Genomic DNA, 144,179 nt, shown 5'->3' on the forward strand with positions numbered 1-144,179 from the left:
AAACCAAACAAATAAACAAAAAAAATCCCTGTATGTATTAAGGGGTTATATGAATGTTTTGACTGATAAGCAATGTAAACCATATGTAGTCTGAAGAGATGAGCTCCCTGGGAAATGTGGCTGCATATAGTGTTGTGTTTGTGCAGTGATGCCATAATCCTTGGTTCACTTAGAACAGTTCAAATGAAAACTGTCAGGGGAAGATGTTCCTGGTGGCCACATCTGAATCAGGATAAATCTGGTGAGCAATGTGAGCTAACAGGCAGTAGTAATGTGCCTGTCACTGTTTTCTGCTGTCATAAGAACATAAAAATGGCCATACTGGGTCAGACAAAAAATCCATCTAGCCCAATATCCTATCTTCCGACAGTGGCCAATGCCAGGTGCCCCAGAGGGAATGAGCAGAACAGGTAATCATCAAGTGATCCATCCTCTGTCGCCCATTATCAGCTTCTGGCAAGCAGAAGCTAGGGACACCATCCTTGAAAATAGGCTCAGATGGCAGAAAAATTGCAAAAAAGGACTAACAAATGTTTGCCAAAGTGGATGAAGGTAATAGCTTTAAGTACTCAGAGTTTGAATTGAGAAGAAGAATTGTTCCTACATTTTGCTGATTTTCTTTCCTTTTTATAATGGACAGCAGTGAGAAGCAGGGCCTGTAATAACTCCCAATGTGAGTACTGTAAATGGCACATACATTTAGAAAAGGATGTTTGCTGCATTCAAACTTCCAGAAAAAATGGGATCCAACAGTAATCTTTTATTCCCGTTTCAGGATTTTCAGATATTCTTGAAGAAGTGTGACATGTACTAGATGAAATACTTATGAGCTTCAATAGTTGGGTTGTCAGAGGACTTTATTCAAGCATTCAAAAGGACTCCTGTGATGTTTACTCTTACTTGTATGTAGGAGAATTTTTATTATCTAACTATGCTGTCTAACAATGAAACTGAAAATTAGTCAAAGGACTAGATTGTGTCCCAAACTCATAGGCTATAGCCTATGGTGAGGGATGGCACATTGCTGTATTACCCCTGGAGCATCACAGAAGGAAGTAATTCTCAGTCCAGGGAGGGTTTAAGAGGGGTCTAAATCTCACTTCTTTGCATGTGCACATATTACAAGTCACAGTCTCCCTTGAAGCAAATGCAAGATAAGCAAGACAAATAAGTGGAAAAGTGTGAAGCCACGAGCGTAATAATTGATTGTGTATTCTCTCCTAAACAGCAAATGTTAATCAGAGATTACAGGGAAGGAGACAGGAGAATCATAGAAATGTAGGGCTGGAGTGGACCTCCTGAAGCAGGACCAAGTACACCCACACCATTGCTGACAGGTGTTTGTCTAATCTGTTCTTAAAAATCTCCAGTGACAGGGATTCCACAACCTCCCTTGGAAGTCTATTCCAGAGTTTAACTATTCTTATAGTTAGAAAATCTTTCCTAATATTTAACCTAAATCTCACTGCAGATTAAGATGGTTACTGCTTGTCCTACCTTCAGTGGACATAGAGAACTATTGATCATCAGCCTCTTTATGATAATCCTTAACATTTGATGACTGTTATCAGGTCCCCCCTTGGTCTTTTCTCAAGACTAAATATGCCCAGTTTTTTAAATCTTTCTCTTTCTTGCAACTGCTTTACAGTGTTGATTCATATTCATGTTGTCATCCACCACAACCCCAGATCCTTTTCTTCAGTATTATCATCTAGCCAGTTATTCCACATTTTGCAATTGTGCATTTGATTTTTCCTTCCTAAGTGAAGTATTTTGCACTTATTTGTATTGAACTTCATCTTGATCTCAGACCAATTCTCTAATTTGTCAAGGTCATTTTGAATTCTAATCCTGTCCTACAAAGTACTTGAAACCTCTTCCAGTTTGGGTCATCTGCACATTTTATAAGCATATGCTCCACTCCATTATCCAAGTAATTAATGAAAATATTGAACAGGACTGACCCCTGCAGGACTCCACTAGATATGCCCTCCAGTATGACAGGGATCTATACTCTTTGGGTCTGATCTTTCAACTAATTTTGCACTGACCTTATATTAATTTCATCTAGATCATATTTTGTTAGTTTGCTTATGTGAATATCATGTGAGACTGAGTCAAAAGCCTAACTGAAATCAAGATATATCACATCTACAGCTTTCCCCCACCCACTAGGCAAGTACAAAAGATTAAATAGACGTATAATATAAAAGGTACATCCTTCAATGATGTATCATGTAATTGTAAAGAGTAAGGGCAGTAAGAGACATGTATATCTTGTTATTGTCTGCAAAAATATAAAATGAAATTTAGACTTCAAAATTTGGGAAGCACAGTATGTGAATGAAATAGGCATAGGAATAGTTTGCCTAGTCCTGATTCTCCAGGTTGTTTGCTGCCTAGGGACCAAGTTAGAGCCTCAAAATCAAACTTTGCCGTTTGTGTCCTCATTGAGGTGCTGTTGTTGTTAGTTATTGTTTATATTACAGGAGCCCTCAAAATGTGGTAGGTGTGGCATGGACATATGAGAATATAGAGTGTGGCAGCAAAGGAGTGCACTATATTGCTTAGGAGGGCGCGCAAACATGACTTCAAGACACCTTGAAATACTCCTCTACTCTGGGGCTGGTGTGCACCAGACTGGTCCACTGGCATTAAGTTAGAGCATCCCATAAGCTACTCTAAATTACTCTGGCTCGAATAACTCCCCAAATGCTGATACAGTATTTGGGGAACTCACAATCTAAACACAGGTTATAAATGCTGTTACTGGAAAATCTTCAAAAGTGAAGGCTTTGGCAAAGAAAAATAGAAAATCACTTGAAACCTTAATTAAAAATAAACCCAAACCAATTGGTATCTATATATTTTTTGATGAAAACTGAAGATGTGGTCATTTTGTGCAGTAATAGTGTAGTATTGTCCTAACTCAGTGGTTTTCAACCTGTGGCACCCTGGGGGTTCACAGACTATGCCTAAGAGGTCTGTAAAAGGTGACTATGATGACAAAGTTTCAGATCCCAGGAGGTGTTGTCATTACCATAGAAGTCTACAGTTTAGTGCCCTTTCTCATGCTGAGCACGTGCAACATATATAGCTGAATTCTGTTCAGTCAGTTTTCAGTCTAACTCTTTTATGGTGGGGGGGAGTCTATGGATCACAGGTTGAATTGCCAAAGAGGTTTGCACTTTCATTAGAAATTGTTTAGGGGTCCACAGGTGAAAAAGGTTGAAAATCACTGCCCTAACTCAAACATGTCAGCCACAGAATGATCACTCCTGTACATAGTGAACTTTCGCTGATGTACAATCAGAGATGGGCACATAGCTAGAATGCTTCTATGACCAGAATTTGTCTATTGCTCTTTTGGGGCTACTGACAACCAGTATAACTTAAATCAGCTTTCAGCATGGGCTCTTGTCATAAACAGATAGTTAAGGGTTAATAGAACAGGAGTACTTCATGTCTCTTTTGCCTGTAAAGGGTTAACAAGTTCAGTGAGCCTGGCTGTCTCCTGACCAGAGGATCAATCAGGGGACAGGATACTTTCAGATTTTGAGGGAGGGAAGTTTTTGTGTGTGCTGTTAGTGTTTGGTTGTTGTTCACTCTGGGGGCTCAGAGGGACCAGACGTGCAACCAGGTTTCTCTCCAATCTCTTTGATACAGTCTCTTATATGTCCAGAATAGTGAGTACTAGGTAGATAAGGCGAGTTAGGCTTATGTTTGTTTTCTTTATTTGCAAATGTATATTTGGCTGGAAGGAGTTCAAATTTGTATTTTGCTGAAATGATTTTAATTTGTACTTGTATACTTAGGCTGGGAGGGTATTCCCAGTGTCTATAGCTGAAAGACCCTGTAACATATTTCATCTTAAATTTACAAAGATAATTTTTACTGTTTTTTCTTTCTTTAATTAAAAGCTTTTCTTGTTTAAGAACCTGATTGTATTTTTATTCTGGTGTGAGACCCCAGGGGACTGGGTCTGGATCCACCAGGGAATTGGTGGGGAGAAAGGAGGGAAGGGGGAGAGAGAGGTTAATTTTCTCTCTGTGTTAGGATTACTTTCTCTCTCAGGGAGAGTCTGGGAGGGGAGAGAGAAGGAGGGGGGAGCTGGATTTTCCTTTCTGTTTTAAGATTCAAGGAGTTTGAATCACAGTGATCTTCCAGGGTAACCCAGGGAGGGGAAGCCTGGGAGAGGCAACGGTGAGGGAAAGGGTTTACTTTCCTTGTGTTAAGATCCAGAGGGACTGGGTCTTGGGGGTCCCCGGGTAAGGTTTTGGGGGGACCAGAGTGTACCAGGCACTGGAATTCCTGGTTGGTGACAGCGCTACAAGTACTAAGCTGGTAATTGAGCTGAGAGGAATTCTTGCTGGTACCCCATCTTTTGGACGCTAAGATTCAGAGTGGGGGATTATACCATGACAGCTCTATATCAGGGTAGTGCAAAGACTACCTGTGCTGACCCCCAGAGCGGGACTCTGTGAACTGCTAGAGTCAGTGTTAGTTGCTAGCTTCCTACTGGCTAGAAGAGCCCAGGGTCAAATAAATATTGCCCTTTGTTTGACTATGACAGAGCAAGGACTTGAGACTAGGTCTTCCACATCTGAGGTGACTGTCTTAATCATCAGGCTATTAGCTATAGGATCATAGAATAATAGAATATCAGGGTTGGAAGGGACCTCAGGAGGTCAGCTAGTCCAACCTCCTGCTCAAAGCAGGACCCATCCCCAACTAAATCATCCCAGCCAGTGCTTCGTCAAGCCTGACCTTAAAAACCTCTAAGGAAGGAGATTCTACCACCTCCCTAGGTAATCCATTCCAATGCTTCACCACTCTCTGAATGAAAAAGTTTTTCCTAATATCCAACCTAAACCTCCCCCCACTGCTACTTGGGACCATTACTCCTTGTTCTTACAGGGTGCTCTTTCTCTCTCTCTTGTTTTGATCAGAAATTCCTTCCTGGACTGAGAAACCAATTCTTGACAAAAGTTAGGTTGAAACTGGCACATTCCCTAGAAAATTTTAGTTTTGGCACATTGGCAGGCAGGGCCGGCTTTAGGCCGATTCGCCCGATTCCTGGGAATCGGGTCCTGCGCTTTAGGTGCCTTTTAAATTTTTTTACTTACTCTGGCTGCTGCGGTCTGCTCCGGGGTCTTCCATGGCCCCGCTCCCCTGACCAAAGGGCCAGCGGGAGCACGGCTGCCCCACAGCCCCGCTCTCTCAGCTGGAGCTCCGGCTGGAGTGCGGCAAGCCCTGTGCCCCCGGCTGGAGCTCCGGGCCCTTTAAATAGCCCCCAGAGCCCTGGAGTAGCAGGGGGTTCTGGGGGCTATTTGAAGGGCGAGGGCTCCAGCTGCCTCTGCCACCCCGGTCCTTTAAATAGCCGCCGGAGCCCTGCTGCCCCCATGCATTCCCCAGGGCTCCCACGGCTATTTAAAAGGTCCGGGGCGGGGTAGAAGCAGGGGAGCCCCAGGCCCTTTAAATAGCCCCCAGAGCCCTGGCATAGCGGGGTGCTTGGGGGCTTTTTAAAGGGCCGGGGCTCCAGCTGCCTCTGCTGCACCCCCTGCCCTGCCTGCACCAGCCCCGCCCCCAGCTGCCTGCAGCCAGCTCTGCACCCCCTGCCCACAACCAGCCTCTACCAAACCCCCTGCCCTGTCTCCAGCCAAACCTTGCCACACACCCCTGCCCACACCAGCCCTGCACTGCCTGCCCTGCCCTGTCTCCAGCCAACCCCTGCTGCACTCCCCTGCCTGAAGCCAGCCAGTTTTATACGCCTGTCTCCAGCCCTGCCAATCCCTGCTGCACCCCCGTGGCCTTGCCTGAAGTCAGCCCGCCCCACAATCCCCTGTCTCCAGCCAGACCCGCACCCCTTGCCCTGCCTGCAGCCAGACCCTACCTCCAGTCAGCCCCTGCCCTGCCTCGAACCAGCCCCATGTCCGCCGCTGCCCTGCAGTTCCCAGGCCAGTAACCTGCACACCTGCTTCAATGAGGGGGGCAGGAAGCAGCGGGGACCCACACATGTGCACACCTCCAGGGAGTGGCAGGGACCCACATGTGAAATGGCAGTCATTAATAACCAATCAACAGCATATATGATGCAATGTACATAATATACAATTTTATTATTTATATAGTTATGGAAAGTAAATAATACATGGAAGAAATGGAAGGCTTTTTTTTACACTTTTTTCTTTTTAAGTCATCCCTGCTAGGGCCCCGCTGAAAGTGTTCGAATTGGGCTCCGCACTTTCTAAAGCCGGCCCTGTTGACAGGTTCTGACTGAAAACCATTTTCTGAAAAATTTCCTGACCAGCTCTACTTGTGATTGTTCAGTACACAGCCTTTTAAAATTCATTTTAAATTCATCAGACCAGCACAGATTTGTGGCTAATGCTTTGATTTGGCTTGGTTTGTGGATCAGGTCATTCACTTCAGGTGCTGGGAGGATCGCAGGTATGACAAGAAGAGGGACTATCTTGAATTATTCTGTAGCAATTCCTTTAGGACATATGTGAGTGGCTTGCAGTACTCTGTGGACAAAGAAACATTACGCTGTCTTATGGGCCTGATCCAGTGGTGCGCTGAAGAGAAGTATGAACCAGAGGAGAAATCAAATGAGCTGCTGTTGAACATGGGGAAGGGTATGGAGGAAGAAATAAGCCTTTAAAAAATATTATAGCAGTACAAATATATATCCAAACGCTAAAAACTATTTGTGTTTGTTCCTCTGTAGATTAAAAGCAGTCAAGCTTTTTATGCCTAGTTTTATCACAGTGCAAATTATTATAGACAAGTTATAACCCCTGAAAATATGGGGTTTTAAAAGCATTGACTCAGCTTTTACTACTGCAGTATAAACATCACTGCTATGATACTCTAATATTTACTGTTTCCAAGATACTTAAAAACGCAGAAGTTGTGCTTAGAGCTCAGTGCCTTCTTCTGAAATGACAAAACGCTTAGCTAATATCTTTCCCCCCCCCATTCGGAGCTAATTAAGCAATAACTGTAAAGGGAACATGCAAGGCAATAATTACTTCTCATTATGCTGATTGACCCCAAAGCCATGAGCAGCTGCAGTAGTTATGCTACATAGGAATTTTTTCCTTTGGCATATACTGTACAGGCTGTCCCGTGATGAGGTTATAAGTGCTCGAGGACTATTGATTATTTTTTTTATGAAAGCTTCTTTTTTATTTAACTTTTCATGTTTCAGTTTGAAATCAAGTAACTCAGCTGAGTTAGCAAGAAATCTAAGTACAGATTAGTTAATCCACTCAGGAAGGTGCTATTGCAGGAGAGGCCAAATTTACTGACCCGCCAAGCTACATAAAATAGTCTTCAGAAGTTTGAGAGCTGCAACCCTCTCTGCAGGGCAGAAGCCCTGAGCTCCCTCCACTCAGTCTACTAGGTGGAAAATGGGGGAATTGCTTGGGGGGGAGGGGCTCTGTGAGCCACCCTTTAACTGTAAAAGAGATGCATGCAGCTCACCAGCCACAGTTTGGCCATGTCTGCACTATTGTGACATGACAATCAGAAGGTGTTTCTGGTTTCTGAGACATTGTGACATGACGATTCAGTACTTTGAAATGTTGATATTCTATCATCTCTTAAAAAAAATAGCTGTAAATATTAGCAAGAGTGCTTACCTGACTTGAAGGGGTATTTTCAATTGTGCATTATTTACAAATATCCCAGAAACTCTGTACATGTGAGAATTACTGTGGAAATAACCTAGATTTTTCACTAGTCTGATTTGGCTGTTGCTAGGCAACATAACGTAGCAAACAGTTTATATGTAGTCTTTATGTAAAGGTATGTAGTCTTTATGTAAATATCCAGGTAAGGGATAGATTTGGGAGAAACCAACCAACTAAAAAAGAAAAGTTTAAACCCACAAAGCCCATATTAGTTTAAAAGACTTTTGAAAAAAAATTGGAATAGAACCAAAGGTGATACATCCTGTTTGATTTTTTTTCTTTCTGTTTAAAGATCTTTGTGTTTTAAATCAGGCTTGTGTATCTCACTACGAGTTCCTTTAACTATAGGGGAGTGTGTTGACAGAAATATACTACCTTCTGATTGGTTAAACTTCCTTTCAAGTGAGAGCTTTGTTCTTCCTAAGAAGCTCAAATCAGTTGTGCAACATGCTGTTATCATTTGAAAATGCTGAGTAATGCCAGAGCCTTTTCTTATGGCTGATGCAAACCTGGAGAATTTGCATCATCATTCAGCAGACTAATTTGGTATGACAGGAGCTTAAATACAAGTCCATGCGGAAGCTGAGCTGGTTTCCAATGAGAGGGCAGCACCAGCTAACAACGTGAAAGGACAGGTGTTACTAAGTAGTATTTATACAGCAGAGAATTTTAAAATACACTTCAGAGTGTTATACCTGTGTGCAGGAGCAGCTTGAAAGGTAACAAAGGGTAGAGAAAGAGAGTGAGAGCAATAAGAAAAATAGCACAAAGATTGAGGGAAAGAAACTTTGAGTGCTTGCCAGAAAGTTTTTTATTTTGTTTGTCTTGAGTGTATTGGTGGCACTGTAGCATGTTTAGGAAACCTGTTCTCTCCACAATCCCTAATGGAAGCTCTTTTCAGGGGCAATCTATTGGCAGGTTGCCCTCTCTGGACAGTAAAGAGCCAACTCAAGAAGAAAAAGTGGTGTTGAAGAAGAAAGTAACTTTTTTGAGAGGGGTGTCCATTATAATTGGCACTATCATTGGAGCAGGAATCTTCATCTCTCCCAAAGGGATCCTAAAGAACACAGGCAGTGTGGGAATGTCCTTGATTCTCTGGACAGTGTGTGGTATCCTCTCACTGTTTGGTAAGTTGGTGAAACTTTATAATTGATCCTTGGGGGTAGCTGGTGGATTTCCCCCCGCTATTGGATATCAAAGATCAATCTGATATGTCAGAACCAATAAGACTACAGATGTTTTCTGTTATTTGATAGTGTCTGTAAATGGTACAGTACTATACATTCGGCATTATCTCTTTCACAATCATTGTGACACAAAACCCTGCTGTATCTTTTTATAAATATTATAAGACCAAATAATGTTGCTTATGAATCCCTAAAGTAAGAGGAGAGGGAAGTATACTATGTTTTATTTATGACTTTTTGTTCTAGTTGTAATGGTTCGTTTACAGCATGCTTGCAAGGTGTTGGCAGTTGGGGATATGGACCAATCAATCTGAACACCTGTGAAATGTATAGACAGCTTGATCCAGCTCCCTACTGACTGGATTAAGCTCTGAATTGAATAGCTTCTGCTGGACAAAATTTTTATTGGCAAGAAAGTGAATGAGAGAGAACTTTGTTACTGTTTTTTTCACCTTATTCATCAATTCACAATATCATTATGAAAGACCATGTCACAAAAAGTTATGGAACTTAGCAGCTAACACTTACTGAGGGTTTTGACTACTGCCATATATTTTCTGACAGACTACTTGTTTTCTGGCAGGTGGTCTTGAGGGCAAGCATCGAGAAACATCTGCTTAAGACTATGTAAATGTCACCCCATGTAAACTGGCTGTGGACTTAAAAGAGGCATCAGCTGTTAAGAAGGAACATAAGGCCCTTGCTAAATGTACAATTGAAGAAAGCTAGGATCAATTTTAATCAGAAGCTAAACGTATTATTTTGATGCCAGAGCACAACAAAAATCTGCTGTGGAACTTTGGAGGTTCTGCCTTAGACTGAAATCCTCCTCTACAAGTGAAGTGAGAGCTGACACATAACTTGGAACCTAGTTAGGCAGCACTGGACTTTAGATTAAACTAGAGATAGAACTTGCCTCAACATAGCACTATGCACTTTAATTTAGGTATGTGTTATATGAGCAAGTGATTAAAAGTGTAATAAATTATTGAGATTCCCTCTACACTACATGCTATGGTAAAATCATATGCAAAGTTCGCTTATTTGGTCAGTGAGGGTCTCTGTGAAACATGTATTGCAACATTACAGTAGTTACCTCAGACTGATTCTATATTGTATCTCTCCAGGTGAGCTTGGCAAGAGAAAATCTGCCAATGGGTTTGTTAAACGTGACTCTAAGTAGATTATCAGGTACCCTGAATAACTCAAATAAAGTTTACCCAACTTTATTTACCAAAGAAATGAGATATGCCTGATATTCTTCATTGAAACATATGCTTTAAGGGGCTGCTGTCAGAATAAGAACAAAATAGAAGTCCTTTGAATTACAAACCCCATCTCTAAAATTATGTATTATTTGGTGGTTTTTGTATTGCAGTAGCTATAGCAGATGTATGCATGTCTCTGCATAACCCTGGACATTTAAGATGCTGTATGTTGGTTTTTTGACAAATGTGCTTTTATCTTATAATTACAGTGACATAAATTAATTACGGAACACATAATTGATAACTGGATATATTGTATTGATCATAAAACTAGACACCATATCACTTTATCATTGATTCCCAAAGGCTGCTCAAACACTGTGCACACACTAATGAACAATTTGGCTGCATTTGTTTAGTGCTGGTAAATCTCCTCTTCTTGACTGAGGCTGTCCATAAATGGAGCTGAGAATCTACTGGCTTTGTAACTGTGTGATGGCCTATTAAACTCTCCAACAGACACACAAACTGGAGGGATGGTACATGGCTAAGAATATTTAATGCAGGTCCATGTTGTTGTTCTAGCATGCTGCTGAATGCTCCATAAAGGCTGAGGATGCGTATTGTGCATGTGGCAGCCTCAGGGAGCTTTCCAAGGGTCATCCTTGTGCTGCACAGTCCCTCCACAGTGGACCAAATGACTTTTGCATGACAAGACCTCCTAAAGTAATAACACAACACTGGTTTTCTTTTTATTTGATCTAGTGTAAACATATTGAAGAATGAAAGATTCCTCTTACTAGAAAAATGTGAAGTCATCTGGCAATACAGAAACCCATCAAGCTTCCCAGAGCTAGGAACAAAGGCAGTAATGTGCAAGCACCGAACAACCTGATTTGAAGAGTAGGGGTGGAGCTAGTACACAACACATTGCTAGTCCTAGAGAGTGAAGTCTTGAGTCCACAGTGCACACTTCCTGATGTTGCTCCATCAACATGCCTCAGAACTAGCACTGAACATGTAGTGCAGTTTCCAGGCCCTTGTAATCTCAGCAGAGACTAAACCAATGATACTTCCTAGTAAGAGGGCTTTGGGTATTCCCAAGAGATGCTGTGAAGGGATTCCCAAGAGATGTACTAGCTAGAATGCTAACAACCAAATGTAGCCACAGCAGAATGAGTGTTGGGAGAGGCTCATTGTCAAAGATCCCGTTCCCTCCTGTTGCTTGTGCTGCCATGGCTATAGTCTGTTTTTAGTTTGCTAACTCGATGAGACCTAGTACGAGAGTGTCTCCTTGAGCTGGGAATCATGCATCCCTCTCCAAGTGTAGACACACCTTTTGTCATTGTTTGGTGGGTAGCCAGACAACCTGCTTTGAGCAAGGGGTTGGACTAGATGACCTCCTGAGGTCCCTTCCAACCCTGATATTCTATGATTCTAAGCTAGCATGACACAGCATTTTCTTCTATCTGTTTGCTAGAGCTGGTTGAGTAATGAGAAACTGTATTAACAAATTACCTATTCAGTGGGTTACAGAAAAATGTAATTAAATAAATTACACACAAATTTGGCCACTTACAGGGCTGATTGAACTAATGACAAATGTATTTACAAATAACTTATTTGACGAAATATGTCAAACTGGTCAGAAATAATTATTCAGTGAATAACTGGCTCTATTGTTTAGTCTGTTCCTAATGCTCATGTATCACAAAAGTTTTGAATAAACATTATTGATTATGTCTTATGATACAACATTTCAATTTTAAATACATTTCCATAGGTGCACTGTGCTATGCTGAACTGGGAACATGTATCAAGAAATCCGGTGGCCACTATGCTTACATCCTGGAGGCGTTTGGCCCATTACCAGCTTTTGTTAGAGTCTGGGTGGAACTGCTTATAATACGGTAAGTGTGCTGAGGGTTCTATTTACCTTCTCTGTCCACTGTCAGTGCTGTTTCAAATACAAAGAGAAACCTCAGATAAGAAGGGGACAGAAATAATCAAATGGATTTTGATCGTTCAGCTGTTTTTTTTTTTTTTAGTATTTCTGCTGCAGGACACTTACTGATTCTATTTCGTTTGCCATCACTGATGATTTGATTTCAAGATATTTTTAAGAAAAATGATTTAAAGTGAACTAGTTTTCATAAAAATTCAGCTACTTGATTTCAATTCTTCTGTAAAGCCTGCAATGCTCACCCATGTCAGTAATAGTGCTGATACCCGCACATCATATTTAAAAATACTCTAAAGGGCCTACCTTTTGAATTTGCAGTGTGTCATGTGTTGGCTACTTACTTAGATTTGTGGAAGTGAACTCTGGCTTGGAATAGTTGAAGAGGAATGCAAACATAGCTCTAAACTATCTTTCGACCTCCCTCAACAGAGACAAGAATAGTATCCCGGGTATGTCTACACTGAATATAATCCAGGGTGATCGGAATTTGAGTTAGCAGACCCTGGTTTTGATAACCTAGGGGTTGAACATCTACACTCATTTGTAACCCCAGGATAGGAATGGTGCAACATGGAGCTTCAACATCTAAACAGCATTTTGCAAACCCGAGTCTAATTATCCTCCCAAAATGTGGCCACTCTAGCCCTTTGTTCCTGGTGCAGTTTGGGAAAACTTTACTGTTCACCAAACTTTACTGTTCAGAGGACAAAGGTTGTCAGCCCGTGGAACTGTGGGATATTTCTGATAGACCCCTAGAACATGAGTCCAGTGGGGTACCATCTACAATGCAAAGCAATAGGGTTTAAACCCTGGGTCCCAGCTTGACTCAGGCTTGAATGTTCCACCCCTGTGGTATCCTGAGACCCTGAGTCCAAGCCTTGGGTCAGCATGATTTGTTTGTAGAAGAAAAGGGGGTTAAGGCCTGACCCTGAGTCTGAATCCTGGGCTTACGCTGTGATGTAGACATATCACTAGAGTGCTGTCCAGCTGGCCATGGCTCGCCAGAGAGCCATGTGCTCTCCTCATGCCCCTGCATTTTTCCCTCTGTGAAGGTGTGGGAAATTTATAGCTGGCTATAGCAGCTTTACACCACTCAGATATTACTGTAAAACAGGAGAATCCCCAGCTGCCAATGTAAAGCAACTTTAAGTCCATAAGTACTTAACTTGGGCCAAGAATCTGCCTTATTCTTCTTCGAGTGATTGCTCATATCCATTCCAGGTAGGTGTACGCGCTGCGCGTGCACGTCTGCCGGAAACTTTTTACCCTAGCAACTCCAGTGGGCCGGCAGGTCGCGCCCTAGAGTGGCACCACTATGGCACTAGATATATACCCCTGCCGGCCCGCCCGCTCCTCAGTTCCTTCTTACCGCCGTGTCAGTTGCTGGAACTGTGGAGTGCGGCTTGCTGACCTCCACGTCCCTAGCTCTCCTGTTCGTCTTCGTTGTTTGATTGTAGATAGTTCTTAGTTGAGTTGTAGATAGTCCTTTAGTCTAGTAGTTAGTTAGAATCTTGTAAATAGTTATCGAACGTTGCCTGCGGGTGGGCCGTTGCCCTCCCCGGCATCCGGCACCGGGCCCATGCCTGGCTCGCTGGGTTTCAAGCAGTGCTCGGCGTGCAAGAAGCCTATGCCTACGAGTGATCCCCACGACGCATGCCTTAAGTGCCTTGGGGAATTGCACATTAGCGACAAGTGCCGCATTTGCAAGGCCTTTAAGCCTTGCACTAAAAAGGAGAGAGACCAAAGACTTCGCGCTCTCCTCATGGAAGCGGCCCTGTCTCCAGCACCGGCGGCGCAGTCAGCCAGTTCTACTACGGCACTGGACCGCGCCGGCACCAGCAAGACTCCCCGGCACTGACCATCTCCGGCACCGGGAACAGATCTACGTCCCTCGGCGTCTGCGACACCATCAAGGCAGGCCCGAGCGGACCGCCCGGCACCTACCTTAGCCGTGGCACCGCCTGCAGGACTGCTGTCGACTCCGGGCCCAGAAGGTCCGTTGAGTCCAGCTCCACCTAGCTCCCCCGTAAGATCAGGGGTCAAGCTAAGGGTCCCATCGACGCTGGAGACCTTTGCCTCGGCCCGGGACTTAATTGCACTTACGGAGCCATCTCAGCCTCAGCCGGCACCCCCGGGACGCATAACTTCCAGGGGTAAGCCGATACTTCGAGCGCTGTCTCCCGAGTCCCGGCACCGATCACCCTGGAGGTGCGAACGCTCACGCTCGGGGCGCTGCTCGGAGTCCCGGCACCGGTCGCCCAGACGGTACCGGTCATACTCGCGGCACCGATCACCATCCGCACGGTCCCGGTCGGGCTCATCTCACCACCGGCACCGAGACTCCAGAAGCCGTTCGCCTCCGCGTTCGGCCCCGTGGTCGACCTCCCAGCACCGAACCGGTGACGGGTCCCGAACCCGGTCGACCTCCCGGCACCGCGCTGGTGGTAGGTCCCGGTCTCCGCTGCCGGCCTGGCACCGCGTTCACAGAAGGTCGCGGTCCCGCTCCCGGCACCGACATCTCTCCCGCTCCCGGTCGGGATCTCGGCACAGATCATCACGCCGTTCCTGGTCCCGATCCCGGTACCGATGTGGGTCGCGGCACCGAGCCTCGGCACTGAGGGGAACGTCAGTCACGGCGCATAGAGCTGCATATCATCCAAGCTCGGCGCCCCCCTGGCCTTCTAGGGAGCCGTCGGTTTCCTCCCACACTGACAGTGTCTATGCCATGGCACAGGACAGGCACGCGGGCCTGTTCCAAGACCCTCCGCCACAAGAATGAGGGCCTCCACAGTGGGGGTTTTGGACCCCATGGGCATACTCTCAGGCCCAGGGTCCGCAACACATTACCCCCCGCCCTGTGGCGGAGCGCAGACCACCAGAGGTGACGTCGTCTAGACCCCCTCACTCCCCGGAAACGGACGATACTCACCGGAACCCAGAGCTCCCTCCGGAAACGGAGGTGCAGCCCCTCACGGAACCCCCCGTGGACACCTTGTTGCCAGGGGTCTCTTCGTCCTCGTCTCCGGATGAGGCTGTGGCAGGCACCTCGTCCTCCAGCCGCCCCCCCACTGGATTTGAGGGCACACCAGGACCTCCTCCGCCGGGTGGCACAGAACCTGAACTTGCAGGCGGAGGAGGTGTCGGAAATTGAGGACCCGGTGGTGAGCATCCTTTCATCCGATGCGCTCACCAGAGTGGCACTGCCCTTCATAAAAACGATCCAGACTAATGCCACTAACATCCGGCAGTCACCGGCCTCCATCCCTCCGACGGCTCGAGGGGTGGAGCGAAAGTACATGGCCCCCTCAAAGGGCTATGAATACTTATATGTTCACCCGACCCCCTGCTCGTTGGTGGTCCAGTCAGTGAACGATAGGGAGCGCCACGGGCAAGAGGCCCCAGCGCCCAAGTCGAAGGAGGCGAGGCGGATGGACCTCCTGGGCCGCAAGGTCTATTCGGCGGGGGCGCTGCAGCTCCGGGTCTCAAACCAACAGGCCCTCCTCAGCCGCTACTCTTTCAATTCCTGAGTAGCGACGGGGAAGTTTGTGGAGCTCTTGCCCCAGGATGCATGCCAGGAATTTTCCACCATCCTGGACGAGGGCAAGAAAGTAGCAAGAACATCGCTACAGGCCTCCCTTGATGCTGCCGACTCGGCCGCTCGGATCCTAGCTTCGGGGCTTACGATGCGCCGGATTTCTTGGCTGCAGGTCTCTGGCCTTCCGCCGGAGCTCCAGCACACAATCCAGGACCTCCCCTTCGAAGGCCAGGGCCTGTTTTCGGATAAAACAGACCCTAGATTGAAGGATCTAAAAGATAACAGGGTCATCATAAGGTTGCTGGGCATGCATACGCCGGCGACACAACGTAGGCCGTTCAGGCAGCAAAACCAGCAGCAGCAGCGGCGGCCATACTCTCAATTCCGCCCACGGCAGGACCCTTCGAGGCGCCGAGGCAGGAACAACCGCCGCAGGCAGTCTGGTGGGCAAACGGGGCAGAACCAAGGCTCCACCAAGGCCCCTCCAGGACCTAAGCCTTTGTTTTGAAGGTGCCCCCGGGGGCGCAGTACCAGTTTCCCCTCCGGATCCTTCCCTGCAGTTTTCCAACCGCCTTTCCTTTTTCCTCCCGGCGTGGACCCAAATAACGTCGGACCGTTGGGTCTTGCATACGGTGCAGGCTGGCTATCGCCTGCAGTTTTCTTCGCCCCCACCCTCCCACCCACCTTCCCCGTTCCTCTTCAGGGACCCCTCTCACGAGCAATTCCTCCGTCAGGAGGTGCATGCGCTCCTTGCCAAGGGAGCCATAGAGGCAGTTCCGGACAACGAGAAGGGCAAGGGGTTTTATTCCCGTTACTTTCTAATCCCCAAATCCAAGGGCGGCCTCAGGCCCATTCTCGACCTGCGGGAACTCAACAAGTATATCGTGAAGTTGAAGTTCCGCATGGTATCCCTTGGAACCATCATCCCTTCCCTGGATCCCGGAGACTGGTACGCCACCCTCGATATGCAGGACGCCTACTTTCATATCTCGATTGCCCCCCAACACAGGCATTTCCTCCGCTTCGTGGCCGACCGCCAACATTACCAATTTGCGGTCCTTCCGTTTGGCCTCTCTACGGCCCCGAGAGTCTTTACAAAATGCATGGCAGTTGTCGTCGCACATCTTAGACGTTGCCGCATCCATGTCTTCCCCTACTTGGACGACTGGCTGATCCGAGGCACGTCGGAGCTACAGGTCCGCGACCATGTCGACAGGATCAGCACCCTCTTTGCGACCTTGGGCCTCGTAATCAATGTGGACAAGTCTACTCTACTTCCAACGCAGCGGATAGGGTTTATCGGGGCCGTTCTAGATTCTACCCTGGCCAGGGCCTTGTTACCCTTGCCCAGGTTCCAGTCCTTGTCGGACATCATTCTACGTTTGCGAGCGGCCCCGATGACCTCTCTACGAACGTGCCTGGCCCTCCTAGGCCACATGGCAGCCTGCACGTTTGTAACAGCATATGCTCGACTCCGCATGAGACCTCTTCAATCATGGCTCATTGCGCAGTCTCGGCCGGCCAGACAGTCGTTGGACACGGTCATCACCATCCCTCAGAGGGTGCTGGACTCTCTTCGATGGTGGCTGGACCAATCGGTAGTCTGTGCGGGGCTCCCGTTTCATCCGCCCCAACCTTCGGCATCCCTGACCACGGACGCCTCCGATCTGGGATGGGGGGCTCACTGCGGCACCCAGAGAACCCAGGGCTTGTGGACGCCACAAGAGATCAACCTCCATATCAACGTACGGGAGTTGAGGGCGGTCCGCCTTGCTTGTCAAGCGTTTGTCCATCTCCTTCAAGGTTGTTGTGTCGCGGTCTTCACCGACAACACAACGACCATGTTTTACATCAACAAGCAGGGCGGCACCAGGTCCTCTCCACTCTGTCTCGAGGCAATACGTCTCTGGGAGTTTTGCATAGCCTATTCGATTCACCTTTCAGCCTCCTATCTCCCGGGAGTGCGGAACACCCTAGCGGATCGGCTGAGCAGATCCTTCCGTTCGCACGAGTGGTCCCTCCGTCCGGACGTCGCCCTCTCACTCTTCCAGAGGTGGGGTCATCCCCGGATGGACCTCTTCGCGTCCAGGGTGAACAGGAAGTGTCGAACATTCTGCTCCTTCCAGGGTCGGGAGCCAGGGTCTCTAGCGGATGCATTCCTGATCCCATGGACAGCCCGCCTGTGTTATGCTTTCCCGCCCATCCCGCTGATTCACAGAGTTCTCATCAAGGTGCGCAGAGACAGAGCCCGGGTGATTCTCATAGCTCCAGCATGGGCCAGACAGCACTGGTATCCCATGTTGCTGGACCTCTCAGTAGCCAACCCAGTTACCCTGCCCCTTCATCGGGACCTGATCACTCAGGACCACGGCAGGCGCTATCACCCAGACCTTCCGTCTCTTCACCTGACGGCATGGCTCCTGCGTGGTTGACAGACTCTGAGTTGCAATGTTCCACCCCGGTTCGCGAGGTTCTCATGGGCAGCAGGAAGCCTTCCACCAGAGCGACTTACATAGCTAAGTGGAAGCGTTTCTCCTGCTGGTGTTCAGAGAAAGCTCTTCATCCTACGGAGACTCCCGTCACCACTCTGTTAGACTATATCTGGTCCCTTAAGACCCAGGGTCTGGCACTGTCGTCTCTCTGAGTCCACCTAGCCGCCATCTCTGCATTTCATCCTGGAGTGGACGGCTATTCGGTCTTCTCTCACCCTATGGTGGCGAGATTCCTGAAGGGGCTGGAGCGGCTCTATCCACAAATTCGCCCTCCAGCCCCTTCATGGGACCTCAACCTGGTCCTGACTCGGCTCATGGCCCCTCCATTCGAGCCATTAGCTACTTGCTCCCTGCTCTACCTCTCGTGGAAGATCGCCTTCCTTGTGGCCATTACCTCAGCTAGATGAGTGTCAGAGCTGAGGGCCCTCATGGTGGACCCACCGTATACCGTCTTCCATAAAGACAAGGTACAGCTGAGACCTCACCCTGCCTTTCTTCCCAAGGTGGTCTCAGCTTTCCATGTGAACCAAGAGATTTTCCTCCCAGTCTTCTTTCCCAAGCCCCATTCGTCCCGCAGGGAGCAGCAGCTCCACTCGCTAGATGTCCGTCGAGCACTAGCATTTTATGTGGACAGGACCAAACCCTTCCGCAAGTCCCCCCAGTTATTTGTGGCAGTAGCGGACCGGGTCAAGGGGCTACCGATTTCCTCCCAAAGGTTATCTTCATGGGTTACCTCCTGCATCAGGACCTGCTACGACCAAGTTCCGACGGGCCGTGTGACTGCTCACTCCACCAGAGCACAGGCGTCATCGCTGGCTTTCCTCGCCCGCGTCCCGATCCAAGAGATCTGCAGGGCGGCGACCTGGTCATCGGTCCATACATTCGCTTCCCATTACGCCCTGGTCCAGCAGTCCAGAGATGATGCGGCCTTTGGTTCTGCAGTGCTCCAGGCCGCGACTTCTCACTCCGACCCCACCGCCTAGGTAAGGCTTGGGAATCACCTACCTGGAATGGATATGAGCAATCACTCGAAGAAGAAAAGACGGTTACTCACCTTTGTAACTGTTGTTCTTCGAGATGTGTTGCTCATATCCATTCCACACCCGCCCTCCTTCCCCACTGTCGGAGTAGCCGGCAAGAAGGAACTGAGGAGCGGGCGGGCCGGCAGGGGTATATATCTAGTGCCATAGTGGCGCCACTCTAAGGGGCGACCTGCCGGCCCACTGGAGTTGCTAGGGTAAAAAGTTTCTGGCAGACGTGCACGCGCGGCGCGTACACCTACCTGGAATGGATATGAGCAACACATCTCGGAGAACAACAGTTAAAAAGGTGAGTAACCGTCTTTTGTGTTGTTTTGTGTCTTATGCTACAGGTGTATGCGCTGTTGGAGCCTTAAAGTATAATAAATATAAGTGTCTTTATATCAATCCAACACCCACAATTTTAATGGATATCAGTTATCAAATTCAAATTGATTATAGAAAGTTAGTCCCTTGAAATCTATTTGAACTATTACTGTGAGGAGCTCGTGCTATCTATATTGTTATGACAATTCACCTACATAAAATAAACACAGGTCTTTTCAAATCTTCCTAGCCTTAGTAAGACTCACTTCCTCTCATGCAGCAAGTTAATCACAGTGCACGTGCTTTATTTGCTCTCACTGCCAGACTTACATAAAAATGGGCAAGGATCCAAATTGTAGCACAGACTAAGTTGGTTAAATGCAGTAATAATGCAAAGTCACTCTGACCCCAAAGTTTGTTTAAAATGTGTCAACACCTTGATGATGTCACGAGAACATTCATCATCATAGCCTGTCCCACACCCAAATAAATATAAACTGTGCATGAGAATAAAGCCAAACCATCTGTGAATCAGTAATTCTGAGAAATAACTATGGGGGCATACTTGTTGTAACATGTAGTTATCAGAACTACATTGCTGAAATTCTGTGTAGAGTTTTAGTTCTGACTCCTGTGGCTGTCAACTAATTGGTTGTTATTGTGGAAAGAACTAGCCACCCAATATGTACTTTGTGTTCTAAGCAGTGACTTCTAAGGAGTCAGAAAAGTTACACACACATTCCTCAGCTGTGTCCTTTTCCCTCTGAAAGACTGCAGGATTATGAAAACCACAGACTAGTGGAGCAGCCACAATAAAGAATAAACATTTCCTGCTCCCATATATCATGTCAGCCACAGTATTACAAATCCAAGGGACATTTCAATTCTGTGTGATATAGATTAAACTGTTGCTAGCAACAGTTATGTTTAAATGTGACTTTCACATGCACTTTCTCTAACCAGTGCATTCAGTGATATTTTCTCTTCCTCTCCCCATCCCGAGAACCATGTTAGACCTGTGTTATAAAACCATGTCAGGTGGTTGCTAACGGCTTAAACCATAGGTTGGACAATGGCATACTGCAACCCATTTAGAGCTATGAGATGCGCTGGTGGTAGTTTTCCTACTTCTAGCTGCACATAGTCAGTTACTATCCTTTGTTTGCAAGGGATACATTCTCTTTCTACCTATTACTGAAAGCAAGAGAGGTGCACAAGGTGTTTGTACTTTGCCAGTTTTTCTTCATGTTTGCAATACAATGCAAAGTGTATTGTTACTTTGACCCTCTGCTCTCTTATTTGTGGACTGCAGCTGTTAGCGCAGTCCACAGAAAAATGAGAGCATATAAATGCTCATTAAGCTACAGTATTTACTGCAGGCACAATTTAGGAAAAGCAGGAGTGTAAAAATTGTAGTGGTGCAGCTAACCATTACTCTCTCTTTAAGAGAATTAAAAAGAGGTCTTTCTAAAAAAAGATTAGGTAAGGTTCTGAAAGAGAGCACTGGAACTGAAGAAGGAAGTTGTGTGTGGATACTCAAAAGATCTGGTCTGATGGTTGATCTGTAGCAGTACAAACAACCTGATGCAAACTAAACTCTTGGGGATGCTTGATTCTCCTCTCACTTACTCCTGTGTAAATTAGAAGTAACTCAGTTGAAGTTAATATAGTGACATGTAAATGAGAAGAGAATCAGGCCCTGAGTGTCTGCTAAGCCATTAAACCCCCATGTATGAGGGAAAGTGCGGGAGTGGTAAATGTGTGCAAGCAGCAACCCTCCCTTAACCAACACAGAACCTTTGTTAACAAGATAGTTTTAATGTTTGCTTGCCCCAGTCTGATGCAACACAATCTATGATAAGTGGCTGAGTCACAACATTAGGAAAATATTTTTCAGAAATGCAGCTCCCTTGTGGAATTTAACACACAATAATAACCTCTCAATAGAATTTTTAAATTGTCCCATAAAATTTTATGGCATGGATATTAGCTATTATATTCTAAAGGATAGTTTAAATCCCATAGACAGACTATTATTCTCTATTTAAATTCTAGAGACTTGTAGAGCAATTTCAATACAGTCTTGTTTAATTTCTGTTGGTTTCACCATTGTTATATTCTATAAGGTGTTTTTGTAAAGATACTCTGGTAAGGATTATTGAACCAGTTTAAATACAAAATTACCTAAACTTTCATCTATCCTCCAGACTGAACCAGACCTTTACTGAACTTTGAATAAAAAGTGGACTTAACTTTTTTCCTGTTTGAATTTGCAAGCACTGTTGCACTTCCTGGTTTTGACCACAAGTGGAAGTAAAAATACTATAATATTAATCTGTATGGGTTGGGCCTTACTCCAGGGGAATCAGATCAAAGGTATCCCTGGCCCTTAGCTCCTTATTGTTTGTAACTAGGTGATGGAAGCACAAATAGCTGTCTGAGCAGGTAGAAATAATATTTCTGGAAACAGAATTCCTGGAACACCACTATGTAGGCAACATGACTACGTCTGACCTAGAGTAACAGGGCAAACTAATGTCAATATCTGGATTAATGCTAAGGCCTCTGGCTAACTTTCTCTCTTGTCTTAAAAAGAAAAGGAGGCATATCCTTTATTAAGCTGGTTATGCATATATTGATATGACTTATCTCCTGCTCCATCTCTGTAATGTATCAGAGGGTAGCCATGTTAGTCTGGATCTGTAAAAGCAGCAAAGAATCCTGTGGCACCTTATAGACTAACAGACGTTTTGGAGCATGAGCTTTCGTGGGTGAATACCCACTTCCTCAGATGCATGTAATGGAAATATCCAGGGGCAGGTATATATATATATGTGTGCTAGCAAGCAAGCTAGAGATAACGAGCTTGCTTGCTAGCACACATATATATATACCTGCCCCTGGATATTTCCATTACATGCATCTGAGGAAGTGGGTAGTCACCCACGAAAGCTCATGCTCCAAAACGTCTGTTAGTCTATAAGGTGCCACAGGATTCTTTGCTGCTTTTACATCTCTGTAATATGTACTTTCTTTCTGTACATTTCATTGTGCAATAAGTGCTCTCTCACTGTCTTTGAGGAATATTCCCCATGTTGAAAAGGACCTGAAACTTTTGACCAGGACAAGAGGCAGAAATGATTCACAGAAGCCTATTTACAATTACAATTTAGCGTCACAGCTTCATCCTGGTTAAATAAGCTGGGACTATGGTATAAGTGCTGGATATTTTTAGGATGCTTATCTGAATAAAGCAAAATTCTGAACTTTGAAATTCTCTTGTGAAAAATGAGATGCATGCAAAATTAAAAGTCTATCCACAAACTTCTATAAAGTTGGATTTAAATACCAGTTATTATCTGGTACCTGATCCTTTTTGATTTAAAGGGAATGAATAAAGACTGTGTTCATAAATCTCCAGTGCATGTCATTTATGACTGTGCTACAACAGGTAAGTCATAAGTCAGTCCTTGTTGATAAAAGTGATGATGATAGTTCAGTAGCATCTGAGCAAAGCATAAGTGATTATGCACTCCTTGGAACCTCCACTATATTCAGACACTGTGGTTTTACACAGTTACGGAGGACACACCACAGTTAAACTGAATTCATTTTTGTGATAATTAAGATAATCCTATGTGAACATTGTTTATCCACAGGTGTAGATTAACCATCATTTCTTGATTCTTTCTTTCTGTTTACCTTAGCCCTGCTGCCACAGCCGTGATATCCTTGGCATTTGGACGCTATATTCTGGAACCATTTTTTATCCAATGTGAAATTCCAGACCTAGCAATTAAGCTTATTACAGCTGTTGGCATCAGTAAGTATCAAATTTAAGCTTTGGAGAAGGGTGAAGGTGATGTTAAAGTAGAAAATAATTAAAATAAGTCAGACATTGAATAGATAGTGCCTTGATGTGAACCATTACAGAATTATTGTGCATTCTGGGGTGAGTCTCTCAGTTGCTCCTGTTAGAACTGTTTCACATTGTATAAATCATTAAATATTAATTGTATGCCGTGATGTTGTAGCCATGTCGGTCCCAGGATATTGGAGAGACAAGATGGGAGAGGTAATATCTTTTATTGGACCAGCTGCTGTTAGTGAGTGAGACAAGTTTTGAGCTGACACAGAGTTGTTCTTCAGGTCTATTTATTATCATGGGGATATGGGAGATGCAGGTTCAAATCCTGAGTAAGTGCCCTAACCATCAGACTATAGAAGTAGTGGGAAAACTATGGCCCGTGGGCCACATCCAGCCAGCCAGCCATTTTAATCTGGCCCTCGAGCTCCCGCTGGTGAGAGGGGTCTGGGGCTTGCCTTGCTCTGGTGCTCCAGCCAGGGAGCAGTGTCAGGGGCTACGCGGCTTACGGAAGCAGTGGCATATCTGCCTCCGGCTCCTATATATAGCCAGAGGGCTCACTCTGCATGCTGACCCTGCCTCAAGCACCATCCCGGCAGCTCCCATTGGCCAGGAACCATGGCCAATGGGAGCTGCAGGGTTGGCACCTGTGGACAGGGCAACATGTGGTGTGCCTCGGCACGGAAGCCAGAGTGGGGAAACGCTGCTGCTTCCAGGAGCTGCTTGAGGTAAGCACTGCCCAGCGCCTGCACCCCTGAACCACCACCCCTTGCTCCATCTTTCTGTCGCAGCCCTGATCCCACTCCTGCCCTCTCTCTGGTCCACTGAATATTTAATTAATTACACAAACTGGAACAGCTGCAAGAGGAGAGATTGAGAGAGACCCACCCTGAATACCCAGTAGCCTGCAGGGCTCAGAGGATTCGGAGGGGCCTGGAGTCTTTGACGGCGGGGGGCCCCCGCTGCTGAATTGCCGCCAAAGACTCGGCACTTCGGCGGCAGGTCCCGGGGAGGAAGGACCCCCCGCCGTGGGTCTTCGGGGCACTTTGGCGGCGGGTCCCAGAGCAGAAGGACCTCACGCCACCAAATTGCCACCGAAGACCTGGAGCGGGAGAAGCTCCTTGGGCCCGGGGCCCCTGGAACAAGTGAAGGATCCTGCTTCAGGGTCCCCGAACAACTCTCGTGGGGGCCTCTGAGGGGCTAGGGGTCTGGGGCAAATTGCCCCACTTGCTCCCCCCTGGGCATCCCTGGTAGCCTGGCAGTCAGGACAGAGCAAGGACTTGAAGCCTCATCAGAGGTGAATTCCCTAACCAACAGGCTCTTCTGGGGAGGTTCTCTCAAGCTCATTTTTCATGGTGAAAAACTTTGGGACAAAACTGAAGCCTTTCAATATGGTGCAGGAATTTTTTGATATCTCAAAAAGTGTTTTGGAACAGGAAAACAATTTTCTGCCCAGGTCTAGCCAGTATTTCAGTAAGCTATGAACCCAACCATCTCTTATCGCCGTGGGTTCAGAGCAGTGCAGGTATTAATGCATAGCACTAACACACACAATAGGAACAGCACCTTCTAGTCTTTTTTCCTATTATTCAGCTGGCACATAGGTAGGACCTACATTAGTGTTGTGTTTACTGCAGAACCTTAGGAACAGTGCTCTTTTTAATTTGGGCAGCACATATATTTGAAACAATATAAAAGGAATGAAAAAGGACTTCAGACAAAACAGTGTAAAAAGTCATAGTGTAAAAAGTCACACAGGAAGATACTTTTGTTTTGCACAGGTAATTGAATCAGATGACTTTTTCTTTGTATAGGGAGATTATATATAAAGAAACAAGTTATTTGTAGAAGTGTTTTCCCACCAGTATTAAAAAAAATCAATATCTGACCACATTTGTTTCTATTTTAATTATGCAGAAACCATATGAATAATTGAATTAAGGGCTTGAGTTTTTGAGGTTAATTACTTTTTTTTTTATAATTACATCTGCCTAAAATATTTCAGGAAAAGATAAGGGTAAGACAGAGGTTCAAGAACTTCAAGGTCACTGAGACAGAAGGAACATTATGGGGTGACTCCATTAAAGTGTTTTGTTAAGTGCGTGTAATTCCAGTATAAAGAGTGAAGAATTTAAAATAGTATTTTTATTACATTTAATTTAATTGAAAATCTGTCTGATAAGTCAGGATTCATGAAGTAATTAAGCAAAGAAACTGCATGGCAGGAGGGTGGAGTTATCCTGAAATGATGCCCTGAGGGGAGTTTGGAGTCGTCAGCAAATTGTTGCTATGGTGACCAAAAGAGAGTTTGTGCAGAGTGGGTAGGATGAGTTACTGCCTCACTGAAACTAGAGATTCCTGGAGAAAGTCTTGTAAATATGACTGTGATGGGTTGAATCACAGACACCCCCTTGGAAGCTGCCACCTGATGTGCCAAGACTACCTCTGCTCCTGCCTTCCCTGCCAGCTTGGGACCCCGCACTCTGTCTTGCTGAGCCAGACCTTTCCATCTGCTCCAACATAGACCCAGGGTCTGAATTATTTGCCCCAAAGCTGCATGTTTACCTGAAAGTAGCTAACAGAAGTGTTCCTGTCTTTAACACTCAGGTGCCCAACTCCCAATGGGGTCTAAACCCAAATAAATCCGTTTTACCCTGTATAAGCCTTATGCAGGGTAAACTCATAAATTGTTCACCTTCTATAACACTGATAGAGATGCACAGTTGTTTGCTCCCCCAGGTATTAATACATACTCTGAGTTAATTAATAAGTAAAATGTGATTTATTAAATACAGAAAGTAGGATTTAAGTGGTTCCAAGTAGTAATAGACAGAACAAGGTAAGTCACCAAGCAAAATAAAATAAAATGCTCAAATCTAAGTCTAATGAAACTAAATACAGATAAGCTCACCCTCAGAGATGCTTCAGTAAGTTTTTTCCTCAGACTGGACACCTTCCAGGCCTGGGCACAATTCTTTCCTCTGGTACAACTCTTGTTCCAGCTCAAGTGGTAGCTAGTGGATTCTTCATGATGGCTCCTCTCCCTCCTTTGTTCTCTTCCACTCCTTTATATATCTTTTGCATAAGGTGGGAATCCTTTGTCCCTCTTTTGGTTCCCACACCCTTTTTCTCAATGGAAAGACACCAGGTTAAAGATGGATTCTAGTTCAGGTGACATGATCCCATGTCACTGCAAGACTTCATTGCCCACTTGCCAGCACACACGTATACAGGAAGACTTACAGGTAAAATGCACTCATCTGCAGACAATTGTCCTTGTTAATGGGAGTCATCCAGATTCCAAACCACCATTAATGGCCGGCACTTTGCATAATTACAGTAGGCCCTCAGAGTTATATTTCATATTTCTAGTTTCAGATACAAGAGTGATACATTTATACAAATAGGATGACCACACTCAGTAGCTTATAAGTTTTGTAATGATACCTTACAGGGGTTCTTTTGCATGAAGCATATTCCAGTTACATTATATTCACTCATTTAGCATATTTTTATAAAGCCATATAGACTGCAGCGTCACAGTGACCAACAGAGAGGTAAAGGGAAACACTGATGGATGGGGTTTAGTGTTTACTTTTCTGTAATGATGTAGCATTTTGTGTATTATATCAGATAGTGCACATATATCCAGGGATCTGAAAGTCTGACTCTTCTATGAGCAGTATTATCTAGTGTATTTAATTATTATTATTATTATTAGTAGTAGTAGTATGGCTGTGTACAAAGTTCCCCATCCAGATTGGAGTCTCTGTTTCCTTTCAAGGGTTTGATATAGCCTAAGTCAAACTGCAAGTCAGCTACCCCATCTCTTGTCCTTCTCACCTGCTTCTGTGTCTCTTTTCTCTATGTGCCGACATTGCTGATTATGCAGAGTGATAAAACTGCTGTTTGCAGCTCTCTGGCTCACCCAAGTTATCTTTATCATCTCAGATGGGAATAAAATAGTTGGAAGCATCATGGAACTATGTGTTAGTAATAAGAGAGATTTTGTTCTGTAGCCTTACCATCTTGTCCTCTGATCTTCTCAGCAAGCAAGATTTACAAGATGATAAAGGTTGGGCTGGATTAGTATTTGGATGGGAACATTCCCAGAAAAGTCCACAATTATGTTAATGGTTCAGAAAGTGAGGTAGTTCCCTTTAGAGCAGTACTAAAACTGTGTTCCTATATTGTGTTAGGGGGCACTGTGCTGCTGCAGTTGCCATATTTCAGATGAGAATTAAAACTGAGCTCCTGGACAATGAATCAATTTTAAAATTCCATTATTAATTAATTTATTATTTTATAGCTCCAAAGAGCATGCTAGACACACAATACCCTCTGTAGTCATACTAAACCTTAGCAATTTTGGGCTGACTTTGGAAGCAAATTACTTGTGTCTACCATCGTAATCAATTGCTGCCCACAATTATCAGACCTCTATGCACAGGGCCAGCCTAAGGATTTTAGTGAGGGTTAGTGAGACAATTCTTTGGGAGTACACCCCAAACTTAACTAATTCATTATACATAAAAAGTGATTGTATGGGGGATGATCTTTAAATTCTTCCCTGGCTCTGCTTACAGAAGTGGAAGCCATCTGCCTCTTCCTTTCAAACTTTGCATTCATTTTATGTCAATTTGTGTATTCCAAGTTCATCTTTGCAAAGAGGAGGGCTAGCAACATACTTTTTCTTCTTAAGGAGATGCTCAGCTTTCATTTCACGTTTGTGTTTCCCCCAAATCATAGGTCCCTTAGCTGCAGACTTTGCAGGGCCAAAAGGCCTATATTACATGCAGTTTCAATTCTAGCACAATCGGAGAGTGAGAGAGTGTTATATATACACACAGTGCATAGCGGTCTTATATTCTTGGGGATAAATTACACTATATAAGTGTATTGAACTGTATTATTACTATGTAACCTGAGTAGAAATGGCCCAGTTAATACTGTATATCCAATCACTTCACTTGATCTCCATATCAAATGAGCAGGTAAAGAGGTTTCAGCTATACAAAGCTGAGAGTCTGAGAACAGATCAACTGCTCATGTATGGTTTAAGAGTTTTTAACTTGTTTATTTGTATTTTGGGGCTCTAGAGAGGACTCAAATTTCCCTTGTCTTTGAGTTCTGCCCCATCATCAAGTACCCCAGATATATACCCTTCCTAAACACAGGCAATATTGTTCTGGGAAAGTGTGGTCATCAGAGCTGTGCAGAATATCAATATTTCCTGGGGGGGGGAAAACCAAAACCCTGACATTTTTGTTTGGCCAAATCATCATTTTACATTATTTCAGAGTTTACACAATCCCGCTAACTTCTTTTTCTCCAGTATAGCAATTGCAAATGGCATCAGTTATGACTAAGGCTATGTTTTAGTCACAGTATTTTTAGTAAATGTCATGGACAGGTCACATCAGTAAACAAAAATTCATGGCCTGGGACCTGACTAAACTTTGGGCTTGGGGGGAAGTCTGGGGGTGCTTCAGGTGCTGTGGGCGGGGGGGGGGGGTAAGGCCTGGGACCCCTGCTGGTGCTGGGGGGGAAGTGGGCGGTGGCCACGTGGTCCAGGACCCCTGCTTGTGCTTGGGGGGTGGGAGGCAAGGTTGGCAGGCTTCCTATCCAGCTCCTGCAGCTCTGGGGAGGGAAGGTCAGGGGGCTCTGTGCCCCCGCCACAAGCTCTGGCTGCACAGCTCCCATTGGATGGGAACAGCAGCCAATGGGAGCTGTGGGGCCGGTACCTCCAGGCCGGGACAGCATGCAGAGCCCCCTGGCCCCTCTGCCTAGGAGCTAGAGAGACATGCCAGCTGCTTTCAGGGCGCCCCTCCCCTCACAGGTAAGCTCCACCCCGTACCCCAATCCCTGTACCTGAACCCCGGTCCGCACCCAAACTGCCCCAGCAGCAGCCTAGGCGACTGGCCCAGGGACTGCTTGATCTGCTTGGGCAGCCCTGGAGCCAGCTGGACTGGCCGCTGCAGAGGTCATAGAAAGTCTCAGAATCTGTGACCTCCGTGATAGACACGCAGCCTTAGTTATGACTAAATCAGTCCCCTTTGGCAGATTTCAGATAAGCAGCTTAAATAAAGACTTTTCTTCACTGAGATGCTTTTGTATTCCAGATCAAGATTTATGCCTTCTGTGCCTCCTTTTCAGTTGGTACACACAGATGTTCAAATAGCAACATATTTAGGCTAATGTGGGCTGTTACTTCTCACAAGCACTTAGGCCATAAAAGCCTGTCATGGCTTCTATTCTCCACTATCTTCTTCCTTCTCTCTTCTAAAATCACACTGCTGTTATAAAACACAGGTACAAATACCACAGGTAGACAGACTTATGCTAGCTTTGCTAGAACTAGTGTGCTAAAAATAGCAGTGTGGACGTTGTGCCACGGGTGGTGGCTTGGACTGGTCACCTGAGCTCAGACCCAAGGGTCAGGCGGATCTGGGTGTCTAGTGTCAGCCAGTGCCTCAGTGTCCACACTACTACTTTTAGTGCATTATCTCAAGCAAAGCTGTGTGTGAGTCTGTCTGCCCATGCTGGGAATCACACCTCCTCTCTGCAGTACAGACATACTGTTAGGCTCGTGCAGATTGCCACTGACGTCACTCAGGCTCTGCAGTAGCATAGATACCTTCTGTGCCTGAACAGATCTGATTGCAACATTGGGCTCATGCATGTTCAGTCTTTAATTGCATTTTTCTCTCTCTTCCTGTTCAACTGCAAACCCACAACTAAGCAGCCACAAAGTAGCTGGCCACCCCATTTCTGGTTTTGCCTTGGCTGAGATCACAGGAAACATCTGTGAGTTTCTAATGTGCCCACAAACAGAGGAGATTGTGTTCAAGCAAACACGACCCACCTATGAATGTATGGCTTGTGCATGAGCTAAACCAGTAGGTATCTCTACACTGCAATAAGAAAGCTGTGGTACTGAATCTCAGACCCTGGGTCAGCTGACTTGGGCTCACAGGGCTGGGCTTGCAGTGCTATAAAATTGCAATGTAGATGTTTAGCCTTGGGCTGGAACCCAGGCTTGGAACCCCTCCTTGCTTGAGATCCCTGCAGTGAACGTCTGCACTACAACTTGCAGCCCTGCGGCCCAGCCCTGCAAGCCCAAGTCAGCTGACCTGGGCCAGCCACAGCTGTACCACAGGTCTTTTATTGCAGTCTAGACATAACCTGTGTGAACTGAAATTATCATTCTCTCAGCTGTAGTTCTCACTAGTTGTTTGCTATGTGATAAAAATCTTGGGTGCATATCAGGAAGTTGATCAACTTATTAAAAACCAGTGAGAACAGAATAGTTCTCTTTGAGGCAGAGTTGCTCATGTTACTTACTCTGTGCTGAGTTGTGTAACTGAATGTTCTTGGCATGGAACTTGAACTCTGCATGAGCTGAATGGAAGGTTTAAAATACTAAGCTGAAAATTTCATCTTATATTTGTATTGTGCCCCCTGCCTCTGCTTTGTCTTGTGCAAGAACCACAATACAAATATAAACTGAAATTTCTAGAAAATTTGAAATAAAGCACTGAATAACTTCTGGCATTGGATTTCTTAGTGACTTACACAGTGCAGGTATATCTGCTGTTTAAAATGTATTTTGCTGAATTTTCAATTAAATGCTTACGGGTAGCTGCGAAAATTGACAATGTAAAAGAGTATATGATCAACAACCAGTCAGTCCAACATATATAAGGATTTAGGGCCTGATTCAGAACTGTGTTACTCCACTTTAGAACAGGAGGAACTTTTAACACTTAAATCAACTGAATTATATCAGTGTCAAGTGTCACCGAGGTGAATCAGGCTCCCAGCACTTTATATGTGTTGCCAGGTCGACGTATGTACACAGGAATTATAAAGCAAAACACAAAATATTCTGACTACAAGGAGATTTTGCAGAAGTCAGACAATTTTGTTTTTTGTGGTAGCCCAAAAGAGACTGTCTCAGTTCTGAAGTACAGTAAAACCTTGGTCCGTTTTGCTGGTTAATCATCATCCGTAGTCCTAGAGCCGACTTGTAAAGACACATGATGAAGCAGTAGCTCTAGCCACTGGAGAGTCTGTACAGGGCCAGACCTGCAACACCTGCATGAATATTTGCTAAGTCCACGTTTCAGGCTCTGAATGGGCACTCCTAAATTGTGACTTTATAAATCCAGTGGTGTGTGAGATATCTGGTAGTCTGGATAAACCAGTTCTCCTAAGAAGGCTTTGGAGTAAGGAAGGATTCTGATGTAAAGCTGATTCATTAGTCCTTCTAGATGGAAACAGAGAGAGGATCAATTGATAGGCTTGCACTATCACATTCACCCTTTTCTCCAGCCAGGGATTAAAAACTGTATTCTTCTTTTGGCTAGCAATAGGGTTTTGTACTCTATATAATTATTCGTTTACTAATACCTCCTCTCTTGCTACGGGCATATAATTACATATGCCAGAATAACTGGGATAGAATTAGATGCTTCTTTGTCAGTCAGGGCCCCATTAAGAACCACAGTGTACTTGCCCTGATGTGTAGGGCACACAATTTGGGGGTGAGAATGAAAGGATCCTTCCTTCCCCTTCTGCTGTCTTTGCATATGAGCTGGACACAGGCCCAAACTTGGCACTGGAGGACTGCAAGGCCTCTGTGCATATAGCACCACAACAGTGCTAGAATTCCCAAAGATGGTTGCGAAGTTCTTTGCAACCTCATCCCCTTGTGGCTGGTGTAATATGATCCTAAAAGAGGATAAGTAGTGAGAAGAAGAGTAAGTGGAAATAAAGGCAGAGATGTCGCTAGGGGCAAATTTATGCAGAGCCTAAGTGAGAGTGAGAAGCTTTAATTTTATTATTAATTATGGTTTTAAAAATGCAATTCTACAATCAAGCCAACATTAACACTGAGGCCCAGAGTGATGGGATGTGCAATGAATTTTTTAATCAAAAGCAGTGTTATATCAGCCCATCCATTACCAACAGTTAACAATTCTGACTCTGAGTAAGTGACAAGCTATAATTTGAGGTGGAAAGAGCTAGGCAGATAGTGAAGAGATTGATGGTTGGAGCAGTGGGACAGAAAGATGGGTTCAGCAGAGGCATTTAGCATAGGATGGGGAGGGGAAAGGTGAGGGTGTAACAGAGGGAAAAAGTTATTAGGATGTCTCTGTTTTCTTTCATGTGTAAGAATCCACTATTCAGTATTATTCAGTTTTTAGTTTACAGTGCCTTCGATGGGATGAGCACTTCTGATTAACTTTCACCTCTTCTTCTCTTGCAGCAGTGGTAATGGTCCTGAATAGCATGAGTGTCAGCTGGAGTGCTCGCATCCAGATTTTCCTTACCTTTTGCAAGCTCGTAGCAATTTTGATAATTATAGTCCCTGGAGTTATGCAGCTAATTAAAGGTATGAACTAAAAAGTAAATGCTTTTTAAATGCTTTTTCTCTCCCTTCCCCCCACCCTCTCTGCCACCAAATAGTGCTTATACCAGCAAAATCTCTTAATAAGTCTCTGCTTGTTTAACTTGAGTTCTGTACTGTCATGCAATTGATTGGAAGTGGAACTACACTGGGATGAACTGGTATTTATGGCAGCATGCCAATGAGAGTATCGAGTCTGGATCCAGCATGTTAAATGAAGAAGCACAGAATTGCTCCTTTCAGCATCCAAACTTTTATTTGAAGTGAAGACTCTCTGTAGAAAGAATCAGTTTTAATGGCAGATGGGCATGTCTTGTTCCTCTAAATATTTTAATAAATTGGACATTAAGAATTCATTGCTATATGTTATGAATTAGCAACAGGAATGTTCAGGGTTCAGAATTTTCACAAAGTTATGATCATATCAAAATATGCAATGTAGCTCCCAAATATTAAAATACTTGTGGTAAAATATTGTGTCTGCATGGGAGAAAGATGTTGTTCCTGGTGTTGGCCTTTGCAGATGTTTAAACTAGCAGACCTGCCCGTATGTGATTGTATTAGAAGCTCATGGACGTGTTACTAATACCAAGGGAAAGAATAAATATAAAACCAAGACAGCAGGGCTAATGCAAACTCAGTGAAGGAAGTCTGAAGAGTCTCTATATTGTCATTGTTTAAATGTTACTGTAACAAAGCACAAAAAAGTCATTCAGAGTAGGGGAGTAAGAAGAGCCGTTGATTTTAATAAAGCTCATTGGTAGATCTTATCTGGCAAAAATTTCATATGTTATCAATTCAGGAGGATACTTTTACAATATTTCATATAGCCTCAAACCTGCATCAAAAACACAGGATGTCTGTCCATCATATCCGACAATGATGTCATGGCATCTCATGTATTCTCTTGTGGCTCTATAGTCCAGTTTGTGCGGGGCAAGGTCATGAGCAGATGTCATCTAGGAATGCCACTGAAAAACTTGGCATGATGCTTGGCCCTTTTTTCAATGCGTTTTTCACACCTGTCTTTCTCAGAATGTTTACAATGTTTATCGATAGTTACTCTCCATTCAGGTCTGTCATAGGCTGTGTCTTCAAAGTCATCAATACTTACACTGCATGAGTTGATATTCTGCTTAAGGGCATCTTTGAAGCATTTATGTTGACTGCTCTTCCTATATTTTCCTAGTTCCAGCTTACCATAAAGAACTCTTTTGGAGGAATCTGTTACCACCCATTCTGATAACGCGACCTGCCCATCTAAGCTGGGCTTTGATAATCATTAGTTTGATGCTGTTTGTTTCTTCTCTCTCAAGGATGTTGATATTTGACACTTTGTCTTGCCGGCAGAACTACAGAATAGAACAAAGACAATGGATGTAAAAGCTTTCAAGTTGCTTGATGTGTCTGTAGTAAACTGTCCATGTTTCACATCCATATAAAAGGGGTGCTATCAAAGCAGCATTGTATGTCAGTTCTGGCAACAGTTTGAAGGTAGGCCGGTTGAGGATACTATGGGAAAGTCTTCCAAAAGCCTGGCTCGCCTTTGTATTCTGTTTGATATTTCTTGACCCAGGGAACTATCATTTAAGATACTACTGCCAAGATATGGCCATTCTTTAGTTTGGTACCGGTGATGCTTTCTTTCATCAGGGTTGGAAAGGACCTCAGGAGATCATCTGGTCTAGCCCCCTGCTCAAAGGGGGACCAATCCCCAGACAGATTTTTACCCCAGTTCCCTAAATAGCCTCCTCAAGGATTGAACTCACAACTGGGGTTTAGCAGGCCAATGCTCAAAACACTGAGCTATCCCTCCTCCCATATTTGCTGATGATTGGCTCAGTGGATGATGGGACTGGTTGGAAGAGGACTTCATTTTTTTCCAGGCTGATGAGTCCAAACTGTTTAGTTGCTTCTGAGAACCTCTCAAGGATGAGCTGTAAGTCACTTTCACTGTGACTAAGTAGAGCACAAACATCTGCAAAGAGAGCTTCACAAATGAGTGCCTCAAGGACTTTTGTCTTTGCAGCAAGTCTTCAGAGATTGAAGAGTCCTCCATCAGTTACGTACCTTATGCATATTCCTTTTTGACAGCTATCATATCCATAATTTAGAATGGCTACAAAGAAGAGACCACAGATGACTGGTGCCAGCATGCAGCCATGTTTCACCCTGTTAGATATGGGGAATTGTTTAGAGAGGTCACCATCTGAGAGTTCTTGATCAGACATGTCTTCATGGAATCGACATGCGATGTTAATGAATTGGGTAGCCAAACTTTTCTAGAACTTTCCAGAGGCCATGTTCAGTGTCAAGCACTATTTTTAGATCCATGAAGACAACATGCAGTTCCATGTTTTGTTCAATGCATTTTTCCTGAATCTACCTAACAACAAAAATCATGTCTATGGTGCACCGACCCAATCTAAATCCTAATTTGATCTCTGATGGAAGCTTCTCTGACACTGTTTTGACAAGCTGATTTGAGCAAAATGAGACCTGATGATGTAACGCGATCAATTTTTTCCTTTGAGTTTTCCTTGATGAAATGGATGTCTCAACTTTGCTATATTCAATTGCGGTTTGATCTATTCAGCATTGTTTCAATGAAGAGCAACAATGTGTAAATTGAAAATGGCTGATCATCCTGTGGTCAGTCCAACAGTTTGCTCCTCACATTGCTCTGGTGATCTTGATATCCCTGATAACTCTGCCATATAATTACATAGTCAATCAGGTGCTTGGATCTTGGATGCCTCAACAAAGTTTCATATTTGTCAGCTTGCCTGAAGATTGTGTCAGTAATAACAAACTCATGTTCAGTACAGTTGTTGAGGAGGAGACCACTCCTGTTAAATTTTCTCTTTTCCAATTCTAGCATTAAAATCTACCAGAAGTATGAGTTTGTCTTCACTGGTATACATTTGGTTATGTCATCCAAATCAAAACAGAACTGTTCTTTCAATTATTCATGGCTGGAGCACAAGCATGAATAATTAGGAGTCAAAATATCATGATAGGAGTCACAATATCATGAATTTCCAATGGAAAATTGTAGAGTAATTCGGTGTTCATTTTTGCCCGCAGGTAAGTATCTCAGTGATTTCAGGCAGCTCTATTTAATGGTAAAGCCAATGCCATCAATTGTGTCTTCTTCTGCTGGTTTCCCTTTTTAAAAAAAAAGCTGTAGTCACCTTCTAGTTCATTATGGAGCCTTCATCTTCAGGTTTGGTTTTGCTGAGGGCAGCTATGCTGTTGCTGTATCTAGCAGGTTTTCTTGCAATTAATGCTGTACATCTTTTAAATCTTAATGTGGTATCTTTGTCCATTAGGGTCTGTATGTTCCATGTAACCATAGAGAGAGCTCTTGTTTTATAGAAAAACAAGAGAGATGTTACTGAACATCCTTGCTCCCCAGGGTTCAAAGTTGAGCAACCAGTGTCCCAGGTCTCCTGTGTACAAGTTTGTGATTGTGACTCCAAGTGTTCAGCTACACCTGACACTTCACTCACCCATCATTGCAGACTTTTTTTCTTAATGATTTGTGAATGCCTGTGAGTGAGGATTTTTAGGTGAGAAGTCTGTTGCACATGGGCAATCTCACTTTCTCGGCTGCTGAAGTTGGAGAACAGTGACACAAAAGGTCACGATGACTGGAAACTACATAAGATGCAGGGGATAGTCATTGACGTCTTTTGTGCTTTATCAGGACTTATGTATTTTACAATACAATTTGCAGTGCCTTTTTAGATGTTGGACCTAGAGGTCTCTTCCACTTGGTGCACCAAAGCGGATTTAATATGCTGAGGGTCATCAACACAGTGGACTTTCTATAAAGAACTTGATCCTGAATCCTAGGCAGCAAAAATGTTTAGCAATGCCCCAGGTGAATGAGCAGCCCTTTTACAGGACAGCACTGCTCACCCTAGCAAGTCAAAGGGCTAGGAAAGGTGCCCTAATCATTGCCTGCCCAAATGTAATCTGAACAATTCATCACAACTGGTGGATCATTCTATAAGAAAAACAAGCGATCAACAACAGTGTACACACACACACACACACACACACTCTGTCTCTCTCTCTCTCTCACAGAGTAGTGGATTCAGATTTTCTCAGGGCCATAGATGACTCACTTTTTAAATTCTCATTAGCCAGTTACCGTGTCTTAAACAAAAGTTTTCCACTCTAGGTCTTTGTCTAATCACTAGACAGATTCCTGATCTCATGTGTTTTGTTTTCTTTTTCATAGCCACTCCTCCTCCTTCCTCTCACTTTCACATTAATAAAAATACTCTTTTTTTACTCATCTCTTAATATCCTTGGAGTGGACCAAATAGTTAGTGCCTTGCTCAGGGCTAGCTCCAATTACTTATGTTGAGTAGAACCATTGATTTCCCCATGTGACCCACACCCAGCATTGGCTTCCCAGGGTGCTTTTGCCTTGTGTGTCAAACCAGCTATGCTAAATGGTGTCCCCCCTGAATCATTTCTTCTGTCCACTCTGTCCTCTCACAGCCCCACAACCCTCTACCTCCATATGCTGTCAGTGAGGCTACTCACAGAATAAGGTACTTCTCATTCTGAGTGAGGCTGGAAGAATCTGGCTTTCAATTTTTTTCAGTCATTACTCAGGCAAAATTCACATCAGCTTCAGTGATGTAATGGAATTCTATTATTATATTATACCATGTACTGTATTATACCATTCAGCCACGAGGTGGTGCAGTGTGAGAAAATACGTTATTTAAAATTACCCTCAGCAATACCTGACAGAGCATTAAAGGATCTTAGTATAAACACATCTAGTGTGTACAAGCAAGCTCTGTAGCCAGTCCATATCTGCTACAGGAACATGACAAATGAGGAGTTTGAAATGAATAAAGATGGAGTGAAAACTCAGTAAGGAGTTCAGGATTTGACCCTTTGATAATTAGAACACTGAACAGAATTCTGCACAGGCTTACAACTTCCTAGAAAATCTAACACATAACAATGCCAGAGCAGTCTTACAAGCTACACTGAATCCAGTAACATTATAGCAGAGAATGAGAGTAACTCTTGTTGAGGGGAATTACACAGATACACGTTTCAAGCTTACTGTTAGTTACAGCACACATGTGCAGTGCCAGTTTTCCCCAGCAGATTCGGTTACAATATTCCTGTGCCGGCAGGATAGATGGATCTATAACCAAACCTTTCTTTCTGTGTGGAAACTCTTCACTGCATCTTCCAAATGTGAATGTTTGTGAAGTGGGGAGTAGCAAAACCCTGAATTCCTGAGATATGAATGTACACGTCCTACAGGGAAGAACTTGTTTTGTCAATTTCCCCCTCTTCCATTATCTTTTTAAAATGAGCAGAAGTGCATTCAAAACAATCTGTACAGGAAATTGAATAGGGAAATTTTTTAGAACAATCTGTGAAAAATATGAGCACATAGCCTATTATGATATGTCGGTAGCCACCTTCTGGGTACTATTTTCAATATGTTTACCCGCAAGTGTTTGGATTGATAGCTATATAATTCTTGCTTAGTATAATTTGACTCATGGTTATGAATATTCTGTGGTAGAAATCTACTGGATGCTAATAGCTTAAATGCTGGACAGATTTTAGCTATCAATTCCGTTTTTCAAAAAATCTGTTTATAAGTGAAATGCTGGCAGTGTTTTTTGTGATTTAAATTTTAAAGTATAATTATAGAGAATAATTACAAAAAATTAAGAGCCTGATTCTGTTCTCATTTGTGTTAGTGTAAATCAGGAATAGCTCCACTGAAGTCAGTGGAATTACAGCACTGTGAGTGCACTAGGAATGAAGCCCAAGAAAGAAAATGGAATAAACACAGAAGTTCCAATTCTGATGTTACATAACTGTGTGCACCTCCCATTGAAGCCCCTGAAAGCCTCCTGGAGCCAATGGCAGAATTTGGCCTAAAAGGTCTTAGCCAGACATTTCAAATTCAGAATTTGAACCTTCTCTTTTCCCAAATGTCAGATCTGGGGGGGGATTGGTTAACTTTTCCGTTTCTAGTGATACAGCAATATTGTGCTTCTCATGTGACAGCTGGTTCAGGAACCAGCTTTTTGGCTAGCAGTAAATGTGAAAAATAGGTACATTGATTTACATGTTTAAAATGTACATTAATATTGAATACAGATGAGTGCACAATGTATATTCAGCCATTTATCCAATACATTTTCTGTTTGCAAATTGCCAATAGGATTTTCTCAAACTTCTTTATTTGAAATTATCCACCAAATAATTTCTTAAGAGAATTTTTGGCTGTAGCTCACCTGTATCATATACAATCTGTATTAGCTGGACATATGGATCATACATTTTGTTCCTATTTCATGATTAGAGGAGATTAGCTGTTTCTGCAAATAGTCAGCAAAATTTGAGTAAAGCTGGCCCTTTTGGCAAACAATACAACCAACTCCTTTCCTAGGGTACGTCTACACTACAGGATAATTTCGAATTAACTTAAACCGGTTTTATTAAACAGATATTATAAAGTCGATTGCACGCGTCCACACTAGGCACATTAATTCGGCGGTGTGCGTCCATGGTCTGAGGCTAGCATCGATTTCCGGAGCGTTGCACTGTGGGTAGCTATCACTATAACTATCTGGCCAATAACTTCGATTTGCGGCCACACTAACCCTAAATTGATATGTTAATTTTAGCGTTACTCCCCTTGTTGGGGAGGAGTACAGAAATTGATTTTAAGAGCCCTTTAAATCGATTTAAAGTGCATTGTAGTGTGGACGGGTACAGCGTTAAATCGATTTAACGCTGTTAAAATCGGTTTAACAGCGTAGAGTGGACGAGGCCCTAGAGTGGAAAGTGAATGCAATCAGGACACAGTCTCAGTGCCAGACTATGACCCCTTACTCACACTGATGAGTATATACTCCCAAATAGTCCTGTTGATATCAGTTGAACTATCTGGGTGAGTAACTTCTCCATGCTGTGATTTTTTTTTGTAACAAGGGAAAAGGAGAGTAGATGGTCAATGTAGTAGTAGTCATGGGTACATTTTTTTTAAATTGTCTAGTGAATATTTCAAAGGTTATATTTAAGTATCATTTCTATTTCTATTGCAGGAGAAACACAGCACTTTAAAGATGCATTTGCAGGGAATGATGCCAGTGTTATGGGATTACCTCTCGCTTTTTATTCAGGAATGTATGCCTATTCAGGCTGGTAAGTAGTCCAAAGATGTCCACTTGTATTATAGATTGTATGCTGTAACAAAGGCATGTATCTAAGTGTAAAAAATGACTAACATGTCTTATATTGTAAGATCATAGAAGATTAGGGTTGGAAGAGACCTCAGGAGGTTATCTAGTCCAAACACCTGCTCAAAGCAGGACCAACCCCAACTAAAACATCCCAGCCAGGACTTTGTCAAGCCAGGCCTTAAAAACCTCTAAAGATAGAGATTCCACCACATACCTAGGTAACCCATTCCAATGCTTCACCGCCTCCTGGTGAAATAGTTTTTCCTAATATCCAACCTAGATATCCCGCCCTGCAACTTGAGACCATTGCTTCTTGTTCTGTCATCTACCACCACTGAGAACAGCTGAGCTCCATCCTCTTTGAAACCCCCCCATCAGGTAGTCGAAGGCTGCTATTAAATCCCCCCCTCATTCTTCTCTTCTGCAGACTAAATAAGCCCAGATCCCTCAGCCTCTCCTCATAAGTCATGTAATCATTTTTATTGTCCTCCGCTGGACTCTTCAGTTTGTCCACATTCTTTCTGCAGTGGGGGGCTCAAAACTGGACACGATACTCCAGATGTGGCCTCACCAGTGCCGAATAGAGGGGAATAATCACTTCCCTTGATCTACTGGCAAACCTCCTACTAATACAGCCCAATATGCCATTAGTCTTCTTGGCAACAAGGGCACACAGCTGGCTCATATCCAACTTCTAATCCACTGTAATCCCCAGATCCTTTTCTGCAGAACTGCCACTTAGCCAGTCAGTCTCCAGCCTGTAGCAGTGCATGGGATTCTTCCATGTTAAGTGCAGGACTCTGCACTTGTCCTTGTTGAATCTCATCAGATTTCTTTTGGTCCAATCCTCCAATTTGTCTAGGTCACTCTGGACCCTATACTTACCCTCTAGTGTATCTACCTCTCCCTGCAGCTTAGTGTCATCTGCAAACTTACTGAGGGTGCAATCCATCCCATCATCGAGATCATTAATGAAGATGTTGAACAAAACTGGCCCCAGGACCGAACCATGGGGCACTCTGCTGGATACCGGCTGCCAACTAGACATCAAGCCATCGATCACTACCTGATGAGCCCAATGATCTAGCCAGCTTTCTATCCATTTTATAATCTATTCATCCAATCCATACTTCTTTAACTTGCTGGCAAGAATACTGTGGGAGACCATATCAAAAGCTTTGCTAAAGTTAAGGTATATCACATCCACCACTTTCCCCGTATCCACAGAGCCAGTTATCTCATCATAGAAGACAATCAAGTTGGTCAGGCATGACTTGCCCTTGATGAATCCATGTTGACTATTCCTGATCACCTTCCTCTCTTCCAAGTGCTTCAAAATGGATTCCTAAGGACCTGCTCCATGATTTTTCCAGGGACTGAGGTGAGGCTGACCTGTTTGTAGTTCCCTGGTTTCTCCTTCTTCCCTTTTTTAAAGATGGGCACATCAGCCAACTCCCTCAACACTCTTGGATGCATTACAGCTGGTCCCATGGACTTGTGCATATCCAGCTTTTCTAAATAGTCCTTAACTTTTTCTTTCACCACGGAGGTTTGCTCATCTTCTCTCCACACTGTGCTGTCCAGTGCAGCAATCTAGAAGCTGACCTTGTCTGTGAAGACCAAGGCAAAAAAAAGCATTGAGTACTTCAGCTTTTTCCACATCATCTGTCACTGTGTTACCTCCTCCATTCAGTAAGAGTCCCACACTTTCCCTGACCACCTTCTTGTTGCTAACATACCTGTAGAAACCCTTCTTGTTACCCTTCACATCCCTTGCTAGATGCAACTCCAGTTGTACTTTGGCCTTCTGATTACACCTCTGCATGCTCGAGCAATATTTTTATACTTTTCTCTAGCAATCTGTCCAAGTTTCTACTTCTTGTAAGCTTCCTTTCTGTGTTTAAGCTCACCAGAGATTTCTCTGTTAAGCCAATCTGGTCACTTGCCATATTTGCTATTCTTTCTGCACATCGGGATGGTTTGTTTCTGCACCCTCAATAAGGCTTCTTTAAAATACAGTCAGCTCTCCTGGTCTCCTTTCCTCCTCATATTAGCCTCTCAGAGGATCCTGCCCATCAGTTCCCTGAGGGAGTCAGAGTCTGCTTTTCTGAAGTCCAATTTCCATATTCTGCTGCTCTCCTTTTTGTCAGGATCCTGAATTCAACCATCTCATGTATATCTTGTTTTAATGTATTAAGGGACAGATTTTGCTGCTTTTACTTATGTTCAGTAGTTACTTTGTGGGTAGTCTCATCAAGGAAAGAGAGTATTTTTGCAGAGTAAGGTGAGTAAGCATGGACGAATCTGGCTCAGAATAATTATTGATTTACATTTTTGGCCTCAGGATAGAACTGAGGTGAACAAGGAGGAATATACTTTAATTCTCATAATCTATTTTAATTAAAAGCAAACAGGAAAAAACATTCCCTTTGTTAAATATATGGTTATGTTATGCTATACAAAGCACACAGGATCTTTTATAGGAGAAGACAATACACAGCATTTATTGAAAATACAACAGTTAGCATATGCTTTTTAGTCACACACACACACACACACACACACACACACACACACACACACACACACACACACACACACACACACACACACACACACACAGTCCTGCCAGTTGATGTTTATAGTTACCAGTCTGTTGTAGCTCAAGTCAATCTAATGGCCAGTTAGATTGAGCATGAGTGTGGAACTGGTCTCTTGTCAGTCACGATCTGATGCTCCGAGGCTTTGCAGGACTGAACCCAGAGTTTCATGGCAAAACACCCCAGCTTTATAGTTGTCAATTCCCATTTGAGTCCATGCATTTTGCAATGTCATCCTGTAATCATTAGTCCTTAAGTGTCGTTATCATTTGATGGTTATTGTCGGCTTCTCATCCTTATCTCCTTGTGATAAACCCAGGACAAACAGCTACAAAGGTGGGGTAGTAATTTAGTCCCAGGGGGTTAAAAGGCCTCTCTCAATCCACTGAGGAGAGAGAACCATGGAGAAATAAGGTACAATTGGAACAGGGGTTACTAGCGAACTAATTAGGTTCAGCTGGCTCCAACGGCTTGTGACCTTTTTAAACCCTCCCCTGCATGGAAGTGGGGTGTGTATGTGAGAGAAGCAGGGAAACTGCCAGTAGGCTGGATGCAGCAAGACCCTGAACCTTCCCAGGAAGGAAGGCTGCACTCCCTCCCCAGGAGGGAAGGAAAACAAGCACAAGGGGCTGACTGGGGAAAGGAATACCAGACCCTATGCTTCCGGTAAGGATTTGCCTTGTCCAAGCCTGTGTCTCCAAGGCTAAAAAGGACTGGGCCTGCTGAGGAGAGGAAGGTACTTTGCCACACTCCTATTTGTTGTCTCACCTTCGGGGGTGTCTGCCTCACCTCTGAGGTCGTCAGTGCTGCTAACATGTTTAGTATTGGCTACAATGGATATTTTTTGATTGTCTCCTGGTCTTTCCAAGTCTCTCACTTTTTCTTGACCATCTGGACATTTTTGATGGCTTTTACACCTTATCTTTTCCTGATGCACGCATTCCTCATTCACACAAACAGAAACCTTCAAAGGTATACAGGAGTAAAGTACTAGTCAGCGTGAGCTACAGTATCAGAATCTGGCTCAAAGTATCTTGCTCAGAACTTTGCTCCAAATTCTCTCTCTCCTTGTCACTAACAACACTATTGTAGGCTGGAAACAGGTTGGTGGTTTTAGCTTCTTCCTTATAATTTATTCATGCCCTACAGGTATTCCACATTGTGCACTGTCGATATACTGCGCAGCTGGAGTTTAAAAAGTACTGCAATGCACAGACAGGGTTTATTTTGAGAACTGTTTGAAAGCCTTTTTTCCCCTTTACACACTGCTCACAGGCACTAAAACACTTTGTTTATACAAAGGACAAGGCATGAATGATAAGGGTTTTGGTTTTTTTGGAGGTGGGAGGGATGGCAATGAGTTGAGTCAGATATTTGAATTCTCTGCCAGCCTGTAACTCCCCTTTTGTACAAGGGCATTACAAACATACACAGTGAATTACCGAACAAAACACGTTCAGTTGTGTGGGGGGCACCCTAGAGAATCCACAGGTTCAGAAAATAGAGCTGGTATTTTGAAAGCCAAAAGAAGCCTTCCTGATTATATGAAATCTCTCTCTCCCATCCACCCCTCCTCTCTCTCATTTACCTTTGAAATGGACTCTGGCTGAAAATACTTCCCTTAATGATCATTTTTGTTTTATTGCTACTTTGAAAACTCCTTGTTTGGACACTACTCACCCTTGAGGCTGTAAAATAGGTTTTAAAAATATTATCTTTATACCTTTTAGACCTAGTTCCCTCCCTTTCTCAGCCAAAACACTGAGCGCCTGAAAATTTACATTTAAAATAAAAGGAATCACTTTTTTCCTTTCCTTTCCCAGCTACCGACTTCTAGATCCTTATTTGCTATTTACATAAACAGCACTAACTTTTGCCAGTGCTTCTTCCAAGCTTCCTCTCTTTGTCACTAGCTCAAGCTGATTTCTTTAGAGCAGACCAGACCAGAGCACTATGAGGTATGTCACACAGTAGCCTTGCTCTGTTAGTCACATGTGGCTAATTTAATCCAATAAGATAACTGCGAAGAAGCAGGGCAAAATTTGGTGTTGTGACCCAGGTTACTGGCGGAATTTAATACCTGCCCTAAGAGGCAGTGGTAAAATGAAGAACAAGGATGTTTTATTGGCTATGTCTGGAGTTTTATCTTGCATAGAGCAGGAGCAAAGTATTGTGTATATAAGTGGTGGGTGAAAAGTGAGAAGCAGGACAAAGACTGCAGAGAAACATAGTCTTACATTACTAGGAAGACTGCTACCTGGCCACCAAATTATTTCTGTCTAGTAGCTGGAATGAGATTTAAGAGATGAGCACGTAGCTAAATGCCTTATTAGGCATAAACCAACATCCTTACCTTACTCCCCCCTCCCTTTTTTACTCTGTGCACTTGCAAGTTAGGGAACAATTACTGAAGACGTTTGAGACTTACTGCTGCTCAGTGTGTAGGAGTATGCTTGCTGCATAGCCTTATGTATGCAGATACACAGCTTTGTCTGGCTCTTCCACTGGAGTGCAATGGCCTCATTGATCATGCAGTGGTCAGTGTCATGGCTTGCAGGATTAATGACCTTGGTTGCTGGCTATATATACATGACATTAACTACAACTTCCAGTATTGGCTAAAATCAAGATGGATTCTTTTGAAGTTGCTTCTATTCTGGTTGCTCCAAAGGTCTGGCCAAGGTCACTGATATAATGTTTACAAGACATTCTGTCAAATGCAAGCTTAAGGCTAGGGCCTAAGACTGAGATTTGTGTGGCTTGAGGCGGATTTTTGGCCACATTTTTTTTTCTGTATGTGAGCTTGGGAAAAAGCCATAAGTGCAATGTCATTCCACATTGGCATTGTGTAGGGTTTTGTCTGGTGTCCTGTTCTCTTTGATAACTAGCAAGCCAACTTTTCTTCCAAAATGGAAGGAAGATGGAAGGATAAGTAGGTGTTATTTCCTCCCTTGGTATAATTGCAAAGATAGCTCTGTAAAGAAACTCTGATAATCGACAGGTCTGTTTATTGAATTAAAAACATCTACATGACTGTTGGAAAATTAATCTAGGATGAAAATGCACTAAAGTTTTGTAATTTTCCTCTTATTTTCTAGGTTTTACCTCAATTTTGTAACTGAAGAAGTGGAAAATCCTGAGAAGTAGGTACCTTATTTTCCCCCTTTCATTTTTAAAATGATCATAACACTAAAATGCTGTAGAAAAAGCAATGATTCCTGGAAACTCTGTGTGCTGGTCAAGTTGCTTTTTCCAGCAGATCTGGTATCTGTTTGAACTGCTGTTGCTTGAAGATTTGTTCTTTCTGGCCTTTGGTGACCTTATTGTGCATTCTACTTTCATATGCAGAGAAAGCAGAAGAGTAAGTAGATCTCCAGAGTTCTGAATCTCACCTTTGGGATACGAATAACTCCCAATGGTTTCATTAAGTGCAGGTTACTTGTGTCCTGCTGGGAAGAATCAGGCCCAAGAATGAATCTGAATGCTGTATTATGTGGCAATTTTTCAGTTTTTTAAATAGTGATCTAAACAGCTAATTCTACAGTTCAGCAAAAGAATAACTTGATTTAGTCACACAGGGTACATCTACAGAGCAAGTGGCAACCCACTGCCGTGAGTCTGAAAGCTCACGTCTACAGATTTGGGCTTGTGGGACTCATGCTATGACACTACAAATAGCTGTGTAGACATTTGGGCTTGAGCTGGAGCTCAGGTTCTGAAGACTAAGGAGGGAGGTGGGCTTCAGCCTCCAGCTTGAGCTGCAGTTTCTACACAGCTGTTTTTAGCGCTGTAATCTGAGCCCCACAGCCTGAGTTTGTAGACCCAGGATCTGAGACTTGTAGGGTTATCTCTGTAAATGTTATCCCTGGAGTAACACAACGAGCAACATGAGCATGTGTCAGTCTTTCACAAACAATATGAGCTTGTAGCTCTGGTCACCCGTAAAAAAAAGTTATGGATTTCCTTTTGATTCTTATTGGTTGTCTGCCCCTAATAATTACAAATGAATATTCTCCTTAAAGAAAAAATGGCTAGATTCTGAAAACAAGTCATTCGGCTTCTGAGCTGTGAAAGCCTGAGTAAAGCTATGTAAAGAGGATAAAATGGACTCTTGTGGGCTGTAGGTGCACGTGTGTCTGTATATACATTATAATCTTGTGAGAAAAAAGGAGAGACATCTACATTTCTTTTGGTGGGAGAAAAGAACCTTTTTCTAGCAGTTTTTTTGTTTTGTTTGTTATTAGTGTTATTGCTTATGTTCAAGTATCTGGAATGCTGCAGTAAGTCCTGGGGAGACGGATTAGTGGGCAGAGTGCAGGTGAGGTAGTCAAGGGTTTGTATTAGATAGTATTCCTCTCCTGGATCTGTAAGTTATATGGCTATTAATATATATGAGGTGTTATTTTACAAATGTGCATGTGGACGCACACAAAAATCCCACCAGACTTTCCATATAGTTAAATCTCTTTGAGAACTTGCACACTGAAGAATATGTTGTAATTAAGCAATGTTACTAATTTTTGTTATGGATAATTTTGTGACTGTCCTGCTTCTGATTAGGTCAGCACAAGTTTTTTGCCATTGGGTTAAATGAGTGAGAGATCAGGTACTATACATTTCTCAGCATATTGCCTCTCTGCTGGTTAGAACATAAAGGACACTATTCTTTCTTTAAAAGTACAAATAAAAATATTACATCCCACAGAATATACATATAGTGGGCTAGATCCTTATCTGCCTCTGAGATCTACTCAGTACCACTTGGGAAGAGGAGAGTGTAAAGGTGGCTTTAAGGTAGGGTGACCAGATGTCCTGATTTTATAGGGACAGTCCCTGTTTTGGGGTCTTTTTCTTATATAGGTTCCTATTACTTCCCACCCCCTGTCCTGATTTTTCACATTTGCTGTCTGGTCACCCTACTTTAAGGCTGCCCCAGGTATACCCCTTTCTCATGGAAACATCCAGTCAGGGATTCCCCTTAGGTATGGAGAATCTTTAGAGAGCTGGTTAAACTGGTATTGTAGCTGCTTTGCACAGCGGGAGCAGACCAAAGAATTGTGGAGATATGTATTGTTTCAGAACTCTGATAGTCCAGCTCATTTGATGTGTCCATTAAAAGATAGTTTCAGAAAAAGGGGCTCAGCTTTACATGTGTTGGGTTGCTTCCTCCATGCTACAAAGCTGCTGAAGCGTCAGTTTATCACTTTTCCTATTCAGGGTGCTGTTTGCATGGGAGATAAAGGAAGGTGCCCTGTGTTTACTGTGCATCTGAGGGCACATTCTCCACATGAATGTAGAAGTACATAGGAAAAAGATGATTTTGTTTTTTTAAATTCGGTTGCTGCATGAAGGCAGTATTGTAAAGATGCTGTTTGCTGTTAACCATGCTGAAAGGAATTCTGCATCTGAAATTTCTCCAGAGCTAGAATAGAAAGATACCATTGCCTGGCTATTGTGGACCCCTCCCCCCAAAAAAGGCTTTTGAAGATAGCTTTGACTAATATTAATAGGGGCTGACTCAACCGCCACTGAAATAATGGAAGTGTTTCCATTGACTTCAATGAGCATTGAGTCTCAGGCCCCTAAACAGCAGCTGGCGACAGGCATTTATCAGGCCATGTTATTTATAAATTCTTTGAGCTGTGATGCTGACATTGCTTAAAATGCTTTCCATCAGTGTTACGTTAAAGATTACACATAGTTCAGCAGTGTTGGATTGGTATTACACAATGGGATTTAAACAAAAACTAGGGGTGCTGCCTTAAGCAGGTTAACATTTGTAACTCCTCCAGGTGTGTAATTTGTAATATATTTGTAAATGGCAGTAGATACAAATTACTTCAGGAGCAAGGGAATTTGCAGTGATTCCTTCTGTGTTGTGATGTGCCAAGGTAAATGTTTGCTTCAGAATCAGTCACAGTTGTACATTTCTAGGTGTGGCACAGCATATAAAATAACTGACAGCTGGTACTTGGGTGAATGATCAGCTGATTCTCAAACATTGTCAACCAGCCTTCTGCCAACCTGCAACAAAATGTGCCTAAACTGTTATGTGGAGAATATAACTAATTACATCACTAGGAATAGGGAGATGTTAGAGCACCTACAGTCCTTGCAACAAAGCTGTCAAATGCCCGCATTTGGTGCATAGTGCCCTTTTCATTGGCTCATCCTCTGAATCCCTCTCCACATCTGCATTATGAAGTGAGTGAAAGGGACCAGTACTTCAGAGTCCATGCTAAAGAACACAGGGAGATGCAGACAGCTGCTTGATTGTCTTCTAGATTGTAAACTCTTAAGGGCATAGATTACCTTGTCTTCTGTATCATGTATAGGACCAGAAACATTATTGGGGTGTATCAAATATACTAGAAAATTGTATGTAGTAATTAAAAAAAATACTCCAAAAAGTGCCACATCACAACTCTACCAGCTGGGAATGGTGTGTGTATGAGACAGTCTGCAATTGATTGTGTTTGGTTAGGCCCACTGTACCCACACAAACCCTCTTAAAGTCGGGAGGAATTTTGTGCATGAGCACAGCCCTCTGCACTCGGGCAACAAATTGCAGGATCAGGACCTTAAACAGGTTAAATCCTCTGAGCCTGAGGCACTCAAATACCAAATTGGTGTAAAATCCTAGATAGACAGAAGTGATAGAGAATACACAGATACTGAATGGCAGGGCGGGAGAGGGAAGATACTTGAAGCTATAGGAGACACGTGGAAGAGAAAAGAAACTGAAAGAAAGAGAGTGATCTTTTTGTTTTTTACTTTTTAAAACTGAAAATACTATTGGCCTTGGGATGGAGGTGGATTGAGTCCCACTTCAGACATGATGTATACCCCCTGATTTTGCTTTGAAAAGTGCATTAATATGTCACAATTTAAAGATTTGAAACTCTGTTAATTACCTTTTTCTCAAGCCTGGAGTTTCATTCTTTAATTTGTTGTAAGCACAAGTGTAAAGAGCAAAGCCCCTAATGTACTGATGGGACCTGAAGAAACACAGAGGTTAATGATAGCTTCATGCAGACTCTAAGGTCACGTGTTCAGCTCATTAACTATGCATTTTATTTAATAACTTGAAATAATTTTGCTAACCAAGAATATTTGAAATTGCAGTGAAATCCATTCTTTCTGGAGTGTAAAATTAACTTCCACGTATATGTGCTGTGTCAATAAGGATTATTATTCAAGATAAAAATATTTGAATAACCCTGAAAGTAAAACTTTGTTAAATTACATCATGCAACCATGCCATCTGCAGCTGTGATCTCTTCATTTGTCATACATGATAAGGATCAGGCCTTGTCAGGACTGAAAAACCAGTTAATGAGCAAACAACCAGTACTCTGAAAGCAAGCAATCTTGTTACTTTAAAAATGACAGAGGAAGCAGTATCAGGAAGTATATTTAGAGGACTGGAAATTGAGCACATTGAGCCTTCAGACTCATCTCATATATGGTCTTTAGGTTTATTCTGTGCTTTGTGCTAACTTGTACGTCCTCATAGTCTTTGGCCAAGACCTTAACTACAGATATCCGTCCCTTCATTACCGCTCTTCAGCATGGATCAGATATCAGGATGAAGACCCTAGTTTGTAAAGAAGGTTTAGGAGCCCTTGGGATGAAAGATGTGTTAGAAATTATCAGTATGTATTTGCATTAGAGTCGTGCCTTGAGGGCCCAATCAAGATCAGATCCCCACTGTATCAGGTACTGCACAAACAGAGTAGGAGATTGTCCCTTTTCAGAATTGTTGATAGTTTAGAGCCCCAATCCTGCATTGTTATATGTAAGTGGACTGCTGAACCTGCACTGATCACAGTACAAGATTAGAGTATAAATGGTAAAGACAGAAGAAAATATTATTCCCATTTTCTAAATGACTCAGAGTCATTAACGACTTGCTCAAGGTCAAACCGGAAGTCTGTGGTGGAGCTGAAAATTAAATCCAGATCTCTTGAGTCAAAATCTAGTTTTAACAACAAAACCATCCTTTCTCTCTGGAAATATAAGTGGTTGTTGTTACCATTTTTATAATTATTACATTTTAAAAAACAAATCTACTGTAATATTAGCAGCATCAAATGATGAAGTAAAGAAGACATCTGTTTAGTGTCCTGATGTCTAACAATATGATACCTCAAGTTGGTAAAATATCTGGAAGCATATATATTAGGAAACATCTATAGTCTAAGGCACAATTAGCCATTGTAATTAACTATGGCATAATTCTTTTTTTTAAAGTTTCATTTTCTTGCAAATATTCTGTTTCTGTTTGTAATATAACATTGGTTCAACACAGGCAATCTATCATTGTTTAAAAAGTTACACAGTGCAAAGAATGTATTATTGAGATGTATAGTGTTTGTAAGCCTGCTCTCAGATTGATAAATCATGTCTTGTGCTGTGGAAAAGCCAAGAAATGAATTGCTATGACCTTGGGGTCTGAGATTAGTCAGTTTATCTATTAGACTTTTCCAGTGTTCTTTTCACTTCATTTGTTCCTTCTTTTCTAAGGAGCCAAGAAACAGTAGACTTATAGCAAGTTACCAAGGCTTGATATCATCAGTCATTTTGGAAAAGCAGGGTACCAAAATGCTTTGTATAATCTTGGTTTTGTATTGGGTTTAAATAATTTGAGTGTCATGTTTAATTAATATATTATCTGTCCAATTTATATTAATTAACACATGAATGTCACACTTAGCATCAATGAAAACTGAAAGGGGAAACCCTCTCCTTTTTTTCAAAGATGTCTGAGTATGATATAGACACAGATGAATGAAACGAGAGAGGCTTCAAAAATGTGTGTGTGAAATTACAACACGTGGGTGGTCTGTGACCGTTTAATCTTTGATGTGGCACAATATGATGCACCAAAATGTCAATGTAAGTCAATAACTTTAACTTTAAGCATGCTGTCACCAACAATTCAACACCCTTGGTGGTTTGTCGGCAGCAGGGTTCAAACTCAGAAGTTCTGGATCTAAAAATGAATCTCTACTACTTGAGCTAGAATATGCAGCTCTGTTACTGCAAAGCTGTAGCAGATCCATTAACCTCTCTCTATGATGTAACGACAAGTGTGAGAGAGAGAAACAATACTACTGTGTATGTCTGGGTTACATTGAGCTCCTACAATTCCCACTGACTTCAATGTGAGTTGTTCATGTGCAGCATCTATGAACATGAGGTACCTAAAATGGAGTGTTTTTAATTAAAAAATGTTGGCTTTAAGCACTTTATTCCTCAGTTTACAGATCTATGAAATGGGGACAATATCTGACTTTATGTAGGTTTTAAAAGGTTTAAAGCCTGATTTGAAGCCCATTGATTCAATCTCTTAAAGCATTAATGTTTGTAAAGTGCTTTGATGAAAAACGAATAGTAGTACAAAGCATTATATTTATAAACTAGTTGCTACTTCTAGGTTTGAAAAGTCTCTGGATTTTGAAACATTGTGTTCAAATACTTCATCGAGTTTATTCACAAGGAGATGGCTCCTCCTTTTTGCACTTTAAGGCCCTGATCCTACAAAGAATTGTGTTCAGTGATGTAAGTTGTGTGTCTCAGTCCATATAGCCACATATGAGAATCTTTGCAGGATTGGGTCATAGGACTATGGGGCTGGCTGATATGGATGCAATTTTCTTTTCCAGTAAAATGCAGCAGAATTATTCTCAAACCACAGTTAGGCAGCTCTATTTCCCCCCCTCTCTTTGGAAGCTTGTACCCAGATTAATATATCCTGCCTAAAGGGACACAGTTACTGTACCTTGGGATCAAAATCCTTCTTGCAGTAGTCTGCTTCAGATCTGCATAAAAGATATATTTGGCTCCAAGTCAATTTGTTCATGTATGGCCAAAGTGCCAAATAAGTAGTGTAGAAATTATAGGATTATATTGTAATATTTTATCATGAGGTAATCAAAGGTAACATATATTAATCTTTCAAATGCTTTACAAAGCCCATTTGCTGGTGTGAATTTATGAGGTGTCCAGCTACCCTAAAGTAAAAATTGAAGGGCAATTTTTTATTTTCCTTCATTTTTCCTCAGTATTCTTCTGTGTCTTGTGATATTTTTGTTTTTGAATCTTTATTCTTTATCTCAGAATCATTGCATATAATTTTAAAAAACAAATATTTCTAAATCATGTCTTTCTCAAAATTATATTCTTTCTAAAATTTCACATAGAGCCCTAGAACAAATCCTGCAAGGTGATCAGGACCTTATACTCCCATCGACTTCTGCAGAACTTTGGGACGCTGCTCCTGATTCAATGCCCATTGAAGTACCTGGAAAGTCTCCAATTTACTTCAGTGAGCTTTGGATCAGATCCATAGTCTGCCACATAACTAATTCCTTATAGCTTCATTAAAGGGGCACTTCTGTGTTGAAAATGATACATAATAATCATATACTGTGCTAAGCTGCACCAAGAGCTCTGAACCGAGAGAGATATTAAGATACTTCCTGCCTTTGACTCCGGATGATATCCGGAGGTAGGACCTCTACCTCATTCGCTCCTACCAGAGATAGAAGCTGAAGGGATGGTCTGCTGTTATCTTTAAGATTACAATGCTATCAAATCCATGAACAGTCTGGAAAGTTGAAGTAATGGTTTCACAATCAAATCTTCATTTACCTGTAACTCATTAACTAGTAAGAGTCTGCTGATCATGGTGAACAAAGCAGATTAATCTAACAGGTGGAATTTCCTGCCTAGAAAGTAAACGTTGGTTTTGCTCCTGATGAAGCCTCTAAAAATGCATACAACTAAATGACGTATGTAATTCAGTCATGGACCAAGTGTGTATCATGATTGCATGAGGTGGGAGAGTCGGTTTGCCAGTCTGAGAATCCGTCTTGCTAAAATGAACTTTCCTGTACCTTTGCACATTTGCTGAGAGTGTTGGCTGGCCCCATACAGCTAAAATTATGTTTGCAATTGCATTATATCCACCTATTTTTAGGTCTTCCTAAATTACCTATAAATTCCTTTCTGAAACTTGGCCTTTCATTCCTAAATGGATTTCTCTTTAAATACAATTTTTTTTGGGGAAAAAAATCTGTTCAGCTCCTTGAAAATTGAGTGTGCAATAAAAAAAAAAATCTTGATTCATTTCAGGTGCTTTTCACAGCTTCTGAAGCTTCAAAATACTTTCATTTTTGGACTAAATGGCCTGACTGTTAGTTTAAAATGCAGGCTAGTCAAGACTTTGGGGCATTTTTTAAAAAAAGCAGCTTAAAAAGAACAGTGATTTTGTTTCGCAGTTTGCGGGCCTTATTCATGAATTGTGACAAGGAATGAAGGTGCTTCTTATGGCTCTGCATGTGAGGAGTTCTAAGAAGAATCTTTGACATCCCTACCTATCATATGGATGATTTGAGGTGCGGAAACAGGGCAGCTGCAAGTGGAGGCTACCTAAAGGAAAGAGCAGAAAAGGCTGAAAGCTGGAATGGCCTTGTGTTCTGAGTTGTTTTGTTCTTGTTTAGGATCCTTTTTGTATTAAGAAAGCAGCTCATCAGAGAGGGACTTGAATTGAACCATATTTTGAGGCTTTATTTTATCTGTCCTGGCTGAGCTATCTGCCCCTGGCTTGAATATATATCGGTGGAATATTTCTCTGGTTCCATGCTCATCTAGGCAGTTGAATAATTTTCTGATGAGAGTATCTGTTCCATTCTGTTGAGTCAACTATCAACTGTTAAAAATGCCTTTCACACATGGATAGTGGGGCGGATTAAGATGACCAAGCAGCCCAACTCTGAATATATATTTTTTTCATTTCAGACCTTTATTTTAAGAAAATTCATGTATTACAAAGAGTATACAAGAGCACACTGGTCTTACATGCACGCAAACATCTATCTTCCTGCAACAAGTCTCCTGTGACAAGGAGCTTTAAGGGGGTGGGAGTCGAGGGGCTGACTTAGATTTCACAGAAACACTCAGTTCTCTGAGAGAGGGGATTCAGTATGGGCAATCAGTGACTTTGTCTTATTTTTCTAAAAGGCAACCAAAAGGCCATGTTAATCTATAGGATCATTTGAACCAAGAGTACAGTGGAACATGACTCATGTGCCAAACTGGACTAAGAGAACAGGCAGTGGGAACTTTTTCTCCAGCACCAAAGAACCTATTCCAGCAGGTGGGGCTACCTCAAATGTCATTAATGTTTAGAATGAACTTATAAGGAGAATCCACAGCTTCCTGGTGGAGAGCAGAATCTTCCATGGCCTCTAGGATGTGGATACTGAATCCCCCTCTCTGAGAACTGAGTTTCTGTGAAATCTAATTCAGCCCACCCCCTTAAAGCTCCTTGTCACAGGAGACTTGCTGCAGGAAGACAGATGTTTGCGTGCATGTAAGACCAGTGTGCTCTTGTATACTCTTTGTCATTTTCTTAAAATAAAGGTCTGAAATGCAAACAAACAAACAAACAAAAAAAAAGCATATTCAGAGTTGGGCTACCTGGTCATCTTCAGCCCTCCTGCTACGCATGTTTGCCCATTGCAGCTGACAAGGGTTCTCAGAATACTTTGTGGCCTGGCATAATGTGAGCTACAATACCTGTTACCTACAACATGATAAATTAAGGCTGCAAATTCAGCCCTCTAATTCTGGATTCCTTTGGTTTTATCTGTTTAATGAAAATGCTTTATTAACCCTATATGGGACAAATCCTGCCCTCTGGTCTGTGGCTGTAGCAGAGCCCACAGCACTGAGCTGTTGCCAGTTTGGGAGAGGTCAAAGGCAGAATTTGGGGAGCACCATTTGTCTCATGCAACTCAGCTCCTGTGGACTCAGAACATGTGTACAAAAATTCCCCGGTTTGGAAAGCAATTCCTCTACCTCAGTTATTATGACATATACACGTGATAGTGATATGACTCCATCTGAAGGCTATGTGCAAGGAGAGGGCAGGGACAATGAATCACTATATGAATGCCCCTGTTGTTTCTCCCCTCGAGTAGAGTGCAGGCAGCATAAAGGCTACTGCAGCCTCAGGGCCACAGTACAGGCTGCAGTTCAGTGAAGGATGATTCTTCTTCCTTACTCCCATGAAAAACCCCAGCTGCTGGGTCTATGCATTGCTTTCCAGGATTTGTCCTTTTGTGCGTATATTTAAATACTGCACATTTAGAAACTGATCGGCTCAATAATTATTAGGTCAAACTGTAACATCTGTGATGGTTAATGTCTTCTGCATGGCTTTTCTTTTTTCCTCCGTTTTTTCTCAGTTTTCCAAGTCATTTTTACAGCTGGTTGGGAAATATGCCTGTGCAGAGAATTATTTCCCATACCATGGGAAACAGAAATTATCTCTAGTTGCATCTTAAGGCATTTGTAATCTCTGCCACTGGAGGCTGTTTTCCAAAAACCTATCTGACTTCTGAATTGGTTTTCTGAGAAGACAACCCGCTAGCTCTTCAAAATCAGATGACTTTCTGGCCTCTGTCTACTATATCCACTCCATTATCTCTCTATTTTAATGTAAAAATTATTGAAGTGTGATGCTCTGTTTAGTAGATTGGCTGCCAATAAGATCTGTTTGTGACAAAGACTTAGCTGATATGCCAATCAATGCATGTGTGTAACAGTCAGGATGGAGGCTGATCTAATCTGTGGTTTCTATAAAAGTTGCAGAGATATGGTTTAGCATTGATTAGAACAACACGATGCCTCATAAAATTACAGTGAAATAGGCTCAATGTGCCAATTCACTATCAAATAGAAATGATAAGGTTGCTTCTACAATTATAATGGGGCAAAATGTCACAACCTTTGTGAGAAATCCATCCACACACAATAGTTCCATTGAAATTAGTAAAGACTGTAGGATTGGATCCTTGGGTTCTGAAGACCTCACAAACAAAATCTTAGCTGACTTCTTTGATAAAACTATTTTATAGTTAAAATTATTATTCCTGTAGAATAAGAGTTAGCATCAGGCACCTACTGTGTGTGGACACATAAGGAGGAAAAAAGGGAGTATAAGGGGATATAAAAAATAAATGTGATAGGCTCAGGGTTGCTTTTATCAGTGTTGCTGTCAGGTATTTACATCTGCAGATATGTGTATCCTAAAAAAAAGAGAAGTTCCAGAATGGTTATTACTTTTTCACTTTCTACTAACTGACTGATGTAGGAGCCGATCATAAGTCATGTCAGCTTGTTAAACTTATGAGTTTGCACATTTTAGGAAACCAGTGCAGATGTTTTAAAAGGCTGTTGGTTGTCTAACGAAAAAGAGTGGTAGGGCCGGTGTAACTGGAGAAAAAGAACAGAAGAAAGGGACAAATGAATTGCTAGGGAGAAGGCCATGATATTGTATTGGCATAGGCCACAGTCTGTTTCTATTTCTGTGGCGTACAGTAACCAGGCCCAGCCGCTTCTCTTTTGCTCCCTCATGACCAAGGGTCACATTGTAGGCAGCCTGCATCAGTTTCCCCTCTTGGAATGCCCAGACTTTTTTTTCTTGGCCAAAAATACCCCTCCTTGAGGACTAGGTTTATTAATATAACATAAATTGCACATAAAACTCAGAATACGAAAGTCCATGCACGGTCCTCACATCACATGGTTTGAGCATTGGCCTGCTAAACCCAGGGTTGTGAGTTCAATCCTTGAGGGGGCCATTTAGGGAACTGAGGTAAAAATCTGTCTTGGGGATTGGTCCTGCTTTGAGCAGGGTGTTGGACTAGATGACCTTCTGAGGTCCCTTCCAACCCTAATCTTCTATGATTCTATAACATAAGGTTTCTCTTCCTTTTTCTTTTCAAGCTTTCCTGTCTGGGACCTTTGCAATTTCTCCCCTGCTTGGTCAAGGTCTATCCCAGGTCCATCTGCCTGGGACAATTCCCCTGGTCTCAGGGTTATCCCTGACAGAGCCTTTCCTCGGTCTGCCACAACTCCCCTCCTCTTCATTGCAACCTCCTGCTGCTCTTCATAGGATAATCACCTTGCTGTCTCTCTCCCAGATGTGGCTCATTCTGTAATCAGGGTTAATGAGCCTCAGACTTCAAGGGGTGAGCCACTTTGTTACAGGTACTCTTGACTACATTAGTGACTCCCAGTCTATAGGCTGTCAGCCACTGATGACCCAGAGAGTATTTGGTGGTGCTTTACACAGAGATGGCTGGTCACATGATGTTGGCTGTCCTTGTTTCCAGATGCTTCTATAGCAGTCTAGGGTTTTCATTGCAAAGCAGAATGTGGATGCCTGTAAAAGTGTCTGGATTGAGGAGAAGGAATTGTCCTACATAGTTGCTGCTACATAAGAGGAGGAGGAGCAGAGGAAATGAGCTGCCAGCTATCATTGGTGAGGAATATACAAGGAAGAAAGGAATGAGGCTGCCAGATATTATGACTACAGAAGCAAGGAGAGAAAAGGATCAGATGACTGGGCAACATGTCTGGTGGCAGAAGGGAAACAAGTGAGGAAACATGTGCAGGGGAAGAAGAGGTGAAGTGGACCAGGCAGCAGAGAAGCTTGCAGAGGGGAGCAGAAGGAGACAAAAGATGGAATGGGTATGATGGGAAGAGCAGAGAGCGTGATTAGCTCTTCTTCAAGGAGGGTCAACAGTTATTGCACTAGAAGCTTCTAAAAAGTCGTCTTCAATATTACTTTTCCACAAAGGCAATTACTGTAATTGCCACAAGGATGTTGAGATTGTGAATGAGTTGGAAAGTGATCTGTCTATTACCAGTGGGAGAGAAGGCAGGCAGTGAGAACAATCTCTTAAGATGGGAACCGGTTCTTGGTATCTAGCTCTGTTTAGATATCATCTTCATCTGGTGAGGGTAAAGGGCATAAGCTGAGATGGATATGGGAATGATTGAACTTCCTGGGAGCCACATAAATCCTGAAGCAGATTCTGAAAACAATTTAAACCATGTAAAGATTTCAAAATTGTAAGTGTAAGTAATTCTAATCCGGTCAGGACAGTTCATTTAGGGATAAATTTGCAGAACAATGCATGGAAGTTTTGAAATGTAATTTCCATTAGGTGAGAAAGGCATGTTCCTACTGGTTGGCTGGTGATACAAGCTGTCAAGCAGGAGCATGCACGGTGATGAGGTACCAGACTACTGTTTCTGGTCAGGATAATGATGGAGAACCAGGAATCAATTGCTATTTTCTAAGACGATCTCTCCTGCCCACTAGAAAGGGGGAAGTGCATTGTCCCTTGCACACCATTCTGATTTCAATATGACAGTTCCATTGGGGCTTTATAATGTTTGAAGACAATCACGGCATAATTCCAGCATGTGCCATGCTACTGGTAGAAGGTAAGGCCAACAGGTCCACATGAGTCAGGTGCCCATCCTGAAGTTCTGAGAGGTAAGACCTAGGATTCACTGTGTTGGGAGACTTTTTTTTCCCCCTGCCAAATCCATACATCCCCAAGCTCCTTCCCCTTGAGGGGACACTATTATTAAAAACTCAATAAAAGGAAACTCAGTTTTCCCATCTCTCCATCTCCACAACTTCTGGGTTTCTCCAAAGATGGGAACCAAAATCACTCCAGGTTTGGAAGTAAAGGGACCACTTGAGGGGGGAAGTTTACACTGGCATTTGTGGTTACAGAATTTTGCAGTTTTATGCTGGTTTAGTGGCTCAGATGTTTGTATTTATTGTTGGAATTGTCAGTGGCTAACAGTTCTGGCTTATCTCTGTATTTCATGTTTTGTTTGCACTGTGTTGTAGTGCATCACTATGCATACAGTTCTTCTTCGAGTGCTTGCTCATATCCATTCCAATTAGGTGTGCGCGCGCCGCGTGCACGTTCGTCGGAGACTTTTTACCCTAGCAACACTCGGTGGGCCAGCAGGTCGCCCCCTGGAGTGGCGCTGGTATGGCGCCTGATATATACCCCTGCTGGCCTGCCCGCTCCTCAGTTCCTTCTTACCGCCCATGTCGGTCGTTGGAACTGTGGAGCACGGCTAGCCGTTCTCCACCTCCCTAGCATTTCACTCTTCTGCAGTCTAGTGTATATAGTTCAGTTATTATAGTAATAGTTGTAGTTGTTAAGTATAGTTGTAAATAGTTATCTGAGGATCGGGGGTTCGCCCCTTTTTCCTCCCATGCCCGGTTCACCTGGCTTTAAGCCTTGTGCGGCCTGTCATCGGCCGATGCCAACAGGAGATCCGCACGACTCCTGCCTGAGGTGCCTAGGCGAGTCCCACCTTGTGGACAAGTGTCGGATCTGCAAGGCGTTCAAGCCCCGAACGAAGAAGGAGCGGGACAGTCGTCTGAAGCAGATCCTGATGGAGGTAGCGCTGACTCCCCCACCGTCGGCACCGACTCCGGCACCGGGACCAAGTGTCGCCTCCGCTCCGGACCGCCTGGCACCGGCGAAGGGTCCAACTTCCCGCTCGGCACCGGCCCGGCAGCCTAGCCGGCACCGCTCCCTCTCCCCGAGGAGCAAAAAGCACAGGGCTCCTGCGGTGCCTGCAACTGCACCACAGTCAGAGCATGCCTCAAAACCTGACCGCCCGGCACCGTCATCCGCCGCGGCACCGAGCGTCGTCGCACCGTCGACTCCGGCCCCTCAGAGACCGTTGAGTCCGGTGCCCTTCAGCTCCCCAGTGAGGACAGGGGTCGAGCTTGTCGCGCCCTCCACGCCGGATACCTTCTCAGCGGCAAGCGACATCATCGCATTGACAGAGCCCGAGCTGCCCCAACCCCCGGCACCGCCGGTGCAGGTTATCCAATCGCTGGGCAAGCCCGCCATGGTACAGCCACATTCGCCGGGTACTACCGGGCATCGGTCCTGTTCCAAATCGAGGGACCACTCCCAGCGTCGCCGCTCGAGATCTAGACGCCGCTCGCAGTCCTGGGACCGCTACCTGCGGCACCGGTCGTACTCGTGGCACCGTTCAAGATCCCGGTCGCCGTCGTACTATTCTCGGCACCGGTCTAGATTGTGGCACCGACGTTCATACCGCAGCAGATCCCGGCATGGCAGTGGACGGCACCGGTCGACCTCCTGGCACCGAGCCGGTAGCAGGTCCCGGTCTAGATCACGGTACCGCCATGACTCCCGGTACCATTCACCAGCACCACGCAGTGACGTCGGGATGCGCAGAGGCCTGCCACAGTCTTCAGCGGCTCCTCCATGGCCTTCGAGGCACTCGTCCACTTCCTCCCATATGGACAGCGCCTCTTACGGGGGTTCGGATGTGCACGCCCGCACGGACCAGGGTCCACCCCAATGGTCCTTTTGGATGCCCTGGGCATACCACCAAGCCCAGGGCGAACCTTCGGGACAAGCTCGCTCCAACCCATCGGAGCGTCATGCACCAGAGGCCACAATCAGTCGGGCCCCCCCCCCAGGTATGGAGGAAGACCCCACGGATACCCTGGGGCAGCAGGATGCCCGGGAAACTGAGGCCCCTCTGGACGAGGCTTCCGTGCAAGAACCACTCCTTCCTGGGGTTTCTTCGTCCTCGTCCCCAGATGAGGCGGTAGCGGGCACATCTTCATCAGGGCTCCCGCCGATCGATCTCCGGGCACATCAAGACCTGCTGAGGCGAGTGGTCCAGAACATAAACCTTCCTGTAGAGGAAGTCCTGGAAGTAGAGGACCCGGTAGTAAGCATCCTCTTGGCGGAGGCACCGACCAGGGTAGCCCTTCCCTTCATTAAGTCGATCCAGGCAAAGGCGGACACCATCTGGCAGTCTCCGGCCTCCATTCCACCCACTGCCCGCGGCGTGGAAAGGAAGTATATGGTACCATCCAAGGGGTATGAGTACCTCTACGTACACCCCGCTCCTTGCTCCTTGGTGGTACAGTCAGTCAACGAGCGGGAACGCCACAGCCAACAGGCTCCTGCACCGAAATCCAGGGAAGCCAGGCGCATGGACTTGCTGGGCCGTAAAATTTATTCTGCTGGAGAACCTTCAGCTCTGTGTGGCGAACCAGCAGGCCCTCCTGAGCCGTTACAGCCACAACACCTGGGAGGCTGTCGGCAAGTTTACAGAGCTGCTCCCCCAGGACTCACGCCAGGAATTTTCATCTCTCCTGGAAGAGGGCAAGAGGGTCGCCAGAACCTCGCTACAGGCGTCCTTAGATGCCGCAGATTCAGCAGCGAGGACTCTGGCGTCGGGCGTAGCCATGCGCCGTATATCGTGGCTGCAGTCTTCCGGACTACCGCCGGAGCTACAATACACGATCCAGGACCTGCCGTTCGATGGGCAGGGCCTCTTCTCTGAAAAGATGGATCCCAGGCTACAGAGCCTGATGGATAACCGGGTCATCATGCGCTCACTGGGAATGCACACGCCCCAGACTCAGAGAAGGCCATTCCACCCCTACCATCAGCGCACTTACCCCCCGCTTCGCCCCAGACAAGATTTCAACCAGAGGCGAGGCCGGCCAAATCATAGATGACAGTCAGGTCCTCAAAGGGGTAACACTTCCGGGTCCGAAAAGCCACCGCAGGGACCCAAGGCGAACTTATGAAGGTGTGCCCGAGAGCAGCTTACCAATCCCCTCTCTGGATCCACTTCATTTCCTCAACCGCCTTCGCCACTTCCTACCGTCATGATCCCAGCTGACGTCAGATCGTTGGGTCCTGAGCACGGTGCAGTTTGGTTACCATCTTCAGTTTGTTTCTCCACCCCCCTCCCAACCTCCCTCCTCGTCCCTCTTCAGAGACCCCTCTCACGAGCAACTTATCGTCCAGGAGGTCCGCAAGCTCCTGTCCATTGGGGCTATAGAGGAGGTGCCAAGGGAGCTAAGGGGCAAGGGGTTTTATTCCCGGTACTTCTTAATCCCCAAGTCAAAAGGGGGCCTACGACCCAACCTGGACCTGCGAGGCCTGAACAAATTAATCAAAAAGTTCAAGTTCCGCATGGTAACCTTAGGAACCATCATCCCTTCCCTGGATCCCGGAGATTGGTACGCTGCTCTCGACATGAAGGATGCGTACTTCCACATTGCGATCTTCCCCCCGCACAGACGGTATCTCCGCTTTGTGGTGAATCAGGACCACTACCAGTTCACGGTTCTCCCCTTTGGGCTCTCCTCGGCCCCCCGGGTATTCACCAAGTGTATGGCGGTCGTCGCTGCTGCCCTGCGACGTCGTCGTATCCATGTCTTCCCTTACCTTGACGACTGGCTCATTCGAGGCACGTCGGAAGCGCATGTGACCGGGCACATCACTATCATCACGGAGCTGTTTGCGAGCCTAGGCCTGATCATCAGTCCAGACAAGTCCACTCTGGTGCCTATGCGGAGCATAGAATTCATAGGGGCAGTGCTGGACTCCAACCTCGCGACGGCCAGCCTCCCCCGGCACCGATTCCAAGCTATAGTGTCCATGGTCACAAGCCTGCGGGCCTTCCCGACCAGATCTGCTCGAACGTGCCCCGCTCTCCTGGGGCACATGGCCGCATGCACCTTCGTCACCAGACATGCAAGACTCCACATGCGCCTGTTGCAGACCTGGCTCATGTCGGTCTATCGACCAGGCAGGGATGCCATAGACAAAATTGTAACGATTCCACCGAATGTTCTAGGCTCCCCAGGCTGGTGGACAACGCACTCCTAAGTGTGTGCGGGCCTACCGTTTCACGCCCCACAGCCCTCAGTGTCCCTGACAACGGACGCATCATCGCTGGGCTGGGGTGCGCACCTGGGGACCCTGCGTACACAGGGTCTGTGGTCGCAGAGAGAGTTGACTCTTCACATCAATGTGAGGGAGCTATGGGTCATTCGCCTAGCATGCCAGACATTCCAACGCTATTTGCACGGTCGTTGTGTTGCAGTATTCACGGACAACACAACGGCCATGTATTACATCAACAAGCAGGGCGGGACCCAGTCCTCCCCACTGTGTCAGGAAGCAATACGTCTGTGGGACTTTTGCATAGCCCACTCTATTCATCTTGTGGCCTCCTTTCTCCCGGGAGTGTGGAACACCCTGGCGGATCACCTGAGCAGATCCTTTCTGTCCCACGAATGGTCCATCCGTCCGGATGTCCTCTATGTCATTTTCCAGAGGTGGGGGTTTCCCCAGATAGACCTGTTCGCCTCCAGATCGAACAGGAAATGCCAGGTGTTCTGCTCCCTACAGGGTCGCTCCCCGGGCTCCCTGTCGGACGCATTCCTCATACCGTGGACGGGTCGTCTTTGCTACGCCTTTCCACCCTTCCCTCTCGTCCATTGAGTCCTGATCAAGGTCCGGAGAGACAAGGCCCGCCTCATCCTGATCGCTCCGGCGTGGCCCCGGCAGCCTTGGTACACCATGCTGCTCGATCTGTCCCTGGCGAATCCGATTGCCCTACCTCTTTGGCCGGACCTGATCACGCAGGACTTCGGCAGGATGCGCCATCCGGATCTACAGTCCCTCCATCTGTCTGCATGGCTCCTGGCTGGTTAAGCCAGTCCAAGTTGCGCTGTTCCGATGCAGTACAACAAGTGTTGTTGGGCAGCAGGAAGCCCTCCACGCGTTCAACCTACCTAGCGAAATGGAAACGCTTCTGCTGCTGGTGCAGTCAGCACGGCCACGACCCACTCGCCGTCCTAGTCGCCACCATCTTGGACTATGTGTGGTCTCTCAAGCAGCAGGGCCTGGCGATCTCCTCTCTACGCGTCCACCTCGCGGCTATATCTGCCTTCCACCCAGGTGAGGCTGGCAAGTCCGTATTTTCTCACCCAATGGTGTCAAGATTTATCAAGGGCCTGGAGCGACTCTACCCTCAGGTCAAACGGCCTACCCCTACTTGGGACCTGAACCTGGTTCTAACCAGGCTCATGGCACCCCCCTTCGAACCCTTAGCCACATGCTCACTGCTGTACCTATCCTGGAAGGTGGCCTTTCTAGTCGCGATTACATCGGCCCGGCAAGTCTCGGAGCTTCGAGCTCTGACCGTGGATCCTCCGTATACGGTGTTCCATAAAGACAAGGTACAGCTGCGACCACACCGGGCGTTCCTCCCGTAGGTCATCTCCGCCTTCCATATTAACCAAGACGTCTTCCTGCCAGTCTTTTACCCAAAGCCGCACTCATCCCGAAGAGAGCAGCAGCTCCACTCCTTGGATGTCCGAAGAGCTCTCGCGTTCTACATTGAGAGAACTAAACCCTTCCGGCGTTCACCACAATTGTTTGTGGCAGTAGCAGAACGCATGAGAGGCATGGCAATCTCCTCCCAGCGTATCGCATCCTGGGTCACATCCTGCATCAGGGCATGTTACAACTTGGCCAGTGTGCCAACGGGACCCCTTACCGCCCATTCTACCAGGGCTCAGGCTTCCTCGGCCGCGTTTTTGGCTCATGTCCCCATACAGGAAATCTGCCGTGCAGCCACATGGTCTTCCGTGCACACCTTTGCATCACACTATGCACTGGTCCAGCAAGCTAGAGACGATGCCGCTTTCGGCACAGCGGTTTTACAGTCCGCAACGTCTCGCTCCGACCCCACCACCTAGGTAAGGCTTGGGAATCACCTAATTGGAATGGATATGAGCAAGCACTCGAAGAAGAAAAGACGGTTATTCACCTTTGTAACTGTTGTTCTTCGAGATGTGTTGCTCATATCCATTCCACACCCGCCCTCCTTCCCCACTGTCGGAGTAGCCGGCAAGAAGGAACTGAGGAGCGGGCGGGCCAGCAGGGGTACATATCAGGCACCATACCGGCGCCACTCCAGGGGGCGACCTGCTGGCCCACCGAGTGTTGCTAGGATAAAAAGTCTCCGACGAACGTGCACGCGGCGCGCGCACACCTAATTGGAATGGATATGAGCAACACATCTCGAAGAACAACAGTTACAAAGGTGAGTAACCGTCTTTTTCTTTGTGTCAAGCCCTAGTGCTTCATCTACTGATGTGCTAATCTGCTGAGTATGCAGTGTGTTTGCTTTTTGTTTGTTTGTTTATGTAAAGCATAGTTACAATAAATCCACCTTGCTAAGAGAAGTAAAAAGCTTTTACCCATAATCCACCTGGGTATGTCAAGATTTCAATCTCAGCTTTATTTTACTTCACATTCATGCCTCTTTGACTTCTGAAGTCCCTTGACAAGTTGATGATGTTTGTGTATTTTAAATTTTATCTTTCACTAAGGTATATACAATCCTCAAGCTTTACTGTTACCAGTCGAGCAAGAAGATAGTATCCTTTTTTTATAGGAACTTGGAGTTTCTTACTGGGATTTACACAGGAAAAACTAGAAATCTCTAGCAGGACAGGTGGAAAGATAGAGCTCCAGAACTGTGAGAATTTTTTTTATATGAGAGAACTACGGCCATTGTGAACTCTCATGTAAATACAGGGAGCTAAATTCTTTGCCATGCCTCTCTCAGATGTGTTGAGTGGATCTTAGATGAACTGCTTATATCTTGGATGCTGTGGCAATCCTCTGGAGCCTTCTGTATACTTTATAGTGTTTTTATACCCTGCTCCATTCATGTCCTGTGTATCTCTCATAGAGCATGTGGTTTGACCAAAAGACTCTATCAGTCTGGTACTTTTCAAAGCACTGAATTCACTTAAACTAAAATGGGTTAAAAAATGTGTAATATATGCAGTCAAATCAGTGGGAGTTTTGCCTGAGTAAGGACTGCAAAATGTGACCCCTTTTGGAACTACACCACATGGTTTTCTGTGGAGTGGAGCAGCTACAACAAATATGACATTAATATTAAAGAACTCCAGATGTGTACATTTGATTGCCAGGTGTGTCTGATCACATTCTGAACTAAGAACCAGGCAAGTTATTTGTAATAAAATGCAAATATTTATGAACTGTTTTATAGAATATATATTTGCATAACTTCCATTCAAAGGGCAAGCTCCAATGTCCACTGAAGAAAATGGGAGTATTTTTCCAGTGACTTCAGTGGCATTAGATCAGACCCTCTGTGTGCAACAGCCCCATCTGAAAGAGGTAGTTTTTTCTTTCTCTCACATTAATGTTTGTGTTTCCATTCTTAGCAGACCTGTGTAGGGGCTTTGATTTGAGTGATTCACAGAAGTATGTGGAGTTGGTTCGTGCTTTGGCTTTAAATAAAATTAATATCTCAATGTGAAACCCAACATGATCTGTCCATGATGCTGGGTAGATCTAGTGCATACTTTCCACACAGAGAACTAGGGAACCTTGCTTGGAGAAGCACTTTGGTGCTGTTTTGACTAGGATCCATTGAAAACATGCCTATCTCCTAGCTAACGCTTGCTTCTGATGGTAGTAGGTTGATAGCTAGGTTGGGGAAGGTTGGTGTGTTAGTTGAATCCGTGTTTTACTGCATCACAATGTGTTGTGGAGGAATTCTTTCCTACTGGTTGCATGTGAGGGAGAGCCTCCCTACACATATAGAAGAAAAGAAGCACATATTCTACCTGGGTCAGCAGTAAAGCTAGCTGAATAACTTGATAAAATAATTTCACTTTTTTTCCAAATGAAATATACAACAGATGCCTTCATTATTCACTCTACTTTCATCAATAGTGAAGTTATTTTAAGTTACACTGTAGTCATATAAAAACAAATGTAATTTGAATTAGTAGATACTGCTTTCTGATATACATATGCATTGTATACTGACATTTTTAAGCTCTTGGTTCACAGTTTGACTGATACATTGGTAGTTTAGACTTCAATATTTTGGAATCGTAAAGAAAGGTACAATGATAGAGGCACTTTAAACAAAAGGGCTTTTGTTAACTAACATTACATAAGATTTTTATCACTGGAAGTCATTACCTTACATTAAACCTGTGTCCATGAACTGTGAATTAAGCGGATTAATATCAGATCTTAACAACTCCAGAAGAGCTGTAGAGTGAACAATCTGCATTTACAAAAATACCTAAATAAATATAGGATTTGCAAATTTTGCTGCTGTGATCTATTGTATTGATTCTCATTAACTTATGGGACTTTTGGGTTAAGTACTACTTTACTTGCATCTTTATCATGTCATTTTTTGAGTGCACTACAATAGTATCTAACTCATCTCTTAGAAGTATTAAAAGTAGTTCTGATTACTCAATCTTGAAAAGGACATAGGAAAAAAAAGGCAGCAGTGGGGTGGGAATTAGAGGGTGTTCAGACCTAAGCAATGAGAATAATTAGGGCATGTAAAACTTCTATATGAATAGAGCTTGAACTGTTGAATGGGATTTCCTTATCTTAGAGATGAGGCAGATGGGAGGAGAGACAATAAAAGGATATAAAATATGGACTGGTATACAGAGAAAGGAGACAAGGTGATTTTATTTAACCTGTGTCAAGATATGAGAACAAAGAGCTACTGTGTAAAATTGAATAGAGAAGATTCAAAAGTGATAGAAAGCAAATAGTTTTGCAAAACACAAATAGCCCATGGATCTCATTGCTACATGATATCACTGAGGTCAATATATCAGCACAATTCTAAAAAGGATTAGATATTCATACGGATATGAACAATATCCAGAGTCATCACAGTAAATATTTTTTTTATATTTTGGAAGGGATATAAATCCTCCTGCCACAAGGGCTTAAGGCAATGTCTATCTACTGAGAACTAGAAGGAATTTTTCTCTAAGAGCAGTTATCCTGTAACTGTCTACAATAGGGTTTCTTAAATCATCCTCTGAAACGTCTGTATTGGCCACTGTTGGAGACAAGATACTGGACTGAATGGCCCTTGGTCTGTGGGAACACTCTTCCTCATCAAAGCCCCAGTTCTGCATTCTGCTCTGCACTTACTCCAATTACTTGAATTGCTTGCAGGATCAAAGCCCAAGTTTATTCTTTTCCATCTACTTAACATTTTCTTCATTCCTTCCAGTAGGTTGAAATGTTCAACTTTTGTTTCCTGAAGTCTATTTGAGCAAGAGCTGTTTTGTTATGGAGCACTGGAATGTGTGCTATGTTTGCGTACTCCTTTGTATGTTGGCTTCACAATTATTTGCACATTTTTGAGGGGCTTGGTTTTTGTTTTGGGGGTTCATCTCTGGTAGTTCTGAGGCAGAATGGCATGACATATTGTAGATCTTAAAGAGGAGTTACTTTTTTTTGTTTTAAGTTTTGGTGTGAAAGAGCTGTGGATCATTTTGTTTTGCCATAGACACAGGTTAACCAGTGGACAATCCCCAAAAGACTGCAACTCGTGTTTAGAAGTACTGTAGGTCACATTTGGCTCTTATTGACAGTATGGCCAAGACTTTCAAAAGTTCTAGTGATTTGGCATGTCTACCTCTTTCTCCTGTAATTAAAATATGGGCATATTCTACTTTCTATTACACCCCTGCAACTCCAGTTGAAAAGTGGAGCTGTACAGGTTTAACAGAGCAGAATTTAGCCTGTTATAGTTAATTGATGTTAACTAGACACAAAGAAGTCAAAGCAAGGACATTCAAAGATGAATCTTAAGACCCATTTCAGGGATCTCCAGTCAGTGTGCAGCACATCATACCATATGTGCGTGTGAGCATATTTCAGACCACACTTGGAATTTTCTGTCTTTGGTGTGCTGTGTGAGAACTCAATCATTTCTTACAGTACCTATTTCAAGGTGCTGCATGAAGCATGCAGTGCACATAGTAAGTTTACTGCAATATATCTAGCAAGATCTCATTTCCTTGCTCTCTTTGGGGAGAGTTATTTACATGCTAGATAAGTCCATTTATCACAGTACAATACTGTTAAGATGTCTTCCTTTAATTTTCTTTAAAACCCCTCTTATTTTTTAAAAGTGCTAACTAATTAATTTCCCTCAAGGCACTTGTGTTACCATTTTTCTCATTTCTAAATTCCTATAATAGAACAGCCTATGTTGGCAAATGATATTCCAAGTTCCATGGAGCTCTTTGTTACAAGTAGCTGCTCTTTTCATCGCTGAATAGTGCAATTTCAATTCATGCTGAAATATCAATGGTAACATACAGCAGCAAATTGTTCCTTTATGATCCTTGTCATTGTTGAAACTCTCCTGTTAAGAATTAAATGTCAAAGAATTTAATGAATATGAAAAGTCTGATTCCTTTTTTCTTTTTACCTTGTGAACCTAAGATATCATCCTTTGTTGTTACCAAACTAGTTATTAAAATGCTAACAACTATGATTCCTGAAAGCTCAGATGCAAGAAGCAGGGGGCATCGTTCTCCCTCACCTCCGCAGTAGCATCTGAGCAAAGTGTTTTGTATTCACACTGCTTGTTACGAGGCTCTGAACTTCAGCAGTTCATTTTCAGAATGGTAGCAGCCTAGCCAATCTTGAGGTGTTAGTGTGCCATTTGCTATTACATATATCAGAAACATATGTCCTCAATATAGATATAGAAATACATGCAAATCAGTGCTGTGAGTTTCACCTCTACCCCAAATCCATTCACAGTTAAGATGTCCTAATCCTTACTATGACCGAGACAGATGATTTGACAGCTAATATATTTCTAAATGTGATATTCCTCTTACCCATCTCCTGCCCCATCTCTCTTCCCTGGCAACGACATTATAGTTGTATGGCAATCAGTTTCAACTGGCTCAGACATCCAGATCTGTGAGGCTCAGTCAGCTTCTTTCCCAGCTTGGATCCCCTTATAATTGTACCTCTAAGTTCCACACCCGTGACTGCCAGTTCATTGGCTAGTGCTGTCTTTATGCTTTATGGGAAAGCACTTGTATATGGCTGCTGCTATGTCAGTAGCATTGGAACAGTTTTTAGAGTAGGGGTGCTGAAAGCCATTGAACAAAACTGTAAACCCTGTATATGATGGAAACCACTTCAAGCCAGGGGGTGTGGCAGCACACCCAGCACTCATGTGCTGTGTTTGATATTAAATCTAACTTGAATTTCAGGATACTTTTTTTTTCCCTTCTCTTTTTTCTTTCAATACTAAATATGATATTGGCTGGGGGCAGTACCTCCTGCTCATAAATCAAGTGTTCAGAAGTTCAGTCGTTCTGAAGTCAAATGAGAACGTTGTGCAATTAAATATTTCTCTCTCTCATTTTTTAATATATAATTGCCCCCCTCTATTTTTTTAAGCCTTCTATTGGGATGTGTGTGTTTATGCATTTCCTATCGCAGCTGAGGAGAAGATAAAACTGAGATCTAGGGCTGTAAAATCCAGGTTGGAAGAAATGCTCTGAGCCTGGTAGTTTTCTTCAGCATTTTTGTTTCTGAGCTTGATATGGACTGGTGATGCCTTTTTTTTTAATGTTTTAGTATCACATCTCATCATCATCTATGCTACAGGCAGTGATGTAAGTGCTTCCAGAAAGGACTACTTGCCAGTGAGAAAATAAGATAAAGTACATTAAAGAACTGAGGTGGTCTTAAGTTATAGTTCAAGGTATACAACAAATGTCAAATCTGACTTCTCACATCCCTGGTTTATTGCATTTATGTACTCATTCTGGGAAGTTTGTGACCTTCTCCATCAAAGATGTCAAACATTGACATTTGATGGAAGCATGGAAATGGTTTGTGAAAGAGTTGACTGAGAACCCAGAGGTGGTGATGTATTTTCATGTGAAACATGTGAGTGTATGTTTCATCACTTTCTAAAATGTACTTTTTTACATAGCAATGACCGTGGCAAATCTTGTGTTTGTACTCCTAGGTCAGAATTAAACTCAGACCTTTATTGCAATGCATATGTCAGGATCTGATATGGACTAATACATATTTCATTTCTTTAAAGGTGAATAAACATTTGTTGTTATTAACAGTGCCAGCTTTCAGGTTCAAATAATCACAGAAAATGTTGCCTCCTAGGTTCTCCAGATGCTCTTTTGAAAAGTATCCAAGGAGAAAATCTGGCCCTTAGTCAATATATTGTAAAGCTAAATATATATGTAAACCACATCAGGACGTATTGCTATGAGAACTGGATTGATTTTTACTCCTATGACAGTGAGTGCACTTAAATAGCTCATGCTGGTTTTACAGATATTACCAGTTTGAGTGGTACTCCTGATACTTAAAGCGGGGATACTGCTAGAACAAGTAATATCTTTGTAATATCTGCTGTAAGTATAAAAGAGTCTTGACAGTACTAATTTTGGTGTAAATAGTGTAATATCTATTAATGATGTGCTGAGTAAAAATCCTTAATGTATGAAAAATACTCTGCAGTCTGTTAAAAGCAGGCAGGTTTTAAACATTTAGATTTTCCACTGCATTCAGGCTGCTTCTCACTCCACTACTAGCACAAATTGGCCCTAAAAATGGGGTAGCCAGCGACAGGTTGATCAACCCCATGTATGAGGATTCTTCTGTGCTATAAAGCAAAAGTAACTCCAAGGGGTCATGGGCAGGACTTTCCCTATTGGCAGATGCTAAAATTTAGGGCAACCTTAAGGACAATCTAACTGAGGCAGGAAGACCAGGCTACCACACAGTCAGCTCAGGCCCTGGGGAGTACAAACATGGTTCAAAGACAGTTTTATACACTTGCTCCACTACACATACACACTCCTAAGATGTTCTGTGTGCTGTTGACTCACAGCTGAGGATCTGGGCCTTAAATTTTAATATATTATTTACTTCAGATGTTTTCTTGAGAATACCAGGAGTGCTTATCCATTCTGTGTTGGAAGATGTGGGATTTCATTATCAAAATGCTATAAAGCCGATTAAAGTGTAAATGTGCAAAAATGTCAAATTGAGCAATTTATTATTACTGTCTTTTTTTATGGTCTAAAACAATGTGTGAACCCTCTTTAGCTGGTTACACTAAGCTTCAGCTGAACGAGTTCATTCCATTCCTCAGTAAAATTTTTTTTTTTTATGGAAGATACCACCTTTACTAGATGGCAGCCAGGGCTTGAACATATTTAGAATCATGTGTTCTAATGTGCAACCTGGCCAGCCAAACTGAGTTAGAACATGGTATGGCTGTTGTCAAGTTTAATCCATGTTAAAAATAACCACTGTGTGAATGGGGCACTTGGCACCAAACTTGCCAAAGGCTTTTGACATATTTACCTTTGCTCAGTCCTGAGACTAAAAATGTTTGGTTTGGACAATATGCTATGTTTATCAATGTTTAGCCCTTACAGCTGGTACCATTATAGGTCTTGAATTCTTGCTGTCAGAGCATTTTATGCTACTCAATGGATCCAGAAGCCACTGCTGTTAAATAAATAAATACAAATTCAGAGTAGTGAATGAAATCCACTGTTTTAATATCATTTGACCTGTCTGAGTCAGTCATGCAACAGCCCCTTTACTAAGTGAAACCAATTACAATCCAAGCAAGGTAAGTCAAAAAGCAAATCATTAAAAGCATTTTGCTTCCTTTGCTAGGTGACAGAAAGTGAGAAGGCCTGATTCTCTACTCTGTTACACCTGTGATGCTCTGTCATGCTGGTGTATCTCCATTGATGTCAATAGCATAAAACTAATACAGTGAAGCAGAGAATCAGATCCTTTAACTCTCACTCTAGCATTAACTTCTTTGGCACATGGGGTGGTGCAACAGAAATTGTGGCTTAATGGCCTACCCTTTCTCTCCCCAGAAAGTCATAATCAAAAGAAGATGAATAGAGCTCACTTGATTGTCTGAGCTGCAAAACCATAAATAACAATCCTAGTTCAGAACATAAGGATGCTGGGAATGAAACATATTTACAGGCATTGAAGGGAAATGAGCAGTGATTTTCTTACCCCAATGTTCCCTACAATAATCAAAATAATAATCACTTATGGCTTAAGGCTACAAGCCTAAAAATTATTGCACATATTCCCATTAGTATTTTCAAATATGCTCACTCAGGATCTGCAGCAGTGAAAACTGGGGTTCTAAGCTGCAGAGTACACAATGTTCACAACTTCAAGCCCATTTGTGCTTGACTGCCCTGGGAGGTGGCACCCTTTTTCAGTTCTTTGTGTTCATTTTGCACCTTCCCCCCTTCCTGCTACCAAAGATAAAGAAGGTAGCCTTTTTAAACTTTACAGGACAAGTGAGAATCATTTTGATTTCTCCTTCACCATAATGGGTTATATTGTCTGCCCCCCATTCTTCATGGGAAATACCAACAGATCTGTGGAAGCAGACTTGCAAATGTTACACATCATTTTGGTCTCACCTGTGTGACAGGTGGACTTGATGCATTCATGCATGCAGACATAGGTTGAAAATCTGTGGATACAGACTTAAGACCCCATAGATGTTACTCCTAGCCTGTGTCATCTGTGCTTCTACTGAGTTCCTGGCTCCTTCCAAGCACTAGTCACATGTTTGCTCCCTTTCTATGCTGCATTTATTTTCTTCCATGACTGTTGTTTTGGGAAACTTATGGCACAAATGTCTTCTGGACTTCTCCCACCATGAATGTAGCCCTATGACCCATGTAATGGATGATTTTTAAATTGCCCAAATCTGGAAGCAATGAACTTACAGAATTGTTTGTTTTTAAAAGACATCAGTGATTCCCTGAGGAAATATCATTGCACAAGGGTAATTCCTATAAAGGAACCTGAAAGTTCTGTGATGGTAAATTTTCAACACACTGAAGAAATAAACAGTACCTACAGTACTGCATAATGAAAACCAAACTTCATTTCCTGTTATAGTAACATTGTTGCCATGTGAGAGAAGTTAAGACGTTTGCTGATTAGGGTTTACTCAGCTGTAATATTACCTGCTTTCGCCATTATTACAAGATAGTAAATTTATTACTCAAATGATAATAAGTAGTTGTTTTAACATTTATTTTTGTACGCTGGACTAGTTGCATTATGTTTTGCAAACAATGGGTCTGATCTGGTTCCACTGAAAATTAGGGACTAAAATCCAATTGCTTTCTGCGATAGGATCAGGCCCATAATTTATATTTGCTTTGCACAGTAAAAATCTGCAATTTTGCTGGACTAAGTAGGAAATCTGACTTATTATGTTCTTATGTGAAAGGGAGAGCTGAGTTCTATGAAAGATTGTGTCTTTTATCAATGAATTTAATGTGAAACTGCTGCAGTGTAAGGGTAATACCTCATTAGACAGATAGGACTCTGGCAGATAATGGCTGTTTGTTATATGCATTACTGAAGACTGAAACCTCCATCTCATTTCAGAATTGCTTTTGCTTTCAAATATCTTATCCACATTAAAATATGCACCAGTAAAATTAAATAGATTTAGCTGAATCAGTGCACATCCCTAAGTGGATATTCTTATTTCTGTTTTAAGAGTGGCAAACTTCAGATCAGTTTAGAGTTGCTCCTAATCATTTTAAGAAGTACTGAAATAAATCTGTTTTCAGACGAAGAGTGTTCACATAGTCTTTTGCACTAATTGAACTAAATAGGTTTAAAATCAGACCTGAAATTGAACTACTTCAACTCTGTAGGTTGGATAAGCCCATAGTGAGCTCTTCTCTTTTCATGTGCATTATATTCCACCAAAGATATTTAAGGGAGTATGAGCAAATCATTAAGATCCTGCATTTCCTATATTCTATTTACTTTTATTTTCTGTTTGTGCCTGCTTTCGTGTAGTTTTTTCTTTTACTTCGCTTTTTATATTTGCTTCTTTGCCGTTATTTAGCTGCTAATCTAGAACTGCTCATTTCTCACATCTTCTTGCAGGCCTGTACCCTCACTTTTTTTTGTGCATGGAATTTTTCCCTGGACAGTGGACTGAGATAAGGCTTTAGTAAAATCCACATTTAAAGTGAATACGAGGAAATGGTTTTTGGCTTGGCCAGGGAACTATAAGGTGTGTGAAGACAACATACTTTATGACTGTGAAAATAGATGAATCTGCCCAGCATATTTTGACTGTATGCCTGTCATTTCATGTAAAGAGCAGCCTGCAGTGGTCTCAGCTCTAAACACTTACAGTTTGTTGTTATAAAGCTTGTCATTAAAGCTGGGATATGAGCTGTAGACCTCTGGGAATGTTCATAACCTGACTTACTGAAGTTGTTCTTCCTACCCCTGGGTTCTCATCTTTTCTTTACTGTGTCTTCCCTGTATGTTTCTCTTGAAACTATTTACAGTAAGTAATGCAGTAGCAGACCAGATTTCCAGATGAGCTGTGATTTTACTGCATTTAGGGTCAAATCCTAAACTCAGTGTACAGCCTGAGTAACTGGGCTGTGACCTAGGGAGGTCCACAGAATCCAGGAAGGAAGAAATTCTCTCCCGGTCCATAACTAAGTAGTGGAGCTCTGACAGTAGGGGCAGATGAATGACTTTGCATCTATATAGTTACAGGTTTACCAACTCCATTCCTCCCCCCTAATTTTTCTGGGGTGCAGAGGGCCTCTCTCACTTGTGTTCCATGAAGCACATGGTGTGCACACCCCCAGTTCAGACTTCCCTGTTCCTGCAGCACAGTAGGGCAGGATGTTGGGATTTGCTCCTGAATAGTAACTGGTCATGGGTAAATCTTAAAGTGTAGAGGCCTGATTCAGTTGGGATAAGCACACAGATGTTTGAATGTTCCCTAAATATTAACTGGCCCACAGAAAGAGTGACACTATAGTCCAGTATTTAGGGCAATCACCTGAGAAGTGGGGAAGCCCTGTTCAAATCCCTACTCCTGAAGCAGAGAAGGAATTGAACCAGGTGAGTACCACATCCTAGGTGAGTTAGATACTTGTTTGCAGCCACACCTTGTAAGAGCAACTGCTGCTTAAGAGCAACATTTCCCCTGGGAACATTTGGATTTTATATGCATAAGTTCCTTTATGGATTTGTTAAGTGTCATAAGCCTTTCAATGCCTTATAGATAACAGCTTATGTCTCTCATATGACCTTATGGATAAATAGTACATATCGGGTCCTGTTAAATACAATGTAAACATATGCCCAGTAATATGGAGTGTTAATATGGATCCAGTGTATCCGGAGTTAATTTACTTCACTGAGAATGCTCACTTGCAGCTGTTTTGTAACTACAGTTTTTCTTTTGGCATTAGAGCTGCTCACATAATAGTGAAAGGATTAATTTATGAGACAGAGGTGAATAAAGGTATCTTATTGCAGGCTGGGAATTCTCTCTTCAATTTGACTAGTAGAAAAGACTCTTTTAAAGTTCCTACTTAGTATTTTAACATAATGTTCAGATATGGCTTGATGTACTGTACCAGGGATGGCTCCGGGCACCAGCGCAGAAAGGCGCGGGACCGGCAGATCACCTACAGAAACGCTGCCGAAGGCTGCCTGACTGCCGTGCTTGGGGTGGCAAAAAACACAGAGCAAAAAAAAAAAAAAAAAATTAAGTGACACAATGCAGTACTGAACTGATGTGTCAATGAGAAATCAACCAGGGCTGGATTACTCATCCCTTAATCATGAAACTGGATTGTCACTTTTGTCAAAATTTGCCGTTGCAAGCAGCCATCTAACAGGCAGCACTCACAGGTGTTACATAATGATGTATTGCAACCCCTAAGGGCCTGATCATATTGGGAGAGAAAAAAGAGTTACAGATGTAGCACTTCTACATAAGAGCACTAAGAACTTAGAGGTCACCAAGCCTTCTATTCTGTTCAAGGCTTTTGGTAACAAAACATGATGATTCCCAATCTTCAGGCAATGTAATGAATGGCACTTGCTGACTAGCTTTTTTTGGCTACCAGCAGAGTTTAGTGCTACTCAGCATAATGAGCCAGGACTCAGTGTGCTAAATACACTCGGGTTTTAAAGTGCTTTTTTAGTTCTTTGGTTTGGAACTGCCATTGTATTTTAGAGGACATTATATTGAGATCTGAATTAGAGGCACCTTGTAGTGCTAAGGTTCTATAAGGGTTGATAAGTACTCCAGATGAAGAGCAGACAGTTTTAGCTCAGGTAGTTGAAGGTTTTGGCTGCCTGAACTCAAGAAAGACAGAACAGGAGATTATATCAGTAAGTAGAGGACATATATATGAGTAACAATACAGTAATTTCATGGCCCAGGCTTTCCCACCAGTACTTGAACTTTGTATTGTGTGCTATCCACTCTGCCATTGTCTCTTGCATTGAGTGACCTGTACAACCTGATGGGTTCCTTTTTTCTTTAAGGTATGTCTACACTACCTGCTGGATCGGCAGGTAGAGATCGATCTATCGGGGATCGATGTATCGCGTCTTTTCTAGATGTGATACATCGATCCCCGAACATGCTCCCTGTCGACTCTGGAACTCCACCAGGGCGAGAGGTGGAAGCGGAGTCAATGGGGGAGCGGCGGCCATCGATCCCATGCCGCGAGGACGCGAAATAAGTCAATCTAAGTTGATCTAATACGTTGACTTCAGTTATGCTATTCTCATAGCTGAAGTTGCGTATCTTAGACCGATCCTCCCTCCCCCAGTGTAGACCAGGCCCAAGTTACCTGAGACTGTGGGCCTCTTCCTATGGGCTTATGCAGTGCCACAATGTCCATCATATTGCAATCATTGCTACATGATCCTCTTATCTAATTATCTCTCTAGTTTCTATAATACTCATCATCATAGTTTCTAATGCAGTTAAGATGGGGAACAGTGACACCACCAATTCATTTTTAGCATCTCTCATTCCATAACCTCCTTTCAACTTGAAAGCTCTGTAAAGGTATCTGCAACAAGGTGCTCTGCCCCTTTTAAGGGCCAGGGGGCTTGGAGCCAGCCAGCCCTGTTTTCAGGCAGACCCCTGTAAGAATAGGCATTTGGACCTGGTAGAAGGGATTCTCAGACCCAACTGGAAGCGGGTGAGGTACTTTTTAGAGTCAGAAAATGGCTTAGCTGGTGAGAGAGCTGCCAGGTGGTGGGGGGTGGGGGTGGTAGGAGGAGGAGGAAAAAGTCCCTGGGCCAAGGGAACAGCACCATTTGAAGAATGTTGGTTCCTAGGGTTATCAACCCTCCAGGATTGTCTTGGAGTCTCCAGGAGTTAAAGATGAAACTTTAATTAAAGATTATGTCATGTGATGTAACCTTCAGGAATATATCCAACCAAAATTGGCAAACCTATGGGTTCTTGTGGCAGGCACTGGAGTAGGGGGACTCCAGGATGGCTTATAGGAAGACTGGGAATAACTTTTTTGTGTGTTTGTGTTTTGAATAATAAATTAAGCTTTGAGGAAAAGGGCCTGATCTAGACTTTGCACAAGATGTCAGTCCTTTGTAGGCGAAAGGCCAGCAGCCTACAGTGTTAAAGAAGGTCCTTATTAAATTCTTACCTAGGAGTGTCAGTGTAGTTTGCAAGAGTCATGACAAAAAACAGCACATCATGGGTCAATGTGTTGAATCCCAAAAGCACTCTTTGAGGGAGCTGATTTTATTTCTTCTGGGATGTGTGCCAGCAGGTTCTTTGGATCATCCAGGACTCCTGTTCTTCCCTCTTTCCTCCCACAGTTGACTGTGTCCATTGTCTTTTGTATAGAAGATTGCACATGTAGCAACCTTTTGATCCCATCAGAAGCAAGTGTTTAGATAAAAATGTCTTGTTTTGCCATTTTGAAACAATGTTTTTTGTTTGTTTTTTGTGTTTTTGATTCAAAACAACTTTTTTTCAAAGTTTAAAATAATCAAAATAATCAAAAATGCTCAAAACTGAAATGTTTTTTTTGAGCCCAATAAGATGCTGATTGGACACAACTGGTTTTTTTTTCCAATTTGGTGAAAATTAAAAAAATATTCAATTTCAGGTTAACCCAAAACACATTCTTCCCTGATTTTTAGAATTGCCAGTGAATTTAAAAATCTGTTTTCACCTAGCTTTACTCCTGACTGAATAAACTGAAGGGAATAGCCATGAAGCAGGAACATCCCCTTCTTAAGGCAATGCATATCCTGTATCTACCATGCTGCTTCCTGTTAACTTGGATTGATTGATTATTTCTCAAAGCTGAATTCCTTCTTGGTCTGAACAAGAGGAGGTCATTTTAAGGGAGGCAGTGTTGTTTACTGAGTAGAGCACTGGGCTGGGATTCAGGAGACCTGGTTTCTATTCCCTGCTCAGCCACTGGCATGCTTGGGTGACCTTGGACATGTCATTTTGCCTCTGCACACAGGTTTCCCTTTATTTTAAAAAAAGGATAATGACACTGGCTCCTTTAAGAGCTCCTGATAAAAAGTGTCATATTATACAAAGCTCTTATTATTGTTTATTAACATGTTGTTCTTCCTTCTCCTCCCATAGTGATAAAATAGCAAGGTTTTATATGCTTATTGCTACTATTTCTGAGACAAACTCAATCTTCAGTTATCTCCGTAAATTCCAGTCCTCAGTGTGAATGTCAGTTGGCACATGGTAGAGCTTTTTGAGGGCACTGTTGAATACGCCTGACTATATATTATTTGAATAGCTGACTCAAATTAGAGACATGGAACGTAAATTTCTTTCTTCTTCTTCTTTTTTTTTTTTTTACGTGTAGCTTCTAGTTATAGTTTTTTTAGAACACCAACTGCTTATCTGTTCATGCCACTCATAGATCTAGGGATATAAAGGACAAAGATCAAATGGCTTTTTCTCATGTTCTTATTTGTTTCATTTTCAGGGAATGACTAGCAGATTGCAACTAATGAGCTTATTTGTGTATTCCAGAAACATACCGCTCGCAATATGCGTTTCAATGGTTATTGTCACAGTTGGCTATGTGTTAACAAATGTGGCTTATTTCACTACAATCAGCCCTGAGGAACTGCTAAATTCAAAGGCTGTGGCAGTGGTAAGTTATGGAGGAAAAATACAAATGTATAGCTCTGGCTACAGTTAAAGTGGATCTGCTGTTAAAGAATAAAAAAAGTGGGAAACTTACAATGAAGCTACACAAAAACACCCTTTAAGGCCCTAGTTTAGCAAAGCACTTAAACGTGGACTTAAGTCTCATTGCCTTTTATTGGGTTCCTTATTGATGTATAGGGATGAATTTAAACTTATGCATAGCATTAGCCCATTCCTATTCAGCTGACTTTTTAGAGTTGTTGGGACTTAAATGCGTGCTTAAGGTTAAGTACGTGTTTAACTGTTTTGCTGAACTGTGGTGATGTCAATTATTTTTGTGGCATCGGTTTTGCAATAAACAAGTATAAATCCACATACCAATATTGATACAGCTAAGGATTTTTTCAATAGGAGAATCTGAACACCCTGTTTTCAAGTGACTAATTCTGTAATGTATATAAAATCTAGCAGCAGAATATTTTGTGGCACCACAGAAAATCATGGGCCGCACCTGTGTGCGCCTTCAAACCATGAGGATAAGAAACAAAATTTTTATGGTAATGACCTAGGAGCGTGAGATATGACTGGGTGCATAGACTATAGGATGACAGAAGCTCAGTATGGTGATCATTGTACAAAATATTATGAATGTTTGTATACGTATGACAAATGTGGATTAGACAGATTCTCATTCATAGAATGTGAATGAATAGTCGACAGCTGATGGTATTTAAAACAAATATATAGGGGCAGATTCTACCCCTCTTCCATGAAGTACCTTAACTGATAAGTAGCCACACTGAAATAAGGCTCTGCTGTCTGAAAGCGCTACCTACTGAGTATGGGTGGGAGACACTTGCCTTGTCTCCCACTCATAAACAGTAGATAACGCTTTATTCAGACAGCAGAGTCTTATTTCCGTGTGGCTACTTATCCCACTAGCGAAGAGAAAATGACAAATGTGCAGAACAATGTCACAGAAAGTTATAGAATGGAATCTTGTAGAAACTCTTGTTTTTTTCCTGTTAATTCATGTTGCTTTCTTTTACCAGACCTTTGCTGAACGATTAATGGGAAATTTTTCATTAGCCGTTCCAATATTTGTCGCCCTTTCCTGCTTTGGCTCTATGAATGGTGGTATCTTTGCAGTTTCCAGGTGAGAAGATCTAGGAATTATTGGAGTGGGTGGGGGAGGTGGGTAAGAACATAAGAACAGCCATATTGGGTCAGACCAAAGGTACATCTAGCCCAGTTTCCTGTCTTCCAACAGTGGCCAATTGCCAGGTACCCCAAAGAGAATGAACAGAACAGGTAATCATCAAGTGATCCATCCCGTCGCCCATTCCCAGCTTCTGGCAAACAGAGGCTAGGGAAACCATTCCTGCCCATTCTGGCTAATAGCCATTGATGGACCTATCCCCCATGAACTTATCTAGGTCTTTTTTGAACTAGTTAAGGAATGACTAAAACCACGGAGGACAAATGAAACCAGGATTAATTCCTTTAAATATCAGGACAGGGTTACTACAATAGTCTTTATGACTTTTATCAAGTTTGGCATTACTGTCACATAGCTAAAACCCTGTGAATTGCTTTAAAAATAATCCGTTTTAATGTAATACCTAATGGATTGATGCTTTATTTCTATGGATAAGGTAAATGTGGGAAAACACTAATATTAACTGCTTGTAAAGACTGATAATGTCGGGATGGGAAATGGTTATATGTCTTTTGCTTTGGTTTCTGAGTATCGACTTCTGACATCTTTTAAAATCTGAATGTCTTCAATAAAAAAAAGTAGAGCTGCTGAGGATAACTGAATGTGTTCTGCATCTCTAGTGAGCTGCTTTGACTTCTCTTTGTAATGAGTGTATTTAAAGTCTGTCCGCATTTACTTCCCACCAGGATGTTCTACGTTGCATCCCGTGAGGGTCACCTTCCAGAAATTCTCTCCATGATTCATGTCCGCAAGCACACTCCTCTGCCAGCTGTCATTGTTTTGGTAAATCATATAAACAAATGTTCCTGCGCAAGATTGTGTATTACAGGCTTGCATGGGAGGATTCAAGCAGAACTTGGGCACTGCTGGAATCTCTTATTTATTTATATTTTGGGGTTTGGTGAGGGGCAGAAGAATGTAGGCACTGAAGCGATCTATTCTAGTGCCGCCGCCTCTGTGTTTCTGATTGTAGCACTTAACTCTCAGAGGCTGCTACCTAAATCCTATCTCATTACACTTTCTTTCAGCCTTCCAAATCCTTAGAAATAAAGTGATTATTTGGGCCCCTTTCAGTGACATGAATTCTAATAGAAAAGGAAGTAGAGAAATAAAACTCAAATTCACATAATTGGAAGCATAGCTAAACAGTAGTGTTTGAGAGCACCCTAATGTGAAAAATGCAGACAATGATACACAAAGGTAATGTAGGAGGGAGGAGCCCTCAGTAGTGCAGTGATTGCTTTTTAATCTTTGTGAGAACGTGTCTGAAAATATGGGTAACGGAAATAATTGTGAAAGGGCTATGAGAAGAAAGGAAAAGTACAAGGTAGTATAATGATGGGCCAGTTACCAGTTCCTAAGACAGACTCACAGCTAAAGCATTAGGAAAAAAGAAGAGCAGTAACTCAGGCCCTAATTTTCAAACTCAGTTGCCTAATGTTATATCTGTGAATAAATTTCCATTTAGGGCTCATCTTCTGTGGGGATTCAGCACCTCTCGGCATAGGCCCTGAGGAACCAATGGCCCTGCTTCAGATGGCTTGACCCGTGTATTCATGTGCAGTCTCACTGACCTGAGTGGGGCTCCATGTTGGTGTAGGGAGTCTGCTGATAAGATCAGATTGCAGGTTTTGGACCTAAGTCAACACCAGGAGTGGCTCTAGGTATTTTGCTGCCTCAAGAATGGCAGGCAGGCTGCCTTCCGCAGTTTGTCTGCGAGAGGTCCCTGGTTCCATGGATTCGAGCGGGAGGTCTGCCGAAGCTGTGGAACCAGCGGACCCGCTGCAGGCATGCCGCCAAAGGCAACCTGCCTGCTGCCCTCGCGGTGACTGGCAGAGTGCCCCCCCCCCATGGCTTGCTGCCCCAGTCACGTGCTTGGCGTGCTGGTGCCTGGAGCCACCCCTGATCAACACTTACAATGGGTGTCTAAATACTTACTTTGGATGGCATGTATCGGTTTAAGGGTCTGTCTGCACTTCAGTCAGACACAGGTGTGGTTATAGCATGTGATAATATACTCAAGCTAACTTTAGTCTAGCTAGAACAAGTGCTAATAGCAATGGAGCTCAGTAGGATGGGCTCGCTACCTGATTACAAGCCCACTAGTGAGGCTGGGTATATATTGTGCTGGCTCCCATGCTGCCACAGTTTCTCTGTTATTAGTACCTGCACTAACGAGATTAAAGCTAGCTCAGGTATGTCTCCGTGTGCTGCAATCACACATCCAATTGCAGTGTAGCCATACACTAAATGTTTAATTTTAAATTTGTTCATCTAAATGTAGGTGCCCAAGTTTGAACATTGGATTCTCTAATTGAGGGTAGAGGGGGAAAATGTTTTTAATGTATTTGTTTTACCCTGCACTATTACATTTGTTTTGCTTCATATTTTATATTTTATTGACTCTTGTGTCACTTACATTTCTGTTTAGCATATGGCACAATGCAACTTTCCTGGGTTCACTTTTATTGTGCTAGTAGCAGTTACGCACACTACTTTTCCTTCTAGAAGCAGTATGCTTCTATATGAAGATGGCTTTTATGCAGTCTTTCCTATTGTTCATGCCATCTTAGATATAAGTGCAGTTGTTATGAAGATATTTCCTGCCCTGACCCTAAGCATTTCTGCGTTTTCCTGTTGTATGTTATGCAGAGGGCTGAGCTTGTTTGGGGGAGAGAAGGAAAGTGAGCACATTCAATGCTCAAGGCTCAGAAAACAAAGTGAAGAAAGGAAGCTATTGCTTATTACGTGCTTGCTTATTTGTGGCTAGAACTCTTAATATCAAGATGTGCATATAACAAGCCTAAGTAACCATGTGATCCTATTTGTAGCCTTCTTTGTGTCTTCATTTTTCTCCTCCACCATTGATTGCCCTGCACTGCAGCATCATGCTTAAAGTTAGATTTTAAGGGGTCAGGGTCTATGGGTGAAATCCTGGCCCCATTGAAGTCAAAGGCCGAATTCCCATTGATTTCAATGGGGTGAAGATTTTATCCTGTATCTTATTTGTAAAGAACAAACAAACAAACTAGCACATTTGGGGCACTCTGGCAATCATAATAGACTGGAAGTCAAAGGGAGTGCTCAGTAGGGTAAGCCCCGTGTTTGAAATATTTACACTCCCTGTCCAAATCCCAGATAGTTTTTCCACTGAAAAACAAAACAACACACACAGATTTTTGGCAGAAAAGACCTAGCACAAGTTAATTATCTCACAGTAAAATCCTAGTGGAGACAAGGTAGAGGTATTTTTATCACAATTTAGCTAGGCAAGGCCAGCCCTGCATGCCCCTACTTCCCACCCAGGGTTGACCTTGCCTTGCTACATCTCAGTAAAAATTACACAGCCTGTCTCCACTGGGATTTTTCCCTTTTTTTTGTTTGGCAGCAAACACATAGCCTGTAGCAAGGTTGACCTACCCCTTCATTCCAAAAAGTACAAATTGGCTGTGCCTTTTGAATTAGACCATAAAAACTGAAAGCTGGTTTTCACTAGACATTTTTGTCTTGCATTATTGTGATACTTAACATGCTTGTAAAAGCGAGTGTGGACAATCCCCAGCCATTTGATCCAGGATGTTTATTCTTTAACCTAGGCTGATCCCTCTGGTTAAAGTTTGTAGCCTAGAACAAATGTGTGTGTGGAGTTTCCACACATGGCTTTACAAACATGTTAGGAACTGCAAGTTTAATTGATTGCCAAAGTGCAAAAGTCTAGTTTAGACATAACCTGAGCTCCTGTGTGCTCTATGTAGAGATTAAAGATCTCAGGACACTTCTCACAAGGGTAGGGGTTTGGCCTGGTGTTAACCAAAATTTCCCCTTCCCCAGCTGTGTACATCCTTCTGTGTGACAATTAGCTGCTGTTCTCCATTCGAGAGGTGGTTGCATTTCAGAGGTGCAGTATGTGTGTAGTTTGTGATTAGTTATGGGACGAAAGTCGTATTGTAAATACAAGATGATATAAATAAAATAAGTTGGTGCATTAAGTCTCTTTTATGCTCTGAATTTCTTTTGCAGCACCCTCTAACAATGATAATGCTCTTCACTGGGGATCTGTACAGCCTCCTGAATTTCCTCAGTTTTGCCAGGTGGCTTTTTATTGGACTAGTAGTTATTGGGCTGATTTATCTCAGATATAAACGTCCTGATATGCCTCGTCCTTTCAAGGTAACTTCAGCAATCTGACTGTTTTTTACACAAGTCTCTCTCCCTGTACTTAACCCTCCCCTAGTCCACAGCCTGATGATAAGGGAATAGATGTTCTGGAGTAAAATGTTAACTGCTTGCAGGCAACTGATGTTAACAGAACTGATTCTTTTACTGTAGTTTAAATGTTTAACTTTAGAATTCCCAGCTTGTTTCTCTACAAGATCTCTGATGAAGAGCAAAAATATTCATCTAGCCACGTTTCTCTCCAGAGAAGAAGTTTTTCGTGTTCACTGTTGCTGAGGTTTGGAGAGAAGCAGATGTATATTTATATTTAGGTTCATGTGTGAAAGTGAAGGTGTCTGATCTATTTTGCTCACACTCACACCGTGTTGAGGAAGTAAGGGAGTAGGTTCTGACTGGTCTGTAATCTAACAAAGTATGTGAAGATGCCTCCTAATTGTATACAACGGTGTATATTTCAAACTGCCAGTATTTGGGGGGCATTGCAGCTGGGCCTCAATCTGGCCTCTGTTTTGCAGGCCCAAACAACATCATCCACATTTCTGCAACCAGCATTAATGTCAGGAACAAAAACTGGTAATTAGACATCAAGGGGATATTTTTTTATTTTTCTTTTCCTTATCTCTCTGCATAGCCTTATTTGGCATTAATCACCAATTTCAGGTACAAACAGGTCATTAGATATTAAATTACTGATATTTGTGCCCACAATTTCAGGCACAGTTATTTTTGAGCACTAAATTGCACCCATAAAAATTGCTCAATCTGGCCTAGCAATTATTTGGCCTTGATTCTGCCACCCTTATTTATATTAAGTAGTACCTTACTGTGTGAATATTCCCAGTGAGGTTACTTGTATAGCAAGATACTACTTAGCCTGAGTAACAGTAGCAAAAATCTATCCCTATCCATATTTAAATATGGGGAAGAAACTTAACTTAGAAAATAATTTGCTTTGTTGCATTCTTTTAGGCAAATAAATGAAAGGCAGCAGCTTAGCACATGTCTCTGATTTCTGTTTTACAACACTTTGACAGGGTACAATAAAGAATTGGTAATGTCTAAAGGCAAGAGGATCATCTTTTGAGAATTCTCCATTACACCAAGCATCTAGTTAGCAGCACCATCAGGCACCTCCTTCAAAGAGGTGAAAAGACAGTTTACAGCATCACCCTCAAAAGTTGAGAGAATTAATTACTATTTTTTCTGTTTTCAGAATGACACTGATAACATAATCAGTCATGCTGTCAGATGCACAATACTTCTTCAGTACCTGTCAGTTACCTAATGTTATCAAATATCATTTTTCTGTGGTCAAATGACAATTAACTTGTGCTCCTCCAGCCAGATTTTGTTTTGTACCTTAAGATGGATATCAGTATGTACTTAATGATTTTAAAAGGCAGCTGGCAACTTGAGCGCTTTGCTTTATTTTAAAATAGAGTGTAATAGATAATTATCAAAGAGGAAATCTTTACTATAGTTAGTGCTGCTTGTCTAATAGAGGGCTAGAGAAAGGACTTTTGTAATGTAGCATATTTACGACCCTTACATTTTAAAGGATGTAAAGTGCTGTGGTGTTTTAGTATGTAATTAAGAGACTGCTGTAGAACTTACTGCATAACACTGTATTTAATTTATATTCTTTAGTTACTCACATTTCAAAGGCATGTTCCAAAAGACCAGTATTTCTGCAGAACCATAGTGTGCTGCTGTGTTTTATCCAATTTATATTTCATGGAACATTAAATACCAGTGTCATTCAATAACCAAGGTCAGTGGAAAGTAACCTTTTTTTTTTTTTTTTGGCCTGTGTTTCAGGTGCCGCTATTTATTCCAGCTTTGTTTTCCTTCACTTGCCTCTTCATGGTTGCACTGTCGCTTTACTCTGATCCTGTCAATACAGGAATAGGCTTCGCAATAACCCTGACTGGTGTCCCCGCCTACTACCTCTTTATCATATGGGACAAGAAGCCAAGATGGTTCAGAAGGCTCTTAGGTAAGTCCACATTAATGTGGGACTCTTCCCTCTCTCTCCGAACTTCTCAGTCGCTCTTTGTAATGAGGTTTCCATTTCTAAACCACTATCTCATAGCATGGGGTGGCCCTTATCATTGTGCCTCAGTTCCCCCTTGTTAATATTTCTCAAACTCCACAGCTCAGTTTGGCTGCTGCAGTGATTTGGCCCTCCAGCCACCCCTTCCAGGCTATACAAGTACAACCATAAACACAAAGCCAGAATCTTCTTGCGAATTTCAAACTGTGCCCATCCCCTTCTTTTTCATCGTCTGGTCCAATTTTAATAACTCATACAACTTGACAGACCTCAGCTTTCAGCTCTTCCCAGGCTCTTTCCTATTTCTTCCTCTTAGTCCCTCTAATGAGCAGCAACTCCCAAGACTTGCTTCTTTCCTGGAGGCCTTCCTTTTCTTTCCATCTCCCCTCTGGCATCTGACTATCCAGGCTTCTTCCTTATCTGGTCCAGAGGCCTGATTGAGTCATATGACCCATTTTCCCCTGGGTGGCAAGTTAAGTATGTCACAGATGGGGCTGAGACCCAACTCCCTTTAAAGAGTCAGCCACAGGTGATAATCCCCAAACTGGAAAGTCTTTTTGATTCTTGTCACCACTCTGTTCCAGGGACAGCAGAGCCACTTGCTTTTCACTCAAGTTGTAACCATTGTTCCACCAGTTAAACTAAACTCCAGCTAATTAAATGGCCATGTCTGCAGCAAACTCATTCTTTAAACCAATCAGACAGACAAGCATTTTTTTAAACAAGACATTTCAGATTACTTAACCCTTGTACGCCCACCATACAGGTATCTGATCCCAGTTAAGTTACTGGCCTTCTTCCTACAGTCATTTGCCTGTTCTAATAGATTAAATGTTTCCTTGAGAGGACAACAGCTTCTGACAACTAAAACATTGTCCTGAATGCAGCAGCAGCTCCAGGCACCAGTGCTCCAAGCACGTGCCTGGAGTGGCAAGCTGCAGGAGGAACCCTGCTGGTCCCTGTGAGGGTGACAGTTAGGCAGCCTTCAGCAGCTTGCCTGCAGGAGGTCTGCTGGTCCCACGAATTTGGTGGCAATTCAGCAGCGGATACGCCGAAACCGTGGGACCAGTGGACTTCCTGCAGGCGCGCCGCCAAAAGCTGCCTGACAGCCGTGCTTGGGACAGCAAAAAAGCTAGAGCCGCCCCTGCCTGAATGTAGGCCTGATTCTGCACTCGCTACTCAAACCAAACACCTATGGGCCGACATAGGACTTTGTTTCAGGTAAGGCATGCTGGAATCAAATGATTCTTAAAGGTTATTAAAAAGCAATGTTATGAGATAAAATGCTCTATAGTTGACATATTGTCATCATGGTTGTTTACATCTTTTCTGTGAATGACTTCCAACAAATTTTCCTGAAGTAACTTAGCTGTAATTTTTTTTACATTTGAATTTAATTGAGGAAAATTGTTTATATACTATTTCTGGAATTTTTTTCAAAAACTTGTGCAACTTTTGATGTGTTAGGGAAGAGATGTCTGAAGTTTTGATTAGAGAGGAAAAAACAGTACAGTTAATTAAAAAAAAAAGCTGTCCCACTTCTTTTTATTTTTGTTACTCAGCCCTATTTTGTGAGGTTTTATCATGAGACAGTTTTCAGTGCAGACAGAAATATAAACAAGATCTCCTAAGAGATTTGAGAAATGGTGGGTAACTTGTTAAACAACATTGGGTGAAAAGCCTGCCTTATGCTGCAGACACTTTGTGAAAGTCAGTGATTTCAATAGAAGTTGGCTTTCCCACTACAGTTTATTTAAAATTAAAAAATCTAGGGCTCTCCCCAACTCCACACCACTGGGCTTTACTGGACCTTTAAAATGAGCTTGTCCTAATAAAGTAGCACAAGAGCCTTGCATGCATGCAGCATGTACTTCTGCCAATGCCAAGCCAGTTTGTGCCTCCCAGCAGCAATTAACCAGCCCTATTCTGAGTAGGAGATGTCCACATTCGTTTATGATTTCTTTGGCTTGACGTTTTGGAACTAGAAAATATTTTCTTAATAAATCAACAATATTTGTTTGCATTTTTTGGTGAGAAGCCCTGAGGATTTGCAACATAGTTACTTGAAACTCTGTGGCCACAGGATGCCAGTGTTGAACTACATTACTCAGGTGAAAGGAAAATATTCTCTTTAGGAGAGATTGGATATACATTAAGCTTTTTCTGCCAGCTGTGACAGTGTGGCTGATTCTTCTAGCTCTTTGGAGAACACCGGATCCTCATGCAGGAAATCAAGCCAGATGCCTGTGTAACACATACAGACACACACTACTGGCTCAGACGGGAAAGCATCAGGCACCTGTCAATATGGGGGAAATAGCTTGTTCAGTTTCCCTGTGTTATTCCTATAGTAACAATAGTAGTTAGAGAAAACTGATGCTGACAGTTATGAGGTGGGGAGGAGATGATAACCCACTCATTAAATAAACTGCTTTGTTTCAGAGTAGGCAGTAAGAAATATCCCTGGAGTCATTTTTTAAAAATGATATTACTTTGCAGGAATTGATACTGCTGCAGTGTAGAGACCAAAGAGCATTTTTCACATGTACTGTTTCAGGATAAGTCTATTTAGGATGCTTCTCTGAGAGCTGAATAATGCATTTAGCTTATCTCCCACATAGACTGCAACATGAGCATTCATCTTACTTATCAAGTTACCATATTTCATAAAAATAACTTCACTTACTGTGACGTTAATATGCCTGGCCAATGCAGGTAGCCAGAGACATATTTGAGTTCACTCCCCCCGCCCACTCATCCCAAATGGCTTTTAATATTGCACCAGGCAGTTAATATTTCGCTAGTATTAGACACCTGTGAGACATAGTTAAACCCAGTGTGCTCAGGCAAATCATATTTGTACCTGGCTGTTTTCTCACCTTTTACAGAATTAACTTGAAACCAAAGATCCAAGCAAAGCGGCACCCTACAAAAGTAGATCAATAATGAAAAGAATGTAACAGAAATCAGAGGTGGACCTGAGCCAAAACACACAAATTTCGGGGTGTTACACAGCCTAAATCTGGATCCATGTTTACCAGTGACCTGTCTCTTCATAATGTGCTAAGCATCCCTCAACCTTTGAGGAGTTTAAAATTCAGCAGTGGCTCTGAATGTTGAGGGCTGAGCCCATATCAGGGTAGAGATATGCTATACATATAAAATCCATCCATTTCTTTAACTGCTATTTCCAGACATCAGAGGGTGCCACTTACCCATTCAAAGTGTAGCATGATATGTTCAGTGCAGCTCTCCGTGTTGAGTTAATGAGGTTGGGCTCACAGGAACTCATCTCCGCCTTATGCTAGACAGCAGCAGTAGCAGGTCGCTTGTCCTGTCGTCTACATGTTCAGTAAATCACTGCTTTTACTGAGAGGTTTCTTTTCCATTCCCAGTCTTTACTCTGTGGTTATTGATAACTCAAAGATCCTATGAAGGAGGTCCACCTGACTTTCATTTATGCTGAGTGTCCTTTAAACTGCCCTGGAAGCATAAAAAGGGCTTTACAATGGATACAAATATAACTTGTGGTGCTAGAGTGATATAAAGAAGGTCTTAGTGTATTTGAGAATCAGGCCCAGTATCTCCAGCCACTGCTTAAAGCACACAAGTATCATGGGTGTTTCAGTGCTTGCAGCTTCTCACTTCCATAGAATTTCAGGGTTGGAAGGGACCCCAGGAGATCATGCAGTCCAACCCCCTGCAAAAAGCAGAACAAATCCCCAGACAATTCTTTGGTTTTTTCACACCAGTTTCATAAATGATCCCCTCAAGGATTGAACTCACAATCATAGGCTTGGCAGGCCAAAGCTCAAACCACTGAGCTAGCCCTCCTCTTGTAAGCCAGAGTACAATGCAAAGTATTTCTTCAGAAAAAACTCCTCACCTTAAATATTGTATTCAACCTCTGCCCCCCAAATAGAAGGGAAGAGAAGAAGAGCCACATAGAGAGAGAGAGAGAGAGAGAGATCCTCCATTGTCTTGCACCTTGTGTCATTTACCAATGCAAGGTGAGTATAAAACACTAATAAATTAGAATGGTAGTGTTTTACCCCCCATATTGCCCTCACTTTGCACTGGTGTAAATGACTACACAAGGTGCTGGGCAGTGGAGAATCAGGCCCTCGAGCGGCAAGGACGCCTTTTAGTTGAAGAAACTTTGAAGAAGTGAATCTTTCCTTGGTATTTAATTTATATGATTTGGTGCCCGCATATGAATCAACAGGCAAACCACTCAAAGGACAAATCCCACTAATCCCTGACTCTTCTCTTTAATAATAGCAAAGGAGAATATGAAATTGTTTCTAACTTGTAACATGTTTAAAACAAGTGCAGAGGCATTACAGTGCAGAGTTTATTTTGGTCAAGCAGATTCTGACACAGAATATGAGTGCATAGTTCAGCATATTTGGGCCTTTATTGCAACATTAACTTTGTTTGTTTTGAGCTGAACAACTGTGTAGAGAATTAACTTTCTAGAGTTAATGTCTAAACAGGGGTCTCTCCAACAATAAGAACCCTTCTATACCTAGTAATTGTCCCTTTTTGGCACAGAGCTGAGCAAAATGTGGTTAGAAAGGGAACACAGTTGTAGGGCTCTTTAAATAAGACATTTTATGGTGCTATGACAGGTACATCTAAATAGTTATGAACACATATCATTGGTGAGCTGAACAGCTCTTCTAGGAAAATCTGCCTTGATTGCTTCCCACATATCTCCAGTTTCTTTACTTTTATCTTTGCAGACAGGGTAACTGAAACATTGCAAATCATCCTGGAAGTTGTCCCAACAGAAAATGACTTGAAATCGTGATCACTTACATCTTAAAGAAGAAGTGTTGCCTGAGTGCCCCATTTTTGCTTGGGTCATTGGGGTGGGCAGGTTTCCCCCCCCCACTGGAAGTTCAGAGAATTACAAGAACAAGTCACAGTTACAATGAAGCCTGAAAAAGACTTGGTTACTAGAGCTGTAATTTTTTTTTTTACATTCTCAAACTTTTGTACAAGGAGTTCGTATGTAGAAAGTACATCTGCTCTGTGCTGTAAAATAACAGAAGCCACAGAGCATCTCGTCTCTCTGGGAGAGTGGGGAAAAGTAGAAAAAAATGAAAAATCTTATTTCCCTTTTCTAATATTATTTTTTTAGCAAACCTTTGGTTCTTCAAATTGGGGATTTTACTGCATTGTCAATGAACATTTGTTCCAGAAATTTTTAAAATCAGATATACTGTGAACAGTGTTTCCTGCACCCTGCTCATGAAGAACCTAGCAAGGTAAAGCTCCTTAGCTAAAAGTTTGGGTCAACATTGTTCTTTCTCTTTGAATTAGAGAAGGTTTGGAATGTTGAACTGGAAATCTATACAAACTGCGGGATGTTTTCTTAAACACATACTGAGTTCTTAGGCCTTGAAATCTCTACAAATGATGTTCTTTCTCATACAAAACCTACTTCCTGGTTCCCAGTTTCAACTGAAACTAGAAATTAGGGAGGAAATTGGGTTGCAAAAATTGAAGGAAAAACTTGGTTCAGAATCAAAACGGTTTGGTGTTTTGTTTTGTTTTTTCAGTTTGTGGTTTGGGTTAAGGTTTGGCTCAGTTGTGACTTTGCTTGCCCTTTCCTATTAATACTTTACACAGTAGGTGAACACTGAAATATTTTAAATGACCAAGAAAATGGTTCTATATTTCAAAGACTACTCCAGCCTTAGGATAAGATGTTACAGTTAATATGTTAGAAAAAAAACTTAATTAAATATTTAACACACTATTTTTAAAACTGTTGCCTATTAGAAGATAAATTGTTTCTTCAAAACCTTCATGAAACAGACGTAAATCTTTTAAATTATAAATATTGAGGGAAACACTAGAACTGTGGAAACTTCTGCAGTTAAAGAGCTGCTGTCAACTTGAAGTAACCAATTTTAAAGAAGAAGAGGTTTAAAGTCTGTTCACTGCACATGCTTCTGAGATCTCCTGCTAATTTTTGTGGTTTTGCAATCACAGTTTCCTGTTTGTGTGGTTTTTTCTCCTGTGTTTGTGTGAAAGACTCACATAAACAGGGAAGATGCAGTCATTGACTAGATTCTGTGCAGTTAGTGTTACTGTTTCCTCTAAGTGCATTCAAATGAACAAAGTAAATAAGAGGACAATATTTTTCCTCTGTTTTTTGTTATAATAACCTTAAGTATTGTTTGAAACTACAATGGACAAATATTTTCAGATGGATTTTTAAGTTGACTGGGTCCCTTTAAGTTTACTATAGTATTATTTTCATATTACAGAGATTGAAATTTAGAAGTGTTGAAAGCCTGTTTCAACCATCACTTTTCAGTAGCATTAGTTTTGCACAAGCAGTTACTTTGTCCTAAGAGAAATCATTTAATTTCCTGCAATTGTAGATTTAAAAGAAGAAAAATAATTTGTGAAATAGTATAATTTTTAAAATGGCACACAGGTGCTTATTATTCTAATTAATTATTCTATTCTATGAATATATACAATGTTAATACAAAACATTTTAATCAGACATCCATTGAGTTACAAAAAGTCAGAACTAAAGACATGTATTGGGTCCTGAAGCAATGGGTATGACTGCACAAAGCATAGGAACTAGACAATATAAAGAAATCCTTGGAATGCTGATTTTGACCTTTTCTAAGATGTCATCTTCAAGTCCTTCAAGAAAGATCCTCTCAAGTAGCATGGTAAACCTATGTTGTAACTTTTCTCATTTAGGGCCCAATCCTGCACCCATTTAAAGGAATGGAACTAGTATTGTGGTAAGGATTTGCATCATACTATTACTAGTGTGGATAAGAATCAGGACCTTCAAATCTCTTGACCAACCAGCTACTATCAAAACATCTCTTGCTAGGAAGATGGGATGTGTTTTTTCTTTCTAGTGTTGGTCTTTTCTGGCTTTGTCTGGTATTCCCTCTGCAGGCAGAACTCCCACTGAAGTCAATGAATGAAAGTTTTTTCAGCATAGAGACTTCAAGGGAGATACTGAGTTGCATCCCATAAAGGCACAGCATATAGCTCGCAGCCTAGGGAAAGGAGGGACCACAGTGATGGTAAGCCACCTTTGCACCCACTCTATTCCAGATTTCTCTGGGGGCTGAAATGGTCCTGGAGGAATGTTTAAGATACAGCAGCCTGCCTACAGCTGCCTATGGGTACCAGTGTCACCCAGAATTTCTGCAGTGCTGCATGCTGCAGGTCCACCCGACATGCCCCTCCCATCCCTAGCCTCCCGCCGTCTGTCAGGACCTTGTGAAGGGGTTCTCATATAACAGCCGGAGGCTGTCTTACTAAATTCATGCACTGGGGATATTCTCCCCTATTCAGATCCAGGGCTTGTAGAGCTTCTTTCACCTAGCATGCAGGAGCTAGACAGGGTGTAAGAATCTCACCCTTCTAGAAGAGGCCATTAGGGCCTGAGCACCATGTGTTTTTTGTTTACACTGATGCAAAGTCTGTATAAATCACTACCAGATCAGAACAGCAGTGCTTTACACTTGCTTTGCACAGAGGTAAATGATTACATGGATACAGGCAATGAAGAATCGCCTTATATTGCAAGCCGTGACTAGCAGCTGCAAAATCTTAATCTGTTCTGTGATACTACCTCAGTGCAGGGGGCTGGATTAGATGACCTCTTGAGGTTGCTTTCAGCCCTACATTATGATCACTTAGAGTGCACTAACCAGGAGAGGAAGTATGTAGAGGTTAATGTCAATTATAAATAACATGCACATATTCATTACTGCATTGCCTCTAGATAATGTGGTGCCAAAAGTCCCCAGTCAAGGATCGGTGTCTCACTGTACTAAGCATTGTTCAAACACACAACTACGGTGCCTACTGCAAACAACTTACAGTCTGAGCACAGCAATGTATAATTCTAAGATAAGGGCCATATAAATTCCTAAAGAGATTATGTAGCTACTTCCGCCTTAACTTCTAATATAGTGTAGAGAGAATAGGCTCAGGAAAGATCTGGTTTTTATTAGCTAGTTTTACAGAAAATGAAAAAACAGATTATTTGCATATTTTTAATACCGGTTTGTGTGTATATATGGAATCCCTCATTCACATCTAAATATTGTTACTATAGGACTGTAAATGTTTATAAATGTTGACAAGATGCTAAGATAAATTTTATCTGTGTAAACATGCAACATTGTAGCATTTTTCTGAAATAAATGTAAAATCGTATTTCTATATATTTTAAATACCTAACACTACTTATGCAACCAAAATATTGACTGCAACATAGCTTACGTATATGTGCAGTTCCAAAAGCGCATAGTATCTACTGTATATGTGTATATATTTCTATAATTCATGTATTCAAATTATATTTAATGAACAAACGTCTAAATACTAACAATAATGCTACTAGAAAAATGAAAATGTCTATGCTATATTTTTGTAAATACATAGAAATAATTTACTCTATGCACAGAGATTTCCAAATATTTTATTTTGATTTGTGCAGATCAAGTAATATCTTTTACTAATACCTAGTCACAAAATCCATTTACAATGGTCTGATATAAATATATATCTGATTTGACACAATCAGTTAAGGGCTCAGCTGATATTAGCAGGAGTTGCGCTTGAGAAATAACTTCAAAACAGGGCACCAAATAATTATAGACAGTAGAATAAAGGTTTTGAAAGCATTTCCATTATAAACTCCATTTTGGCCTTACATGTCATCAGATATATTTAATCTTGAGGCCTGTAACTAGTCTATACATATTTTGTATACAAAATGTGGCATAAGTTTATTTTAACTGGAACCAGTAGAATTTTTTTAATTTTGTAACTTCAATGAAATTTCTTTTATTATTTGTTTTAATGGACACAGACTTAGATGAACTTTTCTTTCTTTCTTTCTTTCTTTCTTTCTTTCTTTCTTTCTTTCTTTCTTTCTTTCTTTCTTCATAATTTCCAGTGCAAACAGAGCCATTTTATTGGGACCTAGTCTAGCTTTGGTCAATAAGAATACAACGAAAACAGGTGGTATATATTTATGAAGCAGACATTCCAGCTAACAGATGTCGTGGTTTGTGAACTGTCTGCGTCAAACATTGTATCCAATGATCTTTCCTTACTGATTTGAGTATTATATAGGGTTGGAATGGTCTTAAGAGATAGGTATAAGACATTTGATCTTGTTCAGTTCCTGTGATTAGAAGTGAGTAGGACAACTAGCTAAGAACTAGAGCTGGGCGCTGGAGGAGTCAGCTTCCATTAAAGCATTAATGAAACAGAATAAGAGCAAGTAAAATCAGACTAATGAATTTACTCTGGTGCTACTAAATGCAGTGGGGTCACTTCTGCAGCTATAGCATAGAATGAGTGTAATTCCAATGTAGACAGGCCAGTTTATGGCTAGTAATGTTGTAATATACAGCCATGATTCTTCAGTCAGTAAGATGCCAAGAGCAGGCAGTGAAGTATACATGGTGTTCAGCGACTAGCAGAGTGTACACATTAGTAGCTGGCAAGTGTAAGTGAACAGAGACTGAGGCACAGTCTTTCATGCTGAAGCAATTTTTGTGCCTATAACAGTATCAGCACCAAACAGCATTGGAATAGGCACATACAAGGCCATGGAAGATAACCTGCTCACGTGCTAGCTCATGGGCTGCAGCAGGCATTTAAATATAATCCCAATGTGCAGGCTGCCAGAAGCAGTATGTCCTGTGAGCTACAGGTAGATTATCCAATAGCCACACAGTCCTTGTGTGCCATCCCAATTGCCATAAGGCAGGCTTGGCTTCCAAGGAAAATACAGAGCCAGGAAGTGGTGCTAAGTGACAATCAAAGGTAACTCTAGCACTGACATGGACAAATAGTGGTCTAGGATAATGGAAAAGACATTTTGGCAAACCCCACAGCATTCTTCAATATCAACTGGTGCTGAGGGGACTGTCAGGCCTATTTTAGACAGTTTCAGAAGAAGCTATATCTTTCCCCCAGGGGAGATGGACACAGCAGAAGTGTAATCCCATATGGTATATCAATTATTGATTTTGTTTATTTTGTATAATACCTTACACTGCCGCTCGGACTGATCACTCTTAGGCCAGAGCATTCCCTTATATGCTGTTAGAATCTTACTGAACTTAGGCTCCACTGCAGAATTGCCAGTAGGCTTGTGGTTGGTGCAGATGACCTTTGCACCTCTGGTGTGTATTCTATGGAAATGTACTATATGGAATATGGGTTGTCACCTATGCGTGTGCCCATCATTTGCTGTATGTAAACTGTGCTTGTTTTCACAGACTATGGAAGAACTGAGCCCAGTAATTTGTGGTCTGGCTTTCTGTTCAAGCACTTCAGGTGGCTAAAGCAGGGTTGATATGTTAGGACTATTGGGTTCACTGTAAGTTAATGGCAAGATTTGGTATCGAGATGCCTAGGTATGAAGGCTGCTCCATACAGCATGAAAGGTCACTTCTGCTTTATATGTTTGTTGGAAGACTTTCCTGTGTTGTCTCGCTCAGCTTTTTGTAGTGATGGTGTCTTGGTAATGGCTGGCATTGCCTTAAATACCTTATTACTGATATTTAGATAAGACTTAATGAACTGACATTTGCATTTCTGACTTTCGTTCAGGACTCTGATTTTTTTTTTCCTTTCAAATGTTGGGATATCTTTTGGCACAGGATATCTTAGCTGTCATATCTGGCATGACAATTGTGTCATGAAGCTGAGCAACATTAATGATAATTTCATTTGACTTTATGCTTTGTGGCTGGGAGTTAGGGTTCCTCTGCAAACATTGGATCATACTTGATTTTTCTGTTCACCTAGTTTTTGTTAAAGTGCAATATATTAGCGTGATGACTTTGATTATAAATTTTTGCGTTGACCAATGAACAGTCTTGTTACCCAACTTTCCTAGTCCAGGACTGGATTTTGCTTGTAGGTTTCTTTTTTGGAAAGGAACTCCAGGAAAGTATAACTACAGTTAACTTGCCAATTCTTGTTTACATTTTTTGGTCTTGTTTTTTATTTAAAGGAAGTTAACTTAAAATATTTTAAGTTATTTTTTCCTTCAAGCACAATGGGGTGGGTTGTGGGTGGTTTTTTTTTCTTTTAAATGTCCCAAACAGCTAAATATAATTCTCAATAAAAGCTTTTATTGCAAAAGAGCAGGGAGTTTCAATTAGCTTTAAAAACTTTATGGCAAGAATGCTGACAATATTATGTTCAAAAACTGGCCTTTAATATTTTCAGTCTGAGGATCTAAAGTTGCTACAAAAACATCTCTAGTTAGGGCCAGTGCTCTGTGCCTGTAACATTCTTCTTGTGCATTCCCCCACCACATGGAGAGCTACAAATTCTTCCAGTGGGCAGGTGTTTCTTCTGAGCTTTTCCCACTCCCAAGAATTCAGCTAGATCTTTGAAGTAGGAAAAAACCCCTTCCCCGCCCCTGAACCGCATTGCTAATGTAGCCAGAATCTCACCACAGTGGCGTTGGAACAATTTTTAGAGTGGGAGTGCTGAAAGCCATTGAACAAAACTCTAAACCTTTTATATGATGGAAACCACTTCAAGCCAGGGGAAGCTACCGCATCCCCAGCATCCCTAGTTCCAGAACACTGTTTCACCATTTAGAATGAACACATCTGGAGGTGTATGTAGAGTAAATGAGCCTGAAGTAACAATACCCATAACACATTTCTGAGCCCACAGTGAACTCTATTAAAATGGATTAGATTCTGGAGTTCTAAGATGCAGTTGTTTTTTAAAACTAACAGTTATAATTGCATTTTAAAAGTGCTATAAAGATTTGTGTGATGAACTTTTTTCCATCAAAGTATTGATTTGAGTATTACGACCTCAGGGATGGGAAGTATGGGTTTAAATGTTCTGGGACAATTTTTATTTTTTTTCTGATGCCATTGGCTTTGCCTCAGGGAAAGCCATTCGAGGCAGTTTTAGCTGCCAGTAACTATCTGCAACTCAGTCATTACTGTGTAATTGGATCTAAAGTACATTGTACAATTTACTAGTAGCAAGCTTTGCTTGCCTAATTGTGGTATCCAGCTGACTTCTAGGGATACTAATCAATGTATATGAATAGCACAGTAGACTAAGAACTATATGGATGAGTGAATAAGTCTTGAAGTGAACTTGCTCTTTCTCAGTCTCTGCACATTTAGTGGTTATAAAAGTATCAGAAAAGATCTTGGATTTAAAGTGAGCATAGTGCTTACAAAAGGTGCCAGATTGACACAGACAAACTGAGGTTCTTTAAACTGTGGATTTTTGTATGTGTTTCTTTTATACCTGACACAGCTGTTGTAGGAAAAATATGTACAGTTTTTATGGGTGTGATATCCATTGAATATGCAGCAAACATTTTAGTCAGAATTTTCCCACTCCTGTAAATATGGAAACATTTTATTAGGGGCAAACACTGCAATATTTAGAGCAAAGCCAGGTAGAAGCAATGAATTTTGTTGAATGTCATGGGCATTATTTACCCATTTACAGGCTTGCTGTTAGAATCTCAGTAGCTGTTGTACTGGAAAACTATGTGCTTCTTTCAAATTGAGCCTTTGCATTGGGCTATATTGTTTACATCCTTTCTCCTACATTCTCATGTTGCACCCTGACTTCACTTGAAGATTACGAGTATCTATCCAAGGAAAGCATCTCTTTTTAGTGGCTGTACTGCAAGTGAACATTTTATGAGATCTGCATTTAGTTTAAACCTGTGCACCTACCTTCCATATTGTTTAAACATTTTCCAGTAGATAACAGATACCAGCTGAAATAGTGTTTGGTTTTTTCCAAACTAAAATATTCCTGACTTTCACAAAACTACATGGTTTCAGGCACTTCCATAGCAACTTTTCCCCAGATATTGCAAACAGGCTATTAAGACTTCCGCTACCAAGCCTCTGAAGAGTATCTTGCATGTGTTGCTACATTTCTAATTCATTGCCAATGCTAACCCATTTCACTTATGAAAGATACAAGGACAAGTATAGACCCCAGCCTAGTTTTTGCCACTTACACAGACTAATTTCTGAAAGTGCATTAGGAAATTAGTAAATACTAAAACTACAGTTGTGGTCATTTTTAAAATGAGCTGCTTCATCTGGGCATGGATAGCATTATATTTACACATGCAAATGGGCAGTTGTGTGCATAACGTCCAATTTGCGGGTTCAGGTTTCATTTAGACCTAGCTAACTATTTGCATGTGGAAATGTGGGGTTTGGTTCATTGACTCAGGCATGTTTTTCAAATATCACGGACTGCACTGGAGAAATTTTCCCTTCATTTTTAAGGGGAAAGGTTTAGAATTTTTTGAGACTGGGGGCATTGCATTCAGTATTTTTGAATCTTTCAGGTGTTCTGACTACAGGTTGCTTGGAGCAGGAAAAGACGTTTCTAGGGAGTTCTCGCTATATTTTTAGGTGACATACTGCATAGTGAAACTCAATATTCATAAATTACCTTGCTGCTGTTCATATTTCATAGCTAATTTATGTGCCAGATATAAAGAAATAAATCATTAAATGCCACAAGATTTGATGTTCTACATGCAACAGCACACCAATGAACAAAACGGCAGCAGTTTTTACTGATGCTAACATCTAGCTACCTGGGATTTTATAATAAGTATGAATCAGAAAAAGACAGGATAAATCAGTTCCTGTACTGTCAGCTTGGCAGGGATGATTTATCTTTCTTTTCTGACAAGGCTGGATTTGACTGCAAACTTCATACAGCTTGGCTGCTGCTTCAGATCATGCAAAGGCATTCCAGATGATGAAAAGCAGGGTAGCTTAGAAAATAGCATGTAGTGTTGTACTAGTGCCATATTTATGTGGCAACATGTGAACTCTGAAGTGCTTTAGATTGTATCTCATGATAATTATTACATCTTATGATTAATCTACCTGAACCCATTTTAATTCCTTAATCCATATTTTAAACAAAAAGTTTTCAAGTTTTTCCCCCCAAAATCTAAAATAATTTTTAGAGCAATCCAGTAGATGGGAAATGTAAAGCTTTATATAAAGTGGACATGTGGGTGATAGGTGAACGTGGGCAATGTGCATTTTATGTCACTACTTTTAGAAATGGAATGGCATTACTCACTGGGTACATAGTGAGGTGGAAGCACACAGCACTCCTTCTACCTGTTATTCAGAGATACTTTCTAGGTGGGTAAATATCTTAGACAATGCTGTCCTAATTATTAGGTTTTGCTTTGTTGCTGATGGGCTCCCGACAATGATGCCTGCACCAAACTTCAATACTTGAAATAATAGGTTCTACAGCTAAGCAACTGCCCTGAACAGAGGGTGGAACAGGAGCTATGGTGTCGGCTTCGTGCCTGTGTGTGTGTATGGGTGGCTTGTGTAACTGTAATACTGTGGCTCATTTGGAAGATGTGCTCATATTGGAAACTGTTATATACGTGCCAACGTATAGATGACAGATTGGTGCAATATGATCGCTCACATGTTTTTGTTATGTAATGTAATTTGAAATGTATTATACTCAATCTGTAATGCTTTTAGTTGGCTCCTCTTACATTGTATATGTGGTTTTGAATATTTGTTTAAAGCTAGTTATGTAAAAATGCATTTCTGTGTTAGAAGTTTAATAAAAAAACAAAAGTATTCTTTAATGTGCTGGTTTCATTATTTTAATAATATTTCTAAGGCAAAGTTTGAATGGGAACATTGTTGATGAACTATCCAAGTTTCCATCCCTGATATGCAGGAAGAGACAAGCAGAAAGCATATACCCACCAGCCACTTAAAAAAAAATGGGGGAAATGCATCACATCAGAATCACTGGAAAGCTCTGTACCCCATTCCAGCAACACAAAGCCGAAATGAACCTAGTTGCAGTGGCACAGTGTAACTGGTGTGTACTAGAAAAACCCTGCCCCAATAGATTTATTGCAAATAATTTATAATCCAGACAAACACTTAAATGTTTTTAACAATGACATTATAGAATAATGCACAATAAAGCACTGATAGCCACCTTCAATCTTTCTCTCAATACCTTTTTAAATATGACCTATTCCCCAAAGTAAATGGGGCAAAATAAGATGGGCCCCAATTTTCTCATACATGACTAGAAGGATCATAAAAATAAATGCCCTTCCTTTTTCTGTATAGTGTTAATAATGAGATGCCCCTAGAAAAGGGTACTTGGCCCTCAGTGGCTTGTGCTACTTTTGTCCCCTAGAAGAGGAATTCAAGATGCACAATCTTGCGCTGCAGAATGAATTGATTTGCCAACATCTTCCATCCAGCTGTGTGGTTTGACTTTGTAATCCAATTGGCTGTTTGTTGGATCATTTTCACTGAAATATCAGTATTAAGCCAGTTTTGCCACACTGAATATAACATTGTTTTTGTAGTAAAAAAATAGCTGTGGCCAGAAATAAGGATGCTTGTTATTATCTTAAATTATCAAGCAATAATGGCCCATCAACCTTTTGTATCGATAATTTTAATAAAAGGGAAATACTAGTAAAGAGCCAAAACAATAGTGAGTACTTGTTCAAAGGCCTGCAGGTAAACCTACATTTTACCTCTGCAGTAATATTTAATAAAAATGATTAAAATAAACAACTTTATGCTTAGTTCCACTATATGATTTTGTTTAATTTTAAGTGAAAGGTCCAGCAATGACATTACAACATAGGAAGGTTCACACTGACTGTGGATAATTTTGGGAGATACTACAAACACCAGTTGGTGATGGGTATTGTTTGCACCTGTTTATCTCTACTAATAATGAACTGTACCAGCTTCTAGTGAATTTACTAAATATACTAAATCATGCACAAAATTTAGGGTGGGATTCTGAACTTGGTGCAACATGACACAAGAGGGCAGAGAGAATTAAAAAGGAGTAAAGGTCCAAAACACATGGATTTTTGTGAGAATGGTTAGGGCCAAATTTTCAAACCACACAAATGTGCACATGAGTTTTACTCAAACAAATGGAGGCATGCACAAAAAGTAAATGTACATTCCAGGTGAATGCAGAAATCCTGATTCTACTTCATATATATATATATATGCGCTGTGGGTGCATGTACACAAATTCTGAGGCCCATTTGAAAATTTGGCCCTTAGGGCCCTACCAAATTCATGGTCCATTTTGGTCAATTTCACAGCCATAGGATTTTTAGGATTTTTAAATTGTAAATTTCATGATTTCTGCTATTTAAATCTGAAAGGAGTTGGTGGTGGGGGAGTGTTGCAAGGTTATTGGAGAGGGGGTTTGCAGTATTGCCACCCTAACTTCAGCAGCACTGAAGTAAGAGTGGCAATACCATACCATGCCTCCTTCCTTCTGCACTGCTGCTGGCGACGGTGCTGCCTTCAGAGCTGGGCAGTTGGAGAGCGGTGGCTGCTGGCCAGGAGCCCAGCTCTGAAGACACAGTTGCCGCTAGCAGCAGCGCAGAAGTAAGGTTGGCATGGTATAGTATTGCCACCTTTACTTTGGCATTGCTGCCCACAGAGCTGGGCCCTCAGCAGCCGCAGTCTTTGGCCACCCAGGTCTGAAGTCAGCAATGCAGAAGTAAGGGTGGCATGGTAAGATATTGCTGCTCTTACTTCTGTGCTGCTTTTGCACTCTTACTTCTAAGCCAGCCAATAGCTGACGCTCAGCTCTGAAGGCAGCGCAGAAATAAGGGTGGCAATACTGCAGACCCCCCCCAAAATAACCTTGTAACACCCCCCCATGCAACTCCCTTTTGGGTCAGGACCCCCAATTTGAGAAATGCTGGTGTCCCCTGTTAAAACTGTTTAGAATAAAAAGGACCCAAAAGACCAGATTTCACTGTCATGATGTGATTTTCATGGCCATGAATTTGGTAGGGCCCTAGTAATATACCTATTCATCTACATTTTTTCCAGTATAGTACAGTGCAATAAGTTTTCTATGCTCTGTGTGTACAATATTTATCAGATTTCTCAACATTAGCAAATACTGTGTGACAACCATCTGCTAACACCTAATTTCTTTATTTCATTTCACGGTTGGAATTAAAATGGATGAAATCAAGGACTGAACTGTTCAGGTAATATAATAAGGAGCTTTTTGACTCTAGATCATTGGTTTGAATCCAGACTATGTTGACAGCAACTGAAAGTCATCATACTAACTTCACAATTGGCACTAAGTGGCATCCATATGGTAGTTGCTGCAGAGAATGGCTGGCTATAGATGACCCTATCCAGCATATGCTTAGCTTTAAGCATGTGAATAATCCTATTGAAGTCAATGGGAATTCTCATGTGCTTAACTTTAAGCATATGTGTAAATGTTTTGCTAGATCAGAGCCAGAATCCCTACCAAATTACAACTGAAGCTAATCTTTCCAGAAAAGCTTTGTGGCACATTGGTGGGGCAGCACTGCAGAGTTTATCCTGCCACAGCTTGTGCTAATTGTGTTCTGGACCTAAATCAGGCCATCAGTCTCTAAGGCGATCAGTCTGGGCTCTTTCATGAATACTTATTTCATTTGCAAATAATCAGAATCAATAAAACCATTTCTGAAGGGTAAGTGGCAGTGTTAGGAGGGCAGCTGAAATATGAGTTTTGTATTAAATTCCTTTTCTTCCAAATCACATGCATGTTTCCAAAGTTCTGCTGTAAACATTTAAAAATAAAACACAATCCTCCAGGCTGTTATAAAACCTTTTTCTCCAGCCAAATTAGATGTGTGTGTGTGTGTGTGTGTGTGAGTGTGTGTGTGTGTGTGTGTGTGTGTAGGGATGGGTAGAGTTACAGATGGAGGAAACATACAAGTATCAGCATTCTGTACACTAATTGTGAACTGTAGGCTACTGTCTACAGGGAAATAGCAAATGAAATGCAGCTAGAGAACTATGCTGCCATAACTTTGGAGTGAAGGCTCTGATATTAATGTGTTCACTGCCAGAAGGCTGCTTGAGTGTCTGTGCAGGGGCAGCAGCAGTCTGTTGCCACAGCAGTGGAATCAGAGTGGATGGGTCAATTCTGACAAACTGGGCGAAACTGGAGGTGTGATTTGTAAAGTAAGAGCAATCCTGCACCCACTGAAGTCAACCAATTGACTTCAGAACCTACAGGATCAGGCCTTTACTTTCATTTGGTGGCAATTTCTAAACTGCACAGTCTTGGCTTAATTTGACTCTCAGTGGGAGCCTTACTGTTGGATTCAAACAAAAGTCAAGGTAGGCCAATGTTGAACGCTTTTGAAAATCCTGCTCTTGCTGCATATGCAGTCAGTGCACTTAAGTTTGGATTCTTTCGGACTCTGTTGGGGGCCCTGAGAGTCCTTTATGCTTCCAACTGAGGACACAAAGTCAGAGTGACCACTCTTGCCTCTCACGATCTGTCTGCACTGCAGGAGAAGGTGTGATTATAGCCAAGGTAGGCACACTCTGCCTGCAATCTATCTAACACAGATGACAATAATAGTGAAGTAGGGAAGGTATCACTAGTTTGTTTTCCGGGGTCTAGATATTCAGGCCAGTATACCCTAGAGAAGTAGTTGAGGGCTTATCCCTATTACCCTAGACACAGGCGCCTGAAAAGGGATAGTACTCCCTGGTATCCACCCCCTCTTCTCCTCCACCTTACAAAAGGATATTACAGCTAGCCCAGTTGGCTCCACTACCAGCTGACCAGACCAGTCACGGTTCTGATGAGGAATCACAGGCAGAGGAAGACCGAATCCTAGCACACATCTTATCTCTTGATGAGACTATGAGACCTGCAGCATCTACCTCAACCCCCGATAACTACAAAATGTCCCAGCCCTGCTATGAAGACACTGGAGATCCAAATGGAGGTGGTCCAGGAAAAATATCACACAAGCGCCTGAACATCTTTCACACATCTGTTCCGAAACATCTTGCAATGCCGATCAACAAGGGGTATGAAGATTTAGGTAAGTTGCTTTGGCAGACACCTGCTTCTTTGGCACCAACATAAAAAAAAGCTGACTGTTACTACCAAATGATATCCCAGGGCTTCAGGCAATTTTACATTCACTCCATGCCTGGATCAATAGTTGTCTCAGTGGCTAAAGCTAGAAAAAACCAACAGAAAGCATCACCTTGAGACAAAGAGCCCCAGACACCATATTTATTTGGAAGGAAAAAATGATTCTACATCAAGTCCTGAAATAAGAATTGCCAATTACCAGGCTCTGTTGGCAAAATTACGATTATTTGAATTGGGGCTCCATATCCAAGTTTGCTGACAAGCCTCTTCAAGATAACAGAAAAGAGTCTAAATCCTTGATTGCTGAAGATTAAATTGTGGTCCACACATCTCTCCAGGTAGCCCTTGATGCTGCTGACATAGCTTTTAGATTCATGGCTACCTCAGTTGCCATGAGGAGGGAATCTTGGTTCCAGTCATCAAGGATCTCTAACAAAGTACAAATTACAGCTGATGATCTTCCTTTTGAAGGATACGAACCTTTCAATGTGAATGCAGATGAAACTACACTCTTTGAAGGACTCTTGGCAACACTGTCTAGTACTAGTGTGTATGGTACTAATTCATTCCTTGCCATATTTCATCATAACTATGGAAGCAAATAACTCAGAATAAATTATTTGATAGAATTATCTCTTGTTTTTCTGCTAATAAAATATCTGTGAACAGATTTTTACTGCCTGGAATTTAGCTGTTGTTCAAATTTATTTAATATCATTTTGAATTTTTAAATTTGATAACAAACATTCTAAATCTGAACAGTGGTGCTTGTGATTGGTCAAATAAGTCACATGATATAGTTTCTATTTCATGAATTGATTAGTAAAATTCACTTTTTGTAAAAATATGAACAATTGGTTTGCTCAAATGGTCATAGAAAGTCATTTCACAAAGTTTTTGCATTAGTCATCCAGCTCTTGTCATGACATCTCAGTTTTAAATTTTTACTATAAAGTAACAAAAATAAATTTTCAAAAATGGCCACTGAATTTGGTTGCTTCTGTTTTGGGTGTTCCACTTGAGATGTTTTGGCCTTGATTATCAGAGGAGCTACATACCAGCAGGCCTGTTGAGTTTAAGTGGAGCATTAGATTCTCATTTTTTCAAAATGAAGCTTAAGGTCTCAAAGTGCACACTCAAAAGCTCAGTCTGCTAACAGCACTTTTGAAAGTTTTGACTATACATTCTGTCATTCTAAATTTAATCTGTGGGAAGTATCTCTATTTGAAGCTGAAAAAAATGAGACTAGTCTTTTACTAACTAGTGTACTGAGTACAATTTATGCCTTGGTAATGTTCAGTAGACCAAAGGTTCACAGACTATCAGGGTTGGAAGGGATGTCAGGAGGTTATCTAGTCCAACCTCCTGCTCAAGGCATGACTAATCCCCAGACAGATTTTGGCTCAGATCCCTAAATGAGTCCCTCAAGGATTAAACTCACAAGCCTGGGTTTAGCAGGCCAACGCTCAGGCCACTGAGCTATTCCTCCCCACACTGAGCTATCTCAGTTGTCTGAGATATAGGCATGATTATGGATTTTACATTAACCAGAAACTCCTTTCTCTTCATTCATAAAACTTAGGTCTGATCACTATCAAAATACTCTTGCTTTTTAATGTTTGTTTCTGTTGTTTCAGGAATTGATTACTGTAACTCTATTTTAGCTGGTTTTGCCATATATTATAATGTGCCACATCTAATGGGTTTTCCAAGCAACAATTCCCATTCAGCTGATATGGTCCAGGACATTTTATATCTCTTCAATTTTGTCTGGCCTTCATTATCTCCATGTTTATCAATTAGTAATGTTTAGAGTCCTGTCTGTGGTTTCCAGTTGTCTTTCTGTCAGAGATCCTCAGTATCATTCCAATTTGCTTAGTATGCAGCCTCCTTTCCTATTGTCTACAGGTTTTTCTTAGGCCTTGGCTACACTTGAGAGTTACAGCACTGTTGGTGGCTTTACAGTGCTGTAACTCACTCCCTGTCCACACTGGCAAGGCACATACAGCGCTGTATCTCCCTGGCTACAGCGCTGGTTGTACTCCACCTCCACGTGAGGAATAAAGAGAATAGCGCTGTTACTGCAGCGCTGGGGTGTCAGTGTAAACAGAGAATAATCTTACTATGCTGTAACTGATCTCCAGAAGCTTCCCATAATGCTTTTAAGTAAAGATAACACTCTTTGTTTTGTTGTGATGCCTCTGTTTGTTTTGTTGTGAACTCGGGGATCCCGGAGCTGCTTATCAAAAAAATAAACACGGCTACTGCTGTGAATGAGCTCCCTTTGGAATGCCCACAGCTAGTGTTTGCTTGAAGAGAGGGGAAGGAAGGGGCTTGAGGAGGGAAGCAGCACGGCGTGTGGGAGGGAGGGTGGGCATCCGTTTAGGGGAGGCTGCTTATCTGGTCTGTGAGGAAAAGAACAAAGAGGGCTATTTGCTTTCAGTGAACGGGTTGGAACTTGCAAGGCAGCTGCTGACAGAGTGTCAGCTCCAAAAATCCACTCTCTCTCTCTCCCCCATGCTCCCTGTCACACTCCACCCCACCCCCCTCTTTTGAAAAGCACGTTGCAGCCACTTGAACGCTGGGATAGCTGCCCATAATGCACTGCTCCCAATGCTGGTGCAGATGCTGCAAATGTGGCCACGACAGTGCTCTGGTAGCTGTCAGTGTGGCCAGATTGCAGTGCTTTCCCTACTCAGCTGTACGAAGACAGGTTTAACAACCAGCACTGTACAGCTGCAAGTATAGCCATACCCTTAGGTATTGCTGTTTAGTGGAAGAACACCTTCTTTGGAAAAAAATTCATTGAGAAGGCCAACTTCTGTGTCTTCGAGCTTGATTTTAAACCCCATACAAATTTAACTTTACTAATTATTATTCTTAAAATAATATTTTATATTAACAATTTGAAAGGGCTTGGTATTATGCTTTGTTAAAATCTGAACTTTTAATATTATTGAATGTATTTTATGTTAATTGTTAGGCGTGCTAGTGACAGTGTCGGATTCTGGCCTGTACTTCCGCCTGAGATCGAATTTTAGGTCTTGTTTGCCCATTTGATTCGTCATACACTTGTATCCTTACTAATATGTGTGGACAAAGAGATCCTAACTTATATGTGTAAATAAAGGACAAAGACACTGTGTATGTTGCTTCTGCCTAGCCAGATGTGTGTGTTAGTATAATGGGAAGAGATAAGAACAGTTAAAGTATTACTGGGCACGGTGGAAGTAGACTTACTGCCTCAACTCCTATCTCATGGCAACCAGTTGGGAGGGGCAAGGAGGATTGGGGGGAAGGTATAAAACACTAAAAGGCCAAAGAAATGCCTGTCCCTGACCGTAGCACAACCACATTCCTTACCCCTTCCATGGGATACAAAAGAGGTGGGACAAAGACCCCAGACTCACAACCCCCAAAAACAGAACATGACCATGAATTGTAAGGGGTGTCACCGAGAGCATGCATTTCAGGTAAAATTATGCCTTCTAAGAAGTGGAGGAGAACGGGACACTGGGAAACAAGGCTCTGCAATGTCAGAGTCATGGACGTGCTTCCTGGAAACTAACCCCAATAAACATTGCATTACCAGCACCTCGGACTTCTGGTCTTCTGTTTTCTGTTTGCGTGACAAGACCCAGGGGAAAGGGTGAAGGGAAAGCCCTCTAACATTAATATTAAAAGTTTCCCACCCTGTTATTTTTATATACATAGATCTCTTTGGAGCTGAATGTCTCTATACAATATATTCCTTTGGCTTCTATGGCAAAAAGCATAGCAAATCACCGCAGAATGTACTGGTGTCAAAATTATTTGTAGATTCTAATAGACATTGTGCCATAACAGCTTATAACAGAAAGCCTGTCCTGTTCAGGAAATCTAGAGAAGTTATATGCAGTGAATTAGAATTTGTCAGTATAAAGAAAAATCCCATAATATTGATGTTTAAATAGTTAACTTTTTTTTCATTTCTAGGTATAAACCATTTCATGGTGTATTGTATCATGTTTTCTTATGACTGAAAGACTCTAATAGTTCACTTCAGCATTTTCTCTCAAAGCTATATGACTGCCAGTTGGACCAGAGAAGAGGTAAAGCTATACCAGATCTGTTAACATGCTTAGGTTCCCCCCCTCCCCAGTATATGTTTAAAAAAGAAAGCAAAGAAAATAAGATATTTTTCCTTTTCTTTGGATGCCACTGTAGGTCTCTGTAAACCAAGAAGTAACACACCAACTATGTGCACCAGATTCAAGGAAGTTGTTGTGACTTGAGGAAATGTGGAACATGTCATAGACAAGCCAAAGTACAATGTACACTCCCTTGGAAACACATTGTAAACTACTACAAAAATTGATAGCATGTTAATGATCTGTCAATAACTTGCTATTTACTGAGATTTGCAACTCAGTAGGGCAAAATATAACTCATTTGATGGATGTCTAAGCATAAAGGAGCCATCTGGGTGAGTGGTTCCTGATTTCATTTGGAGTGGAAGCTGTTTTCTCTAAGCTTCCTATATTTTTATATGCTGTGTATCATGACTACAGAGTCTGTGATAGGTGTAGCAGTGCTCTCTGATTCCTTAAAATAGTGTCTAGTTTTAAACGTCTCTTCATTGGTTATATTTAACCAAAGGACGCCCAATGCTGGTCTCTACAACTTGCATTTGTCTTGATTTAGTTACAGATAACTTTTAAAATGGACTTCTTGCAATAACATACCTGATTGAGACTCCAGTATTTGGTTTGAGCCAGTTTTTCACACTTAGGCCGTGATTGACAGAGGACACTTCAAGATGTATGGGGGAGGAGGAGATGAAGAGGTGGAGATTTCTCTTGGCTGGTGGAGGTGTGAATGGGGTGGGGGCAGAGCCTAGGGAGATGCATATATTCCTGCAACTCCCTGGATGAGATACCATAGGGGATCAGATGGGTAGGTTGAAATATTTCAAATTTGGTGAGGGCAGGAGGCCCAACCTTGAAAAAATGGCAAAAGCTTTTGCAAATCCCTTCTCTTTCTTTCTTGTTTTCATTATTTCCAACTCTGGGCTGTATTATCTTTCCTTTTGAGCCAGACTGCTAGGGCTCTGGGGATAGCTGCAACCAGGAGAAATGGGATGGAGTTGCACTGTCAGAGAAACGGGGAAGCCCCAACAGGACAGAGCTGGTGTAGAGTCACAGGGCATCCATATACAATGATCTGGTCTCCTATAGATCCACCAGCTTTAGTCATGGTTCCTGCAGCCTTTCCTGCCCCAGAGTCTCTCTCTCTTTTCCTATACTCCATGCCAGCAAAAACAGTGTGAATTGATAGGGTTCATCACAAAATGCTACATATTCAGAAGTGAGCAATAGAGAGGAGAATTGATTTTTGAGAAGAAATGGTTGGGAATTTTCCATCAAATTGTTTTTTGAGGACAAATGCAGCTTCCACAAAATCAACATTTCTGTGTGAAAATGTCAATGTTGGTAAAATAATTTAATTTCCCATTTTGAAAATCTAAATGAAATTTTTTTGTTGAGTCAGGTTGACTTGAATCAAAACATTTTGATTTATTGAACCAAATTGAAATGTTTTGTTTTAGGTCAGTTTTCTACAAATCTGTGGCTGCTTGAGCTTCCATAGTACCTCATGGATGCCTCATGTCCCAGTTCTCCTCTATACGCTTAACTCCCTGTCTGGATTATATCTCCCATGATGCACAGTTGTTTTGCCTCTGGTTGAACCACTGTGGACCTGCATGACCAAAGCACATAGTGGAAAATGTAGTCCAGCCCTGAGACGGCCTAAGGAGCTTCTTGTCTCTATCCCAAGGGAATGGAGGTTGGGGTATAATCTTTTCCCTCATTAGGGAATCTCATTGGGAAACCTCTGGGGAATTAATCTTTCTGGAGAAATGTCAAGGTATAACAGAATCCAGAAATGCTAGGTTATAGGATTTAGGTCCAATGTGCTACAGTGTACACAAGCCCCAGAATACACAACATTACCTTCATCCCTGGAACTCTATTTGCCAATGGAAATATCAGGTGTAGTCTTGCACTGACTTGACTCTGAAGGTTTGTATGCCAATCAACTGTTTGCAAATGTTAGAACTCCAGAAAGGGCGTCTCAGTCACTTTATATACAATTTACCAAACTATACCTCTGTGCAAATGGGTGAAATTACGGACTTAAAGATTTATTATTATTATTGTGTGTTCATTATGTCATGAAGTCAATGAAGCTCTGCTGATTTACAGCAGTTGGGGAGCTGGCTCATTAAGTAGTACCTTGCTTTGCCAGTGGCCCAGTGTCAAGTATTACTCATTGTAAAGCAGGGAAGAACCTGGCGTTTAGTTTGTTTTCTGAACCTACTGAAGTAAATGTATTGGGATGGGAATCATGCCATGGGAGATTTTTATATACAAATCCCTCACTAACCAAATTACAGAATCACAGCATGCTGAAACATTTCTATAATACAATTATTAAAAAAAGCAGAAGGAATATAACATTAAGAAGCATACAATCTACAGGAATAAAAGAGGAAAACATACTCTTTGTATAGAAAGGGGATTCTTTAGAGCCTTAATCCATTATTAAAGGTGACCATTCATCCTTGGTAATCAGATCAATTTGTGCTGAAAATTTAGTTCTATACATGTGAATTGGAAGTAATCTTATTAGTGTTTTACTACATCAAGTCTGATAAGCTCCCCAATCCATTTCAGTTAAGCTGCTATTGATCCACTAAAGAGATCAATTTGGCTTGGCTTGATTATTTTGTTGGGGGATTTCATTTGTCTGGAATCTGAAGTTATGAGAAAATGTGATTTAGCAATGTGCATGTGAGAGAGAGAGGAAGAGAGAGAGTTGCCAATTACCAGGCTCTGTTGGCAAAATTACGATTATTTGAATTGGGGCTCCATATCCAAGTTTGCTGACAAGCCTCTTCAAGATAACAGAAAAGAGTCTAAATCCTTGATTGCTGAAGATTAAATTGTGGTCCACACATCTCTCCAGGTAGGAGAGAGAGTGTATTATGTATAGGCCAGAGCCACCCAGATGGTGATTTGATTTTGCACTCTTGATTTTTTTCAGTTCATTGCAAATGAGTCTGTGTACAATAGCTGAATTGTAAGACATTTACAGAGCAATGGAGTCAATGGGAAACTGAGACAGTTCTGAGTGTGGTTGTGACCAAAACTCCATCTGGAAGAGGGGAAACTGAGGTACACCTGAACGGTGTTGTGAATTGAAACGCCACCAGTAGAAAGGAACCTGAAGCTGGTAAAGACTATTAACAAACTGTTGTGTGTCTGGATGCTCTGCAATGATGAGGCCCACACACACAGGTGAATTAATTGGCTTAATGAAGGTTAAGTGACACACTCGCAATGGGAACTCCACGCGTTGCTGCCACTGGCTTGGGGAGTCCAACGTCCGAACAGCTCGGTCAGGTGCGAAGTTCAACGCGCAAGCTCTAACCTTTAGCAATTATAGCATCATGCTAATAGCATGCAAAGCAGCCTTTACATACGCAATGGGGGACTTTCCATCAGCAATGGCCGCCTCCAGGCCAGGGACTTTCTGCAGTTCCCAAAAACACCGGGGCTTCCCACACAGGGCAGTTCTAACCAGTTAGAAGCAGCAGCTGCTAGCAACTTCTGTCCGCTAATAACCTCTCCTTGAGAAAGCGCAGGCCCTAGCTTAAACCGTAACAATGTCTTCCGGGGTCCCCTACATTCCTCCCCTCGCTTTCTCAAGTGCCCGTAGGCATTCCAGGGGGTGAGTGGTGTCCGCAGGGACAGGGGGAGCTGCGGGCCAATAGTCCCAACTCTCAGAGGCACTCGGAGGTGCCAGGGACCAAGTGGAGTCGGCATGAATTAAACTACAACGCCGGCTGCCACTCAAGCGGCTGCACATACAGCACAAGCTGCACAAACCACATCCTGCATACAAACTTAAAATCCCGATAAGGCCGATGCACAAGCCCTGAACAAGATGTGCTGCCCAACCACGAAGGGATGTGAGCCAGGACCACAGCCAAGAATCCCCGTCTTGCTGGCCAATGCCTTCTGCTAAATGGCGCAATTCTCACAACTCCACCACTATATCAGCTCCAGCATCTGTAATATTAAAGCAACACATACCAGCAAAATCCTTGCATAAATGCCCATGTCGCAATAACATATAATCAATAGCTAAGCAATTTTGCAACATACCCTGACGTACTTCACCTAATTCTTGTGCAAGCAAAGCTACAACCGTGGAAGTCAAATTAAGAGACTTAGCCACAGTGCAAGCAAGGTGGGAACTGCATGATAATTATGCGCTACCATGCCTGGGGTGCCCACTAGGGAAAACAATAAAGCTGCCACTCTTCCCTCCGAGTAGAGGGTTACTTCGGCTTTACAACTAGAATCTAAAAGAATAGTGCTCTGTCGGCGGCGAGCATAATTTGCCTGGGGATGTTGAACCATCGGAGGGTTACTCGGCCAATGGTGCATGGTCCCCCATCACTATTGGCAGGAATATACGTATATGCAACCCGCCCACACAACAAAAACCACCCGGCAGGCAATTTGCAATGCCCCGTAGCAAAGGAAATCTCAATCTTATTCTGACACCTCAACTCCACATTTGTAAGGTCTACTTTAGTGCGTGTAGCATTCCGAAAATGGTGTCCGCTGGGGTAACATTAGCCAGGCGAAAAGGATACTAGCATCACGTACGGCTTTTGCCGTGCATAACATATATAACTCTTTGTATGTCATGGGCCTTGGGAAACTTGTATACTGCTTGGTTTGTAGTGCATTCGGGGTAGCACTGACACCAATAAAGCAAATTTCCATCACGGCCCCCACAGCATGCACCTTGGGGAGACAAAAAGATGTTGCATTAATGGCTGTCTGCGCCAATATCACCCATGCGTTGGCAGGGGCGCTTGCCGCTGGGACTGCCATGCTTCTCACAAGGAGTGCCGTGAAAGTCGCGAGAGCGACGCCATGCGAGGGCCATCGTCCCCTTCCGGTAGTACGACAGCCCAGCCCTCTCCCGTTGCCAGGACTACAGCTGCTCGCGGCTCTTGCTGTGGCAAGGTCCACCATACACTTTCCAGGACGTGCCATTTTGAATCACTGGAATCGCAGCTCACAAGATCTGTGGGGGGTAGGGAATAAGGTTACAGAGGGCCTCCCCTCGCTCCCATTGCAGCGTCCCTGCACCCTCGTTAGTACAGGAAAGCAATGCAAGAGAGCGCTCTGCGCTCAACCAGTACGGGGGGTACAACCTAAGGCCCTCGCGTACTCGCGAAACACAAAACAAACAAGGGGGCTCACATCCCAGCTGTGCCTGGGCAGCCCAAGGGGCTATTGTTTGTTGCATTTGCAAGGTGGTAGAATATACAGCGTAAAGGGTCACCACCCCTTGCGCTGCATCAAGAACCCCAGGGGTGTGTTTCAGGTCTACCCGCAGCTGTACCGGAACGTGGGGCGGTGTGGTGAGGCGTTGTAAGGGTGTCTGGCCTCCCCCCAAGTGCCAGTTATTTAAGAGCCAAACGGCCTGCTCCAGCACCCCCGCCCAGCCTTGCAGGGTGTGGGTGGGTGTGAGACAGCGGATCTGGTCTTTCAGCAATCCATTAAGATGCTCTATAAGGCCACTTGCTGTTGGCGTGTAGGGGAGATGAAAGTGCCAATCTATCGCCACATCGGCAGCCCAGGTCCTGACTGCTTGGGCTGTAAAATGGGTCCCCTGGTCGCTCTGCATGGTCCAGGGGGTCCCATACCGAGAGCACAGCTGCTGCAAGGCTGTCAGCGTGGTCGTTGCTGCTGCGGTGGCACTTAGATGCATGAACAGCACCCCAGTATACATATCTACTGCTGTAAAGATGTACTGCCAGCGCCGCTCGGGCGGCAGGGGGCCTATATAGTCAACCTGCCAGTCTTGACAGGGGCCTATAGCACAATGGATATGACCAGCTGGCTCTGGCAGAGCAATAGGTGCTAGTCGGGAGCAAATTGGACAGCCCGCCCGAGCCGTACGGCAGGCCAATAGGGGTAGGGCAGTGCCTTGCCATAGGGCCGCATACTGTGTAGCACGAGCTCCCCGGTGGCCCCCCTCCTCGTGGTACCGCTTGGCCAGTTGGACAACTTCCCCTCTGGCCAAGTCGTCCGCGGCCGCATTCCACCAAGCCTCATCGGTTTGGGCTTTGGTGTGAGCTTCGACATGCCGCACAGCCAAGGAGGCCTGCCGAGCGTGGTCGAGGAGCTGCTGCCATAAGCCAGTCCCCCACAGGGGTCAGCCTGCCAATTCCCACCTCTTGGCCTCCCAAGAGGTCACCCAGGCTCGAAGGCCTTTGTACACAACCCAACTGTCTGTGTAGAGGTATGCCCGGGGCGGGGACTCTGCAATTGCAAGCGTAGCCACCCTGAGCTCCGCCCATTGGCTGGAGCCAGCGGTGCCACTGGCCATCGCCACCACATCTGCGTAGGGGGCATATGCTACCGCCCTCCATTGCCGAGTACCATGTGCGGTGTATGCCACTGATCCGTCCGTGAACCAGGCATATTCTCGGTCTTCTGCAGGCAATTGATCCACGGGGGGGGGGCCTCTCCCACCGGGGAGGTGGGCACAGGCTCGTCCACTGGTGGCAACTCGTCTGTGAGAGAGGGTGCATGCTCAAAGGTAAGCGCCCCCAGTAACACAGCATGGGGGGTGGAAATGGAGGGCTGGCCGAGCAACATACGTTGCTGCAAATAGCCCTTCCACTTAAAGTGGGTAGCATTCTGAGCGACCCCAGTCTGAGTCTGGGCAGGGTCCTCCCTCACCCAACACCGTAGGGGGATGGGCGTGCGGGCCACCACGGGTGTATGACCCGTAATGCGCTTGGTGTCCTGCAACGCCCATACCACCGCCAGGATTTGTTTCTCTAAGGGTGTATAGCCGGGCTCTGCCCCCTTCAGCGTTCACAACCAAAAGCCAATGGGTTCTTTCTGTTGGCTCCCTACTGCCTGCCAGAGCCCCCAGGAGGCCACGTCTGCCACTGTAGTAACCTCCAACTCAAAGGGGACTCCCGGCTGTGGGGCGTGAAGCTGGGCATGTGTAAGCAGGGCGTCTTTGCATAGCTCAAAGGCGGTCTGATGACTGCATGCCCACTGCCAGGGCGCGGCCTTGCGCACTAGTGCATGTAGGGGCCGCATCAAAAAGGCCAAGTGGGGAATGAAGGCGCGCCAGAGCCCCAATAAGCCAAGAAACGCCTGTAGCTCCTTTTTGGTTTGCGGCGTGGGGTAGCTCTGTATTGTTTGGCGTACCTTCTGGGGGATCTGTTGCTCCGGCCCCGCCCACAGGATGCCCAAGAAGACCATGGTTTGGGCCGGGCCTTGTATCTTTTATGGATTCACTGCCCAGCCCCTCGCCTCTAGGCCCTCCACGGCAGCATGCAGGGCGTCAGCCACCGCATCGCGGGAGGGGCCAGAGATCATGATGTCGTCGATATAGTGATAGTGGCGGGTCTGGGGTGGCCACTGCTCTTGGGCCAAATCGGCACTGACTAACTGGTGGCATATGGTTGGGGAATGCTTCCAACCCTGCGGCAGCACACAAAAGGTGTACTGCCGCGCTTGGCAGGAGAATGCAAACTGCTTCTGGCAGCTTGGGGCGATGGCTATGGAAAAGAAGGCATTAGCCAAATCCAATACAGCATGCCATGGCTGGGCCGCGGCCACGACGCGCTCGACTAAAGTAACCATGTCGGGTACCACGGCGGTCAGCGGGGGGGGTCACCTTGTTCAATTCCCAATAGTCTACTGTCATGCGCCACGTCCCGTCGGGCTTCTGCACCGGCCAGATGGAGCTGTTATAGGGACTTAAGGTGGGCCGGATTATCTGGGCTTCCAACAAGGCGTCAATCGTTTGGGTTATTTCCTCTTCTCCCCCAGGCAGGCGATACTGCTTTTTGGAGACTATGGCTGTTGGGAGGGGCAGCACTACTGGCTCCCAACGCGGGGCGCCCCGCAAGATCGTCAGCTTCCGCACCTCCCGCACCCACACCGCACTTACATACCGGGGGTGACCGAATGCAAACAGGCCATACTGTGTATCCACCGAGCGACCCCGTAGGACGTCGATGCCCAGGATATATTCCCCGATAGCCGCTGCTAGGACCGTGGCTTGGAATGGGGGGCCTTCCCCAGGGTCAAGGTGACCGCGACCTCATATGCTGGGGTCTCGGCTTCTCCCAGGCCCCTCACCATTGCGGCCTTGCCCTGGGTCTGTGCGGAATGCAAGATTGTGACTTCGGCACCAGTATCCAGGAGGGCCAACATGTGTTGCACTCCTCCCCTCGGCCAGCGGATCCCTAAGGGTACATAGGGGCGTTGGTCCCCTGCCTCCCTCCTGTAGGTGGCTGCTGCCACGCACGGAGCGGAGGACCCGCCATGCCCTCAGTAGGAGAGGGGCAGCTGCCATTCCACAGGCGGGGCGGAGGGCTCTGCGGGCTTGCTCTGCTCCACACTTTTCTCTCCTTCAGGACCCATGCTTCGCTTGGCGGCGGGCAACTGCATCCAGCTTTTATACAAGTCAACCGTCGGCTGCCCGTCGATGTCTTCTCAGGGAACTCCTGCCTGTAAAAGATCTGACCACAAGACTCTTCACGGCATTCGTATTTCTCCCTTCTCCAGCCCCTTCCCAGCCTGTCCTTTGCTCTGCTGGCCCTTTGCGGCTCAGACGGCCTTAGGCCGAGCCCCGGCCAAGGCGGTCCCCAATTGCATGAGGGTAGCTGCTAATTCTCCAGCCCGCCCATCCGCCGCCATGACTACCGCAAGGAGCGAGGGCTTCAGCTCGTCTGGAGCTGTACGTATAAAGGCGACCTTCATCGACTTTGACACTAGCATGTCGTTGGGCCCCTCAGTGCCCCCTGTCGATACAGCCCAAGCTATCCCTAGCTGCCGCAGCGCCTGGATCCCCTCAGAGATCATCTTCCAGGGGCTCACCAGTGCCTCCAGCTCACCAACTGAGGGGTAGGCCACCCCTACAGCCTCAGCCAGCCACCTATATAGGGATGGTGATTCCGGTTGCCCCTCTGCAGGGGGACCGAGGGTGGACATCTCCGCTCGTACCTGTGCATCTTGTGCCATGAGCCCCAGCTGCCGCAGTTCATAATACAAGAGCAGCACTGTGTTTCCTGCGTTGTCCCAGACTCGCACCAGCCAGCTCAAGACACCTTCCCCAGGCTCCTGGCGAAATGACTTCACGATCTCCTGCAACTCACTCGTCTTGTAGCTACGCACGACCTCCGGCTGCATCTCATTACCTATGGCTTTCAGCTCCTGGACAGGACGGGCGTGAGCCACGGGAGGTTCCCGCTCACCCTCCTCCTCTTCCGAGAAGGAGGATGAGCCCTCCACTGTCCCGTCCCAGGCTTCAGGGTCCCAAAAGGGAGTGGCCGTCACAGCACGAACCTGGGCCGTGGTCACCGGCTGCCGCCCCTGCTTAAGCCGCCGCCGGTTGGCCACCCGGGCCATCAACACCTCACACTGTCTTGTCAGCTCCTGGGCACGCTCTGCCTGGGAGGTGACGACAGCCTGTGCCACGGCGCGAGCCTCTGCCTGAGCCATGCACTCCTGCATTTTCCCCTCCAGGGCCTGCTGCAAGCGGAGCACCTCCTCATCCTGGGCTCGGAGGGTGGTTAGGAGGAGCCATCCTAGCTCCCCTATACCGCGCCGCTCCGCCCTGGGGCGCCGGTCCACCTGCAGTCGCTGCAGCGTCTCTGCCAGCTGTGCGGGCGTGACACCGGCCGCCTGCCGAAACTCTGGCCTTTCGGCAGGGGCAGTCCACCCTGCCATGATTCGCACAACCGGCCCCCCAGTGCTCCGTCTGGGGCCACCTGGGTATGCGCTGTAGGGACAGCGACGGCCTCCCTATATCCCCTACCTTCGGCCAAAACGGCATCATCCCTCAGAGCACCCTGCTCGCTGCACCAAATGTTGCGTGTCTGGATGCTCTGCAAGGACGAGGCCCACACACACAGGTGAATTAATTGGCTTTAATGAAGGTTAAGTGACACACCCGCAACGGGAACTCCACGCGTTGCTGCCACTGGCTTGGGGAGTCCAATGTCCGAACAGCTCGGTCAGGTGCGAAGTTCAACGCGCAAGCTCTAACCCTTAGCAATTATAGCATCATGCTAATAGCATGCAAAGCAGCCTTTACATATGCAATGGGGGACTTTCCATCAGCAATGGCCGCCTCCCCTGGCCTCGGGCCAGGGACTTTCTGCAGTTCCCCAAAACACCGGAGCTTCCCACATGGGCAGTTCTAACCGGTTAGAAGCAGCAGCTGCTAGCAACTTCTGTCCGCTAATAACCTCTCCTTGAGAAAGCGCAGGCCCTAGCTTAAACCGTAACAATGTCTTCCGGGATCCCCTACACAAACATAATATGCCTGCCAGTGGGAGGGGGAAAAGCCCAAGATAAGTGTAAAGCAACTTCTTGGAAGATGGCAGATAAAGTAGCAGTTAGGAGATATGGGAAATTCTTCCCCAAGTCTATAATTCTATGATGGTCAGTGAAAATGTAAATGGCCTATGTAAGGGTGGAGTGGCTAACAAAACTTGGCTCAGGGGAAGGTTTCAGGACTCAACCCAACCAGTCAGGAATATTGAGGTGACGAGCATTTGGGAGGGGGGAGATATATTCCCAAGTGTACCTCTCCCATGGGATCCATAGGAAGGCAATTTGTAAAATGAATTTGATGCTGGGCTGTTACGTTGTCATGAAAACTGTTTTGGTGTAATTATTTGGAATGTTTACTGTATGAATGGATGAAGTTTAAATCACTGACTACATCTGTGTTTACCTTTCTCAAAAAGGGGTGGAAGAACATCCCTGAGGTACATGGGAAGTTCCCACTGCTCTGTTCTTTTTCTTATTGGTGTACAGATGTAATGGATTAATGTGTATAAGTATGTATCTATATCAAATTACAAATTGTTTTGTGAACGCTATTTTAATTGTAAAACTGTACTGTACCTTCACTGTTGCCTTTTAATCTCTAAATAGAACTAGGATTCCTGGAAGTGCTGGCAGAGAGCTAACAAATGAGCATCAGGAATCATTAACCAAAGGGAACCATCCTAGGACAATGTGCTAGTTGCAGCCCAAAGGTACCTACTCTCCTGGGTATACATGTAACCAAGCAATGGATCACCTGGTGAGAGACTTGCAGACGCTGAGAAGAGTCATCAGATGGGGGCAGGAATCTTTTAAAAGGAAGGCTGTCTCACTGTTTTTTTTGAGAGACAGAGAGAGAAAAGAGCAGAAGCAGAAGGCAAGGCTGTGCAGGAGGACAGGAGGGTCCAAACCTAGAGGGATCTAAGAGTGGTGGTTCACTGGAAGGAGGATTTTACGTACAAGTTTTTGTTACGTTTCCATAGATCTGTATATCTCTTGTGCTTGGTCTGTGAGTAAAGCGTGACTCATTTAGAAATTCACTTGCCATATCTTTGTGTCCCTTACTTTCATTGTCATGTAGTCCCCGAAAGGGGAAACAGTTACTCAGAGGGGCCACCACGACTTTAGAGGTTTTGGGGGAGCTGGCCTTACTTTTAGGGGCTAGGCAGTGAGAATTTGAATTTTCTTCCCTAGTGCTTTTTTGTGTAGCTTGTTGTGAAACTAAGCGAATATCTAGATGCATTGATGTACTGCCTGGAAGATCTTTGCTTACCCCCAGGGATACACATCCTCCTAATTGAGAACCACTGTGCTAGATAGTTAGTTACACATTAGTGCTCCCTGTCCAACTGGCTTCTCCTCTTGCTGCTGCTCCCCTGCTCCTGCAAAATGGCACCTTCAAAAGTGCTCTGCTCCAGGCCATGGTCAAATGTGTCTGTTGCTTAAGATGCCCAAAGCCTTTTTGCTATAATCCTGGCTCCACCAAAAGTTTGCGGAATCCACACAACACAGAAGTCATCTGTTGCAGTCTGAGGCACAGTATTCAGAGACAAGGACTGAGGGCCTGGCTTATTCATTTTAGTGTATCCCCACCTGATCCTTATTTCACTGCCATAAATTTAACCATCTGGCAGTAAAATTTATATACATTCCATTATTGATGAAAATACAGAAGGCTGAGATTTATATATTTTTAGTTCGGATTTTGTGATTGTTCATTTTAATGATCGTTGGGGTTAAGTGTGTTAATAGTTCTTGAGTCATATTTTTCAATAAAAACAAACACTCTGTTGAATATATTTATGTCTGGAATGGCTCTAAACAAGCCAAGAAGTATAGGGTTGACTTGATTTTATTTGCAACTCAGTTTATGTTCCTGTTGTTAATCTTTAAAATCCAAATATTCCACTTCCATTTCACTTTAGCAGTAGCACTAGCATGTGGTTTTGAAAGGCATTATTCTTAATGAGGGATTTTCACACTGCAACAACATATTACATTTAAATATTAAATGCAAATACCCTCTCTTCCCCCCAGAAATACATGATAAAAACTCTTGTGTTTAAAACAATGTTAAAGTTGCAAAGATAAGCACCTAGAGTCAGGCCGTACCAAAGTTAAAGATGAACACAGAACTCTGATGTCTTGTAATGCAGGAGAATGTGCAATGGGAGGAACAGGAAATGGAAACATGTAGGAAATCAAAGCATATCAAATTATAAGATAATATGTATATAGACATGTTCACATCAACACCCTAATTTATTGTGCATATGCTAGCTCTTAACTCCGTCTTCTTTTTTTTTTTCAGACTGAGAATGATTTATGATGGCATGAAGAACTGCTAACTTCTTGACTGAAGCTCTGGTCTTGGGGCCTGATTCAAAGTCTATTGATTCAACTGGAAGACTCTTATGGTCTTCACTGGGTTTTGGATCAAGCCGTAAAGCACCTTCAAATTGTAGCCCCTAAGATTTCAGCTTCAAAGTTGGAAGTTTCAGACAAATAAAAGTAACTGAAAATAGGCCATTATTATGGAAACTTTTTTACAACCATAGTTACAAAGTTTGCTCCCACAATAGCTGTAACAACTCCGTTTATCTTTCTTGTACCTTTTAATAAATGTCTTTGATATTTTTCTCTATTTATTATACTTTGACTTATAACAAGGGTTGACTTCATTGAAACAATAGGTATGCTGTTGAGTTTGTTGTGAGATGCAGAGGGAAGATGGAGGAAGGAAATGAGGGGAGCAAACTAAAGCACTTACAATCTAATACTCAGTTTTTTCACTTCTTAAAAATGGGCAGTTTCAAATTATTTTATGAACGTGACTGTGAAACCTGCAAAATGACCTCTCAGTCCTCAGGCCCTTTTGCAAAATGCACTGACATTGAAAGAAGTCTTCCAGAGGAAAAATGTTTTGCACCATTCATAAAATGTGTTTAGAGTTCTGATGAAATTTCACAAAGTAAAAGCCAACTCTAGACGAGCTCATTAGTTCCAATCCCTGTTCGGTAGGGGATAAGTCAAAAGCTGGAATGCAGGCACATAGCATAGCAGTATCAATTATAATAGTAAGATGACTAATGAGATAAGTGATATTTGAATGATACTGAAGCTGAAAATTACACCTTTTCTGCCGAGTAAAGGTTGAAGGAGAGCCTTGCATTCAGTCTGTAATTTCTCCTATATGAGGAATATGTGGCTGTTAGACCTTCTATTGATTTTTTTCTTTTTTCTTTGACAATCCAGCAAGAGTTCCTTCTCCCACAGCTGCTGTGTGTGGCTTATCTCTGTGTAGCTTTATAATGGCTTTTTCCTCTGATATGTTGTTCTAATCTGTACCTTTTGTATAAGTAAGCTGCAAGTTTGCAAGATTTAATTGTAACTGTAATACAATAGTATGATACATTATCCTTTTGGCTGGTGTCAACATGATGTCTTGTGCAAGAAAAACCAGAATTCTGTCCTCAGATGTAGAGGAGCGAAAGGTTGCACCTGAGTCTATGAGGGACAGATATATTGTGCCCATCATTTTGAATGTAAGAATGTTTTCTTCTGTCAGGCTCCAATTCTGAAAAACCTTTGTCTGTGTGGTTAAAATCATCCTTAGTCTGCAAAGACTTAAGCACATGTTTAACTATAAACACCTGCCTAAGTGCTTTGCTGAATAGGGATGGACTGCTGAATTGGGGGGCTTGAATTGGGGGGCTTAAATTATCAATTACATCTATTAATGTCTGTCAATAAATATGACAATATTAATTATGAATATTTTTTAAAGTAGTAAGAGCTATTTTATTCCTATAGCCACAGGACACGAATGACACAGTAATTGTAGAACCACCAAAGTGGGAAGTATAAATGGTAGCAACGGTAATCACTAATTTTGTTTTTGTTTATGGAAATGATGCATGACTACTATGAAATGCACCCAATGTTTTGGTTTGGTTGAAATACTGCCGTTAGAAGTTTCACAACAGTCTGTAATGCAAAAGAGTAGCATGTCATATTGTCTTTGTACTCTCCATATGAAGGCTTAGCACACCTTTCATCAAGAAAAGAAAGACAAATGAAACAAACAAACAACAAGCTCTAATGCAATGTTAAAATTGAAAAATCAAGTGCTCTAAAAGTTAGAACATCCCAAAAGTTAAAGTTGCTCCTACAGTGTTGTTATACTGGGAGTCACCAGATGGAACTGTTACAAATAGTCTTATCAGTTCTATTTCTTAGTGTTCAGTCTTGAAAGAAATACTGTACTATTGTAAGTTTTGTGCTCTGGGTTCTTTGGAAGCGTACGGACAATGTTGCAAACAGAAAGATCATTTGCTTAATCTCCCTAGGAAGAGTCAGTTATTGGGCTAGAGTGTATTCTGGGAACTGGGGGCTGGTGTGTGAGTTAAGATTTCTGAGAAGGGGGATTTGCCTGTGTGCTGTTTGACCACTGTTCAAGGACTGGTGTATAAAATGTAAATAAACAAAATGCACTGAGAAAATAGCCAGTGTCTATGTCCCTGTTTTCTCCTCTTTCAGGAAACCAACCTGAAAGGCATTGACATCTGCTACCTCTCAGCAAAGGGATGATAATATTAACTCAAACATGTGGCACAATCAGGTCATTCTCTTCCATGCAAAATGAATATGCAATACTCCAATTTGGATACGACAGCATTTATCATTCATTTTTGTGAGAACCAGAGAATAATTAGGGAGAACTGGTCTCTGGGATTTATGTTCCTAAATCACACAGTCACTTTTGAAAATCTTACCCGCTGTGCCAGATTTATCAGTACTTTCAGACTGTCTGGCATCAGTGCAAAGTAGCCATAAACCTGGCTTAATAAACAAGACTTATGGTTACTTTGCTTCTCCAGAGTAGTGCAAAGCAGTCAGAGCGTGCTGGTGAGTCTGGCCCGTAGGAAGTGCAATCTGAACAAGTTAATATTATGGGAGAAACTTTAATTTTTGAAAATTCCTCACTTTTGATGCTTGATTTTCAATTGTAACATTGAATTGAATGTAGGTTGTTTGATATATCTGTCTAATCTATCTATGTATTTTCATTTTAATCAGAAGAGATTGCAAGGAGACTGAAGTGAGTCTTTGACTTTCCTACTTTCTAGACAGGATTGTTCTGGTTCAGTAAATTCCAGCAGAGTGTATAAACAAAAAGGTTGAAATGATTATAGGTTATAGTACCTTTGGCAGCTCTGTTGAAGAATTCTCATTGATGTGGATTATATTAAGAAGTTTCCTCCATCATTCTTTTAAAAGTATGTCTTTTTTCTATTGTGATGTTAATTGCAAGGTATTGGGGACACACCAAAATCTTTAATTATAGCATTGAGGGAATGAAATAATGTATTTAATAATCTTGAGAAAACATCCACATGCACCCGATAAGGATTGCAGTGGGTTAAATATAACTGGATATGAGCAACTCTGGAAACACAATGCAGTTGTACATTTTGGAAACTGAATACAAGTTTCTGCCAATTGCCTCTTGGTTTTTCAAATATGAGATTCATTTGAGAAAGGAAACTCTACCTGGTGAATTCTTCACTTCTGAATGGCATTCCTCTATTTTCTTGTAGGCTATAAGTTAATTTCTCATGAGGATTGCTTCACTAAGGGTTTGGTATTTTCTTCCCTATGTTTTATTTCATTTTCCAGAGCAGAGGCCCTTGTTGTTACACATTTTACTTTCATTGATCTTTTCTAAACAAATGTTTATTCTCATTCCAGAAGCAGCAGGGCAGTCAAAGCAAAGAACATCTAGGCACATTGTGACAAGGCTTGCAAACCCAAGGAAATATCCACTCAGTCTCCTGATGCATCCATCCTGAAACTCAGTTGCACAGAATGTAATGCTATTGCAACACAAACAAAAACAATGTTGATGACAAACTGTGATAAAAGGAGACTGACATTCCAGAATATCCAAAAGAATCCTGCAAATGTCCGTAATGCACCAGAGGCTTATAGACCTGGCTGTTGCACAACCTGTACTGTATGTTCTGTTTTAAAATACTGCTGGCTTTGAGTCAGCTATTGTCAAAGGGCTGAGTTGTTAGAACACCAGGGGACTACAGGTCATGAATCCAAGGAGAGAAAATGACAGCCCTATATAAAGCCAACAAATGTAGTTTTGGTTGGCTAGTTTACTATTGATGGTTTGAAGAAGGATCTTTAAAAAAAGTTCAGAGGAGGGTAAAAGGACTAATGTGGGGAATTAACTGAATGTGTTATGCGGAAAGACTGAGAATGCTTACTCAGGGCAAACTGCAAGGAATAGGGCGATTATCCGCGAAACTGATGGTTTATTCTACAGTTAGATTTCACCAAGTCAGTAACCAAACAGTTTCTGTAATACCTTACTGGTTACCATGAAACCAAAATTCAGTGCCTTTAAAAGCACCCAGCCCACCCAGCCAAGTCTAATATAGTGAAGGTTACTAAAAACCTTCTTCACCATATATAAAGTTTTATCAATCCCAAGAGATTGGACACATTATCCACCAGGTAAATGAATATTTCAGATCTTACCCAAATACACATTTACAGCCAATTCTTATTAACTAAATCTAAGATTTATTAATAAAAAAGAAAAGAAAGTTGCTATGGTTAAAAGATCAATATACGTACAGAAATGAGTAAAGTTCTTAGGTCAGTTTCATAGCAGAGATGCTGATGCTGCTGATTTATAAAAGTCCTTCTGGAGTCCATTTAAAGGAATATAGTCCAACAGCAGTCATGTGCAGAGTTTGTACAAATTCTTCCATGAGAATTCCACACCGGATCCAGAGTAAATCTGGAGACCTCAGTCTTATGGGCTTAGACTTTCCCTATTAAGGTTTAAGCAGATCTGAGATAAAAAAGGATCAGGCCTGAAGCCTCATTATAGTTGCAGAAAGTCATCACCTCAGCAGGGCCTGCCTTATATGAAGACTAGGTAATGTATATTGTTGCTTTAAAGCTAAACTCTGTTTCCCAGTTATACATAGGTAACAAGTTCATTAGCAGAAGGCAATTAACCATCAAACAGTTCAGAGGGAGTTTTACTACAATTTTCAAAGAGAAATGAGGTCAATAACATTATTATATCATAAGTCCCATCTAAATGATAATATACTCCTTTTGTTCTCTGAACCAATAGAATACTGTAATGAAACATTATAGACAGGAACAGTTTAGCATCTACAAGCTAATTAGATCACAACATTAAACTTCTACCAAGATGTAGGTAAACACAGACAAATACAATTAGTATTTACTTTCAATCCTTTAACAATACAGGCCTACATATCAAGGATTCTAGTATATTTAACATGGCTTTGATAACTATCTGCAAGGAATGAACCTGTTTACCATTTCAGTCTCTTCTAATATCTCCTTAAGGGTTGCTTTTAAGGGTCACTCAGCCTGCTGGTTACTTAACCCTCGCTGACTCAGTGTCACACCATAATATCTCCAAACCTAGACTGAAGATGACAGGGAGATCTGATGACAGTATACAAGTCCCAGAAGAAGTTTATAAAGAGATCAAGGGAAGACTCACACTTAAAGGGACTGGATAAATAATCCATAGACCTAGTTTGAAAATAAGGAGGGAGAAATTCAAACTATACATCCATTAACTCCTTGATATTTCTCTCAGTGAGTCAATGCTACATGAAATCAGGCTAACAGATGAATTAATTAGGGTAAGAAACATGATAGAGCTTAAGGATAGGATTTATTTAAAGATATGGAAGAGTATCCTTTGCTATCCTCTGCTATGTCCCATCTGTGTGTGTGTGGTTCTCTTTGTGTACATCAGATCTATCTGATGAATGAATGAATTTCCTTTCAGTCAGGAGGTTGTGCAGAGAAGGTCATCCCTTTCAGATGACATGAGATTTCATGACTGGTATCTTTTAAGGTCCATCTACAGTACTCAACTCTTCTGTGCAATGTGCAAGAGACATGAAGGATTGTAGTACTGTGCAGAAGGACAGTGTAGATATGTGCTATCATGTCAACACCTGCACCCCTCCTTCATGAGACCAATGTATGATCTCTGCTCTTCATGACTAGGAGGGAGGGAGCACAAGGCTAGCAGACAAGCAGGCATGGCATGCTACAAGGGAAATGGACTCCAACTCATGCAGCAAATTTCTCTATATAAACTAATGCAGATTGTTTCTCTATGAACATCTTCTCCATCTTTGTAGCATCCAGGGACTAGATAAGGGGAAGGAGGGGAGCAGGAGCACACACCATTCTGCCAGCTACTTGGGGAGAATTATGATGCACACAGAGGGAAATTGGCTCCCCCTGTTTGGCCAAAAATCCAGACACTTTGGCTCGGGTTTTGCCATAAATCCCTGGACTGGGCACCATCCCTTAAACCATCTGCTTCTCCACCTGTCCTGCACTGTAGACGGGAATTTATTGCAGACCCATGATTTCCCACATGCTGTGAAAGGTTTTTGATAAGTGTCTCCTTCCTCTTCCCAGGTAATTTAACATGGGGGAGGTGAGATGCTCATGCGGATCCTAAATTTGGAGCAGTGATGTCCACTCCAGTGTTATGGTTTAATTGAAGTAGCTACTACTTTACTGGAAATGTTAAGAGCTCCTTTGTTTTGCAACTGAGATATATAAAATGGTTCTGAATTTCTACTGAAAATATTCAGTTAGGAAAGCCACAGTGTGTGTGAAGTGAGATATTAGATAGGTTAAGCTATTGATAGAACTGTATCCATGCTGTACAGCTCTCTGTCATAATCTTATTCCCTCTAGTCTAAAAAACAACCGCTTGGATCTGACCTCTGTTGAAATGCGTTGTCTCTGTAGCACCAATCACTTTCTGGTATATGCACATCTCCCATGGACAACCTGATAGAGAGGTTAGCTTGTCACCACGGACACTAACAGTCTTTCTGGTGTGCCAAGAAATCAGCCTGTTAAATGATCCTTAGCAGAAATAATATGAACCAAATCTTAAACACCTTACTCAGGTAAACCTCACATTGGTTTTAATGAGGTATTTGCCTGAGTGGAGAGAGAATGAGTATCTCACGATCTGGCCTTAGATTTTGTAAAAGAAAAAAGTGTGAATAACATACTGTAATAGTAATATTAATAATAACACCTAGATTTTTATCTAGAGCTTTTCATCAGTAGATCACAAAGCACTTCCCAGTCTATAATGTATTTATCCTCACAACATCCCTGAGAGGTAGGGAATTATTATTACTATAGTGGGGGAAAACGATACACAGAGCCCATCCCTTGGGAGTTATGGCTCCCTAAAATAGATTGACTATGAATGTGTGTATTTCCCTCCGCAAAGTGTGAGACAGGGAGGACTGAAGGAGCCTGGCATATGTGCAGCACAGAGCTGGCTCACACTTCAGGAATAAAAGTTGGCACTTGTTAAGTAGTTCCTGCTGATACTAGTAGTGATGTGCATGACTAGCATGTGCAACAGGAAGCAGGGAGGCTAGACATGCCAAGAGCTGCAACACAGGGCTGATTTCAAAACTCAACCCTGTCCAACAGCTTACTTTTGTTTCAGTGCAGCTCTCTCTTAAATACTAAGTGGAATGTGGACTTTTAGCCCTCAGTCATGCCCTACCTGTGGGACCATTATTTCCCTGTTAATCTATATTATCGTTATTAGCACTGACAGTGGTCTCAGGGAAGGCGCAGAAAAAAGTTCAGTCTCTTTCATGAGTAACTTACAATACTGCAGCTTAAGGGCATAACAATCAAGGGTAATAATCATGAATGAGTCTGATCCTGTTCCCACCAAAAACCATGGCCAAAGTTCTAGTGCAAGTGGGACTGGGCCCATAATAACAGCTTTACCCTTATGAACTTTTCAATTGCCTTAATAATGTATAATTGCTACAGCATTTGTTGGTGATTCCCTATATACAGAAGATTCAGCTTATTAGCAACCCATCAGCTGCCAGCAAAAAGTTCTGGCAGTTACTAATAAGCAGAATGCAGGTTTGTGGGGCTGCAGCCAGGGAAGAAAGCCCTGGAACCTGCCTTCAGGCAGCGTAGCAGCAGGGAGGGCTTCTTGGGCTTTCAGGGAAGTGGGGGTGCTGGGGGCCTGTGGGGTTGCACCATACTGCTCCCTGTGATCTTTGGGGGTTGGGGCTAAGCGCATCCCAGCCTTCCCTAGGTGCAGTCCCTCAGCAGGGCACAGCCTGGAGAACTCAAGGAGAGGTAGAGGCTGCAGCAGCCCCCCCGCTCCTCCCCATTACTGTCCTTCCCACAGCCTCCCTCCCCAGCCCACAACACCTTATTTCCTGTGCAGTGCCTGTGCACAGGCACGTTTGTGAGGCTGCTGCCCCAGCAGGAAGCACTGGGTTGGGCTCAGCACCAGTCACAGGCAGGTTTGTGGGGCTGCAGCCAGGATAGGCACGTCCCAGCCGGCTGTAGCCCCACAAACCTGCCAGCAGCTGAGGGCTTTCTTCCAAAGAGTGTTGTTAATATGTGGCATGCCCTAGCCAATATCCAAATCCCATTAACATTACTGGGACAAGATTGGTTCCCAGCAAAATGGTGCTATTAATCAGCAGTTGTCAATATCTGGGCTGCTGTTAAGCAGAATCTAGTGCTGTAGGGATAGATAGAAATAAGGAATATTACAAATTTAGCAGTAGCACTGTCTAGGTTTTCTCTTTTGAAGATTTGTCCTGATTTCAACAACCAGCATAACTGCACCAGTGGAAACCCTTAGGATAGAGAGGGTAAATATCTATAAACTGTGATTTGCACCAGTGAAGCTTATCCCTATGTGAAACCAGGGTGAGCCCCACTTCAAATTGTAATTGGCCTGTGTATAGTAGGAGTTTGCAGGGGTTCAGCTTCATTAGTGTCTGGGTGAAATCAAAGCAAATCCACACTGTAGACAAGATCTTAGTGGAAAAGGCAAAAATGAAATGTATTTTGCACTTTTCCATCTGAAAAATCTCAGAGGGCTCTACTAACAGTAGTGAATTAAGTGAGTGAATTAAGTGAGGTAGGGATATGTATGTTAGTCAGACTAATGGGTACTAGAAGTACAGAATACCCATGCTATTAGTGAGCACTGGTATACAGTCCCCCAGCTGAGATTCCCTTGGATTATTTTAAGAGGACAGCCATGTGTTATTGTTTAGTTTATTATTTATACAGCACCCCAAAGTGTGCTAACAAAACAAACAAAAAAGTCATGGGCCCTCAAAGAGCTTGCAGTCTAAAGAGTGAGAACAATGAACAATGGGGCTGGAAGTGGGAAGAGGGAAATGAGAAGACCTGGTAATACAAAAACAAGGTGATGTAATTACTTAGCTATACCATACGTATGAAATAGTTGTGCTGAAGCATCTGTGGCTGAATTGGCAGTGTTAAGAGGCAATATATTTCTTTTCCTGTAAGATGTTTATTTAGGCAAAGCAGCTGATATGACGTTGTCAGAACAATGTGATGTTATCAAACAACTATACTGTGCATCTCTGTTCAAAAAACTAGCTCATTATGAGTCATTGTCTGTCACGGTGCTTGTGACAGAATGTGTCCAGATTCAATAATACTGTTAGGTGTTATAATGTCAGAAAATTAACTTTTCATCACAAAGTTTTAAATATTGCTTTAAACTATATAGCAAAGGAAACTATATATTATCTGTGGCCAGGGTCCATATCCATCAAATAGCTCCCCATTGTCAAAACTAGAGTGACCAGATGTCCTGATTTTATAGGGACAGTCCTGATTTTTGGGTCTTTTTCTTCTATAGGCTCCTATTACCCCCCACCTCCGTCCCTACTTTTCACCCTGCTGTCCGGACCCCACTCAAAACTGACACTCTGCCAACTGTTTCTGAGCTGCACGAAGAGAAAACATGTGCCTGGCAAGCACCATACTGATGGGGTTTAAAGTCAGGTAGAAGTACTGTAGGTTGTGTTTGTTTGGCAAACTGGAAAGTGTCTAAAGATCTCTTAATTATTTTGAACATCAAGCCTCAGTCAGTGCACTGAATAAGGGTGATTACTTAGTAACACACATATTTAGCAATGCCATGATTACTGTCTAACAGAAAGGAGAGACAGAGATCAATTTCTGCATAGGAAACACTATTCTCATGTTTATTATTTGTGTTAGACAATCATCAATCCTTGAAAGTAAGAGCAATCAGGCACCAAAATCCTTAAATTCACAACAGGGTAGGCACAAATATTATCTATGGATTTTCTGTTTAACACTTGGCCATTGCTGTGAAGTAGGTCCATGTTCTTCCTAGCTGGCTGGATTTTAAATGGAGAAGCCAGGTACCTTTGTTTACCTCCTACCCTTGTGTTATATCTATCAGTGTCTTCTATAATGTCTGCCAAGTTTGGAGAAATAGTATGAATAATTTGAGCAAATAATTTGAAAAATAACAAGCTTATTAAGAGCTAAATTCAACCACATGAGCAAATTGAAAGAGGAATGTTCCCACTTGTTCCAGAATCCCCTCACACTACCCTCCTCCCAGCAAGACAATAAGTGACAATGCACACTCAGGAATGAAGCACAGACAAAAGCATTATATCAACAAATTGCCATTTACTGATTGGTGATCCTGAGGGCTCCCCACTCTTAGCTATAGCTGATGACGGCTGCTTAACCCTTTTGTGGGTGTCACAGACATCTTTTAGAACCTACACTCACTCCTGAGTCCACCAGAAGTAAATATACTAGACACAGCATATGGAACAGGCAAATGTTATCTTTGGCTGCCAGTTGAAGAAAATCCTTCTCCTTCATAAAAAGTGAAAAATCTTCTTTGCCAGAATGTTTGTTGATTTTAAGAACCATTTTGTTAAACTACAGCCAACCATTTTGTGGCACTAAAGACAACAATTCATCTGAATTCTCTAATTATATTTTTAGTAGAACTAGAACTTGTAAAAATATATTGGGCCAAACCTCCAACTGGTCTAAACTGGCTAAGCTCCATTTAAAACAATCTAGCACATTATATAGAAGCCACTTAGCATCATTAGCTATAATATGTATTACTGTAACCATATTGAAACTGCCGGCTGGTCTCTTCTTTAGCTCCTTTCATGTATATAATTCTAATTCCTTACTGTTCCTTTATAAATAAGTGCTATTCATCTCTACAAACCCTTTCACACAGGGCAAAAATTCCTGTAATCTCTGATCCTGTCTCCCTTTTGAGGTCCCAAAAATAAAAGTGGTACCACAGAATGGCTTTGGCAAAAAATGATTGTGTGTGTGTGTGTGTGTGTGTGTGTGTGAGAGAGTGTTGCTTACAGACTGCTTTGGTTGTGCCCCTAACACACACATTTCTATCCTTGGGAATAGTTTATCCTATTAGTGACTGAGGGCATAATCCCTTTGTGCCGAAACCCTCAGACTTTAAAGGAGTAAATCAGGCATTATTCAACTAGTGTAAGTGACAGGAGAATCTTCCTGCATGAGAGCTAAAAATAAAATAATTAACAAAAAGACCAAGACAATTATTCAGTCACGTTACCAGATTCTCCAGTGTAGCTACTCTGAGGAGAAAGGCCATGGCATCCAGAGCACAAGATGGAGGATGGCTACAAGTACTTTGGGGAGTATCAGAGCACCAGAGAGGGCAGATGTGGTGGCTGTGGCTAGGGTCCCTCTGCCTGCAGACAGGGTCTCAGGCCTGGTCTATACCTAGAATATAGGTCAATCTAGCTACACCACTGACTAGTTAAGATGACCTAGGCCCCGGTGTAGACATTGCTAGGCTGACAGAAGAATTATTCTATCAACCTAGCTACTACCTCTTGAAAGGGTGGATTTACTACAATGATGGAAAAACTCCTTCCATCGCTGTAGCAAGCATCTACAGTTCTGTGCTACAGTGGCGTAGCTGCAGCGCTGCTAGTGTGCTGCAGGTAGCACTTCAGTGTAGACACACCATCAAACTCCGGCAATAGGGAGGTGTTCCAAGGCAATGGTGATGAGGGCCATATAAGTACCTGATAAGATACAATAGATAAGAGCACTTAAAAAAAAAAAGGCATAGCAAGTGCCATTGCAGAGTAAGCAGAGCCCAGTTCTTCCCTTATTGCTGCCTCTGTCCCCCAGCACTGTAGGTGCTAACATCCTGCTCATTCTCCCTCCCTAGTTCCTTTCTTAGTCTTTCACACAAAATGTAACTTTAGTGTTTCCTTTACACATGTTGTATGTGGTGGTATATCTGAGTAATACAGAGAAATATATGCACATTTGAGACCCTGGTAATCCAAAGACACTCTTTAGCTGCAAGGAGTTCAATGTAATATATTTGTTAAAGAAAGACAGCAGTTATGAAGTTCCATCAGTCAGAGTTATGTGAGGCAAAATTTGTATAGGATACGTAATTTTTAATTTACTAGAAATCATTTTGAAATTGAGGTAGGATGCATATTGTCTACTGAAGAAATAATTTATAGACATTAATTGTACGAAAAAGAGAAGCTTTTTGCTTCAAAAAGCCTATCAGCCAGCTGTCCTTCCTGTTTTATCAGTAAGCAAAGCTAAGAGCAAATAACAGATGTGAATGTCCCTTAGCGCCAGCAGTGACTGTTCATGAAATATAGCACAGTCTCCCTCCAGTGGGTTATGTTTTTAACCGTAGAAGATTAGACAAAGGATAGGTGTGGGGTATGATGAATGACTGGTTCCAATCAAAGATCTTTTTCTTTTGCAATGATCACATAATTTTGGTCTGACTTTTGATTATATGAAAAGCAGTTTTAGCAAGAGCATGAAGTGGATTTTATAGGAGGATGAGGGAGGGCTAAATTACAGGCTAGGTCTGGATCTGAATTCAGAATCCTAAAGTCTGGCAAATTTCCAGCTTTCTCACACTGTCCTCTAACCCTACCATTGCAGCTAATAAACCTGCATGGAAACTTACTTTCTAGTTACAAAATTCTTGACTGTTCTGCATTTATTCACCCTCTCTTAGCCTTCACTCAACCAATCAGGTTGAGGTTTTCTTGCACTCAGAACAAAAAATCAGAGAACTGGTTCCTCAGATGGTGTAAATCAGCATAGTTCAATTGATGTCAATTGAATCTCATCAGCTGAGGATCTGAGTAAATTTGTTTGTGTGTACATGCTTTGGGAGAATTTACATAGAGAACAAGCTGAAGTATTTGCAACCAGATAAAATAACCATGCAAATTACACCTAATTCTGGATTTTGGCACCAATAAAAGATATGGGCCTTATTCTAATCTCACTTACCCTGATATCAGTGAGATCAATAGAAAGACCTGTTTTTATTGCACGGTTTGGCGAGGGCCACAAGAATTTCAAGTGATCATGCTTCAGTAATGAGTGAGTGTGGGCTCAAACCCAAGTTGATTAATAATTCACCATAGTAAATCATGAAAAAATTATCATCTGGAAGTTTTGATTCAAAGTTAGATGAAATGCAGGATCTTAGCCTGAGTTTTAGTTTGGGTCAGACCTTAGTCCCACTGAAGATACTAGAAAAACTTGGTGATGTGAACCCATTCAAATCACAACTGAAGAAAACATTTGCATAAAGCAACTGGGTTTTGCATAGCTCAGATGGAAATGTGAAAGACTGTTTGATTAGGAAGCCAGCTAATCTGTCTATAAAAATGTGGGTGCTGTGGTGTTATGCAGAGACTTAAAGAGTAAGATTTTAGTAAGTTTTGAAGCATGTTACTTCAACTAAGTGACTAAAGAAATAATTTAAACCCCCAAACAAGAATCTACATCAGAGAAATTTAAATGTAAATGCACATATGTTACTCTGGACTGAGGATACTATTTTGGAAAATAAGCATGAGATGCTTGAATGCCAACAATCAAACACACATGCCAAAACAGCAAGTTAGAAAGAAAACTAAAACAGGATAGGAAGATAAAAAAGGAGAAACATAAAGAGAGCAGAAGAGATACCAAATACCAGCAAGTATTTTAGAATTTGGTAACCAAGCTGTACAAAAAACAACAAAAAAAAAACTTCATATCTTTTCTGTTTACAATGATTTATACACTTACTTTTTCAAATGCATATTGAAAGTGCTATAAAATTACTTAAAATATGTAAGGCCATCTTCATGAGAATATTTATTATGTGGCCAGTGTGACTTCTTTCGAAATTTATTTTGAAAGCGATATGGGTGTGCCTTCAATTTTCAGTTTTTTTTTCAAAGGAATATCAGTTTTTCATGGATGTATGCCAGGAAGTCAACAAGATTAAGGAAACAGATCTAACACAAAAGAAATCAAAGCTGAGAAAATAAGTTGTCCAAAGCCTGGATATAGAATACAACATAGCTATCTGTCAATGTTACCTGTATCCATTAAATATAAAGAACATAACAGAGGAAAACCAGGGATAAAATACTCCATAGACATTATAGAGTTCTGATAGAAAAAAGAGTGAAGTTTAAGTGGTTTGTGATACCATCAGACTCACAAGATACCTACATACCCTTATAACATTTTTCGTTTTTTATCTGGCAGTTTCATTTCCCCATGCCAGCTCATGGATGAAGAGAATGTTTGCTGCTTTTTGAGCTAGCAGTGGCCATTTTGGTCATACAGATTCATAAATAGGAAAGACCCCACCTGAGCAATATTTTTCATGTTTCAACTGGAAAATGCCTTTACAAAGAAACAAAATAAATACTCTTCAAACATAGAATCATAGACTCGTAAGACTGGAAGTGACCTCCAATGCACTCATGGCAGGACTATTATCTAGCCCATCCCAGACAGGTGTTTGTCTAACCCGCTCTTGAAATCTCCAGTGATGGAGATTCCACAACCTCCCTAGACAATCTATTCCAGTGCCTAGCCACTTAACACGGTGTTTAACATGGCCATAGGAATCTTCCTCTTCCTGAGTATTACATCCAAGAAAACTGACCTAAGTGCTGTGGGGAACTGGAGAAGCTGCCAAATATTTAAGGGGACAATGATCCTACTGATCAAAGTTCAGGAAGAAAATCCTTTCCTGTGTTAGTTTTTATATTTAAATTTAGATCTGATGCAGCTAATAAAATTTTACATCATCTTAAGTGAACTATGACTCTAGTAATAGCTACAACACTATGAAATACAGGATTTAAAAAATGTTCTAGCTGGATGTGAGTTGTGGGCTGTTTCCATTAAATATATTTTAAAATAAATAACAAAAAAACATAGGTCATGTTAAACTTTACTGGGATGAGAGGACAGGGTGCAAATGTCTCTTAAAGAAGAGATTGTTAGGCTCTTGCTAAAAAAAATCCTTTGATGTTAATATTCTCACTAATTATTGCCTGCTTTTTCACTTTCCTCTTTTGGGAAAGCTTATTAAGAAAGTGACACTGAAGCACTTGGTAACTCCTGGCCAATGCAGACTTCCTTGCCCTGGATCAGTTTAGAGACCCGGCATGGAGGCTGTGATGACTTTGCTGGACAAAGATCCTGTGCTAGTAAAGGTCCATGTTGATTCGTTCAGAAGTCTCAGCTGCCTTTGATAGTACTGACCAAAAGGTGGCATCATTGACACAGCTGCAAACCCTAAGTGGGTTAAAAGAATCCCTCTTCAGAGTCTGGGTTTTCCATTTGCTGAGAAGACCCAGATGGTACTGGTGGTAATTTGCCTTGAATACCTTTCATGAAACATACCAAAGGGTTCTGTTCTGTCACTGCTCATTTTCAATGTGTATGTGAGACCATTTTAGGAGATAGTGAAATACTATGGGCTGCGTAGGATTCAATATGTGGATGACACTCATATCTTTCTATTTCATTGGACCAACTTGGTGTGATTTGATTGGCTTACCTAGTATCTGGCCACGAGAATCAAGGTTTGGGTGAGGGTGAACTGGTTGCAACTTAATCTCAATAAGACTGAAAATAGGCTACTAGGTTGGAGGAGTTTGGTGGAGATGATATTGGCTCCCGTGGTTCAGAGAATTTACCCACATTTTCCAGCTTGGCAACCTGGAATTCTTTTGTATTCTCAAATTCTTCAAGGTGTCCATGGCTAAGAGCTGGTTTTATTTTACTATTTATAGTTACCCACAGTGGTCTATACCCAAGTTCCATTCTTAGACAGGAAATCCCTGAAGTTTGCACTTACTGCTTTTTCAGTGTGTCAGCAGGAACAGAAAATGTGGTCTGTGTTTTGAATTTCACTTTTATACATTTTTCTCATAGATTTGCAGTGTCATTCCTTAATATTCCCCCATAAAGTTTATCTTAACCTTGAGCCTGGAATAGAAGCCCCTGTTTTACATAAGAACGTAAGAACGGCTGTACCGGGTCAGACCAAAGGTCCATCTAGCCCAGTATCTGTCTACCAACAGTGGCCAATGCCAGGTGCCCCAGAGGGAGTGAAGCTAACAGGTAATGATCAAGTGATCTCTCTCCTGCCATCCATCTCCATCCTCTGATGAACAGAGGCTAGGGACACCATTCTTTACCCTTTCTGGCTAATAGCTATTTATGGACTTAGCCACCATGAATTTATCCAGTTCCCTTTTAAACATTGTTATAGTCCCAGCCTTCACAACCTCCTCAGGTAAGGAGTTCCACAAGTTGACTGTGTGCTGTGTGAAGAACTTCCTTTTATTTGTTTTAAACCTGCTAGCTATTAATTTCATTTGGTGACCCCTAGTTCTTGTATTATGGGAATAAGTAAATAACTTTTCCTTATCCACTTTCTCCACATCACTCATGATTTTATATACCTCTATCATATCCCCGCTTAGTCTCCTCTTTTCCAAGCTGAAGAGGCCTAGCCTCTTTAATCTTTCCTCGTATGGGACCCTCTCCAAACCCCTAATCATTTTAGTTGCCCTTTTCTGAACGTTTTCTAGTGCTAGAATATCTTTTGTGAGGTGAGGAGACCACATCTGTACACAGTATTCGAGATATGGGCATACTATGGATTTATATAAGGGCAATAATATATTCTCAGTCTTATTCTCTATCCCCTTTTTAATGATTCCTAACATCCTCTTTGCTTTTTTGACCACCTCTGTGCACTGCGTGGACATCTTCAGAGAACTATCCACGATGACGCCAAGATCTTTTTCCTGACTCGTTGTAGCTATATTAGTCCCCATCATATTGTATGTATAATTGGGGTTATTTTTTCCAATGTGCATTACTTTACATTTATCCACATTAAATTTCATTTGCTATTTTGTTGCCCAATCACTTAGTTTTGTGAGATCTTTTTGAAGTTCTTCACAATCTGCTTTGGTCTTAACTATCTTGAGTAGTTTAGTATCATCTGCAAACTTTGCCACTCACTGTTTACCCCTTTCTCCAGATCATTTATAAATAAATTGAATAGGATTGGTCCTAGGACTGACCCTTGGGGAACACCACTAGTTACCCCTCTCCATTCTGAGAATTTACCATTAATTCCTACCCTTTGTTCCCTGTCTTTTAACCAGTTCTCAGTCCATGAAAGGATGTTCCCTTTTATCCCATGACAGCTTAATTTATGTAAGAGACTTTGGTGAGGGACCTTGTCAAAGGCTTTCTGGAAATCTAAGTACACTATGTCCACTGGATCCCCCTTGTCCACATGTTTGTTGACCCCTTCAAAGAACTCTAATAGATTAGTAAGACATAATTTACCTTTACAGAAACCATGTTGACTATTGCTCAACAGTTTGTTTTTCTATGTGTTTGATAATTTTATTCTTAACTATTGTTTTGTCTAATTTGCCTGGTACTGACGTTAGACTTACTGGTCTGTAATTGCCAGGATCACCTTTAGAGCCCTTTTGAAATATTGACGTTACATTAGCTAACTTCCAGTCGTTGGGTACCGAAGCTGATTTAAAGGATAGGTTACAAACCTTAGTTAATAGTTCCGCAACTTCACATTTGAGTTCTTTCAGAACTCTTGGGTGAATGCCATCTGGTCCTGGTGACTTGTTAATGTTGAGTTTATTAATTAATTCCAAAACCTTCTCTAGTGACACCTCAATCTGTGACAGTTCCTCAGATTTGTCACCTACAAAAGCCAGCTCAGGTTTGGGAATCTCCCTAACATCCTCAGCCGTGAAGAGTGAAGCAAAGAATCTATTTAATTTCTCTGCAATGACTTTATCGTCTTTAAGCGCTCCTTTTGTACTTAGATTGTCAAGAGGCCCCACTGGTTGTTTAGCAGGCGTCCTGCTTCTGATGTACTTAAAAAACATTTTGTTATTACCTTTGGAGTTTTTGGCTAGCCATTCTTCAAACTCCTCTTTGGCTTTTCTTATTACACTCTTGCACTTAAGCTGGCAGTGTTTGTGCTCCTTTCTATTTGCCTCATTAGGATTTGACTTCCACTTTTTAAAGGAAGTCTTTTTCTCTCTCACTGCTTCTTCTCTCTCACTGCCACTGTGGCTGTTTTTTAGTTCTTTTACTGTGTTTCTTAATTTGGGGTATACATTGAAGTTGGTCCTCTATTATGATGTCTTTAAAAAGGGCCCACGCAACTTGCAGGGATTTCACTTTAGTCACTGTACCTTTTAACTTTTGTTTAACTAACTCCTCATTTTTGTATAGTTCCCTCTTTTGAAATTAAATGCCACAGTGCTGGGCTGTTGAGGTGTTCTTCCCCCCACAGGGATGTTGAATGCTATTGTATTATGGTCACTATTTCCAAGCAGTCCTGCTATAGTTACCTCTTGACCAGCTCCTGCTCTCCACTCAGGATTAAATCTACAGTTGCCTCTCCCCTTGTGGGTTCCTGTACCAGCTGCTCCATGAAGCAGTCATTTAAGTATCGAGAAATTTTATCTCTGCATTTTGTCCTGAAGTGAAATGTTCCCAGTCAATATGGGGATAATTGAAATCCCCCACTATTATTGGGTTCTTAATTTTGATAGCATCTCTAATTTCCCTTAGCATTTCATCATCACTATTACTGTCCTTGTCAGGTGGTCAATAATAGATCCCTAATGTTATATTTTTATTAGAGCATGAAATTTCTATCCATAGCGATTCTATGGAACATGTGGATTAACTTAAGATATTTACTTCATTTGAATCTACATTTTCTTTAACATATAGTGCCACTCCTCCCCCTGCAAGACCTGTTCTGTCCTTCCAATATATTTTGTACCCCAGAATGATTGTGTCCCATTGATTGCTCTCAGTCCACCAGGTTTCTGTGATGCCTATTATATCAATAGCCTCCTTTATCACAAGGCACTGTAGTTCACCCATCTTATTATTTAGACTTCTAGCATTTGTGTACAAGCACTTTAAAAACATGTCCCTGTTTAGTTATCTGCCCTTTTCTGATGTGCCAGATTCTTTTTATGTGAATGTTTATCATCTGATCCGGCCCTTACATTCTCCTCTTCTGTCCTCTGTTCCTGACTATAACCTAGAGATTCTCTATCATCAGACTCTCCTCTAAGAGAAGTCTGTGTCCGATCCATATGCTCCTCTGCAGCAGTCAGCTTTCCCTCATCTCCTAGTTTAAAAACTGCTCTACAACCTTTTTAATGTTTAGTGCCAGCAGTCTGGTTCCACTTTGGTTTAGGTGGAGCCCATCTCTCCTGTATAGGCTCCCCCCATCCCAAAAGTTTCCCCAGTTCCTAATGAACGGAAACCCCTCCTCTCTACACCATCATCTCATCCATGCATTGAGACTCTGAAGCTCTGCCTGCCTACCTGGCCCTGCGCGTGGAACTGGGATCATTTCTGAGAATGCCACCATAGAGGTCTTGGATTTCAATCTCTTCCCTAGAAGCCTAAATTTGGCTTCCAGGACATCTCTCCTACCCTTCCCTATGTCATTGGTACCTACATGTACCACGACCACCAGCTCCTCCCCAGCACTACACATAAGTCTGTCTAGATGCCTCGAGAGATCTGCAACCTTCTCACCAGGCAGGCAAGTCACCGTACAGTTCTCCCAGTCATCACAAACCCAGCTATCTATGTTTCTAATGATCGAATCTCCCATTACTAACACCTGCCTTGTCCTAGCAACTGGAGTTCCTTCCCCCAGAGAGGTAACCTCAGTGCGAGAGGCAACCCCAGGACCATCTGGAAGGAGGGTCCCAACTATGGGAAGGTTTCCCTCTGCTGCCATTGGCTGCTCTGCTTCCCTGGCCTTTCTTCCTCCTCAACAGCACAGAGGCTGTCTGAGCAGAGGTGGGACAATTCCACAGTGTCCTGGAAAGCCTCATCAACACACCTCTCTGCCTCTCTTAGCTCCTCCAGTTCCTCCACCCTGGCCTCCAAAGTCCGTATGGGGGCTCTGAGGTCCAGGAGCTCCTTGCACCGACTGCACACATACGCCACCCGCCCACAAGGCAGGAAATCATACATGCTACACTCAGCGCAATAAACTGGATAGCCCCCACTCTGCTGCTGGGCTTCTGCCTGCATTGTCTCCTAGTTAATGAAAGGGTGGTTTAAAGAAAGGGGTTTTGGAATATGGTTTGGATTTTAGGTTTTAAGGAGACTACAAGGGAACAGGTAGGACTGATCTGTCTGGGATTGGCAAACTGGTTAGGGTAATAGAAGACCCAGCTTTGCTTTTCTAAAACATAAACCTGAACTGTGTTTTTTTTAGTCGCTTGCAAAGTACAGGTAGCTACTTTTTTTTAAAAAAAAAATTTTTTTATTGCCTCTCTGGTTCTGGCTTCAATAATGGGGATCAGAAGAAGAAATGCTAAAAAAACCCATGGACAAATGTTGCCCTTGTGAATGGCTAGGAAGAGCTAACATACTGATCATTTGAACAACAATTGTGTAATGTTTCAGAAGCAAGGTAGAGTTTGTTGCCCATAATATGTGGAAAAAGGCAATACTCTACTAATGGTGAGCTGGTAATAAGGCAGGGTTCTTACAGTTTTAGGGTGTACGTAGTACAGTGCACAGTAAATGAGACAAGAGTCAGTAGGCACATTCCAGTGGTGTCTTACTAAAATGTTTCAAGATTATGGAAATTCTTGTTTCTGTCATTTTCTTTTAAGACAGCTAGGGAATTGCAGTAAAAACTCCCATATTAAGAGAATATTAAGGTTGCAAAGTCTACCACTCCAAAGTTGGGTAGTGCCAAAATTCAAGTTCTTTTCTGTGCCCCATTATAAATATATGCAATTACAATATAATTTTTAATTAATGCTCA

At 42.6% G+C, this 144,179-nt stretch overlaps 2 protein-coding genes across 2 annotated transcripts; one reads left to right on the forward strand and one right to left on the reverse strand.

Annotated features, from left to right (window-relative positions):
- Nucleotides 1-8,308: 8,308 nt before the first annotated feature.
- SLC7A11 (solute carrier family 7 member 11) lies at nucleotides 8,309-96,461 on the forward strand. The gene is made up of 12 exons (XM_030564803.1): nucleotides 8,309-8,824; nucleotides 11,876-12,002; nucleotides 23,136-23,251; nucleotides 32,565-32,690; nucleotides 39,815-39,914; nucleotides 45,651-45,695; nucleotides 80,026-80,149; nucleotides 81,198-81,301; nucleotides 82,051-82,147; nucleotides 85,385-85,534; nucleotides 87,359-87,536; nucleotides 92,339-96,461. The coding sequence occupies exons 1-12, from the start codon at nucleotides 8,548-8,550 to the stop codon at nucleotides 92,404-92,406; spliced, it is 1,512 nt and encodes a 503-aa protein (XP_030420663.1). The 5' UTR covers nucleotides 8,309-8,547; the 3' UTR covers nucleotides 92,407-96,461.
- A 22,847-nt stretch (nucleotides 96,462-119,308) lies between these two features.
- LOC115652683 (Friend virus susceptibility protein 1-like) lies at nucleotides 119,309-120,430 on the reverse strand. Its single transcript, XM_030565075.1, has one exon. It carries the CDS (start codon nucleotides 120,428-120,430, stop codon nucleotides 119,309-119,311), a length of 1,122 nt encoding a protein of 373 aa, XP_030420935.1.
- Nucleotides 120,431-144,179: the final 23,749 nt, after the last annotated feature.

The sequence above is a fragment of the Gopherus evgoodei genome, chromosome 5 (assembly GCF_007399415.2).
Source record: "Gopherus evgoodei ecotype Sinaloan lineage chromosome 5, rGopEvg1_v1.p, whole genome shotgun sequence".
Taxonomy (NCBI): Eukaryota; Metazoa; Chordata; order Testudines; family Testudinidae; genus Gopherus; species Gopherus evgoodei.

Coding starts and splice junctions, on each gene's coding strand:
- LOC115652683 (XM_030565075.1), bottom strand. CDS start 120,430: ATGGCAGGGTGGACTGCCCCTGCCGAAAGGCCAGAGTTTCGGCAGGCG.
- SLC7A11 (XM_030564803.1), top strand. CDS start 8,548: ATGTTTAGGAAACCTGTTCTCTCCACAATCCCTAATGGAAGCTCTTTT. Junction 82,148..85,384: donor TGCCAGCTGTCATTGTTTTG/GTAAATCATATA, acceptor TTTCTTTTGCAG/CACCCTCTAACAATGATAAT. Junction 87,537..92,338: donor ATGGTTCAGAAGGCTCTTAG/GTAAGTCCACAT, acceptor TTATCTTTGCAG/ACAGGGTAACTGAAACATTG.